Source organism: Cavia porcellus, unplaced genomic scaffold (genome assembly GCF_034190915.1).
Source record: "Cavia porcellus strain 051 isolate PalLab524CR breed Dunkin Hartley unplaced genomic scaffold, mCavPor4.1 scaffold_21, whole genome shotgun sequence".
NCBI classification, from domain to species: Eukaryota; Metazoa; Chordata; class Mammalia; order Rodentia; family Caviidae; genus Cavia; species Cavia porcellus.
Window position 1 is genome coordinate 13,444,187 of NW_026947504.1, and position 144,179 is coordinate 13,588,365.

Consider the following 144,179-nt stretch of genomic DNA (forward strand, 5'->3'; position numbering starts at 1 on the left):
CACTCAAGTTGTCACATGTATCAATAGTTCATTGTTTTTATAGCTGAGTGGTATTCTGTGACATGCATGTACCATAGTATAGTTTTCCCATTCACCTGTTATGGACAGCCCGGTTGATTCCATGTTTTAATTATTACAAATAAAGCTGCTACTCACATTTGTGGATAGGTTTTTGTGGGTGAGCATAAGGTTTTATTTTTCTGGGATAAATGCCCAGGAATGTAATTGCTGGGTCATATGGTAGTTTTGGATTTAGTTTTTAAAGAAATTGCTAAACTACTCACACCATTTTACATTAACACCGGCACAGTATGAACAATCAATTTTTCTGCATCCAAACCAGCATTCAGTATGATATTTAATAAAATATTAGCAATTGTTATAGATATGGATTATGAAGCAATTTACAAAATATTAGCCATTGTTACAATTACAAAATATTAGCCATTGTTATAGATATGGATTATGAAGCAATTTAAAACTTATATATTCATTCAGAGCCTAGCTACGTAGTTCAGGCTGACTTTTTTTTTCTTTTGTGTGAATCAAACTCACAGCCTCGCGCTTGCCAGGCAGTTGCTGTGTCATTGAGCTACATCCCCTGGTCCAATCCCTCTTTTCTTAAACAATGAATTGACACTTTCTATAGTTTTTTTGACACAAGGTCACCCTGTGTGCTCCAGGCTCCTCTGGACACACTATGCCACCCAGACTGGCCTCAGATTAATGGCAATCCTCCTGTCTCAGCCACTAAATGCTGGGATTACAGGTACGCACCACCATGGCCAGTCTAACTGGCAACTTTTTCTCTGTGGGTAAAGATAACACTAAGAGAACTCTAAATGAATGTTTTAAAATTAAATACCTTAACTAAAGAAAGAATATTAGCCGGGCGTGGTGGCTCATACCTGTAATCCCAGTACTCAGGAGACTGAGGCAGAAGGATTGTTGCAAGTTCGAGACCTGCCTGTGCTACAAAGTGAGCTCAAGGCCAGACTGAACTGCACAGCGAGACACTGCCTCAAAAAAAAAAAAAAAAAAAAAAAAAAAAAAAAAAAAAAAAAGAAAGAAAGAATATTAAAATCAGTCTTACTTTGTGTTACTCACGAATAGTGCAGTGACTAGTAGATGGTGGAAGGTTCAAACATGTTTGTTGATTTTTTTTTATTGTACTCGAGATTGTACTAGGGTATTCACAGTGAATTATATCCTTAGCCATTTTATTATTATTATTATTATTTTAAATTCTGAGACACTAAGTTGCATAGGCTGGCTGCAAATTTCCAATCCTCCTGCCTCAGCGTCCCAGAGTATTGGGATTACAGTTGTGTACTGCCATGCCTCACTTGTTGAATGAATTTCTGAATGAACCACATAGTTCATATATTAATATTTGCTAGTAAGGTGATTTAGAAAAAGTTAAAAGTGTAGGCTTCTGAGTCAAACAGGAATAGTCAAGGCATCATTCCACCCATTATTTTCAAGACCTTTCTGAAGTGCAATTTTCTTATCTAGGAACAGTGTTTATTATATAGAGATAATGTGAGATGGGAGGCAATGTACCAAAATAATTAGCATAGAGCTGGCACAATGCATATTTATAAGTTCAACAGCATGAGCTATGCTTCTTATTTCCAATGCTTATTAGGCCTTGGAATCTAAGATCCCCAGAGACAAAGGCTTAGATTCCTCCCCAAGGGCTCAGTGAGTGGATACAGCTTCAAAATTCTTTTTTCTCTGCTCTGGCACAGAACGTGGTATGTGGTAACCAGCATTTATGTGTATATGCCTCATTCCTCGTGGACTGCAGCTGGGCCAGCTCCGTGTATATGATGCTTCTGAATAAAATAAATGGAAAAATTCTTGCTAAGGGCTAGAATAGCTCATGGCTTTGAACAATCTAGCAAATGGAATGAACTGAGCATGGAGGTGAGATTATGTTGTATCCTATTTCTACTTTTGGAAAAGCAGCTCTTGTCAATGCTACTTATTTAATATAGTTTGGAGCTGGGTGTGGTGGCACACACCTGTAATTTCAGCACTTGGGAGGCTGAGGTAGGAGGATCACCATAAGTTCGAGGCCAGCCTGGGATACATAGTGAGTTCAAGACTTCGAACTACATAGAAAGATTCTGTCTCAAAAGACAAAACAAACAAACAACGACAACAACAACAACAACAAAAAAACAGCAGTTTTGGACTCAATATCAATATTTGAAACTATAGTCCTAATACAGTATGTATATTGATGATATTCTTATTGAAAGCAATTCAGAAAATGTTACATATATAAGGCTATATATACATGTATACTATACTCAGTTCACAAATATAACATGATAACATTGCAACAGAGCAAAGGGAAAAAACTACCTAGGATCCCCGAATCCAGATCTCACCATCACAATCATGTCTCTCCTCTGTAATGTGGTTAAACCATGTCCTTGGTCACCCAGAAGCCAATGTTTGAGTTCCTTCACCTATGAAACATGGCCTGCAAAATATGTTTTATAAATATATTTGAAAAGCACTTTGACATTCTTGCAAAGAAGTGGTTTGCTGTGATCAACACAGTCCCTTTAACAGTATGCAGTTAACTTTTAACCTATTTTTTAAATGTACGTCATTTGGGGGTAACACTTCCTCTTCTTTGTAGAAATCAGTGAAGGGAAAAATATGGATTTGCATAAAGGAAGAGGGAGGAAGACGCAATCAACAAGAAAACTCTGGGCTTGCTGTCACAAACACTGGATGCTTCTTTGGCTCCATTTATGGACATGTAATTCTAGGTAAACCACTGTCTGTGGGGTTTTCCTCGATTGTAAAGTTGTGAGGTGAGGGAGATTCATAAGATGATTTCTAAGTGCATTTCTGTTCTATTACTCTGTATAAGTGATACACAAGCCAAATCTTGCTGGCATCTGTTTTTGTTCACCTGTGAGTTTACAATGCCTTCTTGGAAAAAAATTAAAAGAATAATTTTTTATGATATGAAAATTATGTATAAATTGAAAATTTCCAACATGCTATTGGAATATAGCCAAGATTGTTTATGTGTTACGTGCGACTGGTTTTATTCCAAGCATTACACATTCACGAGTTAACGAGACCTCAAGGCTAATGAAACCAAAAATATTTACTATCTGGCTCTTAAAAAAAAAAAAAAAAAACCTCGCCTACACTTGTTTTATATACACTGTATTTAGTATACCTACTCATTTTGGGTTAATCTATCTCTTGTATATGACATGTGTACTTATCAAGTTTTTTCAGAATGTTATCATAATGCATGACTCCATCAATTGTTCAGTTTCCTAAGAGAAGGAACCGGGTCTTTCTCACCATTGGACTTCAGGTACCACGTGTGTGTGTGGCGGGGGTGGGGGTGGGGGGTGGGGGGTGGGTGGGGTGGGGTGGGGTGGGGTGGTGGTGGTGGTGGTGGTGGTGGTGCACAACAGGGAGTCAATATGTATTATTGAATAAAACATTCTAACACCAGTGATGTCAGTTATTCTATTTTAAAGCCAGCAATTTTAGAATGCTGGAATGAATTTCTTGGTACAAATTAAGTTGGCCATTTTATTAATTTCTAATTTTCCTTTACATTTATTTTTCTCAAAAACTGCTGCTCATCGAAATTCTTCCAGCCGCCCCCCAAAAACCTTACTTTCAATACGCAATGAAAATAAGTTTTGTGTTTTTTACAAAAGCCTACCAAAATCATTTCTCTTGTTAAATAAATCATTTATTAAATAAAAATATTGGCAAAATTGAAATGGCCTGTCTTTTATATCCGTGCGCCACGTTTTAAGAACGATGACTGCATTTCAAGGCATGATTTTTTGAAACAGTCTACGTACTTTAAGCACAACGGCAAAAATATACGCACGCAGATCAAAATGAGCGTGTAAGGAAAAAAAGATGAACGTAATGGCACGTTGTGCTTCAGATTTACTACAGCTGAGTCATTTCGGGACACAAGTATGTGTTTCCAGGGAAAAAAAAAAAAAAGAGGGACCGAGAGGAAGGAACCAGGATGAGGGGCTCTCCGGATTCCCTCAGGCACTCCCAGAAGCAGACACCAGTATTCCACAGTCGGCGCGGCGTGGTCGAAAAAAGGCGCCGCGGTCCCTTTAAGAGACACAGCACCTTCTCCCAGATACCATCTTGCACCAGGAGTTCACTTAAGCTCTCTACCTACCTTGCTAGGTCGCTTCTCTCTAACTGGGTACTGCTGGCCGGCGGGGCGAACGAATCTTTTCATTGGCCTTGCGCGTACGGCCCTCTCTCATTTATTGGTTGCGACGCCCGCCGCTCGGCATTATCTCCCGCCTACCTAGACCTTCATGTAAGGTTGAGTGAGGGCTCTGGGGTTAGTTCCTGTTAGGCCCGGGCCGGGGGAGTAGGTGGAAGTCTCTTTAAGATGCCCGGTGGGCTAGGGCACTGGGAGGTGTGAAGGGAGCGCGAGGAGGCCGCGAGGGGAGACCCACGGCAGGCCTGAAGAAGAGCGGCGACCGAGCCCGCCTTCCCTGCACCATGCTCATAGAGGATGTGGATGCCCTCAAGTCCTGGCTGGCCAAGTTACTGGAGCCGATGTGAGTGAGCCAGGCCGGGCCGGGGCCGGGAGCGTGGGCGTTGGGGGCTACGGGGGGGCGGAGGAGGGGCGACGTGGGGGCGTCGGGGCCCGGGCAGCGCCGGGACGCGGGCTCTGGAGTACTACCGCGCCGTGGGGGCCGGCGGGCCGGGGCGCGGAGGCGGCGCTGCTGCGGGACCGGGCGGGGGGCGGGCGGCGGCGCGGACGCGAGGGCTTTTTAAACGTAAATACTGCGCTGGGGGGCCGGGAGGGGCGCTCAGGACTGGGGACGTAGTTTAAAATGCTGCTGCTGGAGTACGGAGGGAGGTGGTAGGGATGTTGAGGGATTTTTAAACGTGAGTATTGAGATCTTGAAGGAGATAGCAGGCTGCCTTAATCAACAGTATTAATTCGGGACAGAAAGGTCTAGCAGTGGAGTATCCAGAGCTTTTTCAAAATATTAGGGCAGGGGAGGCTAGCACGAGTCTGGAAGCTTGGTAATTACTGGTGAGCCTGCAATGTGAGTATTGAGGGGTTTTAAGAAATTGGGAGCTGGTAAATATAGCAAGGATTTTAAGGCATTATTGAGTTAATAGTATTAGGAGAGCCGATCATTTTTGGACACCATGAGAGGTTGAAGAAAAATTGAGATTTTTATGAATTTGAAGGAAGAAAGGGCTACACTGGTATGTAATATTTGCTGAGGGCTTAAAAGGGATATACCTGCAGCATCTAGGCACCCCCCCCCTTTTTGGTAGATACAAGTATTCGAGAAATAAAAAGGGGTAGTAAAAAGTATAAGGGTCCTGGAAATGTTGAAAGATTAGGAGGACGACTGAAGGTAATTTGGCTGTGGGATTATTTTTGAGGGGCGGGAAAGACCTAGAGACTTGTTCTTTTAAACTATTTGAGTAGTATTAGATAGTTGTAGAGATACTATTAAGGAGCTTTAGAGTGATAGCAGAGCTCTTGGGTTCTTTCTTTTCTTTTTTCCTTTTTTTGTAACTTTTTAAGGAGCCAGGATTGTGTGGGGTATTTATTTGGGGAAATTCTGGGATATGGGCAGTCTCTGGAACAGTCTCTTGGGGGGGGGTGGACAGTCTCTTCGGGGGGTGGAGATAAAAGGGAAGGATGGAGGGAAGGGGGAGATGTCTTTGAATTTTTTGGAAAGAATAACAGTACTTTAATGGAGAGGAAAGGAGATTTACTGCCCCCTCCTCATCTCTCTTTCGTACCCTCTTATTGGAGGCTAGGGCTTTATGTTTGAAAGGAATGGGATAGAAGAGTTTGGCAGGTTTTGATTCATTAGATCAGACTGCCTTTGTGGCAAAATTGAGTGTTTTGGGGGGGGGTGAAAATAGGGAGTAATTTGAAAGGTGTGGAGGCATGATAAAGTTGGGATGTTAGGAGACCGAAGCAAGCTACTTCCCAGTTGATCTATTTCCTGGTCTTCCTGAGAAACCTTGTTTTTGTTTTGTTGGTTTCTTGGGATGACATCTAGGAAGCCAGTTAGCCTTGAGTAGGCAGCCTAGGTAAAGGAGGCAGTATTAGGCATGTTCTAAGGCTTGGAGTGGTATTGCATTTTGAGCATGAGAAGTGTGTGAATGAATACATGTGCAGTGAAAGCTTCTGAGTTTTATAGTAGTGGGTCTGTTAGAGTTGCAATGATTGGTGGGCCTATGTGGCAGTTTTGTAGAAGGATGTGGCCCCTTGAATGTGCATCTTACTCTTTCTGTATTGAAGTGTGTTGGGGTCCAAAAATGGAAATGGATCGTAATGTGGAAGTTTTAGATTTCCTGAAACTGATATTTGAAGAATGCTGAAAAAAGAAAAAGACCTGTAAATGTAAAATTCAGTTGTCTTTATATTATGCATTAAAAAGTCAGTTTTGTATACCTATTTGTTGGTTTTTAGGGGGCGGTTTTCTATATAAATGATATTTATTGATAGTTTTTTTTGACTTTTTGAGACAGTCTCATTATGCCGTTCAGGCTGGCCTTTGGCTCACTTTATAGCCCCCTGGCTGGTCTCAAATTTGCAGTGATCCACCTGCCTCAGCCTCCTAGAAGTGTGGGATAGACATTCTTTTAGAAATATTATATGTATATTTTATGTCTTAGAATGTGACGGCTGTTAATATTTTAGTTACTTTTTTCTTTGTTTTTATTTTTTTAAAGCGACTTGTTTTGCTCTGGGTCATGCTTTTGGTTTTATCGTCAAGATTTAGTTTTGAGTAGAAACTTAATAAGTAGAAACTTACTAAGGGAATTTTCCTTAGGGATTTTTGGGGACTGGACTAACGAACAAAAATTGTCTTGAAATGATTACTTGCTGGGCATGGTGGTGCACCTCTGTAATCCCAGCCCTGAGGTTGCCGGGAGGCTGAAGCAAGGGGCTGCATGTACGAGACCAGAATCTGGGCTCAGAGTGAATTCAAGGCTAGCCTGAACTACACAATGAGACCCTGTTTCAAAAAAACAAGGGGGAAAAAAGATTACTTGTATTTTATTTTGGACTCTTTTTTTTTTTTGTCTTTTTCATTTTATCGGTACCGGGGATTGAACTCACGACCGCCTGCTTGCAAGGCAGGCGCTTATGCCGCTGAGCTAAACCCCCAGCCCCGATTACTTGTATTTTATTTTTCCATTTGAGTTACATGTTCAACTTAAGACACGTATCATACTTTTTTGTTTGTTTTTTTTTTTTGCCATAGAGTCATTATGTAGATAAGGCTGGCCCAAACTCACCATGTAGCCTAGGCTGGCTCAAACTTGTGGTGATCTTCCTGCCTCAACTCCAGAATGCTGGGATTACAGATCTTCCTGCCTCATCTCCAGAATGCTGGGGCTACCGTATGATGTGGGTTTAGGGTGGAAGGTAGCTTGGTGGTGGAGTGCTCGTCTACAGTCTCAGCTAGTTTCCCCATTACCGCAAAACAAACAACCCCGCTAAAATCATTGCTTAGGTTTAACAGTGTAGATGGCTGTCCTAGAGGTACAAAATAAATAATGCTTATTTTTTAATTCATTTAAGTATGGGTTTTGGAAGATATCGTGTATTTTCATTACTCATATTTTAGGAGATTATTTTTTCTTCAAAGATCCTTAAGTGATATGCTGAATAGGCAGTGTTTGTAAATTTTTTGCATGCTTCAAACTCAGGAAAATTTTCATAGCAGAATAACATGTGGCTACAACATAACATTTCAGAGCAGTTAGACTTTCAGATATGATGGTTGCAATGGTTTTAGCCAAATTTATAGTTAAATAAATTCATAAAAGCTTCTCATGTTCAGGGGTTAACATGTTCCATTCTGTCACTGAACAGACATGTAAAACAAGAGTGTATAGCAGATATTTCTGAATTAATGTAGTTCACTTTATTATTCCTGTAGATGTTAGAAATGTAGATACGGAACATAATAGAGGACAGAGGAAGGAGTATGGAAGAAATAACTCCTTAGCTCCCTTAGTAGCTTGGGAAAAACCATTTTCAGTTGGTAGTGAAGTGAAGAGAAGGGGAACTGTATCTTAGTCAAACAGTTTATGTCAGTTCCTGTAAGTGTATAAAGTCACCTACATCTTTGGGTTCTCATCTTTGCTCACATTCAAAGTACTAGATATCCTAGTCAGACTGTGTAGGGATTATGCACAGTTTTGAGATGTGGTTTCATTTTACCAGAAAAGAATGCTCATTTTAAGTATGTATATACCTTAAAAATAAAGTTTTAAGAGTATCCAGGAGATAAGTGAATCACTGAAGATATTTATAAGTTTAGGAAAAGTTGATGTCACTTGGGAGGTTGAGGCAGAAAGATTACAAGTTTAAGACCAGCCTGGGGTATTATAGTGAGACCCTGTCTCAAAAAAACAAAATAGTTCAGGCAAACATTTTTCAGTAACTAACCTGCATTGTCAAACGTAGTATATTTAAAGTATGAATTCTAAGGTTATTTAAATTACATCTTAAATATAAAAACATTTACGTTTGCTTGTTTGGCTTATTGTGAACATTTGCATTGGTATGTGTTTTTAAAAGGTGATGGCTGTCAGGGGTGGTGGCGCATGCCTGTAATCCCAGCACTTGGGAGGCTGAGGCAGAAGGATCACTGGGAGCTTGAGGCCAGTTTGGGCTACACAGTGAGTTCAAGGCCAGCCTGTACTATATAGTGAGCCCCCTGTCTCAAGAAGAAAAAAAGTGATGGAATTTGTGAATTTTCTTTTTTTCTTTTTCTTTTTCTTTTTCTTTTTTTTATTGGTATCAGGGATCGAACTCACGACCGCCTGCTTGCAAGGCAGGTGCCCGTGCAGCTGAGCTAAATTCCCAGCCCCCCCCCCTTTTTTTATATTTGTGAATTTGGGCAATTTTATCTATGTATTCTAATAGTGCATCATTTTTCGAATCAAGGGCGTTTAGTTTCTAGGTAACGTATCTTTGATTCATCATGTGATTTTGGAGAAATTGTGTAACTTTTCTTTGTTAAACAGTTAATTAATTTACCTACTCAGGTTAAGGATGCAGACTAGGAAAAGTACTTTGTTTTTGAGTAATTCTATAATGTGAATTTTACAGATTTTGAAATATAAGAATACATTATAATTTACTGCAAAAGTTAGGTGCTTGCTAATGTTTAAACATCACTACTATTCAAAAGATATTAATCAGTTTCATGCAAAGCACAACTAGTTGGTTCCATAAGTGAGAACAGGATTTCCTCGTGAAAGTCATAGATTTGATGTGCAGTTTTTGTGAGCTCTGGTCATGGTAGTGTCTTTTTAAATGCACTAGGGGATAAGAGTATGTTGTCATGTTGGAGTGTGATAGAAAAGAGCAGCAAGGTTTGCCAGGATTATTTTATTGTTTCATATTTTTTGCTTAAAGATCATATCAGATATACTTTGAACTTTAGTGCTGCAAGTTTGTAATCCTTGTAAAGTTAAACTCAGGCTAGTAATCTCTACAGTTGCTCAAATGGGAAGGGAAAAAAAATCATCTAGCAGTTACTAGGCCTGACTTCCTGACAAACTAGTTAAATGAATATTTTGGAGCTAAAACCTCAAGATTGAGAAGTATTAAATTTTTTCTACAGTGTTAAATTGGCTTCAAAGAATTAATATGCCTGTAAAGTGTGGTGAGTCGGCTTGTTTAAGGAGACCATTCATGGTTTCATAAAAAAGACTTTGGCCAGAAGACTTACTGGCAAGTCTTAGTCTACTAAGTTAAGAACGTATTTGTTCTTTTGTCCTTGGTCTGCCTCCTAAAGATGTCTGACTTCATTCTTCCTGGCCCAATAGCTATAGGCTAGAAGCCAGAAGTTGCTTTTATAGCCCTGTGTTTCCTACCCCTGCCTTTTCTCATCCTCTTATAATGTCATTAATTTTATGCCATTCATTATTTTGTTTTATAATTACTTATTTCACATCCATTTCTTGTGTGACTAGAGGGCAAGAGTCTATTACCAAGTAAGATGCTTGCTGCTTATTTTTTTGTTTTTTGTCTGAGACAGGGTCTCACTATGCAGTTTGAATGGCTTTGAGCTCATTTTGTAGCCTCAAACTCTTAAGTATCCTCTTGCCTCAGCCTCTTGTGCTGGGATTACAGGCCTGAGCCACCATGCCTGGCTGCTGCTTAATTTAACAATAAATATTTAAACAAACGAATATCCTCATGTATATTTACATTTGTTGATAATTAGAAAAGTAAGATTGGGCTAGGAAAGTAGCATATGTAAGGACCTGGATTTCATCCCTGGTCCCATGTGCACACATGTACACACACACGAAAGATATTTTTTTGTTGCCTAATTTTGTGTGTCTGTGTAATAGTGGTTACTGCTATAAGACCTGTAGTCCAATTATCAAAATGATGTTTGCAACTGACAAATTTATATATATTTTATCCTCAAACAAATGTTGGAATGTTTTTTCATGTTTTTCAGGAAAGCTCTTCATTAATTAAGGGTAAGATGAAAGTGCTATAGTCTGAATGTTGGTGTTCCCTAAAATTTGCAGTGCTGAGCATTGATGCATGAGTTTCACACATGCAAGGCAAATGTGCTACCCCAAGCTGCATCCCCATATTTTGGAATTTAATCCTCAATATAGTAGTATTGAGATGGGATCTTTATTATTGCATTGAAGAAAAATAGAAATGAGAGAAAATAAAATTACGGATGTTTATTTCCTATGTGTGAACCTCCATGGAGCTGTATGCACAAATTTTATGTCTTGATTTTTCCACATAATATTACATCAGACACATTTTTCATATTTATGTATTGTTGTTATAACCATCCCTTTGGATATGTAATTGTTCATATAAATGTTCAGTAACAAAAGAATGGTTACCTTGACTCAACTTGCTTTTAGAAGTTTTGGGGTTTTTTTTTGTTTTTTGAGACAGGGTTGCATTATGTACTTCAGGCAGGCCTTGAACTCACTATGTACGTAGCCCAAGCTGGCAATCCTTTTTCCTTAGCCTCCCAAGTGCTAGGATTACAGATATGTGTTTACCTTTGTTTCCCTTATCTAGTTCCCCATAAGTATAACTACTGGTGAGTGAATATGGATGGATATTTTTAATACTTTTTGACACATATTAGGGTCAGAAGATTTTCCTGACTCAGTAGCACACTTACTAGTTGTTTTATCTCTGAAACAAAGATCACACTGAGATAGAATTTAAAAATTAGCCCTGTATTCAGAAAGATGTAAATTTTTCTGAAAGTGAAAAGTCTAAATAGTCTTGGACTTTTTCCTAAAAGAAACAAACTACAGTGGTTTTTAAGTAGTGTTTCATGGCTTGTGGCCAAAGGTTGGACCATTATTCTCTCAGCTGTTAGAATTGAGTTTATGGCTTAAGTCTGTAATGTGTGTGTGCTCAACAGATGTATACTATTCTTGCAATAGAAAACTCATTAAAAGAAGAAAAGAACCAGGTGTCTTAGCACACACATGCCTATAATCCTACAACTAGTGTGACTGAGGTTGGAGGATCCGTGAGCTTGAGGCCAGACAGCTTGGGCTACAATGTGAGTTCTAGGCCAGCCCAATATAAAACTGTCTCAAAAAAAAAAAAAAGACAAATTTGAGAATTTTATAAATAGGGCATTTTAGGGGCAGTATTTCTGTTTTTCCTAATAAAAATTCTTACTGGTTTTGAGAAGTTTTTGCAGTATTGGGAGTTGAACCCAGGGCCTTTGCACTAAGCAACATTTCCTCACTTTCCCTTTTCACTTTTTGTTTTGAGATGGCATCTTGTTAGGTTGCTAAATTGTCCAGGTTGACCTAGAACATGTGATCCTCCTGCCTCAGCTTCTCAGAGTGCTGAGATTGTACGTATGTCTTACTACTACTGGCTCTAATTGATTTTATTTTAAAAATAATTTAGCGGATAACTAAGACATCTTATAATAACATGCAGATGTGAATTTTAATTTTTAGTTTTTTTTTTTTTTTTTTGGTCTGTACAAGGGATCGAACTCATGACTATGCACTTGCCAGACAGGCGCTTATGCCACTGAGCTAAATCCCCGGTCCTGTTTTTTAGTTTTTTAAGGCAGGGTTTTTATCTGCTGCCTCAGCCTCCTGAGTACTGGGACTATAGATGTGTGATATGTAGGTGTGAATTTAAGGAGTCCTCACTTATAATATTTAAGTTTTAGGAACTTTCTTTTGTTGTTTCTTTGTGTCTACTAAAAAGTGACTGTTGGTTGAGATTTAGGAATCATTATTTGTGGGATATACATTAGAAAAATGTGCTCTAAAATAGATTTTATTTGTGTGGAATTCAGCTGAGTTTTAGTTTCAGAGGTATGCTTTCTACCTGATCTGGAGTAGATCACTTACTTTGTTTCTGCAAATTTACAACTTTAGATGGCTCTAGAGTAATACTTTAAGATGTGTATTATTATCTTTTCTATCGGGAAACATATTTAACATAGATAGGAACCCAAAGTTTAAGAATTCTTTTTGTTCCAAAATATACTTATTCTTGTAGCCAAGCAGAAATGAATTTTTTAACGCTTTGGTTCCAGCTAAGTGGCTGAAAAGTTTTAAGTGTCTCTGTCTCTGTCTCTAACAGTCTCCCTGTGTTAATTCAGGCTGCTTGGACTTGTAAAGATCTTCCATATTTATTAAGATTCTTAATCATGCTCTGATTTTTTTTCTTTTATTTTCTTTTCTTTTTCTTTTTTTTTTTTTTGAGACAGGGTCTCTCTATGCAGTTTAGGCTGGCCTTGAGCTCACTTTATAGCCCACGCTGGTCTCGAACTCACAACTATCCTCCTGCCTCAGCCTCCCGAGTGCTAGGATTACAGGCGTGAGCCATCACACCCAGCTATGCTCTGATTTTTTTTTTTTGTGACACACATCCGAAAGTCTTGGGCTACTATTAGCATCCATACCATAGCTATGGTATTATAATTGTCACAATTCAAGGTTGTATGTTCAGAGGTTAGTGTATTGAAAGAATAGGGACAGTCTGAAAGGTCTAGAAAATTATAGCAGTCTCCCCAGTATATTGGAAGTTCACTCTTCAATTAGTGTAATTTACTATTTTCAGACTGGTGTTTTCTTTCCTAGCATACTTTATCAGTACGTATTAGGAGGCATTAAATTTAAATGCTTTTCTTTCGTAAATTAGGAGGGGAAGAAGAGTTGAAAGGAGGGGAGGGGATTGGAGGGAAAAAGATATTAGTGGTACAGATTCTTTGTGATGAATGTGATCATTATATACGAGTACCTAAAATACACCGATAGTTATAAAAAATTATAAAAATGTGCAATAAAAAATGTAAACACTTTTATTCTTTTGACTGTAATCATTCCTTTGCATCTTGTGTAGAATTCTATTGGTTATTATTAATCATTTGTTCACTGACATTAAATAAAAATAAGAATCTGTTTTTGGATGGGATTTAGATTCTTTTTTTGCCTTGATCCTTAGGATTAAAGCTAGGCTCTTCTCAATGAGCATCTCCAGTTTTTCTCTCATTTTTTCATTTTGAGACAAGGTCTTGTGAACTCATTAAGCCCGTCCAGGCTTTGACTTGTGATGCTCCTGCCTCTGCCTCCCAGAATGCTGGAAATACAGGCCTGTGCCACCACGCCCAGCTCCTTTTCTATTATTTTACTTTCTCTTAACTGTTTATCTTGATTTTTAACACTATCACATCAAAGTATATCTCATCCAAAGCAGCTTAGCTCTTCATTCATTCATTTGTGCATTCATTCATTGTGGCTTTGGAAATTGAACCCAAGACCTTTGCACTAAGCTACATCCCCAGCAAATTTTTTGAATTTAGCTATTTTGGCTAAGTTGCCAAGTCTAGGGTTGAGTTTCTAATCCTTCTACCTCAGCTTCCCAGAGTGTCGAGATTATAGGCCTGAGCTACCATATCTTTATTTTTTTGAGTTTGAATCGTGAAGTACGTAAAAGATATTTGGGCTGGTTAAACCTGTTCATTTTATCCAGTAATCTGAATGTTTTTCTTGTTTCTTACTAGGAACCTCATAATCCTTGACAAGCATTAGTCTTAGGGGTCATGAGACTCCTTGAAGGTTCTGACAACACTAGAGAAAATAAGTGGTGTTTTCTGCCATTCTTACTTATTTTCTATGTTTTCTTCTGTGTCAGAATATCTTTATCCAGGATCTGAACTCTCTCAATAAAGGTAGAAATGTGATTTTTTTTTTCTTTTCCATTTTTTATGAATGTAGAACTGTTTGGTTGTTCTTGAGGGAAATTATATCTGTTTACATATTACTATTTTAAGGTGTTTCTGGAATACCTAAAGTGAACATGGCATGTGTAATGTTTTTTGAAAATGAAACTATTATATATATACTTTTTGGTTTTTAATTAAATATTTAAAAATACTGTTAAATTCAAATGTGCAAAAAAATACATATATGTATATATTTTAGAATTTAGCATTTGACCTTGGCATGGTGGTGCATGCTTGTAATACCAGCTGTGTATGAGGCAGGAAGGTTACCAGTTCCAGAATAGCCTGGACTATGTAGTAGACTCCTCCCCGACAAAGGATTTAGCAATTGGACTGGTTATAGTTTTTTGAAATGTGAGTTAGCATTTTAAATTAAGGAAAATCTTTTTAAAACTTTCTTTCAAATGGTGTGTTTTTAATAATGTGTAACTCATTGTTTTGACACTCAGACACTACTCTAGTACAGTTTGACCTTTGCTCATAATTGTTTAGCTTGTTACAACAAGGCCTTAATTTGTATGTCTCACTGCTGAGTAGCTTGAGCCACTGGTGGTACGAGCATGACATCAGATGACATGGGATGGTCTCGCTGGGTGGTCTTAGCTGCCCGAAGGAACAGTTATGCATGCACAGTTGTGGTTCGTGCTGGTGGGAACATGTGAAGTTAGCTTTGTCTCTTAGACTTGGGTACATAGATGTTTAAAGAACCAGCCTTTCCCATGACAGTATTGGCAAGGAAAACAAAATCTATTTTATTAAAGAAGAACTTTAAAGTCTAGAAAGGTGCCAGGGTATTGGTGCTTGACTTTTTTTTTTTTTTTTAACTAATGGAGCTTTGGACTGTGATTGATACTCTTGAGCTGACACTTAGAACTTTCTAGTTGACAGTGAAAGTTTAACTTTCTAGTTGACAGTGAAAGTTTAAGTATTACAGAACAAAATAAGTTGGATTGACTAGTGTTTTTTAGGGATATGATCATTGTTTTCATCGTTTTATTTATTGTCATTCTGATATATATTTTTTGAAATGTTAGAGATTGAATCCAGGGTCTTTTTTTTTTTTCACTTTTTGAGATATTTTGAACATGTGATTCTCCTGCCTCAGCCTCCCAAACTGCTGGATGACAGGCAGGTGCCACTACATGCAACTTTATTTTACTTTTATAAGAATCTGTAAAGCCACAAAGAATATGTTGCTTAAACCTGAATTCATTGGGAAAGCCAGATTGTGTTTTAAAAATGCATACAGGTATGGATTTTATCTTAGTTTCATGTGATGTAAGTAAAACATTAAGTCTGACAGGTTGGTGTACTTTAGGAATTGACAAGCTGGGATGGTGTACAGCTCTGGTGTAGGAGATACTTTTGAGTGTCACACTCAGGTTACCACTAATTAGAAAAACTAAAGTAGATAAAACTATCTCTGCTGCCTTTCTACCATTTGTCTTCTGTTTATAAACCCTAGGTTATTTTTTTTTTTCTTTTTCGTTTTTATCGGTATCAGGGATCGAACTCATGATTGCATATTTGCAAGGCAGGTGCTTATGCCACTGAGCTAAATCCCCAGCCCCAACCATAGGTATTTCTTTGCTTACATTTTGCATTTGCCAACAAAATGATGTCATACTTTTTTATGTTCTCAGTTTACAAGAAGATCTGTATTAAAGATACTCATGAAAAGATTAGTAGAGGAGTTGATGATTTTTTGGCTTTTTTTGGGGAGGAGGTTGGTCTTGCTGTGTTGTCCAAGCTGGCCTCAAGTTTGCTATGCTGGTGACCCAGCCTTCCAAGTAGTTGGGATTAAAGGTGTATGCCACTGCCCCCAGCTTTGCTGGCTAGTGGCTGGGTTGTAGAGAAAGGTTCCGAGAGGAGAGGTGATAGCTGTCCCATCACCCTCCTTGTTGTTTCTTCACTGCTGACACAGAACAGAGAGTGCTTTATTTACTCATTTATTTTTGCTTTTATGATACAGGGTCTTTTATGTAGTTCAAGCTGGCCTTGAGCTTACTTTGTACCCCAGGCTGGCCTCAAACTTATGGTGATCCTTCTACCTGAGCCTGCCAAATGCTAGGATTATAGGCATGCACCACTATACCCAGCTCTTCATTTATTAGTTTTCTTTGGGTACTGTGGGCTGAACCTAGTGGCACTGTGGCATATCCCTCTTTTTTTTCTGTAAACAAGAATAAATTTATTAAATTTGTTTTAAAGATTTAATGATATACAAAATGTATATAGTATATCTTTAGTAACATACTTCTTTCTCCCCATCAGTATTAAAACACTATTTAAACAGCTTATTCTGCTTGCCTGGTCTGTATCTATGAGATACACAACTGAATACAAATAAGCTTTACGCTGTTCCCTTCCAAATGAAAATTAAAAGTAGTATCTAGGAAACAAACAGAACAAAATAAAAGAAAAAAATCAAAGCAGGTGAAACATTTTTCTTGTTGAATATCCAGAAATATGAGGGGCAGTTAAATTGCATTTTATTGGCCTAAATTTGCATTGTAGTCTCCAAACATCACGCAATGATGATCTGACTCAATTCATTTCTTAAATAAGTACCACAAACAACGTTCAAGTTCATATGTCCCTACACAATCTTAAATATAAACTAGAGCTCATATATGTGTACTGGTGGTATGCTGTCCCTAAAATCTTCAGAGTAAGAGCAGCTAGCAGGTAGGTCATCACTCCTGCTAAGACTCCTCCCGGGAAATGCCCCTCGGCAGGAGTTATGGTCTCCTTTCACCATGGCTTTTTTCTGCTTAACAATGATTTGATAAAAAAAGGTTTTTGAGACAGAGTCTTGCTTAGATGTTCAGCCTGGACTTGAACTTAAAATCTTCCTGCCCCAGTTTTCCAAGTAGCTACTGTTAAAATCATGGGACAGGGGACTGAGGGTTTAGCTCAGCGGCATATGCACCTGCCTTGCAAGTGTGCTGTCATTAGTTTGATCCCTGGTACCGATAAAAAACGAAAAAGACAAAAAAAAAAAAAATCATGGGACATTATGCCTGTGTAGTGTGTTATTTATAGTACTTCTGCAGGCTGATGCCAAACAGCATCTTAAGGGCTAGATATTACTCTTTCACTGTTACCATTTAAGAAAACAAATAAATGTAGACCTAGTCTGAGATTCTTGATAGCCTCAAGAAATAGGGGACACACTAGTTACAGAAATAAACAAAAAGGAAAATCCCACTTGTGGTACGTACATGCTGTTTGTTTTCGTAGTAGGCTGTGTTTTGGTCACTTTTTAAAGTAATGCTTTTGAGGGTTGGATTTTTCTGTAATAGAGTTAACTTTGTTCTGACATCATTGTTTGAAAACATTTAAAATTTTTGTTTTCTCTTTGACTGACTAGATGTGATGCAGACCCTTCAGCCTTAGCCAACTATGTTGTAGCATTGGTCAAGAAGGACAAACCTGAAAAAGAATTGAAAGCCTTTTGTGCTGATCAACTTGATGTCTTTTTACAAAAAGGTAATTATTGTGGGTCTTCTGCTAAGTATGTATGTATGTATTTATTTATTTTTGGTTTTTTGAGACAGAGTCTCACTATGTATTCCAGGCTAGTTATGAACGTTAGCTGGCCTCAGACTAACAGTGATCCTCCTACCTCAGCCTCCTATGTGTGCCACCGTGGCCAACATCCACCAAGTATTTAGATAGAGATTTTGAATTTAGAACTTGTTAAAGATACAAGCTTTATGGTAAAGAAGGAGTTAGGTTTCTTTAAATATACATTCATGCTTACTTTTTCTCTTGTGCTTGGAAGAATAAGTTTTTCCCCCCATCCTTTTTTTTTTTTGCAGACAGGGTCGTTCAAGCTGGCCTTGAACTCACAATTCTCCTGCTTTAGCTTTCAAGTGCTAGGTGCTGTTACACCCAATTTGCTTTTTTCCTGTATTGACCAAATGGCAGCTGTCATACCTTTTACATCCTTCACAGCTTTTGGCTGCACCCAGTTGATGGTCTAGGAGTAACAATTTAAGGATGTTGAAACTGCTGATCTTGTTAAGACAATCAGTCTTAACATCAGTCTTAGTCCCTCTATTCTGGGGCTTGCTTATTTGTAAGAAGAGCTGGGTCTTTTATCTTTTCTGTTTCTTTCCCGTTTTCTTACCAATGTTTTTGCCATGGTCTACAGAGCTTCCATGAGGTTTCCCTTGCTGTCTCTCTAACATTTCCTGCCTCTCGGCTTGCCTTTTTTCCATCTTGCTACATTGACTATATTATTGCTTTCAGTAAGTGCAAACATGTGCACAACTCAGATATTTTGAACTCATTTTACCCTTGCTGAAACATGGATTTCTCCTTCATTTATTTATGGTCTCTTTTCAAATGTCATAAATGGATTTTTTCCCTTGAGTGCCCTTTGTACAAGGCAAAACACCCACTGCTTCTAGTCTCTCAGTCCTTCCTCAGCTTTGCTTTATGTTTTGCAGCTGCACTTGTCAGTCTTATATGTTTATTTACCTGTTTATCACCTCTCCCAACATTGGTCTTTCCGTGTGGAAAGTGGAGACTCCGAACTTACAGTATTGGGCAAATAGAAACTCAGTATGGAATTGATGAATAGGAATGTGGATAACAACAGTTGATCCAGCTGTTGGTGATGAGAAAATATCTTTTAACTCAAATACGTACTAAGGAAGAAAAGATAGTAAATATGGTTTCTTAGAAGTACATTTTTTAATGCATTTTAAGTAGTTTGTAGAAAAACAAAATCACAATTCATATATGTAGAATTCCTCCCCACTATAAATGAGAATTTTCTAAAAGTACTAATTTTTCTATTACCCCACTAGCATAATAAAGCTGCCTTCTGAAGTCCAAAAAAGTACTAATTTACAGTAAAAATGAGTCATGTGAAATAGCCATAAAAAAAAAACAAAGTAAAGATACTTGGGGTCAGAGGCACATGTATATTTATACACCTAAGAACTTGTTATAAAAAGGCTTGCAAGGGTTTTTAGCAACAATTTGTATTATAAAAGCAATATATATGAGGAAGAACTTTACATTTTAAAAAGGTTAAATTAATCAGCCATAACTTTACCACAAGAGACAAAAACATTTATGTGTATAGCTTTCTAGATTAGCACTGCCCAGTAAAACTTTGTGTGGCGATGGATATGATTTATATGTATATTTTCCATTTTAGTAGGTATTAGCTAATCAGTACTTGAAATGGGGCCTATAAGGCCAAGATCCTGATTTTTTTTTTTTTTTTTTTGTCTTTTTCATTTTTATCGGTACCGAAGATGGAGCTCACAACCGCCTGCTTGCAAGGCAGGTGCTTATGCTGCTGAGCTAAATCCCCAGCCCCAAGATCCTGATTTTTAAATAGCCACTTGTGGCTAGGTGGCCACAGTATTGGACTGTTAGACAGTGTAACTCTTAGACTTACACCTGTGCTTATGTTGTATGTTAAAGTAATGTACTTTTTGTTTTGCTTTGTTTTTATGTATTGGGGATTGAATCTAGGGCCTTGCTTATGCCATCCAAGTGCTGTACCACTGAGCTAGTTCCCTACTCTAATATACTTTTAAAAAGATCCAACAGTGCATCTTGAATATTGTTTAATATTAAATGTTTACATTCCTCTTTAAAAATTGTTTATATGTCTTTCAGATTTTAAAAGTAACGTGTTATAAAAATGCAAAGGAGAATGAAGAAAGTATTTTGGTTATTAGGGATTTTGAAGGGTCTGATTCATTTATTGACTTAAGAGTACGTACAAGTTGAGTTTAGTGGCACTCACCTGTAATCCCAGAACTCTGGGTGGCTGAAGCATACGAAACAACAGACAGATAGATTAATTGACCAGTGATGCAGCTCATTGTAAACACACTGGTTCAATTCTCAGTACTGGGGAAAAATAAAAGTACATATAATCCAAGTGTATTGGTGGATCCCTATAGTTGTACCTACCCTGGAGGTTAAGCGAGGAGGGTCACAAGTTTGAGGCTAGTTTGAACAACTTAGTGAGACCATCTCTCACAAGGAAAAAAAAAAAAGAAATAAATACCTCCTCAGTGGTGGAGATATATACAATAGTTCAGTGGTAGAGCACTAGATTGGCACGTTTGAATCTCTGGATTCAGTCCCTAGTACTGCCAAAAAAAAACCCCCAAAAAACACAGTTAATGAGAACGAACATCTTTATAACTGGAAAATTGCTTACTTAACAGATTAGTAGTATAAAAGTATTTATATGAAAATGCTTTTTTGAATAATATTGTAGAAATAGCTATTTCTGTAAAATATAAAAATTGTGGTGTGAGCAAAGCCTGTGTTCAATTTTTTTTTTGGTATAAGGGATTGAACTCATGACCTGCAAGTACTTACCAGGCAAGTACTTGAGCCTATAAGCTAAATCCCTTGCCCTCTATTTTTAATATGTTCCTTAGCTGTTACTTAAGGTAGGACCAATTACACATATTTAAATTTGATTTGATTTTTTTTTTTTTTTTGGTCTTTTTCGTTTTTATTGGTACCAGGGATCGAACTCACGACTGCCTGCTTGCAAGGCAGGCGCTTATGTCGCTGAGCTAAATCCCCAGCCCCTAATTTGATTTGATTTTGATAAGACTTTGTTTTACTTACTACTTAGTGCTACTTGGAATTGAACCTAGGGGTCTTTGTACTGAGCCGCATCCCAAGTCCTTTTTATTTTAATTTTTTGTTAATTTGAGACAGGGTTTAAGTTGCTAAATTGCCCAGGCTAGACTTGAATTTGCAATCATCCTTCCTCAGCCTCCCAAAATGCCGAGATTAGAGGTTTGAGTCATGATACCTGGCTAGACACTATAAATACTTTTGGGGTTTATACTTCAGTGACTTCCATTAGTTTGAAGTTTTAAAGATAGCACCTTTAAATCATAAAAGATACTTTCATTCATTCGTTCAGGTTTTTTTAGTAGTAGTATATGTTTGCCTTTAAATAATACAGTTGTTCTGGGGAATTCGTGTATGTACATACCACATTTTAATCTTTTTTAGTTACCCTTATTTTCCTTTCCTTTGATCTGTAGATCCCCTTCCCATTTGGAAAATGTCTGCTTTCCTATTTCATATCATCCTTCTCCTATTTTGCTTTTTATTTATACTTTGGCGTTCTCATATAAAAGAAACAATGTGATATTTAAGCTTCTGTGACTGATTTATTTCACTTACCATTATGGTCTCAAAGTACCTCCATTTTCCTCTGAATGCCTCAAATCTACTCTTTTTATGGCTAAGTATTACTCCATTGTGTGTGTGTGTGTGTGTGTGTGTGTGTGTGTATATGTGCCACATTTTCTTTATCCATTCATCTGTTATGGGTATGTAGACCACTTTGAAGGTTTAGCTGTTGTGAGTTGTGTTGCTATAAACATGGGCATGTGTGTGTTAGTGTAGTCTGGGTTGAGTAGAATTATAAATTTTAATCTTTGGATGAATCTGTAGTGATCCTCATAGTGGTTGCACTAGTTTGCAATCCCAACAGTGTAAAAGGGCTCCTTTTTGAGGTTTTGGCAATTGCTATTCTTTCAGAGTAAGATGGAATCACTGTGCTGTTTTAATTTGAAGGTTTTGTGTGTGTGTGTGTGTGTGTGTGTGTGTGTGTGTGTGTGTGTACCAGGAATCAAACAGGGTCTTGCACTTGCCAGGCAGGTGCTGTGCTGCTTAACTGCATCCTTAGCCCCTAATTTGCAGTTCTTTAATGGACAAAAATGTTGAACATTTTCAAAATGTACTTATTGGCGATTTGTCCATTCTGTCGGTCCGCCTGTCTTTGTTTTTTCTGAGACTGGGTCTCACTGTGTAGCCCAGGCTGGCCTGTAACTCAGTGGCGATTCATCCGCCTCAGCCTCCGAGGAGATGGGATTACAGGCATGAGCCACCATGTGCAGCTCATCCAGTTGTATTTTTTGTCTTGAGAAGTTTCTGTTCATTTTGGTTTTTTATTTTTGGTGATTAGTGCTCCATTCAAGGAGTGGGTGGCAAGATTTTTTTTCCTGTTCTATAGATTATCTCTTTATTCTTTTGGCTTTTTCACTGTACAGAAGCTTTTAAATTTGACATAAATCCAATGGTTGATTCTTGCTGTTTTTTCTTGCATAGTTGGGGTTCTGTTCAGAAAGTCTTTGTCTATGCTTGTGTCTTCCAGAGGTGTTTTTTGGTGGTCTTGTTTGAGACAGTGTCTCACTAAGTAGTTGAGTAGTTGGTCTTGAACTTACTGTGTAGCCCAGGCTGGCCTCCAACTCACTTGCTTGTTTTTTAAAGCTTTGTTAACTATGTGTAAACATTTTTTGTTTGTTTATATAGAATTTAAATATTATTTTTTCTCTTTAGAAACTTCTGGTTTTGTGGATAAACTATTTGAAAGCCTCTATACCAAGAATTACCTTCCACCTTTGGAACCAGTTAAGCCTGAGCCAAAACCACTAGTCCAAGAAAAAGAAGAAATTAAAGAAGAGGTAATATGAAATTTTTATTTTGCTTCTGGGAGCTTATTAGGTTTTATTACCAGTATTCCTAGTTGGAAGATGAGCTTCATAGAAGTAGTTATCTATTAATTGAAGTTCCTGGGCTTAGAACATGGTACAGATACTTCATCAGGGTTTTTAGTTCCCTGGGCTTGCAGAATTGGAAAATTTTTTATTTTACTTTATTTGTTTTTAGTACCAGGAATCAAACTCAAGACCTTGCACTTGGCCAGGCAAGCTCTTGTGCCACTGAGCTAAATCCCCAGCCCTCGAAAATATATTAGGTAGCTTGTGTAGGCATCATAGAGACATTTTAAGTTCCTATGATATTGAAAAGTTCAATAAAATATTATTTAGTGACTTCTAGAAAAAAAATTACAAAAGCTTAACTGAAAATAATAATGAAAGTGAAAGAGAAATTAGTAGGTAACATTTTCATGAGTATACGGGGATCAATACTCTTTTTACCATAATTTTTAAAAAAACAATTATAACTAGATGTGGTATGCGTGCTTGTAGTCCCATGCTGAGGCAGGAGTATAGCTGTGAGTTCTGGTCTATGTAGAAAGTTGAAAACTAGCCTGAACTGCATAGCAAGACCTTGTCTTGAACAAATCAAAACAAAATGTGTAATTATAAACATCATTATTAGCATTGTTCAAAAATATAATTATTAGATGACAAGCTAGTTTAACCAAGATGGAAATTTTGCAGGGTTCACTGGTAGTTCCATTAGATGACACAGTGTATGGTAAGACTGGATTTTGTATCAGGCTACATAAGTTAAAATAGCTTTTATATTAGAAAAATGAAGGCTCATAGTATGTGGGATTAAAAGATTTTCTATACAAACATTACGTAGTTCCTAGGCCAGTGTCTGGCAAATAAATGTAAACTATTACACAGAAATCTTTTCCAACATTTGCTTTGATTAATTTTGTTCTCAAGACTAAATGAGTTTTTAAAAAATTTTTAATTTGGAAATAATTTTAAACCTTGCATAAAAATTACTAGAATACTACTCAAAGCATCCATGTGACATCTGCCCTAAGTATGTTAATTGGAGATGGCCCTGATCTCTTTACATGTTCACACTTGCAGCTTTTTTTCCGAGTCATTGATAGTAAGTCATATGCATAATGGCTCTTTACTTCTGAATCTTTGTTCATTTCCTAATGATATTCTCTAACTACAATACCATTATTTCAGTAAATTAATTTATGAGACAGGCTCTCACTATATAATGCAGGTTGGCTTCAGTAAAAGAAAACAAAATGTGGCTATATTATATTCGAGATTAACTGAGACAACTGTCACTTTGATACCGTGCACTGTGTTCTTTTTAATCCCAGCACTAGGGAGAGGCTGAGGCAGGAGGATTGTACATTTGAGCCCAACTGGGTGTGATGTTACACATCTATGATCCCAGCACTCTTATGTAGTCTCAGTACTTAGGAAGCTGAGGCTGGGGAAATCACTTCAGGTTTGTGACCAGTCTAGGCTATTGAGTGAGTTCAAGTGTTCACATCCAGCCTAAAGAACATTTTGAGATCCTGTCACGAAAAGAAAAGGAAAAGGAAAAGAATAAAGTGGAAAGCTGTTTGGGCAGTGCAACAGGTTTTCCAGACTATGTCTCAAAGTAAAAAAAGGGCCTGGGATCTAGCTCTCAGCACAGAAGTTATTGAGTCCTTTTAATTTTGAAACTCTGAAAAATAGCTAGTATGAACTTAGGTCACTTGATACTGTATGTTCCTTGTTTGTAAGATTTTATATATAACTTATGAGTAATTTCTGACCTGAGTAACAGTTTACATAATTATGCATAAAATAAATGTGATTATTAGATAATGTAAGCAGAAGTTTTTTGTGGCACATATCATTGCCTTTTTCTGGTCTTGATCTGTTGATACAGTTGCACAGAATAGGTATGAAACAAATCTAAGAATTAACCATTTTAACTTCCTTCCTTGGTCCTCAGCTGCATTATATCATTAGTTATTTTTTAATTGGACTCTTGGCCACAGGGGGATCCAGAGGAGAGAATTTGGATATTAGTGCAACTCATCCTGGTGTTGGAAAAACAACAGAAGACATATGCTATGATTTATGAAGCTCAATGTATTAATTTCTGTTTTATTTATTCCTCTCACTGTCCTAAAATTTTGTTTTGTGAAGAAACTCAACTATTTGTCCCGGGCAGTGTTTTTCTGTTTAGCTGATTGCATACCAGTGGATTAATACATCCTTTGTATTTCTTGTAAATTTGTAGAGAATGATTTTTAAGTAGTGTGATTTTATAGTGTTTGTTGGTGACATATGGTTGCCATATTATGACTCCACTTTCTGTTGCCTGAGTTTCATTAAATTGTGATCTCTTGGTTCATTGACTCACTTTTTGATATAGAGTTGCAATTGAGCTTCTCCATTAGGTGGGAGTTTAATTTTTAAAATGACTTTCACATTTGTCAAGTCAAGGCTATATAGATATCTGATTTGAAAGCAACTTTTTAAAAGGTAATGAAATCACTGGTTCTCTTTTGGTCATTCTCTGGTCATTCTTCATCTGAAAGAAGCCTTAAGATTTCTGTTAGTTCCAATGTAACTTTTCTACACTTTACATGAAATACTTAGTTTTATGTAATTCATTAAGTTAGCAGTTTATGTCTGAATCTTTTTCTGTAAAATCTAAAGTCCTATTTGTGTGCAAATATCTTTTTATGATAAGTAACATATGAAGTGTTTTACTGTATGATACTTAATGATTTGCTATTTCTGCTATTCAGTTTAAGGGATGAATTGCTTATTTCTTTCCTACACTACCTTTGTCTGCCTTAAATTAACATTTAAAAACTAATAAACTTAATTTGATCATTTCTTCGCTTTTCCTGTTGGAATGTTTTTAATTTTTATTTTTATTTTAAAGGGGGTAAAATTAAACACAACAAAACAGAACAAAATAGAACATAAGAAAGCAATGAAAGAGCTATAAATTTCAAAGCTAGATGACCTGAGAATCTTCACTATCATATTGTCTCTTGTTTTCTTCCAAATAGTTGTCCATATCTTTGCATATAGAGAATTCGTACAAAGCAACATAGTATAAAACTGATCTAAACAGAATGAGAAAGGTGTTTTAGGTCTTCAAAACCAGACGATAGAGAAGTCACTAGTGGCTGTCATAGAGTTTCTTGTTCTCTTCAAAACAGCTGGCCACCCTTTCATGTATATTGAAGTTCAATAAAACAAAACAGGCAGCGAGGAGGGGTTGCTTGGTTTCCTGCTGCTCCAGGTCCCAGCATGGGGCGAGTCCCTGTATTGCCGCTGGTTCCTATCCTGGGCCACTGGAGCCTGCCAGGCTCACAGCTGCCCATCAAGCGGGGAGAGGTTGTTTGGTTTCCTGGCACTCCATGTGCCAGCATGGTGCGGGTCCCAGTAAATGCTGGTGGCTCCCGTCCTTGGCCATCATAGCCTTCCTCGCTCATAGCCACTGGGGGGGGGAGTTGTGTGTGGGTGGTTCCTAGCCGTTTCTTTCTAATGAATTGACCATTTCACTGCCCAAGTTCTGAAATGGCCAACAGACCGTAGAAAAACATCTCTTTAGGCTCCTGCTTCAAACCAACAGCGTCAGGAAGCTGCCAACTTTGATTCAGGGCCAGTTCCTGTTGGATATGATTCGACTTTTCAGTGTGACTTTTTTTTCTTTTTGGTGCACTCTTCGTGCTACATGGATTATCAGGTGGCTGCTAATACTTTACCAGAAGGCCTTTTCTTATTTCTAATGAATGTTTTCATGTAGGTATTTCAGGAGCCAGCAGAAGAAGAACGAGATGGCAGAAAAAAGAAATATCCTAGTCCCCAGAAGGCTCGTTCAGAATCTAGTGAAAGAAGGTTTGTATTTTTTTCTTTTTAAATTAGGCAGGCATTGCTAACTCAGGTATTAGTTGCTTAACAAGGACTTTAAAAGGATTTTAAGTAAAATATACATTTCGACTCTTTTCTTGTTAAACTTGTTAGTGTTACCTTCTTTCCGTTCTGTTTTTTCTCTTGTCTTCTGTTCTTTTATAAACAGTCATCATTATATGTTTTCCCCAAGAGCTCAGGGGTGGGAGCAATCTCCTTAGAGAATAATAATGAAATGTTCCATTTGGTCAGGGGTGCTCAAGAATAAAATTACCCGTAGTATTTTATATTATAAGTGGTACAGTTTTTATGTGGTATCATCAATCTGCCACCAAAAAACAAGTCTTAAAATATTTTAGGAAAGCTTTGTTTTGAGCCCTTTGTCTTTTCTAATTCTTTTTCTGCCCCTCCCTCCATATACTGGCTTCACCTTTTTAAAAAATTTCTCCCCACCCAGTGTACTTCAAGTGGGAATGTTTTTCTCCTTTTTGTATAGTGGATTAGAAGAATTATGAGCTGCTCTTTAAACTCTAGAGAAGCACAGACATGAATTTTGATAACTCCAGGAGGGTATCTCATAGTGTGGATTTGATTAAAGACTTCATTCCCTGACTTATACATGGCTTTTATATCTGTATATTATAGGACACGTGAGAAAAAGAGGGAAGATGGCAAATGGCGAGACTATGACCGGTACTATGAGCGGAACGAGTTGTACCGAGAGAAGTACGACTGGAGAAGAGGCAGGAGCAAGAGCCGAAGTAAAAGCCGAGGCCTGAGTCGAAGCCGAAGCCGAAGCAGGGGGCGCAGCAAAGACCGGGATCCAAACAGAAACGTTGGTGAGTAGATGAAATATTCTCCTAAAAGCTTTGTAATTTTTTTTTCTTTTCTGTTTTAAAAACTATATAGTTTCTCATATCTATTAAAGATAAATGTTACCTTTAATATGTCTAAATGAGGTAAAAATTGGAATTGCTCCCAAAAGCTTAGAATTGATTTTGTTACAAATATATAGCTGTTGTCTTCTCGAATCAGAGTCAAAGGAATTAGATTAAAAAGAAGCTACTCGGAAGGTATATTACATGTTTAGATTTAAGTAATTTCTTGTACAATTGATGAAAATGTTCTTTAATTCATAAAACTAGCACTGAAGGAAGAGGTTTGCCTGTATTTACTTTTTGTTTCGTTTTTTGAAAAAGTAATTGCTTTTCTGTAAGGTTGCTTAAAGTTTGTTAGATTAAAAGGAAACCAAGCACTGAAGTGCATGTCTATACTCCCGGTTTTCTGGAAGCTGAAGCAGGAGGATCACAAATTTGAGCCCTGCTCTGGCAATTTAGTGACTTAATCAGACATTGTCTCAGAATTAGCTCCCGTATTGCCAGAATGAAAAAAAAAAAAATAAATTAGAGGCTCCCAATGATTAATGATCTAAAATATTGATTTGGCAGTTTATTATTGGGTAACATTCCTATTATTAGTAGTATTTTTTTTATTTTTTTTTATCAGTACCGGGGATCGAACTCACGACCACCTGCTTGCAAGGCAATTGCTTATGCCGCTGAGCTAAATCCCCAGCCCCTTATTCCTATTATTATTGAAGAAGCCAACCATTTTTCATTCAGTGTGATTGCCATTGATACAAAAGATGATTTTTTCCTAACTTATTGGTCAAGATAGATCACATTGTGTATTGTTCCTATTTTTAGGATATATATGTGATGAGAGCAGTTTGAAAAATGGATAGCTTAGTAAATTAACTCCAGTGTTCTCATCTTTCCTGTTTTGAGCCTGTAAGCATAGTTAAGAACATAAGTGTCTGATCTGTTTTCTTGTTTTTATTCTCTTTGAAGCAGAGCACAGGGAAAGATCAAAGTTTAAGAGTGAAAGGAACGATTTGGAGAGTTCCTATGTGCCTGTGTCTGCACCACCTCCGAGCTCTTCTGAACAGTATTCCTCTGGGGCACAGTCTATTCCCAGCACTGTCACTGTGATCGCACCTGCTCACCATTCTGAAAACACCACAGAGAGTTGGTCCAATTACTATAACAATCACAGCTCTTCCAATTCTTTTGGTCGAAATCCACCACCAAAGAGGCGATGCAGAGATTATGATGGTAAAAATCCTTGTATTGTACCCAAAAGTACTAATATACCAAATATTGCATATACTGCAGACCATTTCTTTATACCCTAGATTGCGTTAAAAAGGATGAATGGGCAAGAGAATTTCTTTAGGCATATGCTTATTACTTGATTATTTAATGGTTTGGCTCCAGTAAAAGGAGTATTTAATTTTGGGCCTTTGTTAGTTTATATTTTTGTTCTTATTCAAACCGTATACCATAAAACTTGACAGATGCTAGAAATTTTAATGTCTTTGTATAAAGTTTGGTGCTGGGAATTGGTTAAGTGTGTATAACTTACTCGTTTTATGCACTGTCTTTCCATTGAGTGAATCAGTGTCATATTTTGATTTGATTTTTTATTGGAAATACTTAACTATTTTCTAAATTTGACAAAATAGAATTAATGCTAGTATGTCCATCACCTCTTTTAAACAATTACCAAATCATGAACAGTCATTTATACTCTTTCTGCACACTTTTTGTCCTATATTATGTCAAGCAAATCTAATTATAATGTTTATTTAGTGCTAGGAATTGAATCTACAGCTGTGTATATGCTAGACAGGTGCTATATTACTGAGCTGTGTAGAATGCATGTTTTTATGTTTATTTACTGTGATTATGATTTTTTAAATTTATTTTTTATATTTTTATATTTTACTTACTGTGATTATGATTATTATTTTATTATTTTTGTTTTTTTTTAATAGAGTGTCACTATGTAATCCCGGTTGGTGGTGGTTCTTCTACCTCAGCCTCCTGAGTGCTGGGAATACAGGTGTGCACCACTATGCCTAGCTTTGCTGTATTTTTAGTTAGAGCCAAATCATCATTTAAACATTTACCTCAATCCTCTGGTTTCTCAACCAGAATCCTCTTTCCCAAGGCTATCTTGAGAGTGGCAATTTCTTGTGTATTTTTTGAGGTATAGTCTATGCATAGGTACTATATATAAACAAATAGGTATGCATATTTTTCCCTTTTTTCTGAACATGTGCCAGTGTACTCTTTATATTTTCACATGATTTTTTTGATTTAGTATTTCCTGGGAGTAATTCTATAGTAATATATGCACTTCTCCTTTTTTTAAAGGCTTTTTAGTGATCAATATGTGTAAAACTACATTCAGTCTATTTATTGATGTACGCTAGGGATGTCTTTTTCTTTGGTAGCAGGAATTGAACTTATGACCATGTGCTTGGCAGGCAGGCACTGTGCTGCTGAGCTATATCATAAGCGCCCCAGGAATGTTTCTAATGTTTTTTCATTGTAAACTGTTAACAGTGAAAAGCCTATATAATGCCTACTTAAATATTTAGTTTAAAAATATATTGTTGTTTTTAATTGACACATGATCGTACATATACGAGGTAAGGTGTGACATTTCAACATATGTATGCAATGTGTAATGATCAGATCAGGATAATTGGCATGTTTATCAACTCAAAACTACTATTTTGTGCTGGAAATATTAAAAATCCTCTCTGCTGGCTATTTTGAAATATTCAAGTAATTGTTGTTAACCATAGTTGTCTTACTGTACTGCAGAACATTATAGCTTTCTTCTGTCCAGCGAAATATTTGAAACTACTATTTTACTTTCTAGATATAGAAAGAATGCTTGCTTTAGAGTAATATTATGAAAACAGATCATTATAATCAAGTCATCTAGTTCAAGGCTTTCTCCTCCCACCCCTAACCCTTCACTGAATTGTTACAGTATTTGTTTTAAAGTGTCTGGGTTTTAGGCTGGACTTGGTGGTACACACCTGTAATCTCAGTGCTTTGGGAGGCTTAGGCAGGATTCCAAGTTCCACTTAGTTGGGCAACATTGTGGTTTAGTGACATGGTCTCAAATACAATAAGAAAGAGCTGGTGCTGTAGCTCAGTGTGTCACCCCTGGGTTTAATCCCCAAGACTGGGCGGGGGGAATCTGGGTTTTTATTGTGAAAATGTAATAGCAAATAGGTTAATCTAATAACAGCTAGTAGCTTGGTCTTGACCCTCCTGTTATTTTTTATCTTAGTAAGTCATGCATAGTATAGGAAGTAGAGAATGCATTTCCTTCTATCTTAAGGCTATATTATGATTAATGGAGTAACACTAAGAAGACTTTAGACTCCATGGATAAAACTACTGTCTTATAAGTCAGAACTGTGGACAATGGGTCTTGTGCACAGCTGTCATCCCAGCACCCAGGAGTCTGAAGCAGACGGGACACCATGAGTTCAAGGCCAGCCTGAACTACCTAGAAAGACTCTGTCTCAAAACAACATAATAAATCAGAAGGGAGGGATTTATTGTATTTTCTGGACTTTAATAGGTCATAATAAAATTATTTTTTGTCTTTGCAGAAAGAGGATTTTGTGTACTTGGTGACCTTTGTCAGTTCGATCATGGAAATGATCCTCTAGTTGTCGATGAAGTTGCTCTGCCAAGTATGATTCCTTTCCCACCCCCTCCTCCTGGTCTTCCTCCTCCACCACCTCCTGGAATGTTAATGCCTCCGATGCCAGGTCCTGGCCCTGGCCCTGGCCCTGGCCCTGGCCCAGGTCCAGGTCCTGGCCATAGTATGAGACTTCCTGTTCCCCAAGGACATGGTCAACCTCCACCTTCTGTTGTGCTTCCCATACCAAGTAAGTGTATGCTGATTGAATGAATCTTTGGTAGTGAAATCTACTTGCAAAAACCTCATATCCCTTTTTAAACAGTACTTTGATTAAAAGTGTTTAAAAATAAACTAAGGATAGAATTTGAAATTCATTCCTATACTTAGATGCTGTTCTTTGCTTTTTGCCATTCATTATGGCATGATGCTATTTGTAGTATTTCCAGTGTAAATGTTGTCAGTAGTGAACAAACTTAAACTGACTTTGTTATCAAAATCTTGTTAGTAGCATTTTAAGACGTCAGAGAAAGAATATATCAATAATTTAATGATAGTCTTTAAAGAGAATCTCTTTAAAGAGAATCTCTTGGGGTATGTTGAAATAACATTTAAAAATTTTGTGGGGCTGGGGATTTAGCTCAGCGGCATAAGCACCTGCCTTGCAAGCAGGCGGTCGTGAGTTCGATCCCCAGTACTGGAAAAAAGAAAAAAAAATATGTTAAAAATTTTGTGAAAATTTTTACATGTATACACATAAATGCATTACCTACAGTTTTATTTATGATTATCAAAATTAAGCTGGTTTTCTATGATTTATTCCCTTTCTCTACTTACTTTTTGAGTTGGTTTTGTGGGAGACAACTCCAGTGATTCCCCTTGAATACAAAACCATTACTTCAACTTTGATTATTTGGAGACTTATTTCCTTATACTAATATGTGGAGAGCTGGCTATGGTATTTCCTTCTCTCTTCAACTGGCTGTAAGCATTGCAAATAAGGCTAGCAAGGTACTGGTATGAAATCTCTAAAGCTGACAATGTCCTGTTTCCTCGCATAGCTTAGTGTTGGTGTTCTTCGTAAAGGATATGAACACAGTGGGATGTTAGAGCTAATGGCTCTGGGAATGTCAACTGGGTATGAGCCTCAAGGTAAAGAGGCTATTACTCCCCAGGACACAAAAGTTTACATGTCAGAAACAAGCAGTAACCTCCTAAAACAATTCATTGCTACCTTAATTGGATTATGTAATTGATCCTTCTGTATATCTTTATCTCTGCATTTTGCAGAGATGCTTTTCTCCCCTCCTGGCTAGCCAGCTTACCTTACTCGGGTAATTCCCGCCATCCTTGCTGTTACTCATCCCTGAGCCACCCCCCTTCTTCACAAAATAATAAATTCTGGGAGAAGCCCAGCATCAGGGCCTTTGTCCGTGCATTCTCTTAGGGATTGGATATAGGACCCCTTGGCTGCCCTTAACTTGGAATATGTCTTGGTGTCTATACTCTCACCATGGGTTGCATTGGAAGTGGTAGATTGAAGTTAACTTGCTGGGATTCCAATAACGTCTCAGTGGGATTACAAATACAATCTTTTGGATAGTGAGGAAAACTAAAAAAGGATTACAATACTTGGATAACTATACTCAATATCTGGGATTACAATAGGTTTGTTTTTTGCTGAACTTCAGATGTCATTTTACCAGTAATGTGTACTTGTGGGTGGATCTTTTTATAGATAAAGATGGTTTTTGTTTTTGTTTAAACAAAAATAATATACCATCACTTCCACTAAAATGAGAGAATACTGAAGCATGGTCATTTAAAACACATTGTAACAGTTAACTTGTGTAATAGGAACCAGAAAATATGTTTTTGTTTGTGTATGTGTGTGTTTTTTTTTGAGACAGGGTCTTATTGTGTAGTTTAGGCTATCCTGGAATTTGTAGTGATCATCAGTTTTTTGTTTTTTGTTCTTTTTTTTTGTATTGGGAATTGAACTCATGATCTTGTGCTTGCCAAGCATAGCGATCATTTTGACTAAGCCTCCCCAGTGCTGGAATTACAGGCATGCTTCACCACACTCAGCTTACATTTTTTTGTTTTTTTGAGGCAGGCTGTCACTGTGTAGTCTAGGTTGGTCTTGAATTTTCTATGTAGCCAAGGCTAGTCTCAAACTGAGGGGGGATCCTTCTGCCTCAACCTCCTTAGTGCTAGGGTCACAATGTGCACCACCAAGTCCAACTAAATTTTTAAAATACAACAAAAATTATGGTATATATTTTATATATATATAGCTATAATTAATATTAAAGGCTAGTAATTTTTTATAAGTTTTTGTCATTTAAGTAGTTCTTTGCTCAGTTTTCTTTTTTAATATTTTATTTTGGATTTGGGTGTAACTCAGTGGTATAGTGCTTGTCTAGCACATATGAGGCCCTAAGTTCCATTTCCAGGACTGAAAAAAATGCAAAAGCGCACTGTATTTTGTTATAGACCCATATGAAGTACAAAAATACATGATATGGTGGCACATAGCTACAATCCCAGCACTGGAGGAGGCTGAGGCAGGAAGATCAATGCAAGTTGGAGGCCAGTCTGTTCTACATAGTGAGTCACAGCCAGCCTGAACTCTCCAGTGAGACTGCCTTAAAAACAAATAAAATGGTTGCAAAGGTAGTTTCCCATGACCCTGGGCACCCATTACAAAGCTGTCTAGCAGTGCAGTATACTCAGAGAACACACTGAAGTTAATAAAGCCAGAGAATAATACATAGATTTAATCAATAAAAATGAGCTTCTTTTGTGAATATTTAATATTGTCACATAAAGAGTGTAATTTTCAAACTCCGGTTGAGATTTTATTTTTCAGATAAGTATCTGTTAATGTAGAAAAGATGTTTCAATATAGGGACCTGTTTGTGTAAAAGTTAAACTCAGGAATATAATTTTCAAACATTTCATTACGAAAAATTTCAAGCAAAAAAAAAAAAATTGAAAGAATTATGCACTCATTATCTACCACAATTAGCATTTTATATTTTATTTATATATTTGCTGTATTTATTTGTATCATTTATTTTTCCATTTCTCTATTATTACTTGATGCTTCTCATAACACATTACAGACAATAGTACTCTTAAAATATGCTTATCATTTTTTTCTTTTTTTGAGACAAGGTCTTGCCATATAGTTCATGCTGGCTTTGAACTTCCTATGTAGCCCAGGCTGGCCTTGAACTTGCAGCAATCTTCCTACCTCAGCCTCTTGAGTACTGAGGTTATAGGTGTGCATCACCAGGCCAAGCATTAAAACATGCTTGTCATTAATCCTTTTGTAGAAATCTGAAATCCCACAAAATTTTAAATCATTTTCTACTTGCACCCACAGAGGCAACAGTGCCTTATTTTTTATCCTTACTTAAGTCTGTTCTAGAACTAAGGATGTCACTTTATTTTTTTTTTTTAAATTTTATTTAAGGAGAAAAAAAAGCAGAGAAAGGGTACAAGTTATACAGATTTACAGAAAAAAAAAATAAACACTAGGAAATCACTAGTTAATGGATTACATATTGTCATCTTAGAAATAATTGTTCAAGTCACAAAATTAAAGCTTATAAAGTGGACATTCCAACAATGATACTGCAAACAGTTCTGTTCAATGAAAGGATGTCACTTTAATTAATTATACACATCTCACAATGATTAGACCTGCATATATTGAATTCCTTAATTTTGTTCAGAGCCTGAGTAGATCTTTCAAGTATGAATATTTGAATTGCTATTGGTGCAGTGAGTATTTTTATTAGGAAGCATTAATCCTGTACCTCTCATGTTTCATAATCTGCAGGACCACCAATATCACAGTCAAGCTTGATAAACAGTCGTGACCAGCCTGGGACAAGTGCAGTGCCCAATCTTACACCAGTGGGAGCAAGACTACCTCCTCCCTTACCCCAGAACCTCCTTTATACAGTGTCAGAACGTAAGTAAATGTTTCATCCCAAAATTAGTACTGATATGGAAAAGCTAAGATGTCTTATATCAGCAGAGTGCTTTTAAAAATTATTTTATATTTTTATTGATCATATACCTATTAAAATTATACTTGTATCCATAAAGCAGTTTACTATACGCTTATGCCATCTAGCCGTATGTTAGTGTTATGTGAGAAAGGCAATGTCTTCTCTTTTGGAAAAGTCCCCTCTGACCTAAGAGTTTCAATAGTTAGCCTCGTCTGTAGGCTGTCCGTTGGAGCAACATGAAATCTTCATTTTTAAATTAATTGTGATTTTTTTGAGAGAGAGTCTTGCTGTGTAGCCCAAGCTGGCCTCAAACTCCTAAAGGGTCACTATGCCCAGTTTAGTCTTTTCTGAAGTAAGTCTATTTTGAAGTTTCTGGCTTTTTGTAAAATGTAAGGTCTGTCTCCTAAAAAGTGCCCAAAAGGTCTGTTAACCTGTTTTTAACTTGTATGCTGAAGTAAAGAACATAAAGTACATTATTTAAATTGTATTAATATTTTGTAGCATACATGTTTGACTATAGAATTTTTTTTTTAACTCTTAATGCTTTGAAAATTTAGAGATTTTCTTGTTTAGTTTACTAAGCTTTTAAGAAAAGTCCTTTCTCCAAAATGAATGTTAAAAAGGGTGTGTTGGTCGTTAAACAGGCCAGATGATGAGATTTTTCTCTTCATAGAGACAGTTAACGGTGAATGTGTTCATCCTGTATGGGAGTGTGTTTACCATAAAGTCTCCTTTGTCTTCTAAACATTTCTTCATGTCTTTGTTATGGAGAAGCAGTTGAGCAAAGTAGTTGAGCCCAGGTTAAAATCCTGATTTCTTACATAACTATCTTTGTTGACTGTGGGCAATAACTTCTCTGTGTCTCAGTTTTCTGCTTTGGAGGAGAAAATTATCCAGTAAGGTTGCTTTGAAGGATAAATAACTAGCTGGACATGGTGGCACATGCCTATAATCTAAGCTGAGGCAGGAGGATTGCCACAAATTTGAGGCCATCCTGTGCTACGGGTGAGAATCATAAAAATAAAAGAATAAATGATTAATGTGTATAAAGCATGTAAAAAAAAGCGGTATCTAGTAAACTGTAAAAATTAGTTATTGAAGTTTCTATTGTCTGCTCAAATTTGAATTTCAGCCACTGAAATCAGACCTATTATTTTCTCCTAGAATCTCTATTGTCTACTCTCCCTCAGTAACACCCAATTATCTATAATTGAGTGCTTCACATGGCTGGTTTTTTGCGGGAGGAGGGAATCTTTTTTGAGGCAGGATTTCACCACATGGTTAAAGTTGGCCTTGAACAAACTTTGTAGTCTGGGCTGGCTTTGAACTTGCAGCAGTCCTTTTGCCTCAGCCTCCTAAATGCTGGGATTACAGACATGAGCCACCATCCCAGACTCAAAAAGTTTTAAATGAAAAAAACTAGCAGTTGGGCTAGAAATAGAGCTCAGCATCACAGCGCCTGGCAAGCACAAGGTCCTGATTCCTGGTACCTTAAACAAAACAAAACAGTATAAAACTGTCTTTTTATATTGTTAAATTTAACATTGTGACTCATCTCTAAAAATTCTCCATTTGGTTTTATTTATTTGCTTGCTTTTTGTGATACTGGAGATTGGGCCCTGCCTGTATATTCTGGGCAAGTGATATATACTGACCTATACCCCCAGCCCATGATCCTAACATTTTGAAAATTGGGCAGTCACCACTTATTTCAGTGGTATAACCTGATACTCATTAATTCAGCAAATATTTGTTGAGGGGTTTTTATGTACATTGTGGTGGCCACTAGGAAACCAAAATGATTTGGGTATCAGACTTTATTTTGCTGTTTGGGGTCTTTTCTTATTTTTCCAAAATTTATTTGTTTATTTTTTGTCTTTTTTCAGACAGGATTTCACTATGCAGTTCAGGCTGGCCTTGAGCTCACTTTGTAGCCCAGGCTGGTCTTGAATTTGCAGTGATCCTTCTGCCTTAGCCTCCTGAGGGCTGGGATTACAGGTGTGTGCCATCACACTTGGCTGTTATTTTCCTTGAGGTTCGCTTTTCTCTTTAAAAGGAAAAAGATTCTGTAATGTATCAATGAAAGCCACTCATTCATTCATTGGTACTGGTGATTGAATCCAGGGCCTGATGTTGCAGGCAAGTACCAGTAAGGTACATCCCCAGCACTTTTTATTTAGCAGGACCTTACTAAATTACTCATGCTGGCTTAAACTTGGGATCCTCCTTCCTCAGCCTCCAGAATGACTGGAATTACAGTCATGTGCCCCTATGCCTGGCCAATAAAGACAGAGGGTGGTAACATACTTAAGAATAATAGGATCAACACAGTTAGCAACTTTAGTTTTCAGGGGTAAAGACTATGTATGAAAATATATAGTATTAATTTTTAAAATAACTTTTTGCCCCAAAAAGGATATAATCTGTGAATAATGATCCTTTAGTGTTTGGTTTTATGAAATATTTACTGTATTTTTTTCCTATTTTTGCTTCATGACCAGTAAAAGGTGATAAGTTTGCATTGACATTTGTGCATTACTGCTTCTAAGGGCCAATATTTTGAAAGAGATTTAATTGATTGGCAATTGATAATTTTGAAAGTTACAGACTACTCTAATGGAGTTCAAAATTGTGCCATCCAGAAGTTTGTGATCTCCACCCTACCCTCCCTTGCTTGCCTGCTGTCTTTCAGTATTGAGGATTGAACCAAAAGGCCTGTGTATGGAACTGTGCTCTGAGTGCTTTTTAGAATTTTCTTTGAGACTAGGTCTCACTAAGTTCCTCAGGCTGGGCTCAAACCTGGGATATTATTCTTGTTTCAGCCTGCCAGGGTGCTGAAATTGACAGGTGTGTGCCACCAGTCTTGTGTTTCTTAAAAGCCTAAATTTTGATTCTAAAATTTACAAAGAAATTTGAAAACCTAGGGAATAGTTGCTGATAGCTATCTAAATGTTGAAAACATTTTTTTTTTGGTACTGGGGATTGAACTCACAACCTCACACTTACCAGGCAGGCACTTATGCTGCTGAGCTAAATCCCTGGCTGAAAACATTTTTTTTGAGAATATAGTATATTTTATTAGTCATGAGTATTTTTTTCTATTCATGTGATTTTTAAAAATTTAAAAATATTCTTTCAGATAAAGATGGAACTCTCAGAATTGTTCATTTGCTCTTTGAGATATTTGTAATTCATGTGTAAGTTTTATTAGCTGTTGTGTTATTTTCTTTCTTTTTTTTTTTTTTTTGTCTTTTTTGTTTTTATCGGTACCAGGGATCGAACTCATGACTGCCTGGTTTCAAGGCAGGCGCTTATGCCGCTGAGCTAAATCCCCAGCCCCTGTTGTATTATTTTCTAATTTTTATTTTTATTAGTACATGTTGGAGTACATAATTACATTCATTGTGGGAAGTTGGTACACATACCAAACAGATTTGTAATTTTTACAGGATTACAGGTTGCTTTGGTTCAAATGAAGTAAACAGCCTTGTGTGTATTTGCAACATAATAGAGAAATAGAGCTATCTAACAAGAATTTAAATTACAGATATTTTATAGCCTTTAAACATTGTTGAAATATATAAACAAAAATGCATGTAAATGAAAAACTGTAAAATGATGTTTAGTTGTGAAAAATTATGTTGGTGGGGCTGGGGATTTAGCTCAGCGGCATAAGCGCCTGCCTTGCAAGCAGGCAGTTGTGAGTTCGATCTCCGGTACCAATAAAAAAGAAAAAGAAGGGGCTGGGGATTTAGCTCAGTGGCATAAGCACCTGTCCTGCAAGCAGGCGGTCGTGAGTTCGATCCCCGGTACCGGAAAAAAAGAAAAAAAAAATTACGTTGGTATGAACCCAATGTAAACTCAGAAAAATGTAATCTGTAATTTCAAAGATGGATGTTTGCTTAATGTTAAATGCTAGGAATATATAAGAAATGTTTCATATCTAAAGAATGTAAAAATCTAACAGTGGGAAAGTAATACAGTTAAAAGCCTAAATATAAACAAAAATAATAATGCATTTCTGTGAGAGTGCCTTAGAAACATAGATACAAAGGAACACTTTTGTAAAATGAGTGCATTAGTTTAGGTTTCTGTGGTCACTTGTTTTGGAAGAGGACAACCAAATGTTAAAAAGAATAAATTGAATTACTCCCTTATAAAACTAAGTAGAGTATGTAGCTCTTGACTCTTTAAAAGTTAATGCCAGTGGTGGTTATAGTTTAGTTTAATTTTTTTTTTTGTTGAGTTCAAATGCCAAAGATTTATGAATGTGAATCAAACAATGGGATAATTTTGAAAAGACAATAATATACATCTATTAAAATCAACCGTTTCTGGGTATAGTGGCACATGCCTGTAATCTTATTACTCAGGAAGCTGAGCCAGGAGGATCAGACTGTGAGTTTGAGGCCACCATGTACTTAGTGAGTACAAAGGCAGCCTGAATTACAGAATGAGACTGTCTTTAAAAAAAAAAAACAAACCAACTGAAAATCGGTTGTTTCCACTAAAGTGTGTATGTGTTTTTCCCCCAACATCGGGGCTCTATCCCAGGGCTTTGTACAAGCTAGGTAAGTACTCTATATCTACCCTATAAGACCTTTTAAAAATATAAATATATATTTTTTGCTTGCTTCTATTTGATCTGTTTCTTCTTTGAAGAAGATGGTAGAAATAGGTTACTGTACTGGATATGTAAAAAAGTAAGTGATTTTGGATTCCAAAGACTGTTTTGGAGTGATGGCAGTTGTCCATTGTTTAGCTGAATTTTTGTAATCCTTGTTTTTCATGGAATATGTTTGCTGTCAGTAACTATATAAAACTATTAAAACAGTATGTTCCTGAGAGATTTGCTCATTTAATTCTGTGGGATGCACAGCATTTCTTTGTGTAAAGTAATAGTTCTGATGTTTATAGAAGTAAATCAATATCAGAGTTTTTGTATGTGGTCTAGACTATTTCATCTCTTGTTTTTCACCTGAATGCATTTTGCTTTAAATATATAACTCATTTGACATATAGTTATTCTTTCAAAGAAATATTTATTATGTAAATATGTTATTATGTTATCATTATGCTTCCTCTTTTTTTTTTTTTTTTTGAAAGGAGGTTTTTCTTATATGGTTCAGGCTGGCCTTGAAGTCCTTGTGTAAATCAGATTGGGCTTAAATTTGCAGTTTACAGTTGTGCACCTTAGTGCCTGGCTGTTCGTTTTTTCTTTAAATGAGTCTTTATTGAAAAAATACATACAAAAATTAGGAAGATTGCAAAATATGGGTAAAATTTTAGTTTGAGTAAAAATTATTTTTAGCTCACTATAGTTAATGTTTATATTGATGTAAGAATATTGGGCTTCGTTCTGCCAATAGGTCATTTTTCATAAGAAATTCACTTCAATAAATCTTGCTTATAACTCTTCAGATCATCGAAGACAGTATTAGTTGTTTTGGTAGTATAATGATTGAATTTCTTTAAACAGAAATTTTGATAGGTTAAGTATAAGATTATGTAATCTGCTACTCAGTATGGTGTGTTGTCTCTTTTTGCATATGTAGGAAGAGAAGGATAGTAAAATTTGGCATGTCTATCTCCTCCATTTACAATGAAGTGAAATGTTTGCTTTGTACCCTGTCTGATGAAGTGATATTTGAGCTTTATAAATTTTAAGGACATTTCATCGGGTGTTACATTTTTTAAAAATATACATTGTCTGCTATTATGGCTACTTTGAATATAAAACATTGACTAAACTTATAAATTTATGTACTTTATATTGGGTTGTTAGTGTATAAGATTCTGTTTAATGGACAACCAAAGGAAGATTTTACTTCTTTGGTAGTTTGTCTTTTTCTACTCTTGTGTGTCTGCATTGTTGTCAGTATATATATGAATATTAAATGTGCTTTCTTTCAAAGTGTGGTTCTTAGTATCTGAGATCATTTCATATGTCCACGGCTCGTCTGAGTGTCTTTGTTTACCCATTCACGGGGATAACAAGTTTTCATTATCTTGTTTGATTTTTCCTTGGAAACACTTCTTAGTCTCTGTGAGGATGTGCCTTCTGATGCTTTGTTTTTAGTTTCTGACTTTTTTTCTGTTCCCAGATATGGGAGTATACTTTTTGAAAATCTGAAATTATGTGTTTTGGGGGTACTAGGGGCAGTATGTATGTGTGACAGTTTTTGTATCTGCATGTCTCATTGGACATAAAATTCCATATGACTAGTAGCTCAGGGCTCCTTTGTGTAACAGGTTGATATGGTTGATCAGCTTTGGATAAAATTAGCAGGTATTCCATTAAACATTCTAAATGATGGAGATTATACAACTATACTGCTTAAGTATTTCCTTTATGCCTCAGTGCATTCTGAATAGTTGTGTGTCTGTTTTCTTGAGTTAGAATCATAGTAACATCTTTCTCAATTACTGTTCCTATTGGTATAATTTCTCTGTTCTGGTTGAAAGTCTTAGGACTTTCATCATTATCTAAGAGAAGCTTGTGATTCTCAATCCCAGCTGCCATCCTATTCTTTCCTCTGTAGGACAGCCCATGTACTCTCGTGAACATGGTGCTGCTGCATCTGAGCGACTTCAGTTGGGGACACCGCCTCCTCTGTTGGCAGCTCGTTTGGTGCCACCTCGAAACCTCATGGGATCCTCCATTGGGTATCATACCTCAGTGTCCAGCCCCACCCCTCTGGTCCCAGGTAAGCTTTGCTATAGATGGCCATCCAACTCATGAATCTTTTTTGTACCTTAAACTGGCCAGCCTAAGAGGTGACTTGGCGTGCAGATCAGCTGTCGTGAATTTCCACTGAAGCTCTTGGGTAGTTTTATTTTCTGTTTCTGTGTTTCTTTGATTTGTCTTTAGTGGTTGCTAGATGATTAGGCCTCCTTTGTGTGTGTGTGATCTCTGGTGTCCTGTGTATTTACCTTTAGTGTCTCAGTAACAAAAGTCATGCTAGTTGTTTGAGATAGTTCATAATCAAGTGGATAGGAAGGAATCTACTTGAATGTTTTCTAATTAGCTACATATTACAAGAAAAACTATTTTTTCTTTATAATTAAATAAAATCAAGCATCTGGTTTCTTGCTGATTATGGATAAATGTCATTCTTTCCCTCTGGCCTTTGTTACGTAGACTGATTGTGTTCTTCAAAAGTCTTCCCTTCTCATGACATATAATTTGAAAATCTGTGGAGTACTTTGAGGGTATCGTAGGAGATTTAAAACATTTTTTTAGATTTTGGTTCATCATAATTAACTCAAGGATACAAGCTTATTGAGGTGTGTATATTCCCAGGAATTATACAATAGAGACATTTGATTATGTAACTGTAAAACTGCAAAAGACTTAACTAGATTTTCTGCTAGTAGTACAAAATGGTGACTGAAAACTTTTTATCATAATTTGCTGATTTTTTTAAAAGGTAGAACTATACTTTTAAAAGGTAGAACTATACTTATACAATATAATATATAAAGTATATATAATATATATGTATAAATGTCATTCTTTCCCTATAGAAGCATATAATTTTTAGATTTAACATATATAATCATAGAAGCTATTATTTTATATATCATCTTCAAAGTATTTTCAGTCTTAATTTGTTTTTTCTTCAGTATTGGTGGTTTAACCCAGGGCCTTCACCCTGAGCTATATCCTCAGCCCTTTTAAAATTTTATTTTGAGATAGGGTCTCACTGAGTTGCCCAGGCTTGGTCAAACTTTCTGTCCTCTTTAGTCTTCTACGGTGCTTAGGATGACAGGCATGCACTACCATTGCCCAGTCACATTTAAATTTAATAAGCAGAAAGTGAAATTTGCTTTTAAGCTATGCTTTATTACAGTACCGGTTTCTTTCTGTACAATACATGTACAGAAGGGCATGCTCATGATTAAATGTTGTCTCTGTGTGTCTTAAACAAAAATTAGCAAGAGGGATCTTAAAATAGAAGCCAAAATTATTAAAAATGAAGCCCAAAGAATATTGTTTGGCGGATAACTTAAGCATCACCTTCTAACTATTGAGACAGTAAAATCTATTTGGTTTTATTAGCCATTGTCAGATAACTTTGAGGCTGAGTAGAGGCCTTGAATGATATGTTGAATATTATTATGATAACACTTTATTAAATTTCATAAGCTATCTTCCTCTGAGGCAGGCAGCTCAGATGGCCCTGGTGATTCATTTTCAACATCATGTAACATTTTATTAGAGGGCACCATTTTTTAATTTATTGTTGTCCTTTTTATACAACTCCATGAGCTGTTTTGAAAAACCAGAAGAAAGGGAAAAAATGGGGTGAAGTAGGGAGAAGAAATACTACTGACCAGCAGCTGTGTGCTTGATACTAAATAACTATGTCAGAATCACGTGTGTTTTATTGGTATTTTCCTGATTTAGACTCATGGTATACGGTTGGTGTGTGTGTGTGTGTGTGTGTGTGTGTGTGTGTGTGTGTGTGTGCGCGCGTGCCAAGTCTACATTAACCTGAAATTAGGGAACATATACTGTTTGGGGAAGAGGTTTAATCTAACAAGGCTGAGAATAAGAAATCAGGGCCTCTTGAATCTTACTACAGGTAGATGGAAATGCCTGTAGAGTTCAGGAAGATCCCTCAATGGGGATAATCTGCTGTTTTTATATTCTGAATTACAGAAGTGGCTTAGTGTTAGTAAAGATCTGAATCTACCTTGTAGTTTATACTATGAACTGCTTTTCAGTAAGGAAAAGGACAACAAGAACTTGTGAAAATCAGTATCTTCAGTTAATCTTACCCTTGTTTTTATGTAGGATGAAGAGGACATAAGTCATTTGGAAATAAACTTTCAGACTTTTTATTAACACTAACAAAATAATACTATGGCATTAGAATTTTAAAAATTAAATTTTGAGTGGTAGAGAACACAAGAAATGTGATTTTTAAAAAGTACCTTGATGAGAGAGTATGGTCCTAAGATAATTATTATGTTTATAAATATAAAATTTATTTTATGTATCTGGGTGGATTCCCCAGTATAGGGAGAGACTAAACCCAGATCCTGCTCACTGAGCTACATCTTCCAGTTTTTAAATTTTAAGGCAGAGTTTTAGTTGCCCCTACTTGTAGTCCTGCTACCCTGATTGGGACTACAGGTGCTTTTCTGGCTTTACCTACTTGTGTTATTTGAAACTTTTTGTATGAAAGAGCTGTTGTCTCCCTAAAGTACAGATAATCAAATGAATGTGTTGATTCTTTTTCCTAATTAAAAAGTACCTAGGAGTTGGTGAGGCACGAATCTCAATAATCCTTCATATATGACGTTCATTATATATATGAAAATTTGTGTTAAAAATGTGCATTGAAGTTTAGGTTAAGTGATTGACTTCCAGGCTAGAAATGACTGAGCAAATCCAGAAATGTATTATTTGAGAATGAATGTCTATATATGTGTGGGTGTATATGTGTGTTTCTGTGACAGTAGCATGTTTTCCTTTTACTTCCAACAGGAATGTGTATATACTGTAACTCAAAGAGGAATATATGTGACTGGTGGAATTTTATTGTAGAATATTCATTTTTCACAGCTATTTTATAATAATTAGTAATTTAACCTCTCTCTGATTTTGTTACATGTTTTATTGCTTTGTTTTCCCTCAGATACTTATGAACCAGATGGCTATAACCCAGAAGCACCTAGTATTACCAGTTCTGGTAGATCACAGTACAGACAGTTCTTTTCAAGAACACAGACACAGCGCCCCAACCTGATTGGCCTAACATCTGGAGATATGGATGCGAACCCAAGAGGTGAGAATATCATTAAACTTTTGCTTTTATAATAAATGTTATGTAGTAGCTGAATATAGTTATTTGCATTTTAGACCATTTGAGCAAATTAGAGTATTTACTATCTTTGAAGAGTGCTACATAATAATCTCAAATGTTTTCTTTATATGACCCTTTTGATATATGACCCTTATAAAACTATATTAGAATATATTTTAAAACACAAGTAATATTAATGTTAATTTTATTGCAATTTCTTGGCTAAAACTTCAGATTGTTTTAGCTGAGTTCTGGGCAATGTGCTAGATGTTTGGTACAGCTTTGTGTCAGATTACACCAAATAGTTTTGTATATTATTATTATTATCTGTACATAAAGCAATTCATAAAAGGTTCTGTTGTTACTCTCTTTTTATAAAACATTAAGGCTTACAGAGATTAAAGATAAAAGGCAAAACCCAAACCACAGCTTTAATTAGAATTTGAACTCAAGTCTGACTCCAAAGACTATCCTTTTACTTCTTTGCTATAATGCATGTACTTACCTCATCACCTGAAATTAGTGGGAAGGTAGTGTTCTCAGTTTTACATTTGCCCTTTTTCACTAGCCTGTTCTGTCAGTATGTTCAGACATAATCATAACAATCTCAGTGTGAAAGTCATGTGGTTTGTATTACAAGTTTTTCCTTTTGAACAATTCATAAGTCACTTAACTACCAACTTTTGTGGTTTTTTTTTTTTTTTTTTTTTTTTTTTTTGTCTTTTTCGTTTTTATCGGTACCAGGGATCAAACTCATGACCGCCTGCTTGCAAGGCAGGCACTTATGCCGCTGAGCTAAATCCCCAGCCCTTTTTTTTCTTTTTTTAAAAATTCAATAAAGAAAAACATTAAGCAGTGTCAGCTGATAATCATGACAACTATTGAGAAAGGCATAATGACATTTCAAATTCTAGAATGTTTTATGTCATCACAATCACTGCTCCATTAGCCTTCTAAAAATACAAATCCTATAAGGGTAGGGATATCTATTTAATTCTCTAATTTATCTTGAGCATCTAGTTTCTGAGGGTAAAATACCTGCTCAAGGAATACATATTACAGGAGTGAATTTTTTTGAGGAACTAAGGATTGAACCCAGGAGTTTACTACCAGTGAGCTGTATCCCCAGCCTTTTAAAAAAATTTTTATTTTGAGACAAGATCTCACTAAGTTGCCCCTGCTTGATGCTGGGAAGATTGGCGCGTACCACTCTGCCCGGTAAATGGATGATTCTTTCCCCTCACTTGCCTGACACAGAGTGAAATGAACATACTGCTCAGTACCCAATCCTCATCCCAATATCCAATAATGTGTTCCTTTGCTTGGTATGGTTGATAAAATTAGGAGATACCCAGAGCAACAGGCATGTTTTTGTGTTGTTTACTTTTTGTTCAGTACACCACTTCCCTCCTACAGGTAACCTGTTATAAGGTTAATTTTCTTGGTAAGATTTTAGTCAAAACTGTTGGGAGCAAAATACACCATTTATAGTATTGACTTTGGATTTTTTTTCCCAACTTTTAAGTTGAAATTTTTTTTAACCTAAAAAAACTCAAAAGAAATAAGGTGAATACATAAATACCTTCACTTAGATTTACCAGTTGTTTTCTCCATCGAGGATGAATGCTGTCTTGTGTGTTTTCTTACATCTCTCCCTGCTCCTTTTCCCATACATTTTTTTCCTGAACTACTTACAAGTAAATGATAGCTACTGTGACACTTTGAATCTTCTAGTAAGAACAAGATGTAATCTTGTGTAAGCACAGTATTATTGGCACACAAGAAAATCATATATCTATAATAGTATCCAGTCCTTATGATGTGGTGAACTTCTTGGATGATAATATCTACAGGCAGGTAATACCCTTCCATTAATGGTGCTGAATTTGATTGCTTGCCTAAGGTGACAATTATTATATATGACCCTTATAAAAGTAATTTATAGAATGGTAGTTTGACACCGTTTACATCCCCTTGTTCTTCGGTAACCTTTCTTGAGTAACATTTTGCTTCAGTTGATAGTCTGTGGCTGAGTTAGTTATTGGGTTTGCCTTTGGATTTCTAAACTTGAATTTTTATTTTTAAAGAGAGAAAAAGGCATTTGTAATTTTTCTTGCTGTTCTATGTTTTTAGATAGGAAATGGTAGTAGAGTGCTATTTTTATCTTTTAGTCTAAATATTTTAATTGTGACAGATCCATGAAGCTCAGAAATGGAATTTCAAAAAAATTTTTTCCCCAACAGCTGCTAATATCGTCATCCAGACTGAACCACCAGTTCCTGTTTCAATTAATAGCAACATAACCAGAGTTGTTCTTGAACCAGATAGCCGAAAAAGAGCTGTGAGTGGTTTGGAAGGGCCACTCACAAAGAAACCGTGGCTGGGAAAGTAAGATAATTTGTTAACTAGTAACCTTTGATTGGTGTTTTTGTTGTTTTGTTTGCATTAGTGAAATGGTTGAAATTACGAGTCATCACATATCAATGATTTTCAAGTTTCATGTGCCAAACTTAGGATTCCAGGGACATTTGCGGAGAGGGTGTGGGGGTACCTGGAGTTAAATTCACAATCTTGTGCTTGCCAAGCAGGCACTGTGGCACTGAGCTATATCCCTCCCCAGGAAATCCTTAGGATGTTTTAAATGTTGAAATGTCATTCATAATAGATATTTGTAATTTTTACCTATTTCTGCACCTAACCAAATATTAAAAATTATTCAAGTACTAGAAGTGAAGTGAATAGAAAGGAAGAAAGAAGTTTTGTACCTTTAGACTAGTTGAGAGGCGCACCATTAAAAAATGAAGCTCTATTACTGTTTTAATGTTAGAATCTGGTAATGTGGTAGATTGTTTTTAACAACTGATTTTTTAATGTGAATTGGGCCTTATCCTTATGAATCTTCACTATTTAGTCTTACTCCTCTTTGTTGTAATACAGCAAGGATGATGTACAGATTGCTTAGTAATTAAAGAATGCTGCGGACTTATAAAAGGTAGTTTATAATAAATACAAATTTTACTTTATTTTTTGACGTATTGTTTGGATAGGAGTGGTGTGGGATAATTACCAAGACCTATTAATATTTGTTTCAGGCAAGGGAATAACAATCAGAGTAAACCAGGATTCTTGCGAAAGAATCAATATACAAACACCAAATTAGAAGTGAAGAAAATCCCTCAGGAATTGAACAATATTACCAAGCTCAATGAACACTTCAGCAAATTTGGAACTATTGTTAATATCCAGGTAATGTGGTTATATCAGTGGCCGAGTCCACCTAAAAATACTCTTTCAGCTTGTCGGCTTACTTAAGTGAGTCAGTAGTAATTTTGATCATCTCTTGAGTGTTATAAATTTCACTACGTATCTGGTATACTTTTTTTTTTTTTTTTGTGGTACCAGTGATCAAATTCACCACCTCATGCTTGCCACTGAGCTAAATCCCCAGCCCCTGTATCTGTATATTTACTTCTGTGATGAAATTGTTATTATGAATTCATTTGGTTCTTTTCTGTAACCTCTTTCTGAAAGACATTGAGCTAGTTACTGTATTTTTGTCCCATAATTTTAATTGTTCAATGACTTTCTTTCCCTGCATTATTCTAATAGGTAGTTTAGATTTTTGTTAATTTCTAAGATTGTAATCTTGTCTATTCACTTAACTTTTGTATTGTGATGAAGTAATTAATAATGGTTTTAATTTTGAGATTTTAGATATTTACCCAAAATCAAATAAATTGTTGTATACTCCTTTCTGCTTGTTAGTAATTTAAATTTATGAATTTGTGTTTATGTTGTGCTGAAATTGAGGATATACATGCACAATGAGGCTGTTAATTCATATGTCTCACTGCTGTGTGGCTTAAACCAGGAATGATAGATGCATGACTGTCCCATTGGTTAGCTTTTTAATTTTATTGGTAAAAAAGATCAATAAGGACCAAAATGTATAATAGATATTATGAAATAGAAAATGTTCAAATGGGAAGGGGAATGAGACAAAGGAAGAGGGAAAGGAAGGAAGGGAAAAGAAAAAAAGATGACAAATGATAAAATAGAAGTGGAAGGACAGCGGAATGGGAAAAAACATAATGAAGTTAAGCAGGTACAAATTCCCTATAATGAATGTGATCATTATGTATACATAAGATGTACCCGTAAACTTAAGTAAAGATGATTACATCTGTATGTTCAAGCTGCACAATGAAATAGTCATGCGTCATATCATTGGTGGTTCAAACCTGTGGGAACATGTTAAGTTGGAATTTTAGCCTGTTATTCCTAATACATGTTATCAAACCAAACTACAACTGTGTTTTAAGAAAGTATTATTGGGGACTTAGTATTTCAAAGAATTGAGCTAAAGTATTATATTTTTGTGAGCCTTTTAAGCATTTCCTCCATTGGGTACATAAGTAGTACATGTTCAATGTACAAATAATTGGAAACATATTAGACAAGTGAAAAAAGAAATTGCCTGAATCTTACTGCTTGCCAATAAGGAATATTCTTTTTTTAAACAGTCTCACTATGTAGTTCACGCTGGCCTTGAATTCACTATGTAGCTCAGGCTGGCCTTGAACTCATGGCTATCCTTCTGTCTCAGCCTCCTGAGTGATGGGATTACAGGCATGCACCACCAGACCTGACTTTAGGAGTCAGGCCTATTCATTTTTAATGAAAAGATATAAGGTTTAATTTTTACATTTAAGAATATACATATAGCCAGGTGTGGTGGTACGCACCTATAATTCCTAGATTGAGGCAGAAAGATCAATGTTAATTTTAGGCCCACCTGGGCTACATGGTGAGTCCAAGGCCAGCCGGTACTACATAGTGAAATACTGTCTTAGAAAACAAAAAGCCAAACCAAATCAGAATATACGTACACACATATATACATACATGTATGTAGATATCGATATATATATATATATATATATATATATACATGCATATATATATTTGTATGTGTGTATATATATTTAAAATGCCCACAGATGTAAAAGATGTAATATACCAAAATGTCCCCTTGATTTTCTTTTCTTTTTTCTTTTTTTTTTTTTTTTTTTCCTTCCTGTTTTGGTACCAGGGATTGAACTCATGATTTTGAGCTTGCCAGGCAGGTGCTTATGCTGCTGAGCTAAATCCCTGCCCCCCCTTTTTCTTTTAAAAGTTTTCTGTATCATTTTTTATGGCATTTAGAAAAATTTAAATAACTTAGTGTAGTTATGTATAGTGGTCTTCCCAGGCTACCACAACAAATGAGGGGGAAATAAACCACAGAAATATATTTTTCACAGTAGTATAGTTCTTTGGAGACTGGCCAACTCAGTGAGAAGTCCAGTGAGAAGTCTTTAGGTTGCAAACAGCAGGCAACGCTGTGTCTTTGCATGGCAGAGAGAAGGGAAAATTTTTTCCTCTTCTCAGAAGGCCACCAATCTGATTCAATTAGGACCCTAAGTTTAGACCTTATATAACTGTATTTACAACTTAAAAGTGCCATCTCCACTGGAAGTTAGGAATTCAGTGTAAGATTTTTGGACAGACATAATTTAGTCTATTTTTCTTTTTTTTTTTTTTTTAAACTTTCTTTCAGTACCAGGGATCAACTCCCTGCTTGCAAGGCAGGTACTTATGCCGCTGAGCTAAATCCCCAGCCCCCAATTTAGTCTATTTTTGTATGTGGAAAAATAAATGTATGGGAAAAAGAATAATACAGACATAATCTAGTTAAGTATTTTGTATTTTTGGTGTTTATGTTGTTTCTATTATTTTCTTGAAGGTCGCTTTTAAGGGCGATCCAGAAGCAGCTCTCATTCAGTACCTTACCAATGAGGAAGCCAGAAAAGCCATTTCTAGCACGGAAGCTGTTCTAAACAACCGATTCATTCGAGTCCTGTGGCACAGAGAAAACAATGAGCAACCAGCACTGCAGTCCCCAACACAGCTGCTTCTGCAGCAACAGCAGACACTGAGTCATCTCTCCCAGCAGCAGCATCATTTGCCGCAGCATCTTCATCCTCAGCAGGCACTGGTGGGCCAGGCTTCTACCTCCTCGGTACATGGTGGTATCCAGAAGGTAATCAGGGGCATTAGGATTAAAAAAAATCTAGTTTCATGCTACATTAGAGCTACTTATGGTGTGATGTGGGAACTGGCAGCAAGTGGTCTCCTGGTAGGCTTTTTAGTAAAACATAGTTTAGGGCCTCATCCTATCCCACTCAGTTAGAATCTTTGTGGGCAAGGCCTAGGAATCTGTTCTGAGAGCTCTTCTACACCTTAGTTTGAAAAGTGATATTATACATGAGAATCATTTACTTAGGTGCACATTCCTGGGCCTACATGTAGTTCTAAATTTATAGTAGTTAGATATGAGGCATATAAATGTATACATTAAGAAACACTTTTCGGGGGCTGGGGATTTAGCTCAGTGGCATAAGCGCCTGCCTTGCAAGCAAGCAGTCCTGAGTTCGATCTCTGGTACCGATAAAAACGAAAAAGACCCCCCCCCCCCAAAAAAAAGAAACACTTTTCATTGGATGTAGTGACACATAACTCCAATCCCAGATACTTGGGCAGATAAGCAGGAGAATCAGAAGTTCAAGGGCAGACTGGGCAACTTAGTAAGATCCTGCCTCAAAATAAAAAATAAAAGAGCTGAGGATATAGAAAAATTCTGTTTTAATACTGGAATAGAAGTTTAGGGATATAGCTGAGCAGTAGAATACTTGCTTAGCGAGTGTGAATGCCAGGCTTTTGTACCTAGAAACTGGAATAGACTTTCCAAGAGAATTGGTATTGGGGCTGCTTTGTTCTTTCTTTCCTAGTGCCTAAAGCAGTATTTGTACATATTTCTCAAAACATTAGAAGAAAGGAAAGAACGAACTACTATGTCTTAGAACCTTTCATATATTGATCATTATATTCTCCACCTAAATATTCTCATGTTTAGATTAAATGCAGATTTAAAGTATGTAGTATTCCATTTATTATCCTTCTGATTAGCATGAAAATGTTCATTCACTTTTTGTCTACAATCCCATATTACATTTGAATTCAAAGGTGAATGTTTGAATTCAAAGGTGAATGCCATATATGTTGGATGAATAAGGAAGAAAAGAGTGATGCTATCCCCTCTGTAATTATTAGATCATCTACCATTATTGTAATTTAAGATTGCCATATGTTTTTGAGATGATTGTGTCACGGTTATTCCTGCTTGAACTGTTGGGGAAAACCCCATCTTCTGAGTACTGTGTGTTAGGTGGAACATTTTTCATTGCTGCTGGAGATCGAACCCAGGGTCTCATGTATCTAACCACATATTCTACCACTGAGCCACACTCCTTAGTTTTGTTTTTTTTTTTTTTTTTTTTTTTTTTTTTGGTACCAGGGACATGGGACCAGGTGCTTATGCCGCTGAACTTAGCGTTTGTGATACAGTGTAGACATCCAAAAAAGTATGGATAATGTAACATTGTCTTTTGTAATAAAACCGTACAGATAATTGGAGCACACTCCCACTCCCTTAATCTTAATTCCCAAGATAGTCACAGTACCTTAAATTTGTATCATTCTTGGGCATCTTTTTAAACTTTTACCACATATGTGTTTGTTTTGTATGTGCAGATGATGAGCAAACCACAGACATCAGGTGCATATGTTCTTAACAAAGTTCCTGTCAAACATCGTCTTGGACATGCAAGCGCTAACCAGAGTGATACGTCACTCTTGTTGAATCAGTCTGGTAGCGCTGGGGAAGATTGCCAGGTATGCATTTCAGTAAACCCACTGTATGCATGAGTACGTGTAGTGTATTTAGGAGTCAGTGGCACAGAGAAACAGACTGGTTATCATCTGGATTTGTAATGTCCTACCTCTCAGCCATGTGTGACAGTGTGTGTCCTCCCTAAGTTTCCATGCCTCAGTCAGAAACTTGGTCTCAAAGAAGTTTTTTAATTTAAAGATAATTAGGAATTGGAAAATTTTAGCTGTTTTATCAATAGGTAGATATCTTTATTAATTATTTTCCTCATTAATAAAGTTAACACAGCAAAGGGAATTGGTTGGAAAATAATCTTTTCAGCAAAGGAAAAAAATCTCAATACTAAAACCAGTGCAGTAAAGATAGTTACTCCTTGGTGCTGGCAGTCAGATGTGTGAGCTAACTATCTGTTTATACTTGAGTATAAACAAGTAGCAAATGATTAAGAGTGATATTAAGATAGTTCCAGATTGCTGTAATTCTGTGAAACGTTTTCAACAATTTGAAGTATGAGTTATTTCACTTATGAAAAATAACTTATGACAACCACTTCTAGGCAAAGATCATTAGCAGCAACCTGTTGTCAAAAAAGAAGTTTTTTTTGAGACAAAATCTCACTATGTAGTTCAGGCTGGCCTTGAACTCACTGTGTGACACATGCTGACTTCAAACTCACAGTGATCCTCCTGCCTCAGCTTCATGAATGCTGGGATTATATAGACATGTGCCACGATGCCCAGCTAAAAGAAATCATGATTTAGTGAGTATGAATATTAGCAATGAAACCATCTGTGTTAAAAGGACTTATTTTTGGGTTTGACCTGTGATTTGGGATAGGATTTAAAGAAACTATATTGAAGACCTTAATAACCCTGACCTAGAACAGAAACTCGAGGGTGGTCTAAAGCTGTAGTCAGTAATGAGATAACAGTCATTCATATCAGCCTGTTGGAGTGGTTACGGTTATTTTTATGGTTTGGATGATAATTATGCTTTTGTTGTGTTTAGTCTTATTTATGCAGTGGTCTTGATTTTGTTTTGATCTGACACAGAAGAATAGCATTGCCTAATGTGGATATTCTCTGAAAATTGTGTTTACAGAAGGGTGTTAAGGCTTATATGTGAGTGACAGGTTGGCTCTTAGGTGTTACAGGTTGCTGCTTTTCTCACAGTTAAAATTTAAAAATAAAAATATGGTACTGCAATTAGAAATAAAATATTAAGGCCAAAAAGTCTATTCTTCATAGCAACAACTACATTTATGTATGAATAGCTATTATAAATGAAGTTTTTAAATATTAAAAATTGAACTCTAAGGAGAACAAAAATATATAGTCTTTCATAAATCATTTAAACATGTACAAGACTTAATATTTGTATTATTTTTGTTTTTTTAGATATTTTCACCTCCAGGCCATCCAAAAACAACGTACAGTTCCTCAAACTTAAAGACATCTTCAAAACTTTGTACAGGATCTAAATCTCATGATGTTCAAGAAGTTCTTAAAAAAAAACAGGTAAAAATCTTGAGTTCTTGTTTTACAGTAAAGGACCTGCTACATTCATGGCAAGTGTGGTGTCACTCACACACTTGTAATCCCAGCACTTGGAGCTGAGGCAGGACAGTTGCTTTGAATTTCAGGCCAGTGTGGGCTCACAGTGAATTCAAGGTAGCCTAGATTACACACAGCAAAATCTTGTCTAAAAAAATTAATAAATTCTTATGTGCTTATGTTAATACTTCTAAATCAGTTTATGTTGTTGTAGAATTATTTGATAATGCTTACAACTTCTCCATTTACTGTATACTTGAAAAATAAGATGAGCAGGACTAGGCATGTAGCTTAGTGATGTGTACTTGTGTAATATTTGTAAGGCCCCCAGTTCCATCCCTAGTATTGAGGAGAGGAAACTAGAGACACAACATAGAAAAAATGCTTCACAGTTGTCTCTTAGTGACCACCAGGAATACTTTTTTAAAAAATTGAACTCAAGGTCTGGCACTTACTAATAAGCATATGCTCTACCACTGATCTAAAAAATTTTTTTTCTGCACCATTTTTCTTTCTTGTAGTGGTGGGGGTAGAAACTAGGCCTGGCACATGCTTTCAAGTGCTATACCTCTCTGATACACTCTTAGGTCAAACCAGGCACTTTTTTTTCTAATTCTTTCTTGGTTCTGTAAATTAGATAATGTTTCACATAAAGTATAATAACATTTATGTAACTTTTATTTGTGTAACTATAAATATTTGTGTATTATTGAGTTCTGAGTTTTATTTTCACCTTTGTGTTATCCTAGTCACAGGATTTTTCAAAGCTATTTATATATACTTACATATACTTAGTACAGAGATGTAGTTCTTAGGAGAGGAAAAGCAAAATTTTCCTGGCTAAAACTCATAGACTGATAATTTCTAACCTATAGCTGCGTCATGTATTTTTAAACTTGGAGTTTCAAAAAAGAATTTGTCATATAACATTAACAACAGCTTTTTCTTCAAAGATGTTAGACAAACCTCATAGACATATCTAGTCAGTGTCCAATCTCTTAAATGTTTTTCCAAATGTTACCAATGTAAACTCTAATACTGAATGTGTTGAGGAAAATACATCAAATGCTTGATCTTTCACTTCAACTATTTTTATTTATTTAATTTTAGTTTCTGGTGTTTTTGAGACAGGATCTTGTTATGCAGTTCAGTTTCGTCTTCAGCTCACTTTGTAGCCCAGGATGGCCTCGAACTCACAGCCTCCTGCTTCAGCCTCCCAAGTGCTGGGGTTACAGATGTGTACCACCATGTCTGGCCTCAGCTATTTTTTAACTAGGAGGAAAAACCTGTTTTAGAGAAGATGACCTAGAAACAAATGAGTTAAAAATATGTATAGTGGCATCACTGGCAGATTTTATATACATTCCTAATTTCATCTTTACCTACCCATATAGGAAGCAATGAAGCTACAACAGGATATGAGGAAAAAGAGGCAAGAAGTTTTAGAAAAACAGATAGAATGCCAAAAGGTAGGATAACTCATTATTTGCATGCTGGAATTGATGTATGAGATTGATATACAGATATTTATAATAGTAAAGTCTCTAAGGGTTGATTCATTCACCATTTTGTGTGTGTGTGTGTGTGTGTGTGTGTGTGTGTGTGTGTGTGTGTGTGTTTTGGGTGTATGGTTTGTTTTGTTTTGTAGATGTTGATATCCAGGCTAGAAAAAAACAAAAACATGAAGCCAGAGGAAAGAGCAAATATAATGAAGACTTTGAAAGAGCTTGGAGAAAAGATCTCACAATTAAAGGATGAGTTAAAAACATCGTCTACAGTTTCCACACCATCCAAAGTGAAGACAAAAACAGAGGTATCTGTTTGCAGTTTTCATTGAACATAGTGTTACTGAACATTTGGCATGTGCTTTAAAAGTATACTACAACCTTTTGGTAATTACTAGCCTAATGAAGAGATAGGCAAATAATTATAGGACAGTGTTCAGTGTTTCTATAGCTGGTACTTAATTTTCTTTACAAGAGGTAATACCATTTGAACAGAAATGTGTTTTGGATTTTTGTTGGTGGTGGGTTTTGGTGCTGGAGATTAAACTTGGGGCCTTGCATGTGCTAAACAGTTATTTAGTATTGACCTACTATACCCACAAACCACAGAGATATGTTTTCATTGATTTTTTTTCTTTTCTTTTCTTTCGTTCTTTTTTTTTTTTGTACTGGAAGTTGAACTCAGGACCTTGTACTTGTCAGGCAGTTAGTTGATTGTGCCACTAAGCTATATTCCCAGCCCTGTTATCGATTTTTAATAAGTAAAAATGTGGGTTGCTATTGAAAAGAGTAATCAGAAGTCTGTTTAAATAATTTCTACTCATTTCCTTATTCTAGGAGAGTACTTGCTTTACTTAGAGGTTCCATTATACCACAGCTCCATAGTGGGATTTTAGATAATTCCAACCATTTGAGAACTGAGAATTAAGTTTGTCACCTGTGTTAGAATGTAATTCTTGAACACAGTAAATTACATTTGAAATTAGGGCTCAGTGCAGTAATATACAGTATTAAGGTTGCTTTTTTTTGTGGGGGTGTGAGGATAAGGTCTTGCCATGTAGTCCAGGCTGACCTTGAACTCACGGTGATCTAAGTGCTGGGGTTACAGTGTGTTCCACCATATGTGGCTAAAAAAATTATTTTTATTGAGATTTTCTCAAATTATAGAAGTAACATGTACTAGTAGTGCTTTTGTTGTTGTTTTAAAAGAACTGAGGTCTCCCTGTGTTGCCCAGGCTGATCTAGGCACTTAAACCACCATGTCTCACTACATATGTTTTAAAAATGGAGAGTGCATGGGGGGAAAAAAATCTCATAGTTATACCTCCCACAGACCAGTAAATAATTTGTCTCATATGAAAGAGCAATAGCAGTTATAGGGCCCCAATCTGAAAGTAATTCTATAGCTATTACATTTTTGTTGTTGTTTGAGACAAGGTCTTGCTGTGTAGTTTAGGCTGGCCTTCAACTAGCTCACTGTGTAGCCCAGGGTGGCCTCAAAACTCACAGCAGTCTTCTGCTTCAGCCATCCAAGGACCAGGGTTATAGGTGTTAGCCACCACACCCAGCTTTTTTATACTTCATTATGTGAAAATTATTCTTAACTCCCTCATCTACTCCCAGGCCCTAGATTTTAGCCCACATAATAAAATAATGCTGCTTGTTTCTTTCCAGTTTTATGGTTATGCTGTCTGTATAATTGCAGTATCATAACTGTAAAGTTACTTTCCTTAGTGTACTTGTGTTTGTTATCTCCTCTTGCTGATTTTCCCAAAAGAAATATGTGTTATTTTGTAACTGTAATGTTCTGGGTAAGATCTTGGAAGTTATCTAAAAAGTACCCTTTTATTTTATTTTATTTTTTTTTTGTGAAAGGCTCAGAAAGAGTTATTAGATACTGAACTGGACCTGCACAAGCGGCTGTCCTCAGGAGAAGACACAACAGAGTTACGGAAAAAACTCAGTCAGTTACAGGTTGAGGTGAGATTTAACATCTCAAAAAACAGTTTTCTCTTCCAAGGTGTAGTCTACCTGTGTACATCACATTCCTGCCTTGTGTTGCTTTTTCAGGCTGCACGATTAGGTATTTTACCCGTGGGTCGAGGCAAGAGCATGTCCTGTCAAGGCCGAGGCCGAGGCCGAGGCCGAGGTGGAAGGGGGAGAGGCTCGCTGAATCACATGGTGGTGGATCACCGCCCCAAAGCCCTCACAGTGCGGGAATTCATCGAGGAAGAGAAAGATGAATTACTTCAGCATTTCTCAGTGAGTTTTAAAGCAGCAAATGCTAACTCTGAAAACACTGTGTTCAGCATTTTCTTTGTTGCGTTCCCCATAAATAGCAGATGTCTTACAGAAAATCTAGTTGGAAAAACATAGATATTAGCAAATTTTTATTAATGTATTTGAGATCAAGGAGTAGTGTAGCTCTTGCTGTATAATTCCATACTCTCCATATAAATGCATTTGTAATGACATGTTGTTCCAAAACTAAATTTGATTTTTGCCTTAGAATTATTACAGGTATTGTATTGATAAGTGAAAATAACTGGGATAGAGGCAAAAATTTAAAGAAAACTAATTTTAGAATAGCAAGCATGTTTAATTATATTCTATATGCAGTGCTAACCACTTTTAAGCAATAGAGATTTGTTATGGGCAAATGTCTTCATTCTTTTGCATATATACTGAGTAGTTCTTTTCTCAATTATTCATTAATTCATTCAGTAAATACTGAGCTGGAACATTTTCATTCATGCTGTCATTTAATATTAAATAACTGTAAGTGTGAAAAACGTGAAACTATATCTGTGTGTAACTTAGTGTTCAGATGGGAGAGCCAGTGTTTAGTGTCATCAAGGTCATAGAGGTAATACAGACCAGAATCGGAATAAACACATTGTGTTCTCAACTTTTTTGAGGGAAAATATTTTCAGCCCTATTATGTGTTAAAGATGGTAAGAGAAATCATGAAGAGCAAGGCCTCACCCCAAGTGTCTAATAAGCTTAATGCTCATTAATACTGTTTTACCCTGATGCTTAGACAATGAAAAGCTTTCATAGTGTCCAGATCTGAGTCATCTGGCTGAGACCAGTTTACTCATGACTCAGTTCTTTGTTAGTATAATACTTTTTTCCTTTTTTGTAAAGTTGGAAAATAGCTTTTTCGAGGAGTAAAGAAGTTTATATGGGCAAATTGCTGTGTTAGGGTGGGACATTTTGCCTTTGTTTTTTGTCTTTGAGACGCTTTTGCTGTGCAATTCAGGCTGGCCTTGTTCACTTTGTAGCCCAGGCTGGTCTCAAACTTGCAATGATCCTTGCATCTCTCAAATGCTGGTCGTGTGCCACCGCACCTGGCACCTTTCCATAACTTCCAAAAAAAAAAAACCCTACTTGTTATGGAAATATATTTGATCAGTCTGCAATGTGACTTGCAGTCATAGGCATATACATGCATTCAAGGAGGAAACCAAAGCTAAGGTGGATGAGGTAATTTCAAGAACAGAGCCATTACTTTTGATAGTTTATTTGGGGGAGGTAGAATAGTATACTCGCTGATGATCTTAAGTACTAGGAACATGCATACCTGAATAATTTACTTAATATACTTTCTTTAAATAATCTTGGTACATTATTGTATTTACCACATGTAATTTTATATCCCTTAAAGGCCAAAATAAAACCTGTATTTTCAGTGGTTTTTTATTCTTCATAATTGTGGAAGAATGATGGATGAATCGTATTTGTATAAAAAAAATAATAGGTTACACACTTCAGAAGTGTAACGAATTCTGGAGTCTTTCAAAGGACTAAGAATTTATCAGAGGAAATTATGGTTGTACACAAATGATACCTACAAGAATTCTCATTGTCACAGTGTCAGTAGTGAAAGTGGGAACCACATAATTGTTCAACAGTACTCATCTAATGTGTTGGGATTTTTATGTCCTTAGTACTTATAAAACACATTTTTGAAGATTATTTAGTGACATGAGAAAAATTTTAGAATTTACTAAGTAAGAAAGAAAATTGCACATAAACTAGAAATGAAAGTATATTAAATTGTTCTAGAAATTCAAGAATTTTAAAATTCTTTTCCTTCCAAGCACTTCTTTATTTTTTTTTTTTCCATTAACTCGCCTGCTCACTCGCTCCCTTTCTTCCTTTCCTTTCCTTTCCTTTCCTTTCCTTTCCTTTCCTTTCCTTTCCTTTCCTTTCCTTTCCTTTCCATTCCTTTCCATTCCATTCCATTCCATTCCATTCCATTCATTTTTCATTGATTTGTGTTTTGAGACAGGCTGTCACTCTGTAGTGTAGGCTGGCTGGCCTTGAACTCATGGCAGTCCTCCTTTCAGCTTTGCAAGTGCTTGGGATTACAGGCATGTGCCACCATACCTACCTTACTATTTTTATATTAATTAGTTTTTATGGGTACATTTTAGGTACATTGATTAGTTTTTATTTTTAATGATCACATTCATCATAAGGCATTTGTGGCCATACATGCTGCAACTTGATGCTTTTTTTTTTTTTTTTTAACTTCTTTTAAAATCAGACTTTTGACCTCAAGTTTCCTTTTAGGATTAAACCATTAGTATTTTTATACTATATGTTTTTTAAGCCAAATTTAAATTTTAGAGAAAATTCAGGCCATATGTTGGAATTTTTAGGTCCTTAGTATTTATATAAAATATATATATAAACTAAAGTGAAAGAGTTGGGGGTGTGGCTCAGTAGTAAAGTGTTTGTGTAGCACACTTGAGGGTCCTGGGTTTAATCCACAGCACCGCAAAAAAATGAATTTAAGTACATACAAATTATAGAATATTTAATATGCAATTTATAATATATGTAACACCAACAATATGTACATTAATATATAAAAGCATATGTCAAAAGTTGGCAGAATTTTTTTATTTTTTCTTTTTCCTTTTTATCGGTACCGGGGATCAAACTCATGACTGCCTGCTTGCAAGGCAGGTGCTTATGCCGCTGATCTAAATTCCCAGCCCCTAGAATTTTTTTAATAAAAGATCAGATAGTATTTTGAATTTTTGTGGACTATGTAACAATTTTTCTTTCTCTTAAACTATTCTGTTTTCCTCTTTCATCTTCTACTTTCTCTTTTTTTAAAAAAATAATCTTAAAAAATAAAAACCATTCCTAGTTTATGGACCATTACAAACAGGGTGCTGAACCCGCTATGGTGGTATGTTCCTGTACCTTGGTACTTAGGAGATTGAAGCAGGAGGATTTCTCAAGCCCACAAGTTTTCTGAGACCATAAGTGACCATACAGTGAGACCCTGTTTCATAAAACAAAGAAAAGCAGGACTATTTTTGGCCTAGAGAGCTGTAGTTTACTGACCCTTGGTATTTGTTACTATATTACTCTGTATATAAAATATTTAAATTAAAAAATTTTGCTTTAAAATATGAAATATGCTGTTGTGTACTATATGGATAGAATTTTGTATGTTTTAAAAATTTAAAAAACATACAAAAAAATTTTGTATGTTTTAAAAATAGTAAGTTCAGAAAGAATTTTTTAAAAAGAATTCGTGCACACACGTGCACAATATTCTACCTAGGGTCTTTGCATTGAGCCACAACCCCCCAGGCCTCTTTTTAAAAGTTTTTATTTTGAGATAGGGTTTCATTAAATTACTGTGTTACCCACTTTGGGCTTGAACCTAGTTTTTTGGCTTTGTTGTGTGTTCTTTTTCTTTTTCCATGTGAATTTATGCCTTCAAAAAGTAAAATACTATCCTGCTATCATTTCATTGGGGGTGAGGGTATGAAATTTCTTTATAATATGTAATCAGTCCTCCATTGTTAGCCAGAAAGACCTTTGAGTCTAAAGATAGTAAGAAATTTAGAAATCTGAGTTTCTGTGTCCTCCAAAATATGTATGTAACATGTATATTTTTACGGTGAGAACCTATTTCCTAAGACCTTTGAGTCCAAAGATAGTAAGTATATAACATGTATATTTTTACGGTGAGAACCTCTTATTTCCTACTCCTGCTATTCCTAGACTTTGTATAAGGTAACTGAGTATTTGTACTATAATTACTAAAGCTTCTCATATTAAGTTAGCTTGTCCCCATGGCCTCTCTCTAAACAGAGTTTTTCTTTCCTCAGTAGAGTCTGAAAATACATTTTGAGAGTTTTACTACATATGGAGGTAATATCTTATAATTAGGCATGTAATTTTCTTTTGTGTTTATTAGAATAACAGTTACCTTTTCTGTGACTTCAGTCTTTGGGTAAATTTTTCTGGATAGTCCTTCATTGATTGACTCTCATCAGACTTTGTCAAACATCTTTAGTAACGTAGATGTTTTTAAACTTCTGAGGATTCTTCAGATAAAAATAGCATTTTGGTAGCTAGTTGTAGTTGTCACATATGGCAACAATAATTCTGTGACCTTTACAAAGTTACTGTAACCCTAACCTTTATTTTCTCTCAATTAAAAAAAAAATATCTTTATAAAAGATTATTCCTACTCTTAGGACAGTCAAACAACACAAGTTACCAAAGGGCACATACTAAATCTGAAATTTCATCAATTACTTTTTTTTTTGTCTTTCTCTTTTTTATCGGTACCGGGGATCGAACTCACGACTGCCTGCTTACAAAGCAGGTGCTTATGCCGCTGAGCTAAATCCCCAGCCCCCTCATCAATTGCTTTTTAAAAAGCATCTTTTTGGCCCCATAACTATGATGTATATATATGTATATGTGTGTGTGTGTGTGTGTGTGTGTGTGTGTGTGTGCATGCCTGTGTTAATGGTAAAGTGACATTTTTTGTCTACTTACGAACCATTGCTTTACACAAGTTCCTAGAACTGGAATAATTGCATCACAGGCATACATAGTTAAAAATCTAGTACAGCTTGTCGAGCCTTCAAGGGCAATTTTCTCATAATGACATTGGAAGAGAATACCTGAGTGTCTCTGGCCTTATGCAAGTATGTTTACTTGCATTTATTTCTTCATCTTTGCGAGTCAGGAGACATTGATGAGTGATAGGCATAGATTTGGCTTCAGTTTCTGATTTGGGAAAATAGCTGGACATGAATTTTTCTCTGAGAAATTTCTGCTTAAAAAGTTTGAAGAGCCCTAGGCTACTGTATGCAACTTTTAAGTTGAATTACTTTGTTTTCTTGACCAACACACATGTATAAAACTAAGAGGAGTCTAAATGTGCACTACAGTGGAAAATGACATTCCCTTTTACGTTCAGTAGTTAATTTCACTTGAAGATAATTTTCTGCATGTATTATTTGTTCTTTTATAGGAATAGTAGCATATTATACAAACATATGTTCTTTTCACTTAAACACTACAGTGAGTGTTTAAATGAAAAAAAAAAAAAAAACCTCCCCACAATAAAAGACATATTGCTGAGAAAAAAGGAAAAAGTTTGTTCGAAGTAAGGGGGAGAATTTTGAGGAGGAGTAACATGTTCCCAACAGGACTGTAATTTGTATGTCTCGCCTGGTGGCTCTGAACCACTAGTGGTACTGATTATCCCATCCGGCAACATGGAGCAGTCCCATTAGGTAGTACAAGCTGCCTGATGGGATAATCATGTGTGTGCTACCGGTGATTCAAGCCAGTGAGAATGTGTTAAAGGTGATGTGTTAAACGGTCTTTGATTGTCATGGTATTTTTTTATTTAAATACTTTTTGATTACGTTTCATATGTTGGATTGTTACTAGGGATTTTATACTTTTACCTTGTTAGGTATTTCAGTTATTTTAATGAACTTTTTATAAGCAGTGTTGTTGTAAACATCTTTGAAGTTATCATTTACTACATATGTACACACATTTTTGCGGGATGTCTGTGGAATTGCTGAGTGAAGAATATGAGTTTTGGGTTCTCACTAGTTTGATTCTCACCAGTGATATATGAGGGATCCTGACTTGGTATCATTAGAGTATATCTTTATTCTGATTGCCAATCTTTTTTGATTTCTTACAAGTTAGACAGTAAGAGTTATTCATTCTTAGCTCCAGACAGCATACAAATTGAATTTCCAACTGGGCATGGTGGTGCACACTTACAGTCCCTTCTGCACAGGAAGATGGGGTGGAAGAGCTTCTTGAGTGCAGGTGTTCTGGGCTATAGCGCGCTATGCTGATTGAGTGTCTACACTGAATTCACAGTGTTGATTCTTGGGAACAGGGACCCGTTTGCCTGCAGAGGGATGAACTGGTCAGGTAGGACAGAGCAGGTCAAATTAAATTTCTAGTTCTTTCAGTATTAGGTATATAATCCTTGTAATGCCTTAAAATTCCCCTTAGAGGGCAGAATTGCTACCTTTTTTTGAGGACTACCTTTAAAATCTTTATCACACCTTAAAATTTAGTATATTTTTGTTTTAAAATTCAAATAACAGAATTGACCCAAACAAGCAGTGACAGCCTCTCTGTAACTGAGCTCTGTGTTGAAAGGATAGAAATAATGGTACAGGTACCTATTAATACATCCCTAATGGTGGTAAGTATGTATCTTTGGATGGAACCTCATTTTGGCATATCCCCAAAGTCAAAATGTTTGTATTAGGTTATAAGCTTTCAACCTTCACAAGGAGTGGTTGGAATTGTTTCCTTAGGTCACATGACACAGGCGGTAATTGACCTGTTAAGACTACATGATGTGGTTCAAGTGTTGTTTGGCAGCATTTGGCAAATGTTTCTTAAGGTTTGTCAGTGATTTTCCTAGACACACTACAGTGAAACTCCAAATTAGAAAGAACCTCTTGTGTTACGTTTTTCAAAACTACCCAGTTCTGAACTCATCATCTTCGATAGAGAAACTTTAAGGAAGACTAAACATGTACTATTATGGAACTTCTTTTGTCTCTTTTGCTCTGTCTTTAAACTTTTGCCTTCTTTTGTTGAAATTTGCTGGAGAGAAAAAAATTTAGAAAGTAATACTACCAAGAAACATACCAGAGCAGTATTACCTTGAATTAGATAGAATTGAAAAGGTGAATTGGAATGAGCTTGTCTTAAATAGCGTCATTGGAAAGGAAATAGGAGGAGCTGTATCAAACGTAAATAGAGCTGTGAGAGATGAAGTGAAATGAATGCGATGATTCACCTTTTAAAAAAAATTATATAAAAGGTTTGAATCTAAATATGTAAGTAAATGTGAAGGTCAAAGGTTAACAATTAGGAGAATATCTGTCCTTCTGGGGATACAGCTCAGCAGCACAGTGCCAGATTGGCAAGCTTTAGGTCATGAATTTGATCCCTGGTACCAAAAACAACAACAAAAATCTGTCTGTGTCATGACTTCTATAGTAGTGACTATATAGTGTATTTCAACCAAGACAGATGCTAAAATTTACCAGACATATATGCAAACATTGGATTATCGTAGGCAGATCAGAACATATAGTTGCTCTAATTAAAAGCGACTTCATTATTTTTAGAATGTGGATCCACCTTATTAAGAGAGCACCCTGTGCCCCAAATCAGCACATAATTTGAAGAAATCATTAGTAAAGATGACTGCAAACTTACATGTTCCTCTACAATATATTTTAGGCTGCAAACCAAGGTTCAAAATTCAAAGACCGTCGGCTACAAATATCATGGCACAAACCCAAGGTACCATCTATATCCACTGAGACAGAGGAAGAAGAAGTCAAGGAGGAGGTAAGTGTAATGATTGAAAAGTAAGAGTTGGATAAGATCACTTCCCAGTTACATAATTTTCTTAACATTAAATAGTATAAACTGTAAAAAGGAGTTTTCTTTCAGGCATGCAATTAAGACCATTCTGAAAGCCATAGTCAAACTTTTGTTTTTTGGTACTAAGAATGTAACTCATGACCTTATGCTTGCCAAGCAGGTGCTATGCTACTGAGCTATATTTTTGGCCCCCAAACTCTTAAACTACATAGGAGTTAATTTTACTTTTTGACTGTTGTATTTCTAGTTTACTCAAGTGAATCCTTAGAATTTGCATTGCAGATTCTTCTTTTTATAGTGCTGGGAATTGAACCCAGGTTCTGGGGGTGTTGTAAGCGCTGCTGAGCTGTGTCCCTACCCTGGTAAATGTTTTCTGAACTATATTCATACCTACATTTCTGAGACAAAAGCAGTTCCTACATTGGTGCAGACAGAGCAGACCCAGAAGCTAGAGGGGCATTCATACCACAAATGGGGTCCTGCAAACCTGGTTTTAAACCAACCAGATCTGTGCCATGAGGCTAAAGCAACCATGTATATGTACCTAATCTGTTTGGTCACCTTTTTCCTTTTAGTAAAGCTTTCCAAAGGGTCTAATCAGACTGGTTTTTGGGCACTGTTACCTAGGGGGTACTGGTAATAAATATTTTGTCCAAGCTTTTAGTTTGTTAGTAGTAAAGCCTATAAAGTATTTCACATAAAATCTGTAACAGTGATGGCAACCTTTTATAACTTTCAATAACAAATGTCCTCCTGTGGCATGTATGCCATAAGTTTGCCACCACTGAGCTATAATAGAACCAGCCTCTCTCAGTTGTTAGCTGCTAACTTTTTTGCTTTCCTCTGCTCAATCTAGTCAAGGAAAGGTGGGACCTCCTGTTCTGGGTATGTGTGTAAATATAATGGCATCCTCCTAATTAAACCACCAAGGTGATAGTTAAAGAACGAAAGTAGATATGTGTCCACCCTTTGTCATTAAAACAATGTGCCAATCACATCACTGTTTAAAAGGGATAGGAAACACTACAAAGCCCCATGTTGTTCTTGACAGAACTGCAACAGGTTACAAGCTTACCTCAAGATTAGAGACTTGTAAACTTGGCCCACCTCTACACCACAAGGGAGCCCAGCCATCTGTAGTCATTTGGGGAACAAATTATTTCTGAGTCATTGTCTTGGTTTTAAACATGTTACATATTTATAGTTGATCAAATGTCTTTTGACTGGGTAATTTTGCGTAACAAAAGAATAAATGATACACATATTAAAAGAAAGTCTTGATGTTTAGCTAATGATTAGTGGTACTACTTTGGGTCAGATGGTATTTGGTATGAGCTGGGCATGGTGGCACATACCCACAACCTCAGCACTCAGGAAGCTGAGGCAGGAGAATTACAATGAGTTCAAGGCCAGTGAATAGTGAGTTCAAAATCAGTCTGAATTACATTAATATGAGGAAGTCAGTATATTCACTTCTTACGAATTGGATAACTATGAAAAGAAAGATTTAGGACTTTGACCGTTTTCCTTATTTTTAAGTTAATGAAATAAGGTAATGTATGTTTTCCTGATTTTATAGTTTTGGTTTGGGTTTTTTTTCTTTTTTTCTTTTTTTTTTTTTTGTACCAGAAATTGAATTCATGACCTTATGCTTGCTGTGCTGCTGAGTGTTTTCCTGATTTTAGAATGGAGATCTACTATTGCAAAATTAGTAGAGGAAAAAAACTTCATATCCATTTTTAAAATGTCTTGAGCTGGAGAGAGATTGTTTAAAAAAGAGTGCAAAGTCACAGCTAGATAGAAAGAGTTAAGTGCTAAAGGATAGTTACAATTAACAATATCATGTAATTCAAAATGGGTAAAAGAAAGGATTTTTAATATTCTTGTCACAAAGAAATGCAAATCTTTTGAGGTGATGCAGAATCTCAGTATCCTGAGTTGAATATTCAGTGTTGAAGTATACCAGAGCATTACACTGTACCCTATGCAGATGTACTGTTGCTACCTGTCCAGAAATGTTTTTTCTCCTGTTTTGTTTTGAAAGATACTTTACATACCACACTTGAAAATCTGACCTGGGCTTTGTACACTGTTTTTCCTATGGCCTCAAGGTTTTTATTTAATGTTTATTACCACTCACTCAGTTTTATTCTCTTTTTTCCTCAGGAAACAGAAACCTCAGATTTGTTCTTGCATGATGACGATGATGAGGATGAAGATGAATATGAGTCTCGTTCATGGCGGAGATGAAATCTGACTCGAGCTATATAATTTTTAAGAATACTGTTTAGAAGAACAGCTTTTAAAAATTATTTAAAGAAGTCAATGAGCCAAAAAAAGTTTTTTATTTTTCTTTTCAACACAGTAGGTTTAAGGACAGCAAATTTGCTATGTAAACACATCTCATAATTAATTATACATGATATTAAAGCACCAAAGGCCTAGTGACTTTTAACAGTTACCAAGATTCACAGAAATAACATGGATACTCTCTAGAGCCTTATTTTCCACACCACCCGTTTTGTTGCTCTTGGTGTTGGATTATGATGTAAATGACAGGGTGTTCACAAATTTTATTTTAGGTTATAATCTGCTGATAAAATTTCATTAAATGATAAAATCACCTGGAATCTCTTAGCTATTATGGATGAGTCATCAGACAATAAGAGGTATTTATAATTCAAATACCCTTTTGCTTGCAAGAGTTGTCTTGGAAGAAAAGTAAATTTTTTTTTTACTCTGGAGGAGCCTAATTTGTATTCAATCTCAGTTTTTTTTTTTTTTTCAGGGTTTTTAAGTGTAGTGAAAATCACAATAGACTATTCTTAAATAAGGCAATGGTAGCTCACTCTGGTATTTCCATCCTCTCATTGTGTTAATTCCTAGACTTGCTGCTCATTTGTGCTTTGATACTAAGTGACCATTTGTTCAGTTAGTCTTCTTATTTTTTAAACCTGAGAATGTAAAAGGCTTTCACCTGTTGCCCCTTTGTTATTCCACCCTTTTATTTATAGGCCTGTGACTTACCCATTATTGAGTTAAGTAAAACAGCTGGGCCATCAAAATCCAATCCCCAATAAAAGGTTTAAATCAGCATATTGATAAGTAAATGTTTTGATAAGAATAAAGGAAGGATTTTGGGGAAGAGAAACAGCTTTTTATTTTTCTATTTTAAAGCTTCAATTTTAAGTAATGGACAAAAGGATAATAAGTATCTGAATTTCCTTTCTTAAATTTAAACCATAACGATGAGGTAGCTTGGGAGTACAGTGGGAGTGGAGTAGGAGGCTGGGTATGCTAGAATAAATGGGAGTCATAGTGTGACTTTGATTGGATGATCCTATATTTTCATAATCTTGTAGCTTGTTGCTATCCATGAAGACATGCATCATTCAATATAGTTTCTTTTACTGTGTGCATTTTTACTGTACACTGTATAGAGTATGTTAAGTAAAATATATATGTAAATTTATGTCCTTGTGCTCTGAATGTTAGATGGAAAAGCAGAGGAGCAACACTACACTGTACTGATCCCTGGGAAAATAAAATGATTAATGTACATAGGATGTTACTTTTTCAAGGAATCACACATCTGTGTTTTTATATGTGTGTGGTGTGAAATTTTGAAATTTCCTATCGGCTTTAGAAAGTTCTTGGTTATCGCTATATCAAGGATTTTGTTTCCTGAGGTAAAGACTGTCTCAAAATATTCAATAAGAAACTATTCAATAAGAAGCTTAAAACCATCAGGACTCTAGATTCATTTAGCTATAGGAAGTTAAATCCCATGTTTTGATCATCCTTTCCCTTCATATTTTCCTGGAAGTATCAAAACCAGGATTGTTTTTACATTCATGTAATTTTCTCTTCAGAATATCTTTCTCTTTCTAGGTTATTATTACATTTGTGATAACACTGAATCTGAAATAAGCTCATAAAAGAAGGAAGCATTAGAATGGGGAACCTAGAAAAAGTTATCTTGCTCCTTAACTCCTCCATCATCTCTAATGAAATTTTCTTAATGTCTGTGGCTCAGTCAGTATATATTTTGGAAGATTCATTGTGGTGAATATTTTGAGTCCTGACAGTTTAAACATGATAGAGGGAACAAAGGATTTATATATTTTTTGTACAAAGTTTTTTCTTAAATTGTATAATTTTGTAAATAATTTGTTTGTTTTTTTTCTTTTGTGTACTAAAACTACCAGCGTATAGATTTCAATAAGAATTGTTGTATTTTTGTATTTGGAAACTGAAAATTACAGTAAATTAATGGAGCTGTAAGAAAATTTTCAGTAGACTGACAGTTTGACAGAATGAAATTCCTTTTCATATGATTTTTTTAACCTCAAAATTGACATCTTACTACTACATGTGCTATAGGGAGAGTTGAAGATTTTAGTTATTGAGGACAGGGAATGAAAGATGGGTGCTATTGTGAAGAGAACAGATAGTTTGGGTTTTTTTGTTTGTTTTAAGCTTTCAAGTCCTTTGGATAAAACTTGATTTTTAGTATACCTTAAATAGAAATAAAATACTTTAAAAATGTCCTAAGAATTCTAATGTTTGGCTTTCAGAAATGAATTGAAAATATAAATTATAAAACCTAAAACTAGCATAAAATAATTACATATTCATATTCCCCTACTTTGAAATTTTGTTTACCCCGACCCTCAAATTGCAAGTATCATATTATGGTTTGTTTTGGTGGTACCTTCATTTACGGAAATAACAGCATCAGAGACAAAATTATGCTGTTCTTAATGTATATCTTTACAAGTAGCTCATCAGCAGTAACAGCCACCAGTTTGGCTAAGTCAGACTCATTCACTAGATTTCTGCCCAAATCTAAAAAACTAACCTCATGAATGCAAAATTTCCCTCAGTTTCTTCTTGTAACTTCTGGAAAATATTGTCACCAGCTAAGACAATAAATGGGAAAATGGTCCTGTGAAGGTAGGGAAGGTCCTTGGTGATGGATCATTATTTTAAACAAGAAAAAAAAATCATGTGAAAAGGAATAGTGGTTCCTCTTGATGTATAGTATGCCTGTATTATAGTTTTTACAAAATTGTGAACTTGTGTAATAGTATAATAGGAGATATTGTTGAATTTCTAACTGTTTATACATTTAAATTCATATATGTAATGTTTGTTTTATTGATTACAATCTGAATTTCTAAGAAGCATGTTGACTTTTGCAATAAAGATGCAATATGGAATGGTTCACAATTTGGAAAAAAAGATGAAAGTATTACAAATTTAAAATAATTTGGAAAATTTCTGAACCATTCCAGAAATTATAACAATCACCAAAAGAGCTGTAATTCTGGCTTGTTCTGGAAAGAAAGAAAATGTGTGTGTGTGTGCTTGCATGTGAGAGAGAGTGAGTAGGGGATATGCATGTGTGTTTTATGTTGGGTTCATGTATGTGAGAATATCACAATATGAAGGTTACGTGTGAAGTCATTGTGTGTTAAATATTCAGTAGAATTCCCTCAGGAAGTTAGTCTGGAGAAGGATGTTGAAGTGTTCCTTTAAGTAACCTTTGATAACCATATTGTTTGAATCATTGGTAGCTATTGGAATGCCAGATATCAAGCACAAAGATTCTTCAGAAGCAATTATTTTAATGTTTTGAAGATAATCAATTTGCCTGCCAACAGGAAGAAGGATATTTTCCTTAAGTAGAATAGGGAAAAGGGGGAAAAAAACGTGAAGGAGAGATGACTTCTAGATACATCAGTTCTGATGTGGAAAGTGTAGCAGAAGGCTACACCCTGAGGACCACATGGTGCTGGGGAAGGGACGCGAAGCCTGGCAGTTAGGCGTCTCCTGTTTGCTCATTTAGAAAACTTCTATTTGCTAGAAGTTCCATAAATAGTTCCCTTTCTAGTGATTATGTATAGTCTAAGGCTTTTTCTGCAAGTTTCAGCTTATTCAGGAAAATACTAAAGAAGAGTATATTTTCATTCTTTTCACATAAATAATTTGTATCCATTTGTTTCTAGGAGATCATGAATAGTCCTATAAATGTTTATAATAAACATGAGACTTTGTGGGGGGCAGACATTCTGAACATTTTTATCCATTTGACAGGAACAGATGTTTTACTAAAATGGAGCTCATCAACAGTACTGATTTTCTTGGTGATTTTACTGGTTTTGATGTACATTGTACTAAAACCAATGATAAGCTGATTCATGAGCCCTAGCATATTACCTAGTGTAGATTAGGTTATGTTACAGTCAATACAGATATGATTGTGTATGTCAGTGTATAGGATACTAAATTAGAGTTAGGCTTGCTTTAGATCAAACCAATATCTTGCAAGGAAGACCTCATTTTATATTTAATTTCAAAGATTTAATTAATGAGTTAACTGTGATTGACTCAAAATAAGAAAAAAGGCTAATAACAATACATGTCATGAATTACCTTCATTTATGCTGAATTGGTTTAATTGCCAAGTGAACTTTCAACAGGATCAGATATCTACCTTTCAATCTTTTCTTACCTGTTCTGCAGTCAACCTTAGGTTAACAGTAAACCATCCAGCTTTCTGAGACAGGTGACTTGATACAGGTGAAATTAAGGTCAGAGTAGTATTTGATGATTTTTTTTGCAAGATACTTAATTTTTGGTGGTGGTAGTGATTATGCTCACCTAAAATAAGCATGGAAAGCATTGTAGCTTAGTGTTTATGTTAAATTACTATTTTTGCAAAAGAAAATGCCATAATAGCTTTTTAGCTTGTTTTGGATCAAAGACTTTTTTTTTTTTTTAAAAGACTGTTCAGTCTTTTAACTGCTTTTTGGAGTTCTACTTTGACTTAGTGATTCATCAGTTTTTAGTATTTAATAGAGTTGAGTTTATGGTTTAGTACTTCATTGTTCAAAACTTATTTACTCAGTTCTTTGTCAGAGAATAGAGACAAGCCTTTTAATCATTTAGCCATGTTTCTGTTGATGAAATTTTTAAAGGGAATAAAATAGCAATAAAACAAATTGAAGCAGTGATAAGACAGTAGGAAATCTACAATAGTTACTATATTGCATATTGTCCTCTAAATAGTTGCTCTGCTTTTAGGCTTGTAAAGTCAAGTCAGTCAAACAATTCAGTTCCTCCAGAACTGGTTGCTGGAGGTGGGGGGAGTTGTTCTCCCTGAACCGAGTGCTGGCTCACAAGCAGACTTAGCTTCCTATGAAATTCCTAACGTAAAAACCTTACAAATGTAAAAATCTTATTATAGTTTCCTGCAGTCCTTGTGATTTCATTCTTAGTTTACACAGAGACAACTATTACTTAATACGTATTTTTCCCAGTTGTGAATTAGTAAGGGCTAATACATTCTCAAATTTAATTTTGTTTTGTGGTCTCATTGTTGAGGGTACTCACAGTGTTTTTAGACCAGATGCTGCCTACTCATGTAAACATGTTGCTTCTGCATAAATTATTGACTGCTAGTTCCTGAACTGTCTTCCAGCTAAAGGGTTATTTATTTACTGGAAGATTCAATGCTTCAAACATTTAGAACCTGTAGGGGGCTCCAAAAGGCAAATTTTAACCTTAGAGTGGTGACCAAATCTTTTTCATAGCAACTCTCAGTGAAACACTTTTCATGTTGTAATGTATACATACACACACAATCCAGATAAAAAGCACAAAAGCAGTTCTTAAGACCCGTTATGCAACTGATATTTTTATTCTACTTGATAAAAATTATTTTCAGGACTCCCTTGACTTTCAAAGTTATAATTTGGAAAATTGGCCAATTGACATTGCAGGATACTCAACTCATATTTAAACCACTCTTGTCTAATTTTAAATCACTCTTGTCTTCCTTGCTGTGACATCAGTATTTTGAATATAAAATGATTTAAAAAATAAAATGATGTACTTATTTTATGTGTATCTTGTTTGGGAAAATGGTCTATAGTTGGCCTTTATTCAAAAAAGTGAGATATATATTCTTAACTATTTTTTTTCTTGAACCTGGAAGTATTTTATAGTAGTTAATTTAGAAACTTTTAAAACTTGCAGATAGCTTTAGTATTTTTGTCATTTGTCTTCGAGAAAGGGGTGGAAATTTGTGTATTGGTATTTTTTATGCAATTCAGGTCCCTTCGCAGAAGGTAAGTCCATGACAGCTACAACTATTTTAAATCCATAAATCAATAAAAATTTTAGCTTTGAATTTAGTTTTGTACTTTTAAGAGTTCACCTTAGCTATAAATGATTCAACACAAATCAATTTTGATATCTGAGAAAGTTGTACATATTCTAAAATTGTACCAACTGAATTTTACTCTTCAAACATGTGCCTCTGTAGTTCATAAGAAATATATTAAACACCTGTAGTTTAACGAACTACCTTACCACTTTTATTCATCTAGATCTGACTTGTTTCTGCATTCAAGTTATTTCTTAGCACATAAGTGTACATATTTGTGGGGTTATACGTGTTTAAGTATATGTGTACCTTGTCTACTCATCAACTTGAGATAATTAGTATTTTCATCTCTAGCATTTCTTTATATTTGGAAGCGTCTAGATCCTATCTTCTAATTCATTGTAAAATATAAGGTATTGTGAACTATAGTGACTGTACTGAGATTCTAATGTACAGAACATTAGAATCTGTGTGGTTTGGTACCCATTGTCCGTCCTTCCTATCTTTTCTATCCTCTGGTAATGAATGACTTCTCTACTGTTACTACTTTTGAGATCAACTCTTCTGGCTTCTCCATACCAGAGAGAACGTGTGGCACATGTCTTTGAGTGGGCTTCCTTAGCAGTGTTCCCAGTTCTGTCCATTTTGTTGCAATGACAGAATTTCTGTCTTTATGGCTAATAATGTTACATTGTACCATATACTGTAATTTTCTTTGTCCATTCATCCATTGATAATTGAAGGGTGCCAAATAAACATGGCAGTGCAGTTCTTTCATGAAATGCTGATTTCATTTCTTTTGGATATATACCCTGAGTGTGATAGCTGGATCAAGTGGTAGATTTAATTTTATTGAAGAACCTCTATACTTTTATTCAGAAAGGCTGTACTAATTTACATTTCCCACCAAAAGTGTTTTTAAGAGTTTTCTTTTTTAGGTGAATGGTGGCACACAAGAATCGTAGCACTTGGGAGGCAGAGCTTTAGTTCAGGTACCACTTGAGCAACTTAGACCCTGTCTTACAATTTAAAAGAATAAAAATTTTAAAAGGCCGGAGATGTACAAAGGATCCTCCAGGATTACATCTACATGTATCTTCCTTCCCCCTGGCCAGATTGTAGATTGAACCCAGCAAGTGCTGAGCTATATCCATAACCGTTGTTACTTATTCATTTTTATTTTCAGAGAAGATCTTGCTAAATTGCCCAACTACGTCAAATTTGGGACCTGAATAGGTGAGACTAGAGGCATTTGCCATCATGCCCAGCTATTTTTGCTTTTTCATAATACTCTCTGATGGGTGAGATGATAACGTCACTATAGTTGTGATTTGAATTTCCTTTATGTCTAATGATTTCCTCATGTACTTGGCCATTTGTATTTCTTTTCAGAAATGTCTATTCAGATCATATTTAGTTTAAAATAGAAGTTTTAAATTTTTTGAGTTTCATAAATGACCTAAATAGTAAACCTTTGTCAAGTGAAGAGTTGTAAATATTTTTTCCACTCTTCATGTTATCTCTTCACTGTACTGATACTTTTTAGTTAAATGTAATGCCACTTGTGTATTTTTGCATCTGTCCCTTATATTTGGGGGGTCTTATGTGAAAAACCATTACTTACATCAATGTCCTGAAATGTTTCTTTCAAATTTTCTTCTAGTAGTTTACATAGCTTTTTATTACATCTGGGTCTTTGGTCGATTTTGAGTTGATCTTTGTAGTGGTAAGAGGTGAGGATCAAGTTTTTTCCTTCATTTGTTGAAGAGGTTCTGTCTTTTCTCCAGTTTATGTCTTTGGTGACTTTGTTGAGAATCAGTCAGCTGTACGTGCCTGGAATCTATTCTATTCCATGGAGCTAGACACTTAAATTTGGGCAAGTGTTAATTTACGTCATTGGATTACCTGAGTTTTCCCATTTCCTTAAATGTGATGAGAAAGGCTGAGAATGTGTGGATGAAAATGTTGCAGTGTCTTTGGAATTCCGTAGAAGAAAACCAGTAAATCTACAACATAAGTACTATGTACTTTTTTTTTTTTTAGTTCTTAGGTAATCAAATCTGACTTTACTGCAATACTATGGTACCAAAAAGTATTTTCAATTAAACTGCTTTCCACTTTCAAACTCATTTGTGTGTGTGTGTTTGTTTATGTGGTATAGGGAATTGAACCCAAGGCGTTCATTCTGTACATCTCAAACTGTTTTTTATTTTGAGATGGGATCTTGTTAAGAGATCCTCCTGCCTTAGATTCGCAGAGCATTAGGTTAAGGTGTGTAAGAGCATGTCTGGCTCAAACTTAACTTTAAACAACAATAAGCTATCATATATTTACTGTAGATTGAATGATCCAGTGGTAGGTTGAGTATTCTATTTTGCTGTCTGTGCTTACAACATTTGAGGAAGGTTCTTTTGCCTCTGTAGCTTTGAAAATAGTTTTGTAGTAGTTAAGTGGCTTCACTGAAACCACACAGCCTGTGGTGGTGGTAAGTGGCTTCACTGAAACCACACAGCCTGTGGTGGTGGGACCAGGATTTGAACACCAGTCTGACTCCAGAACTCATGTTTTTAACTTCTGGGCTCAACTGCTAATAAATGGAATATTGCAAGTCTGCGGAATGTCACTGACCCTTTTTATTAGCGTCTGTCAAACACTGCCATTCTGACTCCATCTAGCTCATCTGCCTTGGATTAGAACTACACTCCCTTGGGGAGCAGCACTGTGTTTTTAGGTAGCATATTGGAAACCATAGAGAACAGTTTATTTATGCTAATTTGTGAGGAAACACTTTAAAGTAATAATTTTCTGTGACCTCCACAATGTACAGTCAGCCAAATTTGATAATATTTCACAACAATTTAGCTATATCATAACCTATGTTTATTTTATTTTCAATTTTATCTTAAATATTTTCCTAGTGGCAAACTGAATTATGATAATGTTGCAGTATTTCTACCTTGCTTCTTTGTGTTTTTCAATATGTCTGGTGCCTTTTAACCTTGGCATTAAAAAAATCATGTATATAAATAAGATCACATGCTTTAATGGTTTTTCATATAGTGTACTGAATTTTCTAGACAGAAAATGCTGAGAATAGCAGTCTTTATTTATAGTTATACCATGGGTTTTAAAGAAATGAGTATATTCTCTGAATAAAACTGATGCTCATTAGTTTATTTATAGTAATTTGGCTTTATGTGTACAGATTATTTTATACATTCTAATTTATTGGATTTCTAGTTTTTTAACTATTTTGGCAACTAGGAAATGTTTGTTGTCTAGTAACTTTTATGGTAATAATTGTCATCTAATGAAAAGAAAGAAATTGTAATCAGCCTTGAGGGAGAAAGTGCTTTCTGTTCTTTGACAGCCCATGAGAAAACAATGCGTGATCTAGTAGGCTTGATGTTTTTAGTATACGTGCTGCCAAAGGAAGTACTCAATGAAGTTTTTCAATTCTTCATAAATTTTGTGCTGTAGAGAATATTTCCAGTATCACTATATTAGAGATAGTGGAGACAGAGAATGATTATAATCTGCTAGTAACAGAGCATGTCTTTAGAAAGATAATTTCCCCTAAAAATAAAGCTAAATTATGCTATGTGTTTTAGAAAGTATTTCTATCATTGAATGCTTAAAAATAAGCATACATGTTGTCATTAAAGAATTACCAACATGTGCTCCAAAATACTAGAGGGAAACTTTTTATACATCCTACAACTTAATTGCTTGGTTGTAACTTTTTTTTTTTTTTTGAAGAGTTTTTACTTTAGCTTTGAAGCACTTCTGTCCCTGTGATTTATTTGAATCCTAATAAATTATACATTTTGTACTTTAGCCGTTCATGTGAAAATTATTTGGAGTCATCTCAATGGAATGGTGCTGTGTGGTCTTCTGAGGCCCTGTGTCAAAGAAGTTTAATTCACTCTTAGTTTTACATTTTCAAGTGAGTATTATTGATAAATCAGATAAAACTGAAGAAAAAGTCTTTAAAGACTAAATTATTAAAATCTACTTAAGAGTGAAAACATGTAAGAACTAATTATGGAAAGCTGCTGTGTTTAGTTACTATTTTGGGGAAGTGTTTTATGGGTTATAGAAACATTGATTTCTCAGAAATGACTATACCTAGAAAAAATAGAAAAAATCTAACTAGAACATTCAAAAGTGCACGGAGCATTGTCTGTAAAGAAGCTATCTCATAATACGAGGGATTGAAAAAGGGCTCTTGCCGTGAGCCACACCCCCGTGCTTTTTGTTATATTTTTGCTTTGAAATGGTCTCACTAAGTTCCCGAGTTGTCCAGGCTGCACTTGAGCTTGCAGTTCTGCCTCAGCCTCAGAATGCTGGCACTATAGACATGCTTCCTTAGCTTACCTTGTTATGTGTCTCATGCCTTCAGTATTGGAGGTTCATTTGGGGGTTTTGATTATTTTTACTGGCAGTAGTTTTGTATTTCATAGGTCTTAGCAGAATTTTTTTGGTTTTCCTTTCTTTATGGCCCACATGTCAGAATCCACTGAAAATCTGTACACTTGAGAAGTTACTAGGTGATATGGAACTTGGGAGGCTGAAGCAAGATAGCAAGAGATTTTGAGGCCAACCTGGGCTATGCAGTGAGTTCAAGGCAGGCCTCAGCTATTATCAAGACCCTCAAAACAAAAAATAGAGGAAATATAGTTGCGGATGGTGGTGCACATGCCAGTAATTCCAGCACTTTGAAAGCAAAGGCAGAAGGATTGTGAGTTCAAGATTTGCTTGGGCTGTATAGCAAGACTTGATCTCAGGAAAACAAAAGAAAAAAATGGAAGTGTGCTGGGAATGACCTCATACTTGCCAGGCAGATGCTTATGCCACTGAGCCAACTCCCTAGTTTAGTAGTAGGGTCATCCTCTACCATACTTGGCAGAAGTATATTTTACTATGTGTGCTGTAAGTGAAAAATTGGGAAAACAGATAAGACGGGTAAAATATTCTTCACACAGCTCTTTACTGCGTAAATGACTTAATGCATATCCAGGGGAAGTAACAAAGAATAAGCCATCTCTGCCTTTTATTTGATTAATTTTCACTTTATTTCACCACAGTAAATTTTTGAGGGAGGTGTGGGGCTTGAGACAGGGTCTCTATGTAGTGCAGGCTGCCCTTGAACTCTTTTACAGCCTAGGCTGGCTTTGAACTTGCACTGATTCTCCTGCCAATATAAATACACTCCATTTTTGAATAGTACTTTTAATGTCATTGTTCTCTACATGTGAGAGGAATTGCAAGGGGAACCCTGAGGGCCCCCAGATCTACCACAGGTAGCTCAGAGCATTCCTCAACTTGGAGCATCTTTCATTCACATGATGCCCAGCAGAGCCCCAGAGCTGATGAAAATAACACTGTCTGCCATTTCATTTCTTAACATGATTCACTGTGCCACATGTTTTCAACCATTATTAATACTTCGGACAACTGTTAGTCTGATAGGAAAGGTAAAAGTTGAAGCCATGCTATGCTTGTGTCTAATAGGTCTTTGAGCTATTGCTTGATGCTGTGTTCATCTTTCAATTCTTGCTGCTTGTGGGAACTAGTATTACTTAGTCTTTTGAAAGCTCAGTTATAAAATGAGTCTCTTAATATTGCTACTCAATGTTAACAGTATTGCTTTGAGCATTAAAGATGGTGATACACTGAAAATATTTTGTGGAATGTACTTCACTATTAGCAGACCATGTAGGCGTCATCATATTGCCTGAATGGAATTATTTTTAGGTACCACTGAATTTCCTACCTTGGTTATTTGTGGAATTGCCTGAGTGCATGTGTTAACAGTGTTGGAGAGAAGGGAATACTTCATACCAAAGTTTGTACCTCTTTATCTCTTTCTTATTAGTACATGTTTGCAGTTCATGTCATTTACAGTCATCTTGGGTAGTAGTTAATGCACGTTGTACAGCTTGTTTCTTCTTTTTTAAAATCCCCCTTTTTTCTCTCCCCCCTCCTTTCCAATTTCCCTATCTCATTTTTCATTCTTGGTATTATTTGCCTTAGCTCATGTTATGGGACATAATGTTTAGATTAATTGAAGTTATTAGATTCCTCTACATGGCATAAATTTATTCTACTATTTCCCCTTCTCATGCTTTTTCCCTTGGACCACTTCTCTAATGCAAAAGATCCATCCCTTGTTCCTTCTGTCCACTCTTTTTTATTGTCTGTGTTTGTACTTTGCCTTACTCAAATGAGAGACACCATATTTTTCTGTTTGTGTATTTGTTTGCTTGAGACAGGCTTTCACTATGCAGTTCAGGCTGGCCTTGAACTGACTTTGCAGCCTAGGCTGGCCTTGAACTCAGCCTACCTTAGCCTCCCAAGTGCTGGGAATTACAGGTGTGTACTACCACACCTGCTACTATATTTAACTTTATGTGTCTGGTGTATTTTACTCAACATTGCATTTTCCAAGTACATCCATTTTCCCACAAATGCGTTAAATTTGTTATTCTTTAATGGTCAGGTAGTATTCCATTATATACAGATGACATGTTTCTGTAGTACAGCATGATGTTAATTAGATGATTAACTAGACTCCAGGTAACATTTACTAATCTTTAGCAATTATAAGTACGCATTTCATGTAGCTGTGAGGCAGCTGAATACAATATATGTTGCCATTTTACAAGTCACCTACCACAGTTGCTTGACAGGTTCCCTTTCCTGACTAAAATTTCCTCTTACCAGTTTTCTTTATACCACATGAACATATAACTGTTGCCCCAACCTTGAGTCCTTTGATTTGGATATTTATTAATACTCATCCCTCAAACATCCTTACTGGCTGTTCTATGATCTGTTCCAGCCTACTAAATTCTTTAGAGCAAATCTCTTAGCTATATACAGTAAGATTTTTCCTTGCCTCAACAATTTTGTGATATATATATATATATATTTTTTTTTCCATGTAAAAAGGCAGCCAAATTTGTGCTTTAGGGTATGACCAAAGGAAATCCATTATAGAAAAATTGATGAAACTTTTCTTATATTAAAGAGAATAAAACCAAGCAAAATGAAGCCAATCAAAATGAAACAAAATAACGAAAGCAATACTGGACTTCAAAGCAAGATAATAGGAGATCAGCAGTAGCTACCATAATATACCTTATCTTCAAAATAGCTGCCCATGCCATCAGACATAATCAAATAAAAAAAACTGAATAAAGACAAACCAATGAAAATGATATAAGACTTCAAAACAAAGTAATAGGAAATTAATAATTGCTACCATAATACCTCTTGTGATCTTCAAAATAGCTGTCCGTACCATGTTGAAAGTATTTTGTTTAGGGAATAGATTTGTTTGGGAGACACCAGAGTGGCTATTGAATAAGTGTATTGATAAAAAGTGGAAATAATTGCACAACTTATTCATGGAGTTTGTATTTCTGAATAAAAGCAGAAGAGTAAAAGCCATCACTTTCACCATTTCACAAAAGTTATCATCCAAGAGATTCTCTAAAAAACATCTTATTGATTGATGGACCTCAGGGGAAGAGAACAAGAAATTACCAAGAAACAAGCCCTCTCTGCAAATCAGTGCCATGCACAAGCTGCTGGGGGAGAGCCAGATAACAGCCCCTTCTGGCATGTGGGCTGCTTGTAATGTTTAGTGTTTCACTGACTTTGCAGGTTTAAAGCTGGTAGTCTGATCATCTATTCAGAGGATAACTACTCAATGTAGCATCTATCAGGGATCTTCCAACGGTGGTAGCCATTGTTAATTGCCTATCATCTGCCTATCATTTTGAAGTCCTGTATCATTTTCATTGTTTTGTTGGGTTGGGTTTTATTCTGTTTTGTCTTATTTGATTTTGTTACATCTAATAGCATGGGCAGCAGTTTCAAAGATAGCAAGATATATTACAATAGTCATTTTGGCTTTACTCATCTTGTTTTGAAGTCCTTTGCTGCATTCATTGTTTTGTTTTTATTGATTCTATTCTGTTCTGTTTTGTTTGATTTCCACTATGTCTGAAAGTATGGGCAGCTATTTTGAAGACAAGAGGCATTATGATAACCATTGTTGGTTTCCTATTGTTTTGAAGTCCTGTGTCACTTACACTGGTTTGTTTTGATTGACTTTATTTTATGGTTGATTTATGCCCTTTAAAATAAAAAAAAAACTTATTAGAATTATTAAATTGAAGCTGGTCTGGTGGCAAACACCAGCATTCAGGAGGCCGAGGCAGGGAATTTCAGGGAGTTCGAGTCCAGCCTGAACTACATAGTGAGTTCAAGGATAGCCTAAAGTATATAGTGAAACCTTGTCTCAACAATTTATAAAAACCCAAAATTATTAAACATTTGTTTTTAGTGAGTTTTAAAATTAAGCATTAAGCAATGATTTATTGAACATGCTAAAGTATAAAAGTATTTTAAACAATCACAGGAAAATAAACCCACATTTTGTTGGGAAATGATGATTCTTTTTTTTTTTTTTTTTTTTTTGTCTTTTTCGTTTTTATCGGTACCAGGGATCGAACTCACGACTGCCTGCTTGCAAGGCAGGTGCTTATGCCGCTGAGCTAAATCCCCAGCCCCCGAAATGATGATTCTTATCTGTGCCTTCTCTCTCTCCCTCCTCTTCTAACAACTGTCTTACCAGAGAGAGAGATTTCATCTGTGAGAATGTTTTTATATCTCTCTTCTATACTTTCTTAGGACATTTACCTTTCTACTCAAAGACTACCCTCAAAAACAAACAAACAAATAAACAGATTCTGTGTAACAAAAGATTCCTCCCTCCTAGAGAAGCCAGTGGCACTGTGTAATTCACAGCGAGTCCCTCTTTTTTCCTGTTTTATTCTCCTTATTGTTGGAGTAATTATCTTAATGTAACTACCCAGGAGCCAGAGGCGAAGTAACACTTAGAATTTAAAATCAAAACAGCAGGTGTGAAATTTTTGGTAATGTTATTATCTGAACTAGATCTGATCTTAAATGGAGGGACTTTTTCCACCAAAATTTAATGTGCCCTGTAGGTTTCATTCTAACACTAAATTGTAACTTAAAAGGGTAGGTAAGCCTCTGGGGGGAAAAAAAAAAATAATCCGATTTTACAACTGACCCTTCTTACCTTGCAAAAAACCCAAGGATTATGTAATCATTCAAATCTTTACTTTGTTACAGTACTTTCCACTGTGGAATCACAAATTGCGTGAGAGTTTATGGTAATCATGTAAGAAAAGAGAATTTGCCATTGCCACTGCGTGCATTAGTAGCACTAAAATGCAACATGGAGAATTTATTAAGAGCTTATCACCATTGCATTGTATGAGGAACGGAGGAATGTCATCTACAGTTGTTTCAGGAATATAGTAAAGTGTGTAAACCAGATAGATAAATCCTTAACATTTCTCCTCATAGATGTTGATTTTGCATAACTTCAACAGCTCAGATGTTTATAGCACTCTTCTTCCTCTGAGCAAGTTGGCAACCCTGAAGAAGGTAAATGCTGGAGTAATTATTTAGCTTTTGTCTTTCACTGCCTGATTTAATTGCTATTTTGAGGCTTTCTGTGGATATTTGAGTAATGGATACAGTTTTGCGTGTTGCTTTTTAAAGGTGATAATATTTGTCTTTGAGTAAAAATGCCTGAACAGAAATTTGTGAGGATCGATTGAGAGAAAATGTGATAAGGAAATCATAATTTTGAATATATGCATAAACAAATTAAAAACTTTAGCTGTAATGTGGCACAAAACACATAAATATCATCACCATTTGGGGCAGTCATCTTTACTCCCTCTACTGTTATTTTTCTGATTTGCAAAGTGTTTGTAATTCTACTGTGGTTTAATTGTATTCTCTGTGAGAGCTTGAGGGTTTTTTTCAACTTTATCTTTTTTTATTGGTGCATATTTGTGGTACAGAATGAAAGGATTCGTTATGGTATAATGGTACATGGTAGAGCTTATGTGCTTTTACAGACCGTATAACAACTAAGCATGTCCTACAGGATAAAAATGTGTAGAGACGGAAATAGAAAAACAGTCCGTTGTGGCTACATACAACATTGCTATACAGCTGAGCAGCTTTGGAGTTCAGCTGGTCTGTGTGCAGAAGGCAGTGCCAGTTACATGGCCTGATAGGTTGTGTTGTTTAATAAAACATAGAAAGCTTTGTCTGCATGTGAGCTTTTGTTCTGTTAGTACAGCTAATGGCAGATGTGTTTTACCTAGCCCCTGTGTATTTCTCTCACATTTGGACAAATGACCTAATGTTTGACTTGTAGAGAGGATAGCTTTAGTTAATAGATTCTTTTCTCTTTGTGGTATTTCTATTTTAATTTCCCAACCTAACAACTGCTTCAGGGATTGTTGCTGCTGAGGGGTAGGTTTATAGAAGTGAGTATAAAGCAGAGGGTGGGTGGCTACTAAAGGAATCTATTGTTCCTATGTTTCATGTCTGTTTCCTCTAGGGCAGTGGTGGCAAACCTATGGCATGGCTGCCAGCAGGCTCTTTATATCATTGAAAGCTCCAGAATGTTCACCATCACTGCTCTAGGATATCTCCTGAATCTTCCCTGAAGGCATCCTAGGTGTGTAGGAACAGAGGAGAGAGAGGTTAATTCGCAGTGAGGATGAACCCAGGCCAGTGAAAGGACCTTACTTAAAAGGTAAGATAGTCATATCTGTCCACTGGAGAGTAGGCTGACAGTCTTTCATACACAGAGCAGGTTCTGCCCTATCCCGCTCAGTGGGAATGATGTAATCCTGTGAACAGTTCAGTGTCATGACTAGCTGTTGAAAATACCACTCTCATTTTTTTTTTCAAGTAAGTAAAACAATATTTCAACACCCTTATTAGCGGCCCATCAGCGGCAGGCACTCACTGAGAATCCTGCAGAGATTACACAGGATGCTGGTTTATGCTCTAGCAATATAATTCCCTCTCCTCTCCTTGCAGGGCATCATTAGAGAACGTAAGAGAGAGGGTGATTACATTGCAGGGGACAACCTTAAATCCGCCCACACTTAAGACACTTATAAACACTGACACTCTTTAGATCAAACGTCACAGGATATTGAGAATCACTGCCTTTGAACAGCAGCTCTGAAACCTGACTGTACAGTAGTGGGTTCCTAGGAACTTGTACAAAAATATTGGTTACTGAGGCCAGCTCTGAAGGTTCTGCTTCAGTAGTACAAGACAGGGGCTGGAGTGCTATATACATCCTCCCTCCCTCCCTTCTTGCCCCTGTATTTTTAAGTTGTTTTTAGAATTCCTCCAAAGCGATTCTGGCACATAGCATGGGAAGGGCTTCTTTAGGTCACTTTGTATATGCATGACACATAATTCAGTAAGCAGGACGTAGATGAGCCTCTAAAAATGGGGAAAGGATGTATGTGCTGTTGGATTTTGGGTATAATAGCTGAGTTCTGCAGGTGCCGATGAAGGGATCTAAGCCCCAATCTTGGATATGGTTGGGATCAAAGAAGGGGTAAGTGGGACAGCAGACTATGTGTCATGGCCTCATTCTCATCACCGTATGAAAACTACCCATCCTGCAAGTTTTCCTTAGAGCATAAAGGGGAATTGCGCTCCAAAAGGCCATGGAAGACATTGTGACTGGGAAGTAAGGGGGAGACTGTAGCTGTCAAACCAGCATGAAGCCTATAGCTGTATAACATGTGCATTTTATGTAAAAATACCTAGTATTGTCCTCATAAATTGACTACAGTTGGGTTATCTTGATAATAGTAACTCACAAAAAATGGAGTACATATTTTGAGCTGTCCTAAGAACTCCTTGTATAGCATTTTGAGGAGGGTGCGCTTATTATCACATTTCGCCAAGAAGGAAATTGAGGGACTGACAGGTTAACTTGCCCACATCACAAAACCAGTAAGGAGTGGAGAGGTGTGAAAGATCCAGTTCTCAGAAGTGTTCCCCTTTTTCTACTCCATACTGCATATCACAAAACTACAGGAGAGGAGAACGCTGGGTCTTTTTATTGTTGTTTTGTTTTGTATTGGTACCGGAAATTGAACTTAGGACCTGGCGCTTGCCAGGCAGGTGCCAGCCACTGAACTATACCTCCAGCCTGAGAAGTCACATGTTTGTGACTCAAAACAAACCCATAACCCCAATATTTTATTCTGAAAAAATGTATATGAAAACCAAAAATGAAGGTGTAAGTAATTTGGGGTTTGTGTGTGATGATTTTAAAGTTAAAAAATTATCATTTTTAAAATGATAATTATCATGCACCTAACATTTATGAGAGACTGCTTTTAGAACGTTTCTGAGAGGCCGGGCACTTCTAAATACTGTTTAAAGGAGGAGGGGGCCTAATTCTTTTCATTGCCAGCATGCATTTTAGTCCCCATAAATTCAACTCTTACTATTATTGCTTAATACAATATTTCAATATTGGAAACCCTGAGGAGAACTTGCTCTGGCAATCTTACTGTGCCTTGCTTCACTGCGCCTTGTGGTTAAAACAAATATTGTCTTAGGACAGTGATGCCTTCGCTGTTATTATTTCTGCCTTCACCATCATACATATTTTTTTATTTGCGCTTCTTTTATACTCGTTCTATTCTTCAAGAGTGTCTTTATAAAGATACATCTGTTTAGCTTTGGTGATTAGCAGAAACATTAGCAGACCTACTGCTTCAGAGCATAAATAATTAATGGATGTTTCTCATTAATTTCTTCTGAAACTGACTCTTGTTAGACTACAGTTAGATATATTTCTTGAATTAAGAGCAGATGTAAGGAGCAAGGACTCTCTGCCTGTTTTCAAAATAGGCCATTCACTTTTGAGGGAGAATGATGACATCTGAGTCTATCACAGACAATAAAAGAAAATCTATTTTAATGAGACGCACTACATTTCTTTGTTTGCTAAGGGCATTGCGTTGCAAGGTGACTGTTTGGCAATCTGTTTCTTTAATTTTCTGCACGAGTCTGTCTGTTATCCCAAACCCAGCGATCCCTTCTGGTCCTGCACTGGACCTCCCTTTGCCTAATAAAACAGCCCTGCCTCACTGCCTGCTGGGGGCTCCTCTGACTTGATACCCACACAGTGCAAACCTTACCCCAGTTTCATTTTTTAGTTCCCACCTCTCTATGTACTAAAACATCTCTTATAAATAAGCTGTCCCAATTAATGGGAAGGCAATAAAAGTACAGTTTCTAAGCAAACAGCCGAGTGAAATTCTTCCCTGAGGGCCTTAGCCTAATTAATAGTTAGATTTCCTTCTCTGAAAAGAAGTGCACACCAGTGTTTGTCTGCTTCTGACACCCAGAACAGGCAAAGCTCACCCCTGCACATCAACGGTATCCTGTTGATCTTCCAAAGCTGTGAGAAATTATTCAGCCTGAGCTGGGCTGCACTTTACCCACCAAAGGGCCATTATAGATAGTCAAGCAACAAGACAAAGAACTAGTAGAATAGGTTTGTTCATACAAAAGTAGTTTCCTCAAGCGTAGTGCTAATGTATGATTCCCGTGTGGGCAGGCTAACATTCTCGGTAGTGGGAACCACTGCAGGAGAGAGGAGCTATAATTCTTGAAAGTTTCCTTAGCCATGCTGCTTCCTTAAAGTTGACCAAAAGATAATAATGCCAGATATTAAGGAAAAATGCTTGTATCAACTAAAAAGATTAATTAAATAAATTATAGGCTAGCAATTCAGCTAAGAAGACCCCACATATTATAAACAATATTGTCATAATCAAAATAGTTATTCAGACCATGTCAAACATAGAGTGTTAAATAATATTTTAAAGCATTTTTAATGTGTCATTTCATTTGAAAAACTTTTTTTAATTTAAAATTTTATTAGTGCATTTGCAGTACATAATTACATTCATCATGGATATTGATACACGTACGTTGCTTAAATCTTTTTATTTCCCGTTTCCCTCTGTCTCTTGGTCCTTTTCCCATTTGCAAAAGATCTATGTCCTTGTTTTTTGTTATCCATCTTTTATTTTGCCCTTTAAATTATTTATACTTAGGGTTTCTCATATAAGAGAAACCATGTGATGATATTTAAGCTTCTGTGTCTGATTTATTTCACGTAAGATTATTGCCTCAAGGCACATCCACAGTAATCCTTAAGGTATATATTATTATACTAATTTTTCAGGCAAGAAAACTAAGCCTAGAGAGTAAATGACTTGCCCAGGGTCACATAGAGAAGAAACAGCATAACTACACTGTTAATTCAAGCAATAGGAAATTTAAAAAATTGTGCAAATAGATTGATAAAAGAGAAAATGACATTATGAAACTGATAACCCATTAAGTTCTCATTTTAATTTTTAAAAAGAAGATAATTTTCTTCTTTTACTAGTGATCATATGTCATTTTTTCATTTTTCTAATTGGAAAAAATCCCTTATATTTGAAATACATATGTTGAGTTATATTTGGTATAAAACACATCGCCCTACAATGTTTGTTTAGTATCAACAATGTCAAGTTAACATTCCTTCGCTAGAGATTTTTTTTTTGGTACTAGGGATCGAACTCACGACAGCTTGCTTGCAAGGCAGGTGCTTATGCTGCTGAGCTAAATCTCCAGCCCCCCGCAAATTTTTATCTAAAGTCAGAAAAGCAGACAACTTGTGAAAAAAATTTTTGAAAAAGCATAAAATTTCACTTTTCTGTTAATTTTTTCCCACTCTAGCTTGAGTCAATGCGTAGAGGAAATACTAGGCCAAATGCTTTCATGTCTAACGAACTGCAATGCATCCCCAGGCTGAGGCCAAACCTGCATGGCCAGAGCTAGGTGAAGGGATATGACAGGAAGACCATACCAGAGTGCTCACAACTCAATCTCAATATTGGTTTCTTTAATAAATGGAGTCATAAAGTTGTATTGAAGTGAATATACATTATTAGTATCGCTTACCATGTTTATGATCCACTCCACATCAAAGTGACATAAAAAAGCAGAGTTAGTACCAATTAATATCCAATTGCTCATCAAACTTTAATTTGTATTTGCTTTCCCCTGATTGATACATCTTTTATAACTGAAAGGCTCCATCTCTTTATAACATATGCTATCATTCAAGGCCACTTGTTTTAATCACTCTGCAAACCAGCATGAAATTGTCTAATAATTCACCCAGGTTTTGTCACAAGTGCCTGAAGTTACAGCAGTCTTTTAAAAGGAACAGCAGTCTTCCTCAGAACACTGGAAATTATTAAAACAGCAGCTCAGATCCCTGTCTAGGAAGAAGTCTTGGCTGATTGATGAATAAAATACTGAGTTTTCAAAGGCATGAAGTTTATTTCTTTTTTCGTCCACTTGTTTGGTTTTGATAGTGAAGTTGAACAGGGTTAATAGCTGTGGACCTGTTGGTCTTGGCTTTGAGGGAGAGGTGTTGTCTGTGACCTGGCCCTGCAAGTACAATTCACAATAATTACTCATGTACAGCTAGTGCTGGTTTGGATTGTCCATGTGATAAAACAGACAAGGAAGCAAAAATACTGATATCATTGGTATTGCCTTTGCTTAGACCTTCTACAGATAGCGACTTTGGAGTCACCCTAGTGTCTTCCTTTTGTTTAGCTGTCATAATAGCTTGAAGGTCTCTGGGGCACGTGGAGAAAGACTTCTAATACTCTAGGACTTTCCTTGCCCTTTCAAAGACAGAGTATGTCTTTGCAGAGGTCCAGGCACTTCTGTATTCTAAAGGGACCTATCATATCAAAATGGAACTATGAAATTGGCACAACCTAAACATCACGTTAAATAATGTAAATGCTTTTAGCATTTAAAGAAAAAGAAGAGAAGGAAATATAATCAGGAGGGAAAAGAAGAGCAACAATGAATTTAAGTATAATGGCACTTGGAGAAAGATCTAAAGGAAGGTCTAAAGGCCATGATATAGAAGGACCCTTTAAAATACACAAGTGGCCTGAACCTCAGAGGAGACGTGCTTTGTCACTGAACCTGTGTTGGAAGTCTCTCTCTGGGTGCTGGGATCCCCGCGGGCATCCTGGACACCTTCAGGCTATTACAACATCTGAACAAAATGAAGATGTGAATGATTCCAGAGAAATTATCTGTACAAGACGGAGTCAAAGGTACAAGGCCCAGGAGACAAATGAAGAAGAACAAGGATTTTGAGTATGATCATATTTGGAGAAAAATCCATAAAAGTCTAAAGGCCCTGCTCCAAAGGACTTGGGCCAGTGCCTAGATCCAGAGCCCTGGCGAGCTCTGCACAGGACAGAGAGGGCAGTGCTGCCTGTGGCCGGATGGAAGCAGGTATGGAGCTCTGTGATCCTTTGAATTGTTTCAGTAGGCAGACAAAACATCGTAAAGTGTGTTTTCTCTGCCAAGTGTGTTTTCTCTGATGAGGTAAGAGTTGGATGATAAATATGATCCTAAGCTACTTCCTTCCCTCTGCCACTGGGATTTGGGCGAGACTGACTGAGACTGTGCAAAGCAGTGTGATGGTCTCCTCCTTCTCCCAAATACAGGGCAACGCCGAGTGGCGAGTGCAAATCCTGGCTGGGAACTCACTTCATATCCTCACTCTGCACCCTCTAGCTGTGAAATATTGGCTATGTTACAACATTTCAGAGCTGCAGTTTGCTAAGAATGCAGGATAAAAAGGACTCCTTCCTTCCCATAGGATGGCTGTGAGCATTAAATGAGATTTCCCTATCAAAGTACATGGCATAGTCCTGGCACAGCATAAATAATTGGTGCAACAAGGTACAGGATTATTAAAAAGAACTATTGCTTGCTGGGCTCACGGCTGCAGAGCTGGGAAGATGGACGAGGAGAGCCGAGCTCTGCCACCTGCCAGAATGGTCCGGCGTTCATATTATCCAGGAAGACTTCACACTGTGCAGGAAGATCCAAAGGACAGCACTCACTTTGTTACATTATGAAATATTTCAGACTTCTCATAAAGTTTAGGGAAGAAAAGTACTCCCGATCCATCTTGAGGAATAAAACATTATGAACCATAAAATGCCACACATCTATTAAAATGAATGAACTAGAGCCGTGTGGATAAATCTCAGAAACACACTGCTAATCAAAAAGAGCAAGTGGCAATTGGATGCATACAATATGATGCCATTTATATCAAGTTTATAAACTCGCACAACGATGCTGTGTGTGAACTGATTAGTGATGCATGCAAGTGTCAGGATGTGCAGGGGAACATGAAGCAAGGCTTTGAAGGATGGGAGTCCTTTATTTCTCAGGTGACCTGGCTTTGTTCTCAGCAGGGCCTAGGTCAGATGCTCCCCTCCCCGATATCTTTACACAGATGTTAGCCCCTGTGGAGACAGAACTCCAGGCAAGCAGTGTTAAATACACTGAAAGCAAAATTCTTCCTTTGAATGTACTCAGCTCCCATTAAAGTCCAGGGGCGCTCTCTCTGCAGGCCCCAGTCTCTTTCGGACTGCACGGTGCTTCCTGCACATCATGACATGACATATTCAACCTGAATTCTGAAGGTTGGATGTAACATGAAAGCAGCCAACCAACAGCATAAATGTATATGAAATGAAATCAATAAAAAGTGTGTTTTTTCCATCTATTGAAGATAGTCCTAGGAGTATACATCACAGGAGCTAGGACGGTGCCAGGGAGATGCTCACAGGAGGATGAAGGCAGGCAGGAAGGAGGGAGGGGGGGGACAAGGGGTGCTTGATCGGGGGGGGGGGTCGGGGTTTGCATTCGCTGTGTGAGGCAGGTTTAATGAGAAATGTCCTTCCTTTCCCCTCATCACTTTAAAAAATCAATTATCAATGCTTATGCGATGAAATAGGGATTTCTGTTTTATTCATTTCTCTTTATCCTGAGACTGACTCCTGAGATCACATTGATTTCTTTTGCAAAAGTTGGTAGACAATTACAAGGTTATACTATCAAGTTTATAAACTGAAATCAGGCAGGGAGAGATGGTTTTATTCGACATTTTTCCTTCTAAAATCACAGAGGAATTTTCCTATTTCTGGCTGATAAAATGCCAGGCACAGCGATGAGTACTTTGTGACAGTGATTTCCTTTACTCCTTGTAATAAAAATAGAAGGTGGCATCTCAGAACTTAGGTGAAACCAGAAGTACAGTGTAATACATACAGGACTAAACTCAACTACGCCACTGTCTGTCACCACACAGAACACTCATCCTACTAAACCTCACTCTGGGTGCAAATAGTGTTCTGTGTTTGGTACTGAGGTGCTTCTCCAAATGTGCTCAACTTCGTACCGCCCTCCTGCCGGCAGGGCTTTGGAAAGGGCTAGAGTGACCTGCTCTAGCAGAAAGCGTGCATTGAAAGTGATGACGTGGTTCAGTAGCTCGTCTTGCTCCAAAACTTAGACCTCTTCTCTAATCCCCTTTTGCTCTAGAATAACCTCGCCGCAGCATTACACCTCTTTACTCCATTTCTTTTTTAATTTTAATTTTTATTGGTACACATTCATTGTGGGGAGTTGGTGCATGTACACACACATCGTCATCCTTTTTACCTCCCCTTTCTGTCCCTGCTCTCTCCCCTTCTTTCATTCTTTTGGTCCACTTCTCATTTGCAAAAGGTCTACCTTCCTGTTCCTATTACCTATCTTTTGTTTGTTGATTTTTAACTTACTTATACTTTGGGTTTTTCATAATAGAGAACCCATGTGATACTTAAGATTGTGTATCTTATTTTACTTAACATTGTGGTCTCAAGGCGCATCCTTTTCCCTACAAATGACTCGGATGTATCCTTCTTTATAGCAGAATAGTACTCCGTTGTGTACAAATACATTTTCTTATTCATTCGTCTCTTGATAAACATATGGGCTAGTGTTATGAGTTGTGCAGCTATAAATGTGAATATGAAGGTATTATTGTAATATGGTGTCTTGAGCTCTTTGAGGAAGACACCAAGGAGGGGAATAGCTGAGTTGAATGGAATTTATATTTTTCCTCCACTTCTTTTAACGATCTTCTCTCTCAAGGCTGGGCCCCGCATCTTTTCCAGTATTGTATGTCTATCTGAGGCATTAGGTGATTGAACCACAGGCGAACATCTGACCTCAATTAAGGAAAGCAGACATTTGAAGGTAGAATCAGCCACACTGTCTTCTGGGAGTTGGGACACAGAAGGAAAGAGATTAAGAAATAATGTCTTCTTCTTGAGTGGTGACATTGTTTAGAAACTCCAAAATTATCAGCTCTATAGCTGCATGTTAAAGGCCGTTTCTTTTGATTTTCAGTGTGAGTATTTCTTTTATTTTTCTCTTCCTTCTCACAACACTTTACTTGGAGGTCAGTAATCCTTGCTACTACATCATTGTTGGTTCTTTGGTTTTGGGTATGTTTCTCCAGATTCCAGCTTATCTCACATTAGTTATGCTTCAGAATTTTTTCTTCTAGTAGATGGTCATGGTGAGGACTCGCCTTAATTTTTAAAATGTGCTGACAACTGCAAGCACATTCAGCCACCTTATCTTTGGCAAAGGGGCCAAACATGTTCACTGGAAGAAAGATAGCCTCTTTAATAAGTGGTGCTGGAAAAACTGGTTTTCTACATGCTGAAAACTTAAACTAGACCCATGTCTATCACCATGCACTAAACTAAAGCCAAAATGGATCAAAGATCTAAATATTAAGACAGCAACACAACGTCTGGAAGACAAAGTAGACAGAAATCTTGAGGACATAGGAGCAGGGAAAGAGTTAATGAACAAAAACCAAACTGCATGAAAGTACTTCAAAGAATCAACAACTAGGATCTTGTCTTATTAAAAAGTTTTTGTACATAGAAAGAAATCACTAACAGAGTGAAAAGAAAACCCACAGATTGGGAAAAGGTTCTCTCAGACAAAGGACTTCTATTCAAAATGTATAAAGAATTGAAAACAATCAGGTCCCCCAAATTTAAGACCCAATCCAAAAATGGGCATCTGAGATGAACACACAATTCTTATATGAAAAAATACAAATAGCAAATATATGAAAAAATGTTCAGCATCATTAGTTACTTGAAGAATGCAAATTAAAACTACACTGAGATATCATCTCACTCCAGAAAGAATGGCTAACATTGAGAAATTAACCAATAACAAATGCTAGTGGGACTGTGGGGGAAGAGGAAACTTCTCCACTGCTGGTGGTTATTAAACCATTAGGGAAATCAATGTGGAGATTCCTCAAAAAACTAGGATTGGAGGTCTTATTTGACCCAGCTATTCCCCTTCTAGGTATTTTCCTAAAAGAATAAAAAACATCACGCCACAGTGATATACGTGCACCCATTTTATAGCAGCACAATTCCTAATAGTCAGATCTGATCTAGGAAACAAACCAAATGCCCATCAACTGGGGATTGGATAAAAAAGATGTGGTATTTTTATATGACTGAATACTAGTCAGCCATAAAGAAAGATAAATTTGAGGCTTTTTTAGGTAAATGGATGCAACTAGAAACCATACTCATAAGGGAAATAAATCAGACTTGCTTGTGTAAACACTGTGTTATCTTGCTAGTATAAGAAAATGTAAGTAAATAAGATCCAAAAGTTACAATAGATATAGTAAAAGGGAAAGAAACCATTCAAAGGGAAATTAGATTGTTTGATCAATCTTGCATGCCTGTATCTGGTAGCCTGAGCAATTAATTACTTTGAAGATAACAATATGCAATGTAACAACCATTGTTAAATTCCTATCATCTTGTATTGAAATCCTGTATCAGCATTGTTTTTTTTTGTTGTCATTTTGCTTTTATTATTGTTTTATGTCTTCTTCTCTATTTTTCTGTTTTTTCTATTTAAGATAAAAAAATTAAACAATTGTTTGATTCTTAGCTTTTTGGTTTTCTTCTCTTTAAAATTAAAAAATAGATAAAATGGTAACCATTGTAGATCACTTTGTATTGTGGTTTTAAATTTTGTACTATGTTCACCTTTTTGTTTTGAATGACCCAATTTTTTATTTGGTTTTATTCTTTTCAAAATAAAAAATATAGAATAAAATAAAGATTTTGGGGGCTGGGGGTTTAGCTCAGTGGCATAAGCACCTGCCTGGAAAGTATAAGGTCATGAATTCAATCCCCAGAACCAAAATAAATAAATAAAATAAAGATTTTAAAAAACTTTTAAATAATATGAAGAAGATGTTTATGGTTCAAATCAAGTATATTGTTTGATCAATCTTGCATTCTTGTATCTGGTAGCCCTTGCAATTACTTTGAGGATAACAATATGCAATATAGCAACGTTCTTAAATTCCTGTCATCGTGTTTTCAAACTGTTCTTCACACTGTTTTTTTATGTTGCTGTCATCATTTTGCCTTTGTTGTTTTTTAATTGTTTGTTTGTTTCTTGATTTTTCTGTGTTTTTTTTTTCTCTTTAAAATTAAAAAAAATGTGCCAAAAAGTCACCTGACACTTCTGGCGCTAGGTGTTGAGTTGGTGACGAGGTGCAGGGCATCCTCTCAGTGTCCATCAGCTCCATGTGTGAACTGAAATTTGTATCATCTGCAGACAAGGACAATCTGATCCAAAACAGTGGTTAGAGCCAGAGTTCCTCAAGGGTTATATAAAAGTCAGTAACAATTTCTAATCAGGTCCCCAAATATGTCTACTTCATGCTAGGAAATGCCTGCTCCCCCTGATTTATTTATTTCTTTCCAATATAAACAAATATTACAATTTCAAAGTAAGACTAGCTTCCCAGTTTATATATAGCTTCTCGATTTATTCTGTATTTAGGTTCACAAAGATCATTGTCCTCTGAAGTAGTCATCACTTGCTTTAAAATAATTTTTAGCCCTCAAGTAATTTACATTCATTGTAGAAAAATCAGAAAATAGAGATAGCCCCTCAAAAGAAAGAAAAGGAAAATCAACAACTATCTGATAATTTTTGTATCTACTTTTAGAGTGTCCCCTATGTATAATGTATTATGTGCTCACAATATTACAAAATAAAATCACAGTGGTCTTATAGTTCCATTATGCTTTTATTCAACAATAAGTTATCTTTCTACAGTTATAAAAATATTGCTTCTACATTATTTTCATACTTGCTTATTTGCTCATTTTGGAAAAACTTTATCTCACTTATTTTTCATTTGGTGACCATTACCTAGAGTTTTTGAAATAGGTTATTTGACAGAAGGATATCTTTTTTTAAAAATTAATATCCCTGGGCAGCAACGTTTCCTTTATGGATGCCCAGATGCATTAAAGGTCTTGAAGCACTGGACATGCACTTCATGTGCAAGAACCTAAATACTGTCGTCTACTCTTTCCTACTAAGAAAAAGGAGAGAGTTTTGAGGCCTTCGGCCAAGTCATCGGCAGAGCCCCAAAGAAGACTCAACGTTCTAATGGCCCAGTCCTCTGATCAAACCACAAAGCCACACTGCTTCCCTTTCCGCTGCTTGAGGAGGAAAGTGCTGCCTCCCTCCGAGGCTGAATGGTGATTTGCCGCTCACAGCCCAGGCTGCTTAGCTGGGAAGCACAGACTCCCGGCTCTCAATTGCGGGTGAAAGCTTCTTATCATGTGCAGGACCCATTGATCTGTTTCGACAATGACTCCTGAGTTATATGGCCCCTAAATGTGTGCTGCCAGGGAGATCTATACTGTGGACGCGGTGATGGTACTTACTGGAAGCTATTGCCTGATAGATGACTTCTGCTGTTTTGTCTCAATGAAATATCCCTGTGCACTTGGAGATGGCTTCCCTCCCAGCACTTTCCCCGGCCTCTAGTACAAAGTGTTGCAGTAGAAAATGTGGAATAAGATGATTTCCACGTGTCGTAATGTTGAAAGCAAATCCAGGTTGGTTGTGTGACTGCAGAGCTCAGAAGCTGTTCTGAGGATGACATATCAATCCATGAGAAAAACAAAGAGCTTTAAAAATGGACACACCCATTTCCCCCCAATTATGCTGTAATATATCCAAAGTAAATAATGGTGAGAGAGCTCAGAGACTGAATTATAAGGGTCTTCTCTTCAGTATCCTCTATTGTGGTGACAAAAACAAACTATTTCAAGTTAAATATGAGATTGCATAAATGCGTTACACTTGACTACATGATTGTCACACGCTATCATTAAAACTAATTCCCACAAGGATTTGTAATGATAAAGAATACAGCTATCGGACAATTTGGATTTAATACTTGCTTTATAAAAATAGTAAAAAATAATGAAAACACATCACCCACACACACCCCAGAATCTCGGTTCTTCCTGTCTACTTTGCTCAGTCTCTAGATACTTGCCTTGTTGATCCTTTTGCTGGCTCTCGCTGCTACACACCCTTTGCCCAAGAACATGGGCTTCCTCCCTTCTCCCTTCTGAAACATCCTTGAGATACCAGCTCAAGCATCAGGGGTTCCAATTCCTTTCTTTATCCTTTGTTTGAGTCACAATATCTGTCTGGGTTAGAAGGTTCCTCTATAGCACTGTGGTCCCTGGTACTCTTGATCAAATACACTGTGCAGGGTTGCCCAGACACTGGAAACCAGCTAATATAATTCTGAATTTCATCACATTGTGTTGTTTCACTATATTATTTGTTATGTATTCTTGTAGTTTCAGGTTTTTTTGGATACCTCATTCTTTGTCTAGAAACAACATTTATCAGAAATTTAGTGACATTAAGAAATTATTGATTTGTTTTGGTTGTGTGTGGGACAGGGGGTTCTTCACACTGAGATACACCTTCAGACCTTAAAAATTTTGAGATTAGTCCTCATTCTGTAGTTCATGCTGGCCTTGAACTCACTTTGTAGCCCAGGGTGGTCTTCACTCATGGTAATCCTCCTGTCTCAGCCTCCCAAGTGCTAAGATTATAAGTGTGTGCTATTACACTTGGCTCTGATTTTTTTTAATTTGTAATTTTATTTTGAGACAGGATCTTACTGTGTTAGTAAATTGCCCAGACAAGCTAATCCTCCTGCCTCAGCTCTCAGAGTATTATGGTATGCGCCCTCTATACCTGCCTTTATGGATAATATTTTAGTTGTGATAAGTTTTGTAATTAAGTTTTAAAGAACACTTACCTTAGAGAGACACATTCAGAAATATTGAAAGCAACCCAGTAACTGTTTACTTCAAAGTAACACTGGACAGGCTGTGGGCTGTGTTCCTTTAGGGGGAGTGTGAAGGTTTGGTACACGACTCTGTAGACTGTTGAGTGTGTTTGAAATTCTCCCTAATTCAGACATAAATTTGGATGTGGTAAGATCTGAATTTCTGCTTTTCCTTTCCAACTCCTCCTCTGGCCAGCCGCATAATTTGGGGAGCACACACAAGTCATCTCTGCTTTGCAGAACCTGCACAAACAGTACCAGGTAAGTTCAGAGGTGAAGGAGATTCTCTGAGATGAGTCCACTGCTATGGTCAGCACCACGCTCTGCAGTGTCCCCAGGACTTGTGGGCCTTGAGTATCATAATGACCCAGATTCCAGAGGGTCACTGTACTCAGGAGGCAGTTCCAGCCTGGCTAGTGCTTGTGTTAATGCCACTCAGCTGACACATGTCCCCAAGTCCCCTGGCCAAGGCTGGAACCAAATGCCACCCAACTGACCTGGGGCTGGGGACCAAGAACGTCACATCCAGATCCCAGTCATGCCATCGTCTCTGCTGCCCCATCCTGTGCTCCTGATGCTCCTTCTAGGCATATGACTCAATAGTGCTGTTTTGCATTCTTATTTATTGTGGCCACTTGCTTTGGGCTGTGACTCGGGAGCAGAAATGACATGCATTAGTTGCTTGTCACAACCATTAATGAACAGTCCAATCTGCTCTAATCTCTGCCCCCTGCCCCAGGACCTGCAAGTGTGACATGGGAAAGATTTGGGCAGATTTTGTCACTGAGCAAGAGTGAACAACTAGAAACCGCCTCCTATCTGCACTATGAACGTGTGCTGAGAGAGAAAAACAATTGTTTTTTTTTTGGTACCAGGGATCAAACTCACAACCTTGCACTTGCCAGGTAGGCGCTTATACCGCTGAGCTAAATCCCCAGCACAAAAAACAATTCTTTATCTTAGACCTTGAGATTCAGGGGCTGTTACAGCAGCACAACCTAGACGGTTTCAATGCGTGTGAGCACTCATCACAGCAGTAGTTTGACATTTGCTAGCGTAATTCTGAGTCAACATCTATGTTATCTACGGTGCCTGTTTCTCAAGGGAACCGACATTATGTTTGAATCTGGAACTACCGCAGGGACTAAGGTAAGCAAGTCCCCTGCACACGTGGATTTTCAGTCTTCCCATAAAAAGCAGAAAACAGCATAAAGTCAGGTCTTGTGGAATCTTGAGAGCAGACAGTTCCGGACCGAGAGCTTGACGAGGAGCCTGTGGGCAAGCACTGGGCAGCGGCTGGGTAGGACTGCTAGGACTTGCAGGCGTGGGGCTGTCTTGGGATTTGGTTTGGAGGGCGATGGGACGTTATTGGAGGTAAGGGTGGAAGGTGGGAGGTCAGTGATAAGGTTCCAGCGGTCAGCGGGCTGCCCACAGGTAACGGCTGTGCAGCGGTGAGATTCTGGATAAATTCTAAAGGGGAGGTGACAAGACCTGTCGACAATTTTGATGCACAGTATGAAGCAGAGGCTCCAACATTGTCCTTAGAGACTGACCTGAGCAACTGGCCCGTACCGATAACATTTTGGGGACAGAAAACAAGGAAAACAAGACAATTTAGGGAGAAGGTGGTAGAAACAAATATGTGTGAGCAAATATGAATATTTAGAAAAATATATTGGGATGATCTACACTAAAATGTTTATATAATAAACATTTTAAATATAAACTGAAAGTAAATATAAATTGAAAGTCCAGGGGTGCTGGCGCATGCCTGCAATCCCAGCACTTGGAAGGCTGAGGCAAGAGGATTGCCACGAGCTCGAGGCCAGCCTGAGCTGCATAGTGAAACCCTGTCCCAAAAAGACAAAACAAAAATAAAACACAAACAAACAAAATGATTACAAATAGCTTTTCTTATCTATTTTATGCTTCCCTGTATTTTCTAATGTTTCCATAACAAGAATAAAACAAGAAAAATACTTTTGTCGAGAAAGTTGCACTTATGCAGTTATAATTTGGGGAATCATAGGAGTCTAGTAAAGTTCTCTGGTGACTCCCTCCAATTCATATAATTTTTAAAAGTTCATAGTTTTTTTTTTTTAAACAGGGCACAGTAGTCACACCTATAGTTCCAGCTTCTTGGGAGCTAGAGGCAGGGGAATCTCAAAGTTCCAGGCCAGACTGAATTTAGCAAGACCCTAAGTCAAAAAAAAAAAAAAAAAAAAAAAAAATAGCTGGGCATGCAGTCCAGTGGTAAAGTGCATGTATCAAGGCCCTGTGTTCAATCCCCAAAACCGCAAAAAACAGTTTTCTTCTTTTTGTAGCACCAGTGTTATTGCTATGGCTGAATCACATGTGACTTGCATGGGTTGAGGGGAGGGGAGAATTAGTAATAGAACAGTTTTTACCTATAGAAACTGTCCTTTTTGTCTGCACCAATTGTAATGAGCTTACCTGCCTAGTTCTTTGAGGTACATACCAATCGTGCCCTATTTTACAGATGAGGAAACTCAAGTTCAGAGTAGCTAATTAATTTGCCCCTGGCCAAACAGGTAGGAAGAAGAAAAGTCAAGATTCCAGCTCTGCCTTTCCGACTCTGGGTGACTACAGCCATTTGCTCAGACGGTCCCCCAGGGTAGCTCACATCTGTGCCCTCAGCAGTCTTTTGTGGACTCTGGCTGGACCTCTGTGTAGGAGAGGATGCTCTGTACTACCACCTGCCAGTTTGTATTTTAGCAAACACACCCTGATGGGAATTTCTCAATACACAGGCTTCGTGACTGAGGCCTTGCTGAAGGCTCCCTGGCTTCCTCTACACCTGTGTGTTCTGGCACCAACCACGACCATGGCCTAACTCTGTGCGTAGCTGCACAGAGCACAAACTCTGCAGTGACCTGATTCTGGCTTCCCAAACTGTGAGTGTAAAGCCTTCTTGGAAGTTAGTATCATACAAGAAGTTCTTTCTCGAGGTTGCCTGCAGTGATTGTGTACATTCTTCTGTCCCATTCAAAGGGGCATCTCTTTCATTGAACCGCTCACATCTTCATCATGGAATGAAGTCACACTCACAGCATTGAGACGCAAGCTGGAAATGGCAATGTGCACAGGGTGTATAACAGTTATGCTTTAATTTTCACAAGTGTAGCTTTGAATGGGTCCTGCACAATCTCTCTGCGCTCAAATGGCCCTTTGAAAGGTGTTGTTTAGGTTGCAAGTTTAACTTTCCCTCTGCCACACTCCCTTTCAGGAGCTTTGGGATAACTATGTAATTAGAATAAGGTTTTGTCACATCAGAAGTACCAGGAAGGCACAATAAAATGCATCAAAGAACTAATTTATTCATATGTTGGAAGAGAAACCCAATTTTTCATTCCAATGACAATGATTTTGGAAAAGTCTTCCAAGTTTCAATGAAAAATAAATGTTTTTGCCTTTCATTTTAGAGCTGGTTAGTAATGTGTTCCATTTGCCTTTAACAATCCTGTATACTGAGGGAAGTGATGTGTTACAATTAATTTAAAAGTATTATGTGCCTTTAAAAAGCTTATATATTTTAAATTTATGTTTCCAGTGCAAGGGACGTTGGCCTCAGTGCCCTTGTAATTTCCCAAATGAGGCTGACCTATAGAGGCACTTACTCCCTCTAGATTTTCTTTTACTGGTATGTGTTGATGGTCCATCACGATTATATTCCTCATGGGGAGTTGGTGCATGCACAGAACACATCTTAACACAATCCACAGCGTCTTAACCTATCCCCTTTGTATCCTGGTACAGAATGGATGATTACAGGCACTGTGTTTTCTTAAGGATTGTGGCTAAAATTCAAACTCAGGCTATTAGTAAATTAGTAAACTAGCAGAACATTAATGTTGCAGGGTGATTACTGCTAAACATTGCAAAGAATAAATGAAGAGTTACAGTGTTTTCAGCTCTAGAGCGATGTCATCATGCGTAACTGGTGACAATATGTTGTTGTTGTTTGGTACCAAGGATTGAACTCATGACCTCATGCTTGCCAAGCAGGCGCTTGTGCTGCTGAGCTAAATCCCCAGCAAAGCTTCATTATTTAAAGTTCACCTAGGTGAGACTTCCTTCAAGGATTCTAAAATGTAGCTGAGCATAGTGGTACACCCCTATAATCCTAGCTGTGAGGAAATCTGTGGCAGGAGAATTGCAAGTTTGAGCCCAGCCTAGGCAGTTTAGTGACTTAGTAAGACCCTGCCTCAAAATTTAAAAGAAGCTGGGGAACTAGCTCAGTGCAAAGGCCCTGGGCTTCCCATGTCCGATATGGAAAAAAGAGTCTTCAAAACGGACCTTCACTCATGTCTACAAGTATATGAGTTCACGAGGACTTCAATATCTGATTATAGTTTTGGTAGCACGAACAAATGACTGGAAGAACCAATTTTAAAGTTTTATACTTGCATTATACCCAGACATTCAGAAAATACAGGTGGATATACTTTCAGTGGAGTAGCGTGCAGCCTCTAGAAAGCTAGAGAAGAGGTCTATGCATTGTGGGACAAGAAGTTCCTGATGATCGCTGTCATCAGCACAATCGCAAAAATTGCCATTAGTTGATGGCCTCAGTGTTTCAGACACCAAGCACTTTACAGACGTTCATTGTCTCCTTCAAACTGCCCCACAATTAGGTACTACACGTGACAATATGGCTGCAGACAGGTTACCCTCTGTGACTTTCCTACCCCAGGGCAGAACCTTCTAGCCCTAACCATGAGCTGAATTTGAGACCAAACGACTGAGCTGCATCGCATGCTGTCCACCTGCAAGTCCTTGCAATCACTTTGTGGACACAATGACAATTCAAAATGGGAACCTGCCTCACAACACTTTGAAACCAGGGGTTATGGTGGGGCTGTCTATTCAACAACGTTCACCCTGTTTTCTATGGCAGAATGATTCCTTTTGGTGGTCTAGACAGGCCCAGGCATTTGCACTATATATAGACTTTAGCTAGTTCTTAAGAAGCGTATGATGGGAACTTCTTAAAATTAATGTTATTTACCTGCTAGGATGTAAATGCTAAAAGGATGTGGTCTACATTATGGACAAAGGCTCTGTAAAATGTGATATTAGAAAATGGAAATTTTACGAGTTCTGGGAACAGAAACAGGTGATGAGAGTGAAATGGGAGAAAACTCTAGTTTTTGCTACATTGCTAGAACCTAATAATCCAAAATATGCCCTTTTAAAGAAAATCATGAATAATAGAACTACAACATTCCAGGGTTAATTGTGTTCACTTCGGTTCAATCAAGTTACCTGGCCCTGAAAAATAACCTTCCTGCTTAAAACAGCGATCCTCTGCTCTTGTCTGTGTGGGGCTCGAAGTACAGAATTCTGAGCTACAGAGTCCATTGAGATTGTCAAGCCCAACTTCTGTGTATGAATTCTTATTTGTTGGGTGGTTTAATTATCCTATGGACAGCATTGTTTTGGTGCTGGGAATTGAACTCACGACCTCACACTTGCCAGGCAGATGCACTGTGCCGCTGAGCTGTGTCCCTGGCCTCCATGTATAGACTTCTAAGAGCAGAGCAGTAGAGAGTTGTGTGAGAGCCTTCAATAGGCTTTGCTTCAGGCTGTTCTTAATCTCTGGCTGTCCTCACTAGGTCTGGCCTTGCGTGTTACTCTTGAGACCTGATTCAATTTATCTCTAAAATGAGAATAGTAATAGTTCTTACCTGTTTAACAGTTTTTGCCTATGAAGGGAATAAATGAGGAAATCTCAGTAAAGTCTTTGGCACAATGTCCATAACTTCTTCATCCTTAGCCTCATATCATCATCAGTGCTAGAGAAGAGAGAGTTATGATGTGGGGAACCCAGTCCTGCTGCTAGGAAGGGACCACGTCCCATGAGTACATTTAATCATAAGGCATCCATTTGACTGTGAACTGGGTTCTCGTGAGAATGATGCTCCCCTCACTTTTAAGGAAAACTCATGGATCCCTTGGGAGGGGATGAAAGGATAGAGGGGGAGGGCAGGAAGGGGACAGGAAGGGAGAGTAAAATGATTTAAGATGTGTTGTGGACGTGTACCGATGCCCCTCTATGAACACAATCATTACTAGGTACTGCAAACATTTACTAAGCTACATTTTAAACATAAATAAGACAGGTTTCTCACTTTAAAAAAAAACACAAAATCTTATCATCTCTTCCATTTTACATGTCCATTGACATAAAAGAAAGCTTACTTAATGCAAGCGCTTTCATTAACAAGGAGAAAACAAAAAAGCAAAATAAATCTATAAAGAAAAAGAAGTAGATTGATCCCTCCCAGATTAAAGGCTAATTCTTTTTTTTTTTTTTTTTTTTTTTTTTTTGTCTTTTTCTTTTTTTATCGTTACCAGGGATCAAACTCATGACCGCCTGCTTGCAAGGCAGGCGCTTATGCCACTGAGCTAAATCCCCAGCCCCTATAGTTTGTTTTATCTCATTTAACAGTTGCAAACTTGGGAGGAAGATAAAGCAGAGCATATATTATTAGCCTTGTTCTATAGATCAGGAAATGGAGGGAGAGAGAGCGCAATGAACTTGCCTAATGGACTGTAGCTGATATTGGTAGAAATAAAATCAGAGTGTAAGATCGTATATGCTTCTGTTGTCTTGTTACTATAACAGAGAAAGTAAATACGTGCAGCCATTCTCTGATTCTTCGTCTGTAACAGACATCACTCGTCTGCTGCAACATTCTTTCCTGCCGATTTAACTCCTTCTCAGGACCATTTTTTAAAAAGTCTTTTTGAGACAGGGTTTCACTATGCAGTTCATGCTGGCCTCGAACTCACAGTGATCCTCGTGCCTCAGTTTCTAGAATGCTGGGATATCAGACGTGCATCCCCATGCGTGGCAGGGCTATTCTTACTCTAATGCTCCGGACACTAGTTGGACACACGTGGCACAGAAGTTATAAACTAGCCATTTCTGGACAAGGCTGTCCGGGCCTCATCACTGAGCTCTTCATTGGCATAGGAAAGCTGGGTGAGGAATGTGTTATGCCAGTCCCTGTTTCTGGCAGAGCATGCGGTCAACACTGATTGTGTACTCCTCCAGGGGAGAATCCCGGTCTTCTTCATGTCCCACAGCCCAGCGTGGATAGAGGAATGGATGGATGGATTGAATACACTCATAGAAACAGGCCCACAGTGGCAAAGAGTCTCCACTGCTGATGGTTTATAGACTTTCACTTCAGATGATGGCTTGACGCCTTTCTGTCTCTGAGAATTGGGCTGTCAATCTACATAGAACTGTCCATCTTCCAAACCCAATTTATCTCCATTTATCAGAGGATATTATTAGACATTGTGCTGCTGAGGTAGCAAATTAGTTAGGGCTTTTAGCTCTGGGCCTGCAGTAAGGATTTGGGGAGATTGTTCTGCCAGGGGAGAGAGGTACATGGTCTCTATTACTCTGGCCTGATGACAGCTGCTAGCACTCTGCTGAATGATCAATAACTGGCTGCCAGTCCACTTACTCCTCTCTGGCTATTTTAAGGACTGCCACACACCTGCCATGGACTCATGAGAATGTTCTGAAAGAATGAAGCTCATTGTCCCTCTTCTATGCCAGGGTCCAATCCCACAAATCCAGGCGTCCCATCAGAGGGCTGCCACCTAAAGCCACGTATGACAGGGCAGAGGACCAGCCATTCCCACGCACCCCCATCGACTGGATGTCGCTCTTGAGAATTTGAGGTCCCAGGTATTTCTGCCTTCCCTGGGATGCTTTTAGTTGTCGCTTTCTCTTTCCTAAATAAAGATAAAGGGACTTTTCAAGGGGTTCATCTAGCTACCAAATGATCTTGGTTTAGAAGAGGTGTTCCTTTCCCCATGGCAGAAATAAGCATTTTCTTTGATTGTTTGTTTTATTTTTAGGAGTCCTGGGAAGGACTTACAGGACAGGGGCAAGTTTTGACCTAAATAATATTTTTTATGGCTTGAAATTTATTTATCTGTATATGATAGAATTAGTACCACATATATTTTTATTTCCTGAACTTTCTTGGAGAACAGGTGTTAGAATCTCTTTTACAGTAAAGATGGCTAATCAAAAAAAATACTCAGTATAGACTTTGGTTGATGTTTAAAAACAGTAATATTTTCAGTATGCATAACTATAGAGACTAAGCCTATGTATTATTCCTTGCTTAGAAATAAAACATAAATAGTGTTGAACCTCTCCAGTAATAGTCTTTTTTCCAACTTTCCCCAGAAGGAGCCACAGTACTGGTTCTGGTATTCATTGTTTCCCTGCTTGACTTTATATTATACATAAATACCAACAGACAATAATGATATTTTTATTTATTAAAAATGGATATAAATGGAATCGAACCAAATATTTCTTTCTGGAAAGGACTTACTGAACTCATCAGTATAAATGTGAAATTTTTCCCTCTACTGATACATGTGGTTTGAGCTACCTTTCAACACCAAGCAATGGAGTTTCCTAGGATCAGTTTGAAAGTAAAAGGCATGGATGATGGGGAGGAGAGTGCTTCTGTAGCCCAGACAGGCTAGATCTCCTTGCTCTGGAATCTCTTCACATCATGTTCTTCTCTATAATGTTAATTCATTTTAATTATTTTTCTTTAATGATTCAATACTACAGAACTATGTGTTTATTTTATGCCTGCCCTTCTGCTAAAAGCGAAGGTTCTTGAGGGCATGGACTGCCTATACCACACTCACCACTGTCTCCATTGCATCCAGCCCATGCCTGACAGACAGCCTGCAGATAAATGGAAGGTATTTTATTACCTGCAGTGAACCCAGATTCCTTAGATTAAATACGAGGCCTTTTGTGATGCAGTTCCTGCTTCCACCTCTGGTCCTAGGTCTTGTCCCTTTTGTCATCTGGACCCCATGGCTTTGTCCTGCTATAATACCTGCAGCTCCTGAGCTCCCATAGGCTCTTGTTTGTCTGCACCTACTGTCCCCTCATTCTGCAGAATCTACCTGCCTTGTGACCATCAAACTCCCTCACCCCTGAGGGCTCATCTGGAGTGGCACTTCCTCTGAATGACACCATCACCTGTACTGATTTCAGGCAGAATTTGTGATTTGTCCTCACTTCACATCCCCATCAAATTTCTCTGGTGCTTTATTAATTAATTTATTGAGGGAGTTTTAGTATTCTTACTATGAGCAAGGCCTTTCTTTTTGTTCCAGATTTGCGGAGATGAACAAGCGTGTAGTCTGGGTCATTTGCAAAATGTCAACAAGACGTAAGAGGGAAATGGGTGGGGTGATGCGAAGTCCATAGAGCAATGTACATGTGAAGGATCGCTGAGGAAAGCCTGTCTGGGGGGCTCCTGGGGCTAGATTTAAAGGATGCAAGTCCATGTTCTCGAATGACCAGCTCTGCATTTTTGAGTATTGTGTATCTTGCAACGGATGGTGTGAAAGTTACTAATTTTTCAATCTGAAGTAAAATAATTTCGAGAAATAGAAGGATGCAAATAAGCCACTTACGACAGGGCAGAGGACCAGCCATTCCCACGACCCCCATTGACTGGGATGAAAGGATGCCAGGATGAAAGGATGGAGGCAGTATCTCCCTAAATGCAGGACCCCATGCCCACTCCCCTCCCTGAAGATCAAAGTCACATATAATTTATTTGTTTTCTCAATACCTGGCCTACTACCCTGCACGCAGTAGGCACTCAGTAAGGGACTGCCAAAGTGTTTTGTGAGTAAATGAGCCAAATTATGTTGCTGAGAATGAATCTGAGTTGCCAAACTTGCAACAGCTTTACCTTGTATGAAATAACCACATCATCTCAAATCAGGTCCTTCTCAGGTGCCCATAAATGTGGGAAGAAAGGAGTCCCACAGTCCACCAAGACCAGGTGATACCCAAGTGCAGAAAGAGGAGGTTTGCCTCTCTGCAGTTCATGTGCTTCCACTGAAGTTTGCTCCGGGCAGATGCATGCTGCAGTCCAGTTAACACCTCCACAGCATTAAGATGATTTCCCTAAGGGAGCAGTTTGCACATACCAAGCGGTTAGCTTCACTGTGTTTAAACCCCACAAACCCTTATTATTTTATCCACTTTACAAATGAGAACGTGGAGGCCTATTGAAGCCTACAGGCAGTAAGGGCAAGACCCAGGCTTGCTCTCAGTCTGTTTCTCCTGGAAGCCTGTGTTCCTGAAGCCCTGCGGATCATGCTAGCTTTGGGTGTCAGACCTGTGCAGAGGCAAAGGACCCTGGGTTTAAGAGGGCCCCTCCTGTTGTCATCTGGACATTCTTAATACGTTTGAACAAGAGGATTCATATTTTCATTACCTATAGAGTCCTAAATATTATGCAGCTGTTCCTGTGTAACTGTGCTGTGTACAGTACTAACATACTGGATGTGGGGTGTATCTTGATTTTTGGATGACCCTGGGCCAAATGTTGTAGGCCCCACAGCACAAAATATGACTGCCATTTCTTAAGCTGTATGTCCAAATTGAAATTACTTCTTCAGTCTTCTGATGATGATAAAGTAATACAATAAATGTTTCTCAACCCTAAGACAGACCAGAGCCCTCTGAGCTTGCTCTGGTTTTGAGGTCGCCTGACTTGCAAGTTGTTCTTTGCTCAGTTGAACTCTGCTAAGCTAATGGGGGTAAAAATGTGATCCAGCACTAAGGGTGGTGGTGGGAGGAATACATGGAGGTTTATACATACTGTAGAAGAGCAATGTTTTTTTAAGGAGAAGGTTAATTATTTGAGGTATATAAAGCTCTATATTCTTTACATAAACTAGTATTCCTTTCTATAAACTTCACTATCCTTAGAATAATTTTGAGACTCTCGGTTGCTTGAAGAGAAAATCCAAACATTTGTATTACACAAGGAAATTTCATTGTATTTATATTCTGCTTTTGTTCAATCAAGTGCTAGATAACGACCTCTAGACTTCCAACAAAAAATATTTCATGATATATATTGTGAAATACTCATTTCTTTTTCTGATAAGTGTCCGTATCATTAAGAACAAGATGACATAAATTGGGGCTGAGGACATTGCTCAGGGGTAGAGGACTTGCTAGCATGCATGAGGCCCTAGGTTTACAAAGAAGGAAAGAGAAAAAGATAATTTATTTCTAGCGTATTCTGTCTGTCTTGTCTAAATCCAGCCCATCCACCACTGCTTCCTTCTCTTTGCTAAGGCTGAAATTAGCCCCGGTGCAGTTTACCACTTGATCTCTTGTGCCGGTGATCCCTGGCCCTCTCTTGCCATGAAAAGCCTCATCTGGTGGAGGCTCCAGTGTTGTGGCTGGTCAGGTAACTTCTGTTACTTAGCAACTTTCTCCAGCTTTGTTAAGTTGGGCTGTTCAATCTCCTTAATGAATAAGAGCATCAAGCCAGGTAATTGATGCCTGGATGTTTAGCTCATGAATAATTGACTGTCTGGGTAATCCTAGATACATTTCCTCGATCAGATTGTACAGTGGAACAGTCATGTCATAGCCAGTGTCAACTTTTTTTCTTTTTGTCTTAATCAGTTTTATTATGTCAGAAATCTGCTTTCTTGACCCAAAGGCTTGTACGAACAAAGGAAGCAATGATCCTCCCAAAGCCAGGGCACACGTTTCCCCTTCTCTCCACGAAAGTTCAGCATTTTTGCTTTGGTTTGGGTTTAGAAAACTTTCAGCTCTCCCTGTTTATCTTTACAGATATCTTTTCCCACGTAGTCCGTAAGGCAACGTGGTCTTAGAGGGAAGGAGGGGACAGGGAATTGGGTATCCAGCACAATGCCAATCACTCAAGCTGAAGCTCTAGGCCCACCCTACCTGTCTGGCTGACTCATTCATTTCTTCACACATTTTGAGCTCCTCCTGTGTGCTAATTACAAGCCTGTAATCCTGTCACAGAGGGAGGCCAAGGCAGAAGAATTGCAAGTTTGACTCCCTCAATTTAGTAAAACTTTGTCTCGAAGGAATGAAAAAAAAGGTCTGGAAATAGAGTACCCAGAAAAAAAATCAAATGATGAAAAGGAGCCAGCTAGATGAAGAAAAGAAAATATACCTCACCTGGTGCAGTTACAGTCCTCATACAAGAAAATCAGATGCTGCCACAAGGCAACTGGGGCTGGTTCACTCATTGAGGACACTCACTGGCCACTGGGCAGTGCTGGTGGCAGGAGATACACAGAAGTGACCCAAGTTGAATCTCTGTTCTTATGAGTTTACGTTCAATTAGGAAAATAGGGAATAGACTAATAAGGAAGTAAAATGTAAGTACAAAGTTTGTAAGATGGTAAGTTCCATGGAGCAAAATAAAACAGGGAGGGGCAAAGATGTGTGTATGGGGAAATGGTTGCAATTTTAAAGGTGATCGGGAAGGTTTCATTGGGGTGGCATCTGGGCGACACCTGAAGGAAATGTGAAAGTAAGCCAAGTCGCTATGTGGGGAGGAATATTTAAATTTTTTTTTTTTTTTGGTCTTTTTCCTTTTTATCAGTACCGGGGATCGAACTCACGATTGCCTGCTTGCAAGGCAGGCGCTTATGCCGCTGAGCTAAATCTCCAGCCCCCCCCCCCCGTTTTAAAAAAATTTTTTTTGGGGGGGGAGGAATATTTTAGACCGAGGGGACAGGAAAAGTGCAATTTTTTTTCTAGAAAACTGCCCTGCCACTTGCCTTTTTAGCTTAATAGTTTCCATGCACCTGAGGAAAAACATACATTGCTTGCCCTGGCTTTAAAAGTTCTGTTTATTCTCTTCCTCTCTCCAACCCATCTGTTTCTCTCCCCTGTTCACTGGCTCCAGCCATAGCATCCTTTTTCCTGCTCCTCGGACATACACTCATTCCTGCCTTGGCGTGCAGTGCCTCCTACTCCCTTTGCCTAAATACTGCTCCCGGAGGTTACCATATGCCTGGTACCTGCTGCCTGTACAGTTTTGGGAACTCAGGGAAGAGTTCTCTGATTCGCTTTGGCCTCTCCCCCACAGTGTCACTCCCCACTCACAGGACTCATCCAGATCTCTGGGTCAGGACCACTTATGTGCAAATGATGCAGTCATTTCCGTCAGCAATGAAACTGGCCGGGTATGTGTAATGTGCTTTTGGGGAAAAGGTTATAAACGTGAAATGTAACAGAGTACCCGTCTGCCACATCACGAGGCTCGCAGCTCCTGTGAATAATGGCATTTATTTCCAGATTCCCCACCTGGTTTCAAATTTTGAGAAATTCAGTAGTTATGGTTAACAATATAACTGTCTATTTCAGAATAGCAGAGAGGATTTTGGATGTTTCCAAAACAGAGGATGATAAATGTCTAAGAGATGGATATGCCAAGTACCCTAATTGATCACAACACATTGTATGTACATAATGAAATGTCACATGGCACCCCATAAAAACATGCAGCTATTGTGTATCAAGTAAAAATTAAAATCATTTTTAAAACACTCAGTGAGAAGTACCTGCAACTGAGGTTTCTACTGTTAGAAAGTAAGATGCCAGTGCTAATGAAATATGCAAACTGCCAGTCTTACAGAAGGAAATAAATCTGAGTTTCTAGGTTCTCTATATTTATAATCCATGAGAACTTGTGTACTAAACTCACTTACAGGACCACACCTTCATTTTCCTTTGTTAAAAAATTGTTTGAGAAATATAATAAGTTCTAGGTAAATATGCATGGGAAGAGATGAAATAAGGGTAGTCTTTGCTTATAGTGTTTTCTATTGCTGGGCTAATGTGCTGAAACAGTCAATATCTAGTCTGGGTTAGAGCAGAGAGTTAGAGGGTCTTAGAAGGTGAGGTATCCACCATCGCCATCCCCACCACAGTCAGCAGCACTTCTCCAGCTCCCAGCGATGAATTTGCTAGGTCAGAATATCTCAGTTCCCTTGACTGGCAACTCCTTTAACTGTGTGAAGGGCCACAGTGCCAGGGGGGAAAATGCACAGCCCAAATTTAATGGTGGAGTAGGACTGGTGTATAAACTTCTGTCTCTCTCTCTTTCCCTTTTTCTCCTCCTCCTCCTATTCCTTCTCCTTTTCCTTCTTCCACTTCTCCTTTCTCTTAAATAACTATCAGGACACCAAATAATGACATATAAAAGTTCCTCTTGCCTACTTTTTTGAGACATGGTGTACATTTCTGTTAACTCTGTGTTTGGTGACATGGTACCGGAGGATGGGGAATGAAAACACTAAATGGGCCATGAGTGGCTTCCCCTCAATAAAGACTATCTGCTCTTTGTTCTTCCACGGAGGAGAAAGGAGTGTGATTAGATGTGGAAGGTTCTCTCTGCCCTACATCCTATAGCAAGGTTGCTCAGTTCAGCCTGCTGGAAGGAATCCAAGGGGAAAGCGGGCCAGTGCAGTGCTCTTTGGCCTCCGGTCTCTCCAGTCCAGATCTACTTACTACCTGAACACCCCCTCCCTCCAGTTCCAAAGGTTCAACCAGAATGAGTCATCGTTATTTCCAATTTGGTGCATTTTCCCTTTTCAAATTCAGGAGATCCATCAATTATTTAGGGCCCTGGGATGATCTCAGGCAGTGACACGTCCACCAGTCTGTATGGCTGTCTGAAGGGAAACCATCTGCCCTTCCTTAACTTGCCTTTCCCCAGGCTGTGCTCCTGCTCCTGAGGTGTGGCAGTCAAGGAGAAAGCCAAAACCATCAATATTTCACAGCCCTATTAAAGCAAGCCGAGAGCTGGCCGCCTCTTGCAACGGGTTCCCTTTTCCAAAACAAGCGCTTGGCATCTCGGGAGGAGAAGGGGGCACAGGGAGAGGACAGGTCGACTGGTTAAAGTTGGGTCTGGGGGGATGAAGGGGCGTGGGGATCCATTTGATATCCCCATCCTGCAGCCCCTGGAGTCAGAAAGCCACCAGAGTGGAGCGGCCACTCGCGTGGCACTGCCCATGGGGCTGTGATCAGAGATCAGATCAAAGGGACCTCTGTCTCTTTTGATGACTCCTGAAAGGGACTAGAAGTTGGGCGCCCCCACCTTGTCGTGGGGCTGCATTCCCTAGTCTAACCTCCCCGACCCCAGGCTTCTCACGAGGGAGGCAGGGGCGCAGTGGGGTGAGCGTTGCCATCTCCCGGGTCTCTTCCCAGCCTCCCCTGTCTCCAGTGCCCAGGCTCCCATCACCACCAGCCAGGCGGGCAGGAGAGCAGGGAGCCCTGCGATTTATACATCTATTAATTACCTCCAGCATGGAAGGGCTGCCTATAAATACAGTGGCACTTTAGATAAAACTTTCATGCAGCTATTTAGATCCTTTAAAATATAAATGATTTCCTCTAAATTTTTTATCATAAATCAGGGCATGGAGCTAGGCGACAAGACGCCGATTTCCCCCCTGATGAGAGCAAAGTCCTCACTTATTTCCCTTGTTCTTTTTATTTTTCACCTCTCTTCTCGTTTTTTTTTTTAAATTTAGGAATGGTATTGAACATCTCTCTTTGCAGAGTCCAGAGAACAAGGGAAACTGAACAAATGAAGTTTCCACCCCTTTTCCTGGAGTCTATTTCCTGTGAGGGGAAATCCTGTGGCCCAGGATCAGAGACCTGAGTTCAAATCCTACCCCTACAACTGACTCCCTAGAGGAATGCTCGCAACTCCTCTGATCCTCAGTCCTTGGGAAATACAGGTAATAAGGGTCCCTGGTTCACAGATAGTGAGGATTACCTGACACAGTGCAGGGCACCAGGTCTGTGAGAGGGAGCTGTGAAAGTCACTTCATCTCTCTGTCTTCCATGTTTCCTTAGAGAAGGAAGGCTGAGGGGATAATGTCCACTCCCAGGGAATTAATGTAATGGCTGAATAAGACAGCAGTGGAGGCCACATTTCTTACAGCAGGGATGATGGGGTCTTGTTCTTTACTGTTCCCAAATGGAGCATGGGCCAGGGAGGCTCAAGGGAGGTTCTCAGCAAGCATCTGATGAACACATGAAGCAGCAGAGCTCCGGTGAAGGGCACTACAGAACTTGATTTCCATGTAAGCGATGGATTTGACCTCCATTCTCTTTGGGGACCCACATTTTGAGCCTTGGAAGGGTTGAGAAGGCCTGTTTCCCTAACTGTTTAGGAATGATGAGGAAACTGGGGCCCAAACTCATGAATGACCTACCCCAGTCAACCACAAATCCACACTGCATCTGGACCTCCTGGTGCTGTCCAGTACTAGTTGCTGCCTCTGTACACTCAGGATGGCTGGAGAAGAGAAATGGCCTAGTGGAAGAAATGAGAACTAATTAGGCCACAAGGGGATTGACCTTAGGATTTTGAACCCTAAGATACCAGCTCAAGCACAGAGGGGCAGGCGATCCTGGTCCTTACCCACCAGGAAGAGGCTCTGTGACCACTGAGCCTCTTTTAATTTAGGAATGGTGTTGAACCTGAAGATGGCACTGAGCTGGCCATGCCAGTGCTGACTGTCCAAGCTCAGGGATGAAGACACAGCAGGAGCTCCCGGTGCAGGGTGGGGAGGGTACCAGAAGGCCAAGCCCTGCTGGAGGAAGTTAATGTCTCCTGGGCTGTGCACCCCAGGTCTACACTACTGACTGATGTCTATGAAGCTGCACACTAAGCCCAGAGAATTTAGAGGCATCTTTGTTTCTCTAGTTCCTACACAGTCACCAGAAAGAGTCTCTGAAAGTAGATGGCGCACCATCACCTCCCTGCTTCTAACTTTCCTCTTCTCAGAACCCACCAGCTCCAGCCAACTCACCTCTCACCTCTCTGCTTGCTCCTTGCACCCCAGCCTTTCTGCCCTGCCTGGAACATCCCAAGCCCGCTCCCTCCCACAGAAGAGCTTTTGGTCTTCCATTCTATCACTCAGGCCTTGGTTCAAAGATCACAGCTTCCCTTTCTGCTCATATATGCTCCATGGCACTACTGTGGTGGATTTTCTTGTGGCAGTTATCCCTTAAAAACTCCTTACCCGCTTCTGAAATGTCAGCTCTGCAGGGTGGGGGTCAGTAAGGTTGAGGGGAGGTCTGTCTGGTTTGCAGTCAAACCCCTATCTCCTGTCCCAGTGGTGCTTAATAGGTGCTCAGTAAGTAGTATTCCATGAAAGAGACTGGAGCACTCTCCAAGATCCCTCTCCTCCATCCACTCATTTTTCAAATGGAGAAACTGAGGCCAGAAGGATGCAGGGGCCTGTTCAGGTCCCAGCTCTGTCCACGTGGGTGGGGGTGAAGCGGGAGGAGGGTGCGGGGCGCGTGCCGACCCAGCGCGGATGCTTGGCCTCGGGCTCCCGAGTCCCTCTGGGCATCTCGGATCCTCCGAGCCCGCGCAGACAATGAGAGGCAGCGGCCAGCAGGCGAGTCCCGCAGCAGCTGCGCAGGCGGCGGTACATGTGAGAAGTTTGTGAAAGGGGAGGAGAGAAAGGGAGAGCAAGGCCAGGCGGGCGGCTGGAACACCTGGCCCGGCAGCCCGGCCAGCTGCCTCTCCGCGATGGCATCTTGAGTTCGGGCGGCGGGTCCTATCGGGCCATCTCCACTGCACCCTCCCGCCCCCTTTCCAACGCGCCAGGCTGGGGCTCGGCCAGGGATGGAGGTGGCTGGGGGTGGCTGCTGGCTGCTTCAAGGCTCCTCTGCCGGAAGCCAGCCTGGAGCCCGGCCAGCCTCCGGAGCGAGGACCGGGAAGCCAGGGAGAGAAGCAAAACCCTGCTCACCCGCTCCCTCAGTCCCCGGCGTGGGTGGTGGGTGACTAGTGCCAACTCAGTATGTCAGTTAAGAGCGTGAGATACACCTAGGTTCCCACCTTGCCTTGGCCTGTGCAGTCTATGCTCCGTGCCTCAGTTTTCTTATCTGTAAAATGGAAGAGGCAATATCAGCCTCACAGACTCAGGGGGGAAATTCAGTGTGCAACACATCGAAGGCACCTAGCCAGAGCCCTGTCCTGGGACACGGGAGCATTATTCATCCACTCATTCTTTAAATACAAGTAACTCTTTTTCCAAGTTTTATTTTTTATTGGTATATGTTTGCAGTCCATAATGATCACAAGTAATATTGAGCTCCTGCATAGGGCTTGGTCCACAGGCACAGAAAACCCAGAGAAAGGCAAGATTCATCCTCAAAGGTACAGAGATAATAAAATTTTATGTTCTCACAAAGATATGAAGAGGAAAATGCAAAAGAAATAGGGAGCTTAAAGAAAGTTCTGTGAGTGTCTATAACATTCAGGATTAGGACAGAGCTTTAAGCTGATAAGTACAGTAACAATTACACTAACAATAACGAGTCCTGTTATAAGCATCCTGAGTTAGTTTCACAGGTTGAGAGTCCCCAGTCACCTGCATTCAAGGAAGGGCTGTGTATTACAGAATCCAAAACTCTAGCTGTGCTCTTGGAGGACTGCACTTTAAAGACTGCAGGTGATTGCTACGCAGACTGAAGTGGCCAGGCCTTGGCCCCAGGAAAAGATTCCTTCCTGACATCCTCTTGATCCTCTATAAAGCTAGTCCTTCTGAGGGAATAGTGCTTTGGGTACTGACTTAAGAGTTACATGTGGCAATTCAATGTCTCCCCTACTCTCTGGGCTTCTGTGACAGTGTTCTCTTTACCTGCAGAGCTTGTGAGACTCATCTGTCAGTACTATTCTGAAATATTTACAGAATAATGAAGAGGAAATACTTGTGGAAAGAGTATGACCTGTTCTAGTACCACTGGCATTTATGCCCATGTGATCTCTACTACTTGGACTTTAAAACAGGTTTTATTCAGAGAAAGAGAGGGAGACGGAGAGGGAGAGAGAGAAAAAGAGAGACAGAGAGAGAAAGAGAGACAGAGAGAGAGAGACAGAGAGAGAGAGAGAGAGAGAGAGAGAGAGAGAGAAGAGAGGGGGGCAGGTTTCAATTGTAATTTAACACCATGGAGGTGAGCATGTGCTCCTCAGTTCACCACAGTCCAATTTCTTTTTTATGTCCCTGGCTGGAGTTGCTAATTTATTTTACCAGACCTAAACTGAATGCAGAAGACATCCCTAACTGTCTGTTGGAAGGGCTGTACTCCGTGTGGTGCGTGTCTCCCTGCATTCTCCAGTCTGTTATCTCTGGGGCCGCCTAGGGAAGCTGGTCCTGAGTGATGGTGTCAGCTTACTGCTGGCTACAGGCTTTGCTAGGAAACCTGGGAGGGAAGAATGGGAGATGTTTCCTGATTTGTGGTCCTAGTGCCTGGGGGTGCTAGACGTGGGGCAGTGAGATAAAGGCCAGCTCTGGATGTATAAAGCTAGGCCCATAGTGGGCTGTACTCTGCTTCTGCCTAACCTTGACCTTGGTCTATGTCTTCCAGGCCTCTTAGGAAACAGAGCAGGGAAGAGTGCATGGTGGATCTGTATCTCCCAGTTTCTGAGGGTTCAGCTTCACTGACAACAAGGCCACCATGGAGTTATGTGATCTTAAGGTGCCATGGACAGGCCAGGTACCAATCTCATATCCCCTCCTGCCACTTTCTCTATAGGCTGCCACAGAGAAAGGAGCCAAGGTTGAGTGGTCCTAAATGTTACTGAGGGTTGAAATAATGCTGCATTTGGCTTCTGGGAAGTTAAGGGTCCTGGACAGAAACTCAAGATTTGCTCAACTTAACCAGTCTTTTGTTAGAGCTAGAAGCATCTAGCACCTGAGGCCTAGGCAGGTCAGACTGCAGAGCCTCAACTCCAGCCCCTCTAAGCACCAAAGTTGTGAGGTGCCTGTCAAGAGTCTCACAGGCTTGCTCTGATTCTGCGTGGATCTGCAGCCCCTCTACTGACCTGCCAGCAGGACAGTCAGTTTCCTGCAGTCAGAGCTAGACTCATGACTCCTTGAAGGCTGGGATAGAGTGTGACTCAGTGACTCAGGTCTGTGGTTGTCTTTGATATTTTTTTGGTGGTGGTTGGGGGAAGCAGGTGCTAAAGAATGGAAAGAAGCATGCAGAGGAACTTGGGTGGGGGGTGCTTAGGCCACTCCCACTCCCAAAAGCTTTCTCTTCAAGTTGAGAAAGAAGAGAGGAACTGACATTTATTTAATGATTCCACTGTACTGGGCACTGTGCCAAGGGTTTATCTCAGTGCTTTCCTACCACAATCAGTGGGGATAAAGTCATGGCCAGTGTAGGGTTGGGGACACTCTCTACAGAACACAGACATTGAGAAGGATGGTCTCCTGGTCACAGCCAGAGAGACAGAGCCTGGATAAGGGGGAAACCAGGTTGTGAAGTGTACTGAACCCTAAATTCAGTGTCACTGCTTTCTTTACAAGTCTTCAAAAACCCAAGAAAACATGCAGGAGGGAAATTCCTACCTTAGGACCTAGTCTGAGAGGTTTGGCCAAGGCAATTCTCTTGGCCTCCTTCAGCTGGGCTGAGTATTTTTCACATCCCTCAGGGAAGAAACCAGGACCCCAAGCTGGTGTGGATGGAAAGAGAAAGGGGTGGTCCCAAGCCGAGAGGGGCGCTAGGCTCTAGGCAGGATTTCCTCTTAGGTCAAGGGATAGTTCCCTCCACCAGTCTCCGTGTCAAGATTCTGGGAAGCCAGGCGCCCACTCTGGGCACAGAGCTAGCAGGCAGGATGGCTTCCCACAAACCTGGGGACCTCTCCCGGGGAGGAGGAGGTGACGGCTGACTGCAGGACAGGGGATACAACATACAAACGGGGTTTTCTCCAGCCTGCTGCCGCAGTCCCAGGATTCCCCATCCATTATTCACAATGTTTACTAGTTAGGGGGAGTGCACAGAACAGTGTGAAGAGGGGCCAAGGAGCTGGATTGTGGTGGTGGTGGTGATGGTTGTGGTGGTGGTGTGAGGTAGAACTAACTGTGGGGCCCCGAAATTTAAGGAAGACTAGGAGCTATGAGGTCTTGAGCTCAGATTTGGAGTCTGGCGCACACAGTAGGTTGTCAGTAAATATTTGTGAGGTTGATACTGAATAAGTGATCACAGGGCTCTACTTCAAAGCAAGTGACTTTGAGCTAATCCGGCAGGGCCTGCTTTTCTCATCTGTATAGTGCCATAACAGTGTCTACTCCACAGGGTGGTATGAGGGTCCCATAAGCTAACTCTAAACTGCTAGCACTAATCAGTAGCTCCCCAAAAGAGTAGCTGTTGTTGGTGGAAAATAGGGCCTGTGAGCCTTGGGAGCCCAGCAGAAGTGCTCTGGAGACTCTGGGGTTTTTTCTGAACTCTCACTAGTCTAGAGAACACTCAGCAAACTTTCTTAGACTGGAGGACTCGGGAAAGGGAGAGGGGGATCGCTGGTCATCCTCAAAAGAAAACAAGAAAGGCAAATGCAGGGCGGAAGCCACAGGCCTCGGGGCCAGGATCCGGGCCCACCCGCGCCTGGGAGCCTGGGGGGTGGAGCGGGTGGGTCACGGGGGCTTATTCTAGCAGCAGTTCGCGCTGGCTCTCGGTGGAGTCCCTTCGCTCAGCCGCTGGACTCTGCTGGACGGTCCGGGCTTGGGGCCAGGAGCCCTGCAAGTGGGCAGTCTGGAGGCAGCCGGGCCAACTTTGTGTGTGTGTATGGTCGGAGTGGGGTCCACTTTCTGCTCCCCCAGTCAGAGCCTGCCCCAAGGCACTCCGAGTTGGGGCAGGACAGAGAGGTCTGAGACTGTGAGGGAGCAAAAAGGTCCAGGGCGAAGAAGAAAGAATCAGGAAGGCCGGGCAGGCTGGAGCCAGGCGGGGGCGGGGCGGACCCGGGAGCCCGGCCCGGCCCGGCGGGGTATAAATGCCCTGGAGGGGGCGGGCGCTGCGGGCGCGGAGCGGCGCCGCGAGCTGCTGTCTCGCCTCGCCTCGCCTCCCGGGCCGCTCCTGTGAGTCCCGGGCGCGTGTGCACGCCTGCGCGCGCCCGGGCCCCTTCTGGCAGGCTGCTTGTAAGATGAGTGAAGAAGCAGGTGGGGGAGAGGGGAGGCAGCGAGCGAGAGGGCGAGGGGAGCGCGGGCGCTGAGCGGCGCTCACTTGGAGCGCGGCGAGCGAGCGAGGCGAGCCTGATTCCATGTCCCCCGCTGCCTCCCCGCCAGACACGCGAAGATGATGGCCATGAACGCCAAGCAGCCTTTCGGCATGCACCCAGTGCTGCAAGAACCCAAATTCTCCAGCCTGCACTCTGGCTCCGAGGCCATGCGCCGAGTCTGTCTCCCAGCCCCGCAGGTACGTAGTGGAGCATAATTAGCGCTCTAAGGCACATTTTTTGATAGGCACTGGCTTCATGTTTTTTTCATGTCGCCCGGAACAATCGCCGCTGTCTGAACCCCTCTCCTCGTCTCCCCCGCGCTCTCTCCCGGCGCTCTCTCTCATTCATGTCTCTGATCCACACGTCTGTTCCAGCAGCGCGGCTGCCTCCGTATTAATTTTTATGACCTGGGCTTTGAGGAGAGGCATCTCGGTTGCTTGAAAATGTGTTTTAATCCTGAGTTGACAGTATTCCCCACTGACCGTGCTGTGCGCCTTCTCGCTTGCAGCTGCAGGGTAATATATTTGGAAGCTTTGATGAGAGCCTGCTGGCACGCGCCGAAGCTCTGGCGGCGGTGGATATCGTCTCCCACGGCAAGAATCATCCGTTCAAGCCCGACGCCACCTATCATACCATGAGCAGCGTGCCCTGCACGTCCACTTCTTCCACCGTGCCCATCTCCCACCCGGCCGCCCTCACCTCGCACCCGCACCACGCTGTCCACCAGGGCCTCGAAGGCGACCTGCTGGAGCACATCTCACCGACGCTGAGCGTGAGCGGCCTGGGCGCCCCGGAGCACTCGGTGATGCCCGCGCAGATCCACCCGCACCACCTGGGCGCCATGGGCCACCTGCACCAAGCCATGGGCATGAGTCACCCGCACGCCGTGGCGCCGCATAGCGCCATGCCCGCATGCCTCAGCGACGTGGAGTCAGACCCTCGCGAGCTAGAGGCCTTTGCGGAGCGCTTCAAGCAACGGCGCATCAAGTTGGGAGTGACCCAGGCGGACGTGGGCGCGGCTCTGGCCAATCTCAAGATCCCCGGCGTGGGCTCGCTCAGCCAGAGCACCATCTGCAGGTTCGAGTCTCTCACCCTTTCGCATAACAACATGATCGCGCTCAAGCCGGTGCTGCAGGCCTGGCTGGAGGAGGCCGAGGCCGCATACCGAGAGAAGAACAGCAAGCCGGAGCTCTTCAACGGCAGTGAGCGAAAGCGCAAACGCACGTCCATAGCCGCGCCGGAGAAGCGCTCACTAGAGGCCTACTTCGCCATTCAGCCACGTCCTTCATCCGAGAAGATCGCGGCCATCGCGGAGAAACTGGACCTTAAAAAGAACGTGGTGAGGGTCTGGTTCTGTAACCAGAGACAGAAACAGAAACGAATGAAGTACTCGGCTGTCCATTGACTGCAGCGGGGCGCAGCGTCGGGAGCCGGCAGAGTCTAGCGCGCATCGCCCCCTTCCGATGGGAGGGACGGTTATGGGGAAGGTGTTTCCTAGCAGGTCAGGCTCTCTCTCCCGAAGCCACAGACTTTCCCCGGTATCTCACCTAGTTGCTTCCCCCGTCTTCTCCTTCTCTTTTATTCCTTTCTATTCTCACCAAGAAAGTTTTGGCACTCAGAAAAAGAATTCAAGAAGGGTGAGCCCGGAGGGACTTTTGTGCTGTCCGTGGTGCTGAAACGCGCCCTCGAGTGCCTCGGGGCAGGAGCCACAGATCCCGAGGCCGGGGAATTGAGCCCGCCGCCCGACGCCAGGGTGAAAGCGCCACTTTGCGAGGGCGATTAGGCAAGGGGTGAAGCAGTGGAAAGGATGCGATAATAGTAATATAAAGTCTAGGATATCTAAGCAGAACACAAACATGTACTGGAGATTTATTAGAGTATATAAAATACACGTATGTTTCCAAAGGATAGCCTTATACTCCCTTCACCTAAATTCTACCCATCGTATCCTTTGGTTTGTCATAAATTCTCATAAATAGTATTGATTAGGTTCAGGGCAAGTGTACGGAGAGTTAGGGACACTGAGTTGTTTGGGGGTAAGTAAGGGCCCAGAAAAGAAGCATTCAGTTCAGTGACTGAAAAAGTTGGGGATCACTAAGGTATTAGCAAGCAGCAGCCAATATCAGCTCTGGCCATTCTTCCAAACCTGATGGATTTTGCGTGTTAATTACCTCCCGGTGGAGAGCAGGGGTTGGTAGAGTTCAGGATCCTCCCTGCCGAGGATTCTCCCACCTCGGTTCACTGTTCTTGCCTGACTGTCAGCCCAGTGCTTCAAAAGTGACTAACTTCTCCGATTCGTATGCAAGTCCTCCCAACACATCTAACCTCAGTTGCTCTTTTATTACTGTTGTTAGCATCGTCATTCATTCCTATTCTTTATTTAACTCCGCTTCTTTCCTTCCCTTTCATGTGAATGTCTCTTGGTAGAGGTTCATTTACAGTTTTGGCGGGAAGAAGAACTGGACCACCAACCTGGACCCTTCACATACCAGCCCCTTTGCCCGCATATTTTATTTTTTCGTTGCTTCATTGTAGTTTGTGTGTTGCTGTGTGTGAACTTTGGTTTCATTCTCTAAATAGATACAAATAAAATATTAAGTTTTTTTCTCTCTTCACCTGCTGAATTAACTTCTAAAATAAATGCTTTATTTTTCAACCCGAATCGCAGTGGTTTTCCTTCTCAGATGCTGAAAGATATTAGCCTTGGGAAGGACTTAAAAGTGAGACTCTAAAAGGGCCAGACTGACGAAAGTGAGACTCTAAAAGGGCCAGACTGACGTGTCCCTCCTAGCCACCACCCCCCAGAGCTCTTCTTCCCACCCTTCTCCCCCAGGGAATATGGTTGCTCCTCCCTGGGTGCCACGATTTCAAGGCACTTTTTCTCCCCACTACCCAGAGTCAGTTTGTCAACTATTAGCTCAGTTTGACTAGCATCAGATACTCTGAAGTCTGACGGTGGGTATTTCGGCCCCCTTGCCTCTATCCCCAGGCTAGTTTCCTAACTTCTCTAAACCTTCTCTGACAAGATTATCTTCGGAATAGAGAACTAACACCCACCGCTTGTGGTTATTGTCAAGACGAGGTGGGACTGTTTGCTGAAGGCATCTGGTAGATGGTGTTTGACACTTGCTGGGGAACAAATTATTTTTAAAAATTGAAAGGACCGAGGAGGAGATGAGGAATCGAGATAAAAAAGGAGAATAGTGGTCTGGTCGGAAGGACAAGTGTCTTTTGGAGATTTCCAGATCTCCTAAAAATTCAAGTGAAGTTGTCCTTCAGGATAGCCCATCTCTGCTTCTCTGTGGAGCTATCAACTTGCGAGCACCGATTCAAAACACCCCGTGTACCGTTTTGCACACAGTAGGCGCTCAACCATTGCCAGTCTCCACCTTTCTTTTCTTTTCCTCTAAAGGGAAGAGGAAACCTTTTTATTTACAAGCCGCAAAAACACCTTCATAATTTAAAAATTAATGCTACCAGCCCCGGAGTCGTCTGCACATTTTCCCGCTAAATCCTCCAAGAGCTCCGGGTCGTTAGATGTCGGCCCGATTTGGAGCAGAGTAGGTTTCCGCTTTTCGCGGTACCCCTCCTTCGACCCCCACGGCAGAAGCGAACTTGTGGGCAGCCCCCAGCTTCCTGGGCCTCGGCCCCTCGCTCCCGCTTTGCTCAACAGCCCCAGCGATTCCTCCACCTCCCTCTCCATCGGGTGTCCTTTAATAATAAATGCCCTTATGCCATTACATTATATTGTGGGTTTTGAAAATTTAAAATACGGCTGATGCAATATTAATTGCCTATAGTGGTATAAAACACAGGGCCGGAGCCCAGCCGGGCTGCAGAGGAGGCGGCCGTGAGCGCCCCGCACCGAAGCGCAGCGCTCCAGGAGGACGCGCCTTTGTGGGCTGCTAAGTTTCTAGCAGGTAAGAGCCTTCGGGTTTCCCAGCCAGGGAAAAAGCCCGTGAGCCACCACTCCTTTTTCGAAAAGTTCCCTGCTGTTATTTATTTCAAAAATTTAAAGAAAAAATCAACAGCAAAAGTTTGAGAGACTTTTTGGGGTGGGCCAGAGGAGCCGCCTGACGGGCACTGCGCGCCTCATCCAGTGCAGGCGCCGAGGCCTCCGAGCAGTTTGCACCCGCAGGCTGGAGCCGCGGCCCGGCTTTGAGGCGTCCCACCCGCTCCCTTCCCCCTGAGTGCGACGGGTCGGCGCCGCGGCCTCTCTCTTTCGGCTCGCTCAGGAAGCCAAGGGAGATGTGGTTTCCCCGGGATTGTGCAGTCGCCTCTGCCACTCGTCTGTCCGGCAGAGGCACAGACCCCTCTTGGGGGAGGGTGCAGCAGCGGGCTGGAGGGTCACACAGTCCTGGTTTGCAGCCCCAGTGGGGCCACTTCCTAATCATGTGACCGCGGTTAAGTCGCATCGCCTCCCTAAGCCTGTGCTGACGGATGTAAAGCTAAAAATTTATTCTGCAGCCTAATTGAGCACCGGCGGCAGGTTTTTTTTTTTTTTTTTTTTTTTCCTTCTCAGGTCCAGCCAGCTTGCAACATTTACTATTCAAGACGCAGCCAGCTGCAAGTTACTTTAACTTGTTTCAAGGCCAGGGTTCTGAGTTGTTTGAATAAAAAGCTGCAGCGGGTCTCTGTGGGAGAGACTTTTTGAGAGTCCTCTGGGGACCCGTGGGAAGCGTCTAGAACCTTAGTCCTTGAGTAGGGACCTGTCTGAAGGGATACGGGGTACACACTAGCAGAGCCCGGGGGAGTGGGACTCCCGCGCGCTCCTAAGCTGCGTGACCTCTGTCTGGCGAGTGGCTTCCTTTTTCTGTGTCCGTTGGGTTGACTATGGCATGCCCAGTGCACAGCTCAGAGCCTGGCCTAGACAGTAGGAAAACACATATTTGCTGAATGAACGAATGAGTTTTGTTTTGCAAAATGAAAACTCACTTGCCCCTGCATTTTAGGCTTTGTGGGAAACAAGAGAGCCCATAGGGCTCAGCAGCCTTCCTGGGAGTGGGCCTCAGGTGCTGGTGTTCCTCCCCACTCACGTCCATGTAAGGGCAGCCAGTTTCCTGCTCAGACAGAAGAGGCTGCACCTCACTTGGCCGTGATCCTGGATGGACACACAGGCGCTGCCTCTGGAATCTACACGGAGAGTCAGAGGGGGACCTGGCCTGAGTTCCCGTGTCTGGCCCCCTCTTGGGCCTGGCTCTTTTGCCCTCTTGCTGAGGTGGGCACAGCTCTGGCCCTGGAATGGTCAGAAGCGCAGAACAACTGCTCTTCTGTAGGGTGACCTCAGTGCCCTTCATTTATAAAACTGGAGGAAAAGACTCAGGATGCTCTGATGGTGTGAAACCACCTAAGGCCAGGGCCTAAACCGTGGTGGGCAATTGTGACTATCTAGTTGATTTAAACTGGCCCTCATACTCAGAAAAGGGAAGCAGGTGGACTCAGTGTTTCCCCTCTGTGAAGCCTGGTCTGTCCGTCCAGGAACGCGGTGCTCTCAGCTCACTGACCTGGTCACCACTCACGATGGAAATGTTAAAGAAGCCGCTTTCTTTCTACAGTGTGAGAAGCCTGCTGTGGAGGGGACCAACAAATCTCTGACCTTGGTGAAAGTATGCAAAGTTCCCACTGAAAGCTTGGCCCCAGCTGGTGGCTTCTTGAGTCCAGGACTTCCTCTAGACGGGCCATATGCTCATGGCCATGAAGTCCCGAGGAACAAGGTTCCCAATGGGAAAAGGAGGCGCTGGCCCTGGAGTCTCAACCCTCCACTCTCCCTGTTTCCACCTTTGGCTTCAGGGCCGGAAACCCAGAGCCTAGGACCGAACAGCTAAAATAGTTTTGTATCAGATGAGTGGGAGGGACTTTGCTGGCCCCTTTTACTTAAAATAGGTCTTCCGCAGTTATACGGCCACGAGGTGCTTACGCGCGCTCGCCGGGCGGCTCCCTGTTCCCCGAGCCCCAGCGGGCGCGGGTGGAGTGAGCCGCCCCTACCGGCCTCTCCCTGAGTGACAAGATCTGAACGGCACGGAGGGCTTTCCGTGTTACCGTTCCAAGCGCTTAGTCGGAGTTCCTAAGCACCACCCTAAGTAGACATCATTTACAATCCCATTTTACAGATGAGAACGCGGAGGTGCAGAAGGTCTATGTAATGTGCCCAGGACAAGTCACGCACATGGCAATGTGCTCAAGACAGACACAACCAGGGCAGGCTGGGCGACCTCGGGGCGCGGGTCCTAGTGGCCAGGGCAGCTCCTCTCTTCCGGCGCAGCCCCCGGCGTCAGGCTCCGCTGCGCGTCCGTGCTGCGCCCCGCTCCCCGCCCTGCTCCCCACCTCTGACCCCACCGAGCGCCGCCACGTGGATGCCGCCCCTTCCCCGGGCGCCCCTCCCCGCCCGGCTGCCCAGCAGCCGGGCCCGGCGCAGGCGTCTCCCCTTCGATCGCCCTTTCCGGGGGGTCAGGTTTCCCTCCGCCCCGCGACGGCGCTGCCCGCTTCCGCAGCAGCCCGGCTCCCAGGGCTCCCGGGGGCGGGTTCCGCCGGCGCCTCGGTGGTAGGGGGCTTCCCTGGCGGCGAGACCCCGATGCGCCCGGAGAGCCCTGAGCGCTGCCCCAGCCGGGTGGGAGCTCCTCAATCCGCCCCTCCGCAGGCCCGCCCAGCCGGGGATCCCGCCCTCTCCTCCGCCCTCTCCCCCTGTCTCCCTTCTGGGTCTCTCTCTCCTCTCCTGTTTCCTCTAATATATAAAAGATTTTTATTTCTAGGGCTTCACACAAATTCCACGTGTTCGTCCTGGGAAAATCAGAATTGCAAAGGGAAGGTGAAATGAAGTTAATTTTGCCCTCTTGCTGAAAACGCACCCCCAAGCTCACCTCTCTTTCCTCCACTTTCTTCCCCCCTAAACCCTAGACGCATATCAGCTATACCGACTGGAACCCCAGCGTCTGTGCCCTGGACGGGGCGCCCCGCCCCCGCGGCTTTCCTAGGCAGTTCACCACGTGGCAGATATAGTTAATGTCCAGCCCTCATAAATCAAGACCATAAAAAGCTTACTTTCATATGCACTCAATTTCTCCCAAACCTAAACTAATTGCATAAATTCCTTTAGGCCACTCAGAGCTGCTCTCTGGGTTGGGATCTGATCAATTAGTCATTAGGCACTCCATTAGCTGCCTTATATAAATGTCTCCTGTCAATTTGCTTGTAATTGAATGAATTTTAAAAAAAGGTGCAGTTATTAGTACAGATCAGAATGAGGGAAGGTCAATTTTATTCAAATAGTCTAAAAATGTCTTAATCTAACAGCAATAACAACAACAGCAATAATCAGCAGGCGTTTAGTCACCAGCCCCGCCCATGAAAAAATATTCTGGCCTGAGACGCAGTGACCTGAGTGTGTGTCTATATTCTGCCCCTTGGGAGGCAGGAGTCTCTCTGCCTTGGGTCTTCCTTTCCTTATAAGAGGAGCTGGTAATCAACGATTTTATACATGCACATAGCTTAAAAGTTGAATAACACAGAAGGACAGTTAAACCAATCTCAACCTCCACCAGCGTTATTCTAGTAGTTAATTGCATGTGTAAATGGCATTTTTGACACTTTTTTGATTCAAGGTTCATTTGTTGATATTTTAGTTAACATATGATGCAAACTCAAGAGAACTGAAACACTGGCCATGAAAACTCTCTCTTGGCCTTGACCCGAGTTGCCCGTTGGCCTCTGTGAAGGTAAGCAACATTCTCAGTTTCTCAGGAGTGTGACACAGACATTTCATTGGCTACTCTTTCTTGATTTGTCATTCTTAGTCATCATGCTTTATCATTGTGCTATATCAGAAAATTAGAAATATAATAATCTTGAATTCTCTTCCCATACCAAAGATCCTAGGAAGTTTTACATAAAATTGATAATTTTTTTTAAAAAATCACCTGCATGGGCCACTTAATATACTGTGATAATTTTTGTTGACCAAGAATTAATTTCAGATTAAAGGCCCCGTGATGTTTAAAAACTGCCTAGTCACAAAAAATAAAGAGTAGTTTGGCTTTGTTTTGTTTGAGGCAAGGTCTCACTCTGTAGCCCAAGCTGGCCTTGAACTCATGTGACCTGCCTGCCTCAGCTGAGACAGAGGTGCATGTTGCTATGCTCTGCTGGTAAAAGAGTGTTTATTGGTTGACTTGAGTTCTGTTCTACCTTCTAAGACACACTTACAACAGCCTGTCTGCACTGCTGTGAAATTAGACATTATACAAAGGAGGTGCCTTTAGCTATCAGATACTTAAGTGTGAACAATACTAAGTTTTCTTGAAAATCTGTCTTTATTTTTTTGTATCCTTCAAGTGGGCTCATTTCTCCAGGAAGCTGAGTTCTTCTGCAGCTATGATAGCACAGCAGAAGATGCCAGTGACATCATTCTAATTCACCTAGAGCAGTGATCTAACTGAGGGTTCCCCTGGGAGGGGTGAGATACCCCCACCCCAAGTATAAGTTTCCTCTTTGATCAGACTCCAAGGTAGTGGCTCTGATTTACTACTGGGAGACCCTCAGAGCACCGGCCTGCTGGGTTCTGGTTTGTGTCCTTCAGTGGACTTCTCCTTCATTAGAAAGCATGGGTTGGAAGACTTCACAGAGAGAAGTGGGATCCTAGGTCAGAACCAGCTACCACACAGACAGCAGTGCGTTGAGAATGAAGCTGTTTGGCACAAAGTAATCCTACTGCCAGGCCTCCTCTTGTTTGTGACCTTGGCAGGTTATTCATTTCCCAGTGCTTTGGTTTCTCCAATAATTTTAGGAAATTGAACAAGACAGTACAGTGGTTTAATTTGGGGAAATTTTCCTCACCCAGAAAGTTGCATCTTTGCACTCAAGATTTTTGCCAGATTCTTGAAGTCTGATCAGGGGTTCAAGCACCCCAGGTTAGAAACCTCCAGAGTAGGTGAGTTAAAGAGCTTCCTTATTAACTATCTAAATTTATGACTGAACAATGTACTTGTGAACACTAAAACCCCAAACTGGGAAGAATTTCACTGAAGGGAAAAACAAAATGCAAGTTAGACAAGGAGAAAATTGACAATAAAGACTCCAAGTAGCAAAATTAGTTTTTAGAGATATAGTCAGTCCCCAAGAGGCAGCATGGTGACGTATCAAAAGCATCAGCCACAATAGAGGTCATAACCTAGGTTCCCTAACAATCAAAGCTGAGATTTTGAACTGGGAATTTCCCTTCTCTGACCCCTATTTTCCTTTTGTAAAATGTGAGGGTTGGATCAGGGGATCTCTGAAGCAGCTATCAGTGATATTATGTGAGCATGTGTAAGTATTAGCATATCTTATATTTGACACTTTAGCTTTTTTAAAGACAGGGTCTCACCACATAGTTCAGACTGGCCTTGAACTCACTACAATATTCCTGGCTCAGCCTCCAGAGTGCTGGGATTATAGGTGCCACCACACCTCGCTGTAGTTTGTTTTTGAAATAATATTTGCACAATCAGAATAGAATAGGTACACCTGTAATCCCAAATAGGAGACAGAGGCAGGAGGATTGCTTGAGTCCTGGAGTTCAAGGCCAGCCTGGGGCAAAATAGCAAGACCCTATCACAGAAAAAAAGGAAAGAAAGAAGGAGGAAAGAATGATAGGAAGAAGGAAGGAATGAAAGAAAATAAAAGACATTATTAAAACTCAGTACAGCTGGAAGAGATTATTGATGTGCTGTTGCCTGAAATTCTAGCATTCAGGGCTTCTAAAACCATGTAGCAGAAACTGACCTTCATATCTCCTGCCCCTCTCCACCTCACCAAAAAAACACAACAGTTTGTAAGTTTAAAAGTAAATGGTAGGGGGTTGGAGGTTTAGCTCAGCACTCAAGTGCTTGCCTGGTAAGTGCATGGACATGAGTTCAATCCTCCGGTACCAAAACCAATACACAACAAAAAAGTAAAGGGCAGGGTGGAAGGGAGATGGGGAAACATGCTGCTAGACTACATAGTCTTGTTTCTGCTTTACCAGATCACTAGTTGTCCAAGGGGACTCAGCTCAGTGGGAAACAGAGGAACTGGGGGCTGGGCAAGGTGGAGCCAGACACTCACACTTACCTACCTCTGCCTGGGAGCTGTGGGTGGGAGGAGGGTGGGGACCAGGTCTCCTGTTCTCTCTCTGACTTGCAAATGCTTACAGCTGCTGTTTGTGCTGGTGTAACTTTGAGTCCTGACTGCCTGTCAGATTGCTCAGGTGAGATGACCAGAACACAGACTGCAGTCAGGTCTTTGGCAGCTGACTTCACTGTGATCCAGCCTCTTCTCCACTTTCCCTTCTTGATTGCCTGGTCTGCAGTGTTTTGTTGTTGCTTGTGACTTTGCGCCGGATGGTCCTGTCACTGTTACTAATGCTGTTAGTCCAACGTTGGGAGTGCCTCTATTTCTTGACTTTCACAATAGGGTCTTTCCATCTCAAAAAGGGCTTCAAAAATATCGACTCAGCTACTTTATTTATATTATTGCTGTTAGGCACCTGGAATTGTAGAAGGTGAGTGGGGCAGAGTTCTTAGAGATGTTCTGCATGGAGCATGTAATTTATATAGATCTAGGGACCCAGCAATCTGTGATTTTCACAATCTCTCTGTATGACTTTCATTACTTGAGCAGATTGAGAAATTTATACTGTGTCCCCTACTGAAGCACCCCATACTAGAATATGGGTGTATAGCTTGAATCAAAAGTTTTTCATTTCCTGTTTCCTTAAAGGCAGTGTAAATGTTGCACCCCATTTTGGAATCCGTCTGTGACTTGTTTCCCCCTCTACATACACATACTTGGTTAGGATTGCTGTGACCCATAGCAAAGGCTGAGTGACTTCAGCAGAGACGTTAATTTCTCACAGTTCTGGAGCTGGGGAGTTGAAGCTTGAGATGCTAGCAGGGTTGGTGTCTGCTGAGAGCCATCTGTAGTTTAGAGAAGGCCCCCTTGCCATGTTGCCCTCCAATGGTCAAGAGAGGCACAGATAGTCTCTTTCATGTCTCCTTTTATACAGACATTAATGCAGTTCACAAGGGCCCATCCTCATGACTGATTACTTTCCAAAGACCCCACCTCCAAGGATGATCACTTGAGGATTGGGACTTTATACATTCTTAGGGCACACATTCATTCATAGCTTGCACGTTAGTATGCAACAAGGAGTGAATTGACACATCACTACAATCTGTACACTGGCAGAAAATAAATAAATTGAAAATAAATTCTCTTTGTTCTAGTACAAAAGTGAGATCTAAAAATAATTTAGTAAATACAGTCACCCATTAGTGTCAATGGGTTGGTTCCAGGACCCTTGAGTATATCAAAATCTGTGAATACCAATTCTGTTATAAAAAATGCAATAGGATTTGCATATAATTTACACACATCCTTCTAAACACTTGTCATCTTTAGATTACTTACAATACCTTGCACAATGTATTCACTATGTAAATAGTTGTTATACTGTCTTGTTTAAAGAAAATGACAAGAAAAAAAATCTGTTCATGTTCAGTTTAGATGGCATTTTTTTCCAAATATTTTTTGTTTTCTAAAAAGTTTTTGATCCAGATTTGGTTGGATTCACAGATGGACAGCTCAGATGTGGAGGACCACCAATTTATGATTACGGTAAAGTAAGCACCCTTTTGGTGATCACTTTAGAGGAGTAGATATTTAATATTTGAAACCTAGTGATGAGCTGTTCCTGATTGTTTCTCACATCACACCCTGCTCCCCTAAAAGTGAGAGGATGTGTTTGTCTCAGCACTCTGTATTTAAAGGGATGACACATAAAAGCTTCGTGCAGGTGAAATTTTAAAAGGTATGGGATGCTCCTGTGTTCAGAATGCTGCCTGCCCCTTCTAGGATGTTTCAGATACTTCAATGGAGTGTATCTATTATAATATGTATTTTACAAATGAGGTATTATAAGGGTAAAGAACTCATCCAAAGTCACAAAACAAATAAATTATAGGACTGAACAGCTTAACCCAGGAAGGCCTGCAACGACAGCTGTGCTTTTTCTTCTGTGCCATGTTTGCTCCTCTGGAAGAAAATGAACTTATGTCTTTAGGGGTGAAATCAAACGGATTTTTATATGGAAGAAACCTTACTCTTGTTATACGGGTCCTGAGAGGTGTAACTAGGTAGGAGCCAACAGTTGTGCAGAGAAAACAGTTCTGCTCCATACAAGAAAGCAGGCCTGGGCCTTCACCACGGTTCAAAGCATGAGCTGTGCGGTGAGTCCCTGTCTGAGGGTTCCCGCAGAGATTCTGGCTGGCGAGTCATGGTAGGCATGTGTTGTGGGAGTGGTGTCGCTGTCAGATACAAGGTCAGATGAGGGGACATCTCTTCCCATTCCGAGAATGATGCTGCTGTGCATAGCCATCTAGGGCTAGTCACTCCTAGATCTTGCCAGTGGAAAAAATTAAGGCGCTGTCTAATCAAAATTTTTATAACTTTCTTAAAGAAGCATGGAGGTAAATGAATGCAACTAGAGACCTTACTGAAGTGAAATAGACTCCTGTGTAAAATCGCATTCTCTCATTAGAGTGGGAAGCTATCCTCACAGCCAAATTTTGAGTTTTAGTGAAATTCCTCTTATATAGTTTATCAGGCAGTGATTCTGCTTTTAATGAAAACAATGAATAGATGAGTAAATATGATCCAAAAGGTATAATCGATATTGTGAATTGAGAAGAAACTGTTCAAAAGGAGAGAAACTGATGGGGGAAAGGACATAGGAAAGAAGGGAAGAGAGAAAAAAATATACACACAAGACAGTTAAGATATTTATACAGCTAATTTCCCTTAGTTTGTTCAAAAGAAAGTCTTGTGCTAATATTGTCTGGACAATATTTCTTGCATATGTCTTTTTTTTTGGTACCAGGAATTGAACTGTTGACCTTGGGTTTGCTAAGTAGGTGCTTAAGCCACTGAGCTAAATCCCCAGGCCTCACACATGTGTCTTGTATTCTGAGTAACTACTGTGAAGGTAATGCACAGTGTATAAATTATTGTTAGTCTCCTGTTAACCTGATTTAAAACTGTTTCACTTTATTTCTATTTTTCTTCTTTTTAAAATAAAAAAAAGAAGCATGGAATATAAAAATTTAAAAATATTTTCCTTCTTTGCATTGTCTTTTGGAATACCAAGAAGCATACTTAATAAAACTAATAAAAATAGTAAAAGCATTAGGCTCTGTTCTTTTATCAATTGTTAGAAAAACTGGAAGATACTGTATGTTTATGGTATTAGCATAGGAAGCCATTGAGACTTTAGGGGGAAAAGCAGATGTCATTTTGGGACTATTGTTTAAAAATGCTTTCCAGAGTAGGTACTAGACTGAGGGCTTTTATTTAAACCTTTACCTACTGGTATAGTTTTATTTTCTCTTCCATCTTTTCTTCCTTAACAATCCAACAAGCGAATACAAACAAATACATTTCTCTTCTTTTATCACTTTGGCTCCTTTCCACTTGCTGGGTCTTGTTTTTCCTGATCTTATAGTATTAGAATGGTTGAGAAGGTCGGTGGCTGTTTTCAGGCTTTTCCTCTGGGTCCCAAAGGTGAAGGCCATGCGGGAAGCTCTAAGCAGACTAAGTATACACTTAAGACTCTTGCAGGGCAAAGTCTTTTAGAAGACTTCAGTATCTGGTATTTAAGTAACAATTATCCTCATAGTCAAATTCTGAGTTTTAGTGAAATCCCTCTTATCTAGTTTATCAGGAAGTGATTCTGCTTTTAACCACAAAAACAGTGGAAAGGGTAACATCAGATAGTTAGGGCTTAAGGCTTCTGAAGATCTTTATTTGACTCAATATGAAGTTAGTAAAATGTGGAAATCTTGTACTTTGCATTTATTTTATTTTACTTTTTTCATTCTGGGGATCGAACTCATGACCTCATGCTTCCCAGGCAGGCGCTTGTGCCATGGAGCTAAACTCCCTGCCCTGTGCATTTATTTTAGAATGAAAGACAACTGGGCATGGCAGTACCTGCGTGTAATCCCTGGACTCTGGGAGGCTGAAGCAGGAGGACCATGAATTCAAGTCCAGGCTGGGCAACTTAGTGATTTAGCAAGATTCTGTCTGAAAAGGAGGAAAAAGGTGAGCATGTAGTTCAGCGCCGATGCCCTTGGTACTGAATAAGGAAGGGGTATGTATTGTGGCTTACGGATTCAGAAGTTTCCAGTCTAGAGTATCTTGTCCTCTTATTTTTGGGCTGGTTGCACCATAGTTCATGGTGGCGGGAAGGTGCAGGAGGAGGCGTATTCAGCTCATGGCAGCAAGGAAGTGAGAGAGCTTATTTATTCTGATTGTTCAAAAATTATATGTTTATGGCATGCAACATACTTTGGATATGTACATATTGTTGAATGGCCCAGTACATGTAACCTCTCACGTTTATCATTTTTTTTATGGTAAGAACACTTAAAATCTATTCTCAGTGACTTTCAAGAATCTAATACATTGTAATTAACCATATTCATCTCACTGTAGAGCTGTACTTACTCCTCCTAACTGAAGTTTTGCATCCTTTGACCCGTATCTCTACCACTCATCCCAGGCCTTGGTGCTTGCGGTTCTTCCCTGGACTATGCAAACTCAGCATTTTAAGATTCCACACATATCTCAGAGGTTCATTAAAAAGAACGCTTTGTGCTCAGATTTGTTTGTTTCTTCTATGTAAGAGAACATCTTTTTTGTTGACATCTTGTACTCTCAAGTGACTACTTTGAGGCCAACACATTGACTATTGTTATTCTCTTATTTTGTTGGAATTTTTTTTCATAAAAATGTATTGCAATTTGAGAGAATACTTTTACACCTCTCAAATTTGGTAATGTTTAAAATTGAAAGCAAAGATTCAGTGTATAAATGAGGTCATGCAATGTTTCTGTGCCTGGCTTAGTGTCCTCCGGTTCCTTTATGTGGTTGAAGATGATAGGACTTCCTTCTTCTTAGGGCTGAATAATATTTCATTACACACATACTCACCACATTTTCTTCATCTGTTGGTAGACACTTAGGTTGATTCTACATCTTGATTATTGTGAATAATTCTGGAGTGAACACGCAAGTACAGATATCTCTTTGACTATGGCTTTTATTTTTTTGGCTACATAGCCAGAAATGGAATTGCTGGATCCTGTAGTAGTCCTGTTTTTAATTTTCATTTTCCATATAAGTTGACCAAAGAACTGGAAAAAAAAAACCAACAACAAAAAAAGGAGTCTCTTTTGATTTCTGTATAGATGCCAGGCTTCAAAAGAAATAGCTATAGTCTAGAAATCTAGTAAGTTAATGCACCATGTATTTGTTATATTATTATTCTGTGATGAGCCCTGCTCAAGGTGCTGCAAACTCATAAGAGAACTTGGAATCCAGCCCCTGGAGCTTGCGCTCAGCCTGGACTAGTGATAGCTCATTCTCTGTAGCTCGGGGCCGGTTTATGTGCTGACCTAGTTAGCCTGCTCCTCACCTGTCTGTGGTGCATGGGAACTAGTTGTAAGCTGCCTGAATGTCCCTGTTAGCAGACAGCGTAGCCTATAAATGCTGCCCTCCCCTCCCTGAAAAAAGTCAGGAAGCGAAGGAGGCTCAAAATAGACTCCAAAGTCCTGAGATTTAGTGTATCTTTGGGTGGCACCACCATATGAACTTGACTATGGTTTTTTACAAAATGACAGGAGGAAGCTAAGAGCCAACCGGAAAGGGAAGTTTGTGTTCCTGGAAGTCAAACTAGATCACTGCAACATGGAGCTGCTCCTTCTCATCGTCAGCTGCCAGCCCTGGGATGAAGCATATGCAATGCCTTCCTTTTTTGTGCATGAAACGTTAGAAAGGTCTTCTCTGGAACAAACCAGCTGGTGATGTGTGTGTAGCTGGTCTCATCCCCAGAGCTGAAGCCTAGCTTTCTGTGGTTTCACAGGGTGGGAACTGTTAAAAAGAGCTGCTTTATTTTTTCAACTCTTTTTTTAAATTTAAATTTTATTTATTATTTATTTTTTATTTTAAACTCTTGAAAGACAATAGGTTCTATGCCATCAAACGGGTTATCATAGGTTGTGTTATAAGATTGTGAAGGTTTAAGGGGTAGGAGTTAGGTGATGTTTGTGTTATTCCCAAGAGCCACAGGAGGATCTCCATTCCTCTTCATTTAGTCTTGACTTCAAAGTTTGTATGTGGCTGCAGTTTAAAGAGTCAGTTTAGAAAGGCCGCTCGGCCTGCTCGCATACCCTGATTCCCCAAGGCAGTAATTTGTGACCCTCTGAGCTGATTCTTCGATCATTCACCTCACTGTCTCTAACCAGCATCTCTAAGGGGTACAGTAGCACCTCCTGATCATTCGGTGGAAAGCATTCTGACCATGTCTTTGCAGTAACGGTGGACATAGAGCTCACTCTCATGCCTACTCTGATTCTCACCCTCTCACCATTTGGTTAAATCTTAATTTTGGTTGGATCAACTGTCAGTCTCCATGTCTTATATGCACACAGTATTTACTCCTGAACCCCGAAGGACACCTGTAAGATCATTACTTTTCCTTTCCTGTGCAGTATCTTTTTTTCTGGGTATTAGTAAGTACTGATTTTTTCCTTGTTTTGTCTTTCATGTTTATTATTAATTAACTCTAAACGCTTGTTTATGTACTCTCAACACTTTCAAACATGGAAAGTGTGGTATTCCTTTAATCTTGGAGAAATCTCCACTGGAGCCTTCTGACCCAATTCAAATCCAACTGGTTCCCTTTTAGGCCTGCTGGCAGCCATTGTCCTTCACTGTCATAGGAAACTTGTTTTATTTATCTGGAAGCTTGTAAGATACATAAGTTTACTGTGTAGGATATCTAAGTTTATTCTGCTAAGCAGTTTTCAATATTGAAACTCAAAACTTTTATTCTGGAAAATTTTCTTGAATGATTTCTTTGAAGTTTTCTACTTTTTTCCTATTCTGGAATGCCTATAATTTTGATGCTGGATCAGTTTGATGAATTCTCTGATTTACTTCTCATTTGGGTTCTACTTTCCTCTTTGCCTTTTTGTTATTTTGTGATTTTCCTCAATTTTATCTTCTAGTCCTTTTATTGAGTTTTTAAAAAAATTCTGTTATCATTTAAAAATGTTCTAACAGATCTTTTTGTTCCTTTAAAAATCTTATTGAGTACTCTATTTTCAGTTGTATCTCTGAGAATATTATTCATAATTTCTTATTCTCTCAGAGTATATTTCTTCTCAGTTGCTTTTATTTCAGTGTGTCTATTTTGGTCTTTGTTTCTTGTATTAGATACTATTTAGTTAATTGGGTAAAATTTTTATTAAGGTTAACTGTACATATGCCACCCCCCCCTCAAAAAAAAAGTAGTGGGGATTAAACCTGGGGATGCTCCAGCCTTTTAGTTATTTATTTATTTATGAGTCAGGGTCTAAGTTTCACGCTTAGCCGTGCTGGCTTCACACTTGGGATGCTGCGGCCTCAGCTTCCCAAGTAGCTGGAATGAGAGGGATGCACCGCCGTGCCTGGCTGGTTTTACTCTGTTTTGCTGCTTAGTGTGGTCTGGATAAACTCTTTCCTTGGGAGCTTCCTTATCTTTTTTATTTTTGGACTAGTTTGATTTCTAGAGACTTTCCTGATTAGAGGTTGCCTGGTTGCCTATGTTTAAGCTACAGAGTGAAGCAAGGGGAATGGGCTTTTCACCCTTTATAGTATACGGTTAATTCCTTGGCTTTCAATACGATTTCCTACCATTAACTATGGTTAGTGTGCCAACAATAAATGACTTTTAAAAAATATTTCCAGTGGATAAGTTCCTAAGTTTGCTGGCAGGTTGAGGAAAGACAGTTGTCCCCTGGACTGGGTAGAGGAAGCAGCCTGGGCTCTAAACCTTTTGCAGACTCATCTTGACTTCTGCCTCTAGAGATGTGCGGTGCAATTGCCTTGCAAATGTTTCAGAGAATTTGCCAGGCACTTCAGATGCACCTCAGGTTAATGTGTCTCCTTTGTCATTCTGTTTGTCTGTAAAGTTTTTTGCTTTAAACATTTGTTAGTTATCATATAAAGGTTAGGTTTTGGGAGACAGTAGAGATGAAGTTTGTGTCCATTCTCCTATTTTAGTTGGACGTCTCCAAAGTGGGAATTCTGAAGTGAGTTTCTGAGGCCTCCTGGGAGAGCCAGGGATGTGCGCTGGGGGAGAGGGAGAGGGGTGTCTCTGTACCCCCTTTGAACTATCTGCAAAATTAGGTCTTCATGTGTATTCTCAGTCTTACTAAGTCTTCTGCTTTCAGCAAGTTTTCAGAGCCTGTGGTCTCCCTTGGATCCAAGAGCCCTTTCTCTAGAGGCCCAAAAATCCTGGGAAATGAGTTCATTCTTATTCACGGTGCCACACAGTTATCACTTAGATCCAAAGAAACTTACAATATACTGGAGGAGAGAACACTCCCTTGAAAGCATAAGTGGAAATTAACTGATGCAGTGTTGAGTAGCAAATTCAGAGGCCCAAGGTCATATACAAAAGGAAGATGAGCCGCAAACAGGGTGGCGGGGGCTCATGCGGATTGAGGTAAACTGGACGTGGGCCTGCCTGAAGGGAACAGAAGTTACCTGGCATTGCCAGGGATCGCCATGTGGCAGTGTTAGGACATTAACAAGTGTTCTGATTTTTCAGAGAAACTGGACATCTAGATTTCTAAAATACGTCCCACTAACTCTCCTACCATAAAACAAAATATTTAAACAATCACGAAGGCCAAACTAAGTAAATATCCCTATCTGATTTCAGATTTAGCTTATAGATCAGCAACAGGTGATACCTATTTCAGTCTTTTCTTTTGCACATTGGAAACTCTCAGATCACAGTGATGATGCTCTGATGACATCCTTGCCCAGTCCGGAAGGTTCTAGATTGGCTTTGTTATCTCTGAGGGCAGCTCTAGATCCTTCTTGAACAGCCTACAAGATAGACATTGGTGACACTGGGGTGTGTATGTGAGAGAGAGAGGGATTTTTTATATGGTGCAGACTTGGATGAGATAAGAGTATTGGCTTCAGTCCTGATAGCTCTATATCTCATCATTTTCTGGAAGAGTTATAAAAAATTTGATAGGGAGAGGGATGGTGAGGGAGGCAACAATACTGAGTTATTTTAAAGGATTCTAGAAAGGCCATATGTCTCATTAAACTTTCCAAGATTATGGAAATGTTCTTTATCAGCATCGTCCATTGTGGTAGCCACTAACCACATCTGGTCATTGAAGACCATGGTGGCTAATGTAACCGAGGGGCTAACTTTTTATTTAACTTAATTTAAATTTAAAGGCAGTGTGTGGCTAGCGACTGCCACACTGTGCAGTGCAGGGTAGACTAATATACTGAAGTGTGTTATACCTTCCCCCACAAGTGGATGGGGATCATTAAGTGGGGACACAGAAAATGTTCCTATGTTTATAGCTATACCCTGGCCCTACATGTACATACAGATGCATACGTACACACAGGCCCGTGATTTCATGGGTATAGTTGCCCAGCTGAGAGTAAGTTCACAAAGAAGTACATTTAAAGGAAATTGCATAGTGAACATTTTTGTAAATGCATTTAATAAACAGAATATGGGTGGTACAGACAGATGGCAAACATAAAGGTCATGAGATGACTGACATTTGGAAATCATGACCTATATCAATATTTACCAAGTGCCTCACACCACTACATACATGAAAAGTGTCCCTCAGACAAGTGAAATAAGCTTGGGAAATTTTCAAAGAGTGTTTTGTTGGTGGTGTTTGTTTGAACTGCAGGACTTTCCAGTCTTTTTTAAAAATTTTTTTGTCTTTTTGAGACAGGGTCTTGTTATGTAGTTCAGGCTGGTCTTGAGCTCACTTTGTAACTTGGGATGATCTTGAACTTGCAACGATCCTCCTGCCTCAGCCTCCTGAGTGCTGGAATTACAGGAATGTGCCACCTTGCCTGGCTTTCCAGTCTTGTACAAAGTAGAATGAATGACTCCCTCCAAGAGACAGGTACACAGTGGAACACTTCTCAAATGTCCTTGACTGAAGAACGACTATTTCTTTTCTTTTGTTTTTTTCTTTTTTGTACTGGGACTCGAATTCAGGACCCTGTGCTTGCCAGGCAGGTATTTGTGCCACTGAGCTATATCCCTGGCCCAACTTTATTTTTTTAATGGTCACGATTATATTGAGGAATCTGTAGTGTTTTTCAGACTCCAGTGCTGAATACAGTGTGGCAGACTCTTTCTAAAGAGAGAGAGAGCCAGATGGTAAATATTTTAGGCTTTGTGGATGTACATCTTTGTTGCAACTGTTTGACTCACCTGTGTTACAGAGAAACACCCGTAGACAGCCCATTGGTACACTACAAGGGTGGTGTCTCTGTGGCCTTATTTATAAAGAGGAGCAGTTGGTGGGCTTGTGCCTAGGGGCCACAGTTTGCCAACTGTTGGTGTAGATGTTTTCAGAGTCTATGACATCCTGCAGTTCTTTCTGCTCCCGGTTTTTTCCAGTCCTTGGCTCTGCTTGGTTTGTGGCCCTGCTGAGCTCCTAAATACCTCCTGAGTGACCTACCTACTGCTTTTTTGAGTCACAGATATACGCCTGGTTGTGTTTGGGAGAAACCTTGACCCTGGACAATGCTGAGTTAGATCTTGATCTCCTTGTTGTTCTGAGTTTCACCAAAAAAAAAAGCAAAGCAAAGCAAAGCAAAGCAAAGCACTGGTCCTTAGAGCCTGCCGCAGCAAGTGTATGCCTCTGAGTTTGAAAGCTCCTTGAGCAGACAACAAATTCTTACACAGGACGGGAATGGGACAGAATCTTTGGTGCAGCTTTGCTTGAATGAGAAACGATTTTTTAGCCCAGGCATCCTGTCCTTTGGGAAACTGAAGTTTAATAGATATTACAAAGATCCATCCTGATCTCCTGCCAGACTCAGCCTGGAGCAGAGCTCATGAGCCCTGGCTGTGGCCTGGATAGTTCAACAATGTCCCACTGGAACTCCTGCCGAAGCCAGTGGAGAGTGGGGGGTGACTCTGGGGCACTTCAGCATGCTGGAAAGTGGAAAGCATTCATTTTAAGGACTGCCTGGTTGGTTAGAAGCACCAAAGAAAGGTGCCCCAGGTCCTGGCCATGCGGAGGTAGCTCAGGTAGACTTGGTTATAAATGCCAGCTCTGCCAGCTGCCAGTGGTGTGACCCTGGGCAGGTCACTCCCGCGAGTGATGCAAGCAGTAACACGCAGTTGGTGAGACTCCACCGCCTGTCACATGTTCGCCACACTAGGATCGGAAGATGGATGCTTAGGGTTCCAGCTGCTGGGAGTTTACTTAGGTCTGAGCTGGGAACAGAGACACACAAAGTATTACAAATACAGGTAAACTAGGAAGAGCACATGGAGGAAATATCTATGAGAGCAATTCACTGGGTTGGAAGAACTCACTTTGGTCAGGGTGAAGCGGGGTAGGCTACGACAGTGAAGGAGTAGGGAGCTGGGTTTCACTGGGTTCTTATCATGAGCCAGCCACCTACCTGGGACCTTGGTAAAGGCGAGTATGAATGTTGTTCTGTTTTACAAGTGAAAAAACTGGCACAGAGAGGTTAACTATCTTACCCAAGGTTACACAGCCAGGAAGGGGTCACGCAGGGACTTTAACTGGGACTTTCTGAAGCCAAGTGTACTGCTGTTGCTTTGTTTTTTGTACCCAGGATCATGACTCACACTTGCTCATGACCTCACACTTGCTAGGCAGCTGCTTATGCCACTGAGCTAAATCCCAGGCCCTGCTTATTTCTTTATACCAGCTGAGTTCCGAAGTCCCAAGTTGTGTAGAAGCTCACAGAACAGTCCCCGTGAAGTTCTCTGGTTGACAGAGAGCAGGAGCCCATTAAAAGCCCGTGTTAGGTGCCAGCCCCGCTTTTAATCCCTCCCTGCCCCGCCCTCACGTGATCCTTCAGGGTGGCCTCGCTAGTCTGGAGTAATCTCTGGAGCCTATTCCACTCAGCCCTTCACCCTGGACAGTCCTGTGGGTTTCTACGTTGAAATACAGAATCAGAAGAGCTGCAGCTGGGACCCCACCCCTGCCTTCCCTCCAGCTGAGCAAAAGGACGAGAGACTCGGGTTAGATCAGGGCAGAAAGACTGTGATTCCCGCCTAGACGTCCAGGCCAGCTGAACAGAATATGAATGCTGCGGGACCCCCTTCTCCCGCCAGCCTGGGTGTCGTAAGGCAGGTGTTTGAACCTGGCCCGTCTCTCCTCCCCACCCCACTCTGCCCAGTTCCCCAGTATCCTGCTCTGCATTTCCCCAGAACCCATGTCCTGGAGATGAAAGCTGAGGAAATGCAACAAGCCATCGGCAGCGCTCACGCATTGATTTTTACACAAAATTTGCCTTCATGCACGGAGGATGGAAAAATGATTCCATAAATAATGGATAACAAAAACAAATGCAGGGAGGAAATCAATAGTCACACACTTGATACTGCAGGGAGATGGGAAGGGAAAATATGGAGCCTGTTCCAGCCAAACGGCCCTCCAGGGAAGCCCTCCTAGCACTTCCTGCCTGAGGGAAGGGCACATTTGGCCCTGGCAGGCCCGGAGCAGGGAGCTGAGTCCCCCGGAGGAGCCTGGGAGAGCTGCTGGCTTCAGTGGGTCCTAGGGAGGGCGTGACTTCGGAGTCAGTCCCAGAACACTGGAACCATCTGCACCTTGGGGGTGCCCTGGTTTCCAGCCCACACACTTTCCCTGAGCCACATATGACTTCAGGAGTTCCAGAGATCTTGCAGAGCTACCAAAAGACTTTCACGTGTTGCTTATTCTCTTTATCAAAGTTGCAGTTGGTTGTGTCCAGATCTTGTTATTCATGCAATATACAATAGCCCCTGGCAGCATAGGGGCAAACGCCTGAATCATGGTTCTGTTTACTCTACATGTGTGACTTTTCGTAAGGCACAGAACTTCTCTGAGCTTTATTTCCTTTATCTGTAAAAGCAAGTATTCAACTTTCCTATTCAATTTTCCTATTCAACTCTGTGTATACACCATGCCTGGCCTACAGTAAAGGCTCAAGGTAAGATGATGCCTGAATCTGTGCTTTTCTTCTGTGTTTCCTCCCACTGTGGTCAGGGACCACCCCGTCATGTCTGGTTGCCTGCAGTAGCCTCTTAAGCAGTCTCCCTGCCTCTTTTTCATGCTGCTTTTTGTTTGTTTGGTTGTGTTTTTTTTTTGGCGGTACTGGGATTAAGTCCAGGGCCTTCACACTGAGCTACATCCCCAGACCCCCTGCCCACATACCCTTAGGTCGTTGCTGAGTCACTGTGTTGCCCAGGTTGGGCCAACCTTGTGACCCTCCTGCCTCGGCCTTTCAGAGTGGTAGGGTTATAGGAGTGTGCCACCATGCTCTCTCTTTGTATTCGTCTCCCCAGAGTTTCTGCTTTCCTGAAAAACGTGTCTGATTATATCACATCTCTTTTTTAGAAGTTTCACTGTATTTGATTTATTTGATGATATGTTATGTTTATATAGATCAAAATTGAAGAGATACAGAATGGTGAAGGGTAATAATTCCCTTGTGAATTTGTTCCATCCATCCAGAGCTTTTGCCAGCCTCGTGGGTATCTCTCCTGAGACATTTCATTAATTAAAAACATGTATGCTTTCTTATACACATGTGGATACATATATATGTGTAAATATATATTTACATATGTGTGTTTTGTTTTTTTCCAGATGGTAGCATACTGGCCTACACTCTTCTTATAGCTGTGTGCCTTAGACTATGTTCCCTGTCAGTGTATAAGGAATTTTCTCCCTTTTTAAATAGCTGTCCATCATATTCCATTCTATAAATGTACTTCTATTTATTTATTTAACATATAAACTCTTTTTTTTTTTTTTTTTTTTTTTTTTTGTCTTTTTCCTTTTTATCGGTACCAGGGATCGAACTCACGACTGCCTGCTTGGAAGGCAGGCGCTTATGCCGCTGAGCTAAATCCCCAGCCCCCCATATAAACTCTTTATTTCACCAACCAGCATCTCGTTCTTCCCCTGATGCCGGATTTAAAAATCCTAGGAGTCCACACTGCAGCATTCAGACTTCGTCCTACATCCAGCGGACGAGGTCCAGAAGCAGGTCAGTCCCAGGCTGGCTTTGGGGGAGAACAGTGACAAAAGATTTCTCTGTAACAGTCCATGTCAGTTTTCTAACTTTGCTGAAATACCTTTAAGCTCTCAATCACTCGTAACTCCCCTTTATGGGATCTATGACAGGAAAACACTCATCTCTGTTATACACAGTGCCACGGGGGTGGAGTGGCGGGCATTACATAGGCACCAGCCAACTGCAGCCAGAAAAGATTTCTGATTCAGCCTAATGGCAAGGAGATGTACAGAATTTTGGTGGGCCTATCTTGCTTCTTTTTCAAAGTAGCTGGATTGGGTTCTTGTGCATGGA

The 144,179-nt window shown here is 39.3% G+C and overlaps 2 protein-coding genes and 1 non-coding gene across 6 annotated transcripts; 2 read left to right on the forward strand and 1 right to left on the reverse strand.

Annotated features, from left to right (window-relative positions):
- Positions 1-4,331: 4,331 nt before the first annotated feature.
- On the forward strand, positions 4,332-75,877 carry Rbm27 (RNA binding motif protein 27). 4 transcript variants are annotated; one of them, XM_063232308.1, is made up of 21 exons: positions 4,332-4,595; positions 17,674-17,792; positions 22,653-22,777; positions 26,583-26,674; positions 27,332-27,525; positions 28,537-28,800; positions 31,167-31,448; positions 35,049-35,183; positions 41,766-41,930; positions 44,871-45,020; positions 47,282-47,426; positions 48,131-48,284; positions 50,824-51,120; positions 52,671-52,811; positions 54,204-54,323; positions 55,754-55,828; positions 56,008-56,172; positions 57,740-57,844; positions 57,935-58,126; positions 65,429-65,539; positions 67,742-75,877. In XM_063232308.1, exons 1-21 carry the CDS (start codon positions 4,537-4,539, stop codon positions 67,823-67,825), a joined length of 3,174 nt encoding a protein of 1,057 aa, XP_063088378.1. In that variant the 5' UTR covers positions 4,332-4,536; the 3' UTR covers positions 67,826-75,877. The 4 variants fall into 4 exon arrangements, with proteins under 4 accessions (XP_063088378.1, XP_063088380.1, XP_063088381.1 ...); XM_063232309.1 differs by having other exon boundaries at positions 4,333-4,595; positions 28,540-28,800; XM_063232310.1 differs by lacking the exon at positions 41,766-41,930.
- LOC111753736 (small nucleolar RNA SNORA2/SNORA34 family) lies at positions 26,306-26,442 on the reverse strand. The gene has a single exon (XR_002788531.1). It is a non-coding gene; the product is annotated as a small nucleolar RNA SNORA2/SNORA34 family (small nucleolar RNA).
- Positions 75,878-119,800: 43,923 nt separating the features above from the next.
- Pou4f3 (POU class 4 homeobox 3) lies at positions 119,801-122,221 on the forward strand. The gene is made up of 2 exons (XM_003477312.2): positions 119,801-119,920; positions 120,232-122,221. Exons 1-2 carry the CDS (start codon positions 119,801-119,803, stop codon positions 121,126-121,128), a joined length of 1,017 nt encoding a protein of 338 aa, XP_003477360.1. The 3' UTR covers positions 121,129-122,221.
- Positions 122,222-144,179: the final 21,958 nt, after the last annotated feature.

Bases quoted from the DNA above. Each gene is read 5' to 3' on its own strand.
- Pou4f3 (XM_003477312.2), top strand. From the start codon at position 119,801: ATGATGGCCATGAACGCCAAGCAGCCTTTCGGCATGCACCCAGTGCTG. The intron at 119,921-120,231 runs GTACGTAGTGGA...TCTCGCTTGCAG, and splicing joins TCTGTCTCCCAGCCCCGCAG to CTGCAGGGTAATATATTTGG.
- Rbm27 (XM_063232308.1), top strand. From the start codon at position 4,537: ATGCTCATAGAGGATGTGGATGCCCTCAAGTCCTGGCTGGCCAAGTTA. The intron at 22,778-26,582 runs GTAATATGAAAT...GTTTTCATGTAG, and splicing joins AAGAAGAAATTAAAGAAGAG to GTATTTCAGGAGCCAGCAGA. The intron at 54,324-55,753 runs GTAAAAATCTTG...CTACCCATATAG, and splicing joins AAGTTCTTAAAAAAAAACAG to GAAGCAATGAAGCTACAACA.